Source organism: Pelophylax lessonae (assembly GCF_965119305.1).
Source record: "Pelophylax lessonae genome assembly, chromosome: 4".
Taxonomy (NCBI): domain Eukaryota; kingdom Metazoa; phylum Chordata; class Amphibia; order Anura; family Ranidae; genus Pelophylax; species Pelophylax lessonae.
The window spans coordinates 643,460,220-643,604,398 of record NC_138771.1 but is presented as its reverse complement, the minus strand read 5'-3'; the positions used below and the strand labels follow the sequence as shown (position 1 = coordinate 643,604,398).

Below are 144,179 nucleotides of genomic sequence, written 5' to 3'. Positions count from 1 at the left end.
TGCGACTTGTACTCTGAGGATCTTTTGGGAACCCCACACCAAAATCTTTTTAAAAAATGGCATTTTAAAAAATCCATACCAGACCGAAGGGTCTGATGTGGTCTTGTGGGGGGACCCAATTTTTTTATTAACGAGCAAGTGACATTACAAGGGGCAGGGTCTTCAGATGACGTCACTGGGTGGCCACACCCCATAGCTATATAACAACTGGCAAACACTGAAGCTGACATAATGGTGGGAGCCAGCATTGCAGGAGAACCATTTTTTTTAGCAGGAAGGTGGTGGCTGAAGACATCACTGGAGGAAGAAGACATCGCCGGAAGGAAAAGATCGAAGGAAGAAGACAGCGGTAGTGGAACCAGAGGAATAAGACACGTTGTAGCTATAACGGGGGACATTCTTCATTTTTTAATAAAGGACCTGTCATAAAAAAACATTTGTTTTTTTGTAACACTATACTTCTTTTTTATTTTTTGTGAATGGGTAGGGGTGAAATGTACCCCATCCTCATTCACATGGTGGGGCGGGACATGGGGGCCTTTTTGTTAAAGACGGCTTTCAGATTCTGATAAGAGCCCTGCCCACAGACCCCAAAAGCTAACCACCAGGGTTGTCTGGAAGAGGCCCTTGTCCCTATCAACATGGGGACAAGGTGCTTTGGGATGGGGGGGCGCAGAGCACCCACCCCTCCATGTTGATGGCATGTGACCTAGTATGGTCCATTGGGGGGGGCGCTCGCCTGCCCCCTCCTTTTCCTGACCTGCCTGGCTGCATGCTCGGATAAGGGTCTAGTATGGATTTTGGGGGGCCCCATGCTGTTTTTTTTACATTCTGGCATGGAGTTTCCCTTTAAGATTCATACCAGACTCAAAGGGCCTGGTATGAAGCTGGGGGGGGGGACCCCATGCCAATTGTTTTTTTTTTTTTATTTGGCTTGAGGTATCCTCTATACCAGAAGCAAAGGAATTGTATTAATTGGTAAAAGGACAGGTCGCAATCATCTCAAAGTCGGATCAAAGCCAGTTCCCGTTCATTGAAGTCGGACATGAAGTCAAGTCGGATCGGAAGTCGTGAGACTTCCGTGTCACAGCCCTGTGAGCCTGGCCTTAGGTGTTTTGTCTGATTAGAGTTCTATGGCTTTTATAAATATACAGAATAAATTGCATGCTACCACTAATACAAATGCAATACAAATGGCTTAGCAATATTTTCAAGGGACCAATTATAATTGTTATAAGAAATTATTTTTCTTTCATTTTTTCTTTTTACCAGGTTATTTCTTAACAATTTGTCAGCATTAAGTTAAATTATCATTGATGATATTAGATGAAAATGAAGCTGAGATGTGGAAGTTGCCAAGATCCTTGATGAATTTGGACACCACCTGTCGAAACTTTATTCCTCCTCAAAAGACCCACCTTCTCTGGACCTTGCTTCCTTTCTCAATGAGACGGCCCTGCCATCTTTAAAACAAGCTCACCGGAAAGCATTAGGAGCTGACAGTATGGATAGGGAAGTATGGCAGGTTATCAGGGATCTAAAACTCAACACACCACCAGGTCCAGATGGATTTACAGCCCTTTTCTACAAAAGATTATTGGACGCAGATGTTCAGCACCATACCTCACTCTTTAACCTCCTTAAGCATGGTGAAGTATGTCTAGGACTATGTTATGGGTCTCTATTGTGATGCTCTCCAAGCCATATAAAGACTCCCAAACCTTAGCCAACTTTCGTCCTATCTAACTCCTTAGTGTCGCTATAAAAATCCTGGCCAAAGTGCTCTCTACTCGACTGTATCAGGTTTTACACTGCCTGATCCTTAAAGACCAGGTGCTTCCTGCCCCTTAGACATCCGTTGAACACTCCTCTTCACACTGCCAGGCTCACCAATTAGTTTTGCTTTCCTTAGACATTTGGAAAGCATTTGACACCTCATTCTGGACCTACGTCAGAGCGACTCTTACCCATAAGGACGTGGGTGACTTATTCCTTAAATGGATTGCTGCCCTGTATAGTGACCCCTCATCAACTGTGAAGTATATGGGACATGAATCACCTTCCTTCTCTATAGCTTGAGGAACTCACCACTTCTCTTTATAATTGCCCTAAAACCTCTAGCCACACACATTTGTCCTGACATCAGGGGTATTGAATTGGATGGTGTGCACCATAAGTTAGCCTTCTTTGCTGAAGATATCTTGATGTACATCACATCACTGCATATCATGCTTCCCAATTTGATATCCCTGCTGAACAGCTTCTCCTCCCTTTCAGATCTCTGTGCAAATCAGGCCAAATCCCATGCACTAAATGCTTCTTCAGATGGTGCAAACACAATTTTCCTTTTAATGGTTCAACTCCATTCCTTATCTTGGAATCACACTTTTCTTGACATACTTAGTCTTATATAGTGCCAACTACCCCCCTCTCATTATAACTTTTGTTCTAGGCTACCAGAGTTATGGAATAAAACACACATTTCCTGGTGATGGCCAATATATGCTGTAAAGATGACTGTCCTGCCAAAACTGCTTTATCCCTTTAGAGTTTTTACCTGTTCTGGTCACCCCCGCATATCCCCCGCTCATTGCAGCATCTTCTCTTCAAGTTCATCTGGGGCCTGGTTAAGCAAAGACTGAATAGACACCTACTCCATATACCTAAGACTCAGGGAGGGCTAGGGATGCCAATAATCACCTATTATTACAAAGTGGCTCAGATAACTCCTCTTGTTCAACTATTTGTGGGAAAAACACTGACCCTGTCCCACTTTCCTCTTTACCTTGGCTCCCATCCCAACTGCACCCTAAACTTTTAATCACCCTATCTTGTCCCTATTCCCTTGTAGTATTGGACTCTATAAAATATTTGGCTCATATGATATCGCCACCCCTCTTCCTTCTTAAAATATTCAAATGCCCTTTGTTCCCGCCGGGTTTAGAGAGTCTGCAGAGCTATCACTGGTTACACAGCAAGGGCTTGAAGATGGTTTGGTCCTTACTGTCCCCTTGGAGTGTCGTCACCTTCCAATACCTCAAAGACACATATGATATTCCAGATTCTAAGAAATTTCATCGCCTCCAAATTTGCCACCTGTTGAAATCCCTGACAAAAAAACATTGATTGGTCAACGACAGTGACAGCATTTGAAACCAGATGTGGGATGTCCCCCACAGCCTAAGGTCTCATTTCTCTATTATACTCCTCCATTCTAAATATATAAGGATTTTACAGTACAGATATAATGAGACGACAGGTGGGAACGAAGTTGCCAGAAATTAAACATTTTGTGACGGGGTGCTGATTACAGAGATCTGAGCAAAATACCTTAACTAGATTTTTTTCATTAGGGTACAAAGAAGAAGACAGAAGGTAAATAATTCAGAGAGGTAGCTGAGTGCTTCTAAATTGTTAATCAGCAAAGGAGATGAATGTGATCATTCTTTGAACCCTCACCTCTTCCAAAAACTGGGAAGAGAGGTGAGCACACTGAATAAAAATGAAAACAATAAAAATAACTATGAAATAATAGGTCCAATACCATAGACTATGTACAATATATAACTGGATGGATCTTGGGGGGGGGGGGGGGGGGGCATTGCAACCATTTTCTTCAGGTATGACAGCCGAGCCTGTGGTTATTAAAAAAGTGATAGCTTGTCCATTGATCGCTGAGGTAATATATGAAAGGGAGGACATTTGAAAAGTTCCAATCTCTGGGGTGTTTAAGTAAGAGAGAGTGGAGATCTCAAGAGATGTCCTTTTTGTCATGAAGCAGTTGGATGTCCTTGTGGTAAATGAAGGACTGATGAAGAGATTTGAGTATGTCTGGGGTAAAGCGGATTCCATGAAAGCCTGCCAGCATTTAGGGAAATGTTGTTTGGTGATCTGGTGGTTGAGGCCTGCTTTGATTTTTTCCCTGTGATGTAAAAGTATTAGCTCCTGTTTGATCTGTGAAATTGTTGGGCATGAAGAGGAAGTCCCATTTTTTAGAACTGCTCTTTAGGCTGTGAGTAGGCATATTAGGATCCAATCTTTGTGTTTGGGTATGTCAGGGGATGACCATGTTAAAAGTTGTTTGTCCCAATATCCAAAGATTAGAAGGAAAGGGTCCTTTGGTAGGTGGAGCAGAGTGATTCCTTGTATGAAGATAGCAGATATATATGTGCATGACCAAAAGCGATGTGTTAAGGAGGGTTTTGGCTGGTTGCAGAGAGGACATGAGGTGGATTTAGGGTTGTTTTTATCCATTAGAAAAAGTATGCCAGCATGATGGAGAATTTTCATATGGGTTTCCCTCCATTGTTCGAAAGGAATTCGCTGAAGGACATTGTTGAAGCCTTGCAGCAATTTGTTTGGAAGTTCCAAATCTGGGAAGTCCTTATCCCAGTTCACTACAGAAGAAGATGTGAAAGGAGGGGGGAGATTTCCTGATCATAGGTCTGTAGATGTCTGAAATAGTGTAAGAGCCTACTTGGAGAGGGCAATCGGATAATGACACCTTGAATTGTTTGCTGCCTTCCCTGCATGAAGAGTGAATTAAGTTGATACATTGCCAAAATAGAAGATATGGGATTTTGGTAGGGAGTATTTTTGTGCTATGACCAAAAAGGCGTAAGGTGAGCTACAGTCTAAATCACATAGAGAGGAAAATTTTGTGAGGCCTTTACTTTGCCAACTGGCTTAGATATGATTTTCAAAGCCTGGGGAGAAGTTTGGGTTTCCTTGAATTGGAAGGTCTCTGGAGATGGACGGTGAGAGGTGTAAGCTCTTTTGTATTTCTCTCCACGCTATGACTTTGTCACATGGGAGAGAGAGGGTTATGCTGCAGGTTGGGATTGATTGATTTCTATTTGCAGTGGAGGAGAGCTGTTAGGGAGTAGGGGTGAACCATGTCAGAATCAAGAGAGTAGTTAGAATAGGGTGAGGCCTTTGATATCCAGTCTAAACCTATTCTTAGAAGGGAAGATAAGTTATATGCTCTAATTGTGAAAAGAAAGGGGTGCGCTAACCTTCCAATTTTGTGGCAGCACTAGAGTTAAAAATGGTGAAAATAGAAAATAGTGTAGTGCGCTCAACAAGAATAAGAAATGAAAATAAATTCACATCTAAATAATCCAAATTGTTGGTGATTCCCACACAATATGAAAAACCTTTAAATGAAGGGGTAATGAAAAAATAGTGTACAAATAAACATATAAACAGGCATGTTATCCATAACACATATAGGATGAGTAAAGTCCTCAGATCATTCACACTGATCCCAAAACAGCCAAAGAATGAACTTCAATGAATCAGGAGATCTTCAATCCATTCATTAATTAATCAATATATTCTTATATGTGAAGTAGAGGGAGTAGTTCCTTACCAGATAACGATGCAATGTGAGCCTTAATTGTGAACAAGCACTTTCCACACGTGAATAAAGTGAAAGATCACCCAAGTGTTAGTGCAAACTTCTTACCAGAAGTGCGAAGAGGGTAGACATGAACCAATGTTAATATATGGATGCGCCCGGTGAAAGGTGTCCTATGGTGGTTCCAATACGTGGACTTAGGGATTCCTCCACTACACCTTATCCAACTTGCAAATGTGGCTGGTAATAATTTTCTTTAGTGTAGCTCCCTCATGGTGGAAAAAAATATAAGGTGCCAATAGTGCATTATCCTCTAAAAAACTTTACTAAAAATAAAAACACACTTACATGGCAGGAGGAGGAACTAAGCACAAACAATGGTTCCAAGATGCAAAAACGTAGCCGCCTGCAGTGCGGACCCCGTGGCTGCTCCCCCGGCACGTTTCTCCTTATCAGGCACGTGCTCCGGTCCCAGCTGATGCCTGATAAGGAGAAACTCATCGGGGGAGCAGCCACGCCGTCACGCCACAGGGTCCGCACTGGAGGCGGCCGTGTTTTTGAAGTGATCACAGAGGCTATGTGATCCTGCTATATAGGATCACATGTCTCTGTGATTACTTCACAAGCTACACCCCCTGTCAGTTAGAATCACGCCCCTAGGGACTCATTTAACCCCTTGATCACCCATGCTGTTAACCCCTTCCCTGCCAGTGTCATTTTTACAGTAACAGTGCATATTTTTAGCGCTGATTACTGTAGTAATGTCACTGGTACCCCCAAAAGTGTCAAAAATGTCAGTTAGGGGTCCAATATGTCCGCCTCAATGTCACAGTCCCACAAAAAAAAATCGCAGATAGCCGCCATTACTAGTAAAAAAAAAAAAAAAATTACATAAATCTTTCCCGTAGTTAGTAAACACAATAACTTTCGCGCAAACCAATCAAAATACGCTTATTGCAATTTTTTTACCAAAAATATGTAGCAGAAAATAAAATGGCCTAAAATGTTAAAATATTTAGTTTTTACTTTTTTTTTTGAGAATTTCATATAAAAGAATGTGAAAAATAAAGTTATTTTTTCAAAATTGTCGCTATTTTTTTGTTTATAGCACAAATAATAAAAATCGCACAGGTGATCAAATACCACCAAAAGAAAGCTCTATTTATGGGAAAAAAATTATGTAAATTTCCTTTGGGTACAGCGTTGCACGACTGCGCAATTGTCCGCTAAAGTAACGCAGTGCCGAATCGCAAAATAGGGCCTGGTCATTGAGCAGCCAAATCCTCCGGGGCTAAAGTGGTTAAATAATATTATTATCATTAGCGCTGCACCCCATTGTTTTAGTATTACCTTTTGGATTAAAATCATATCCTTTGGAGCTGGCAGCCTCCATATTCTTATTGCATTCAGATCTGACTGTTTTGGACTGAGCGCGGTTAATTTATTCTTTTTATTTGGTTTTTACCAAATGCAAGAAATGTCTTACCTCTGTGCTTGCCAACAAGGGTTTTTCCACCAAGTACTAAGTCGTGTTTCGATGGGGGTTCAAATACTAATTTTACTCACTGAACTGCAACTCAATTTATAACCTTTGTAAAATGTGATTTTTCTGGATTCTTGGTTGATATTCTGTCGCTATCATTTAAAATACCCCTATGATAAAAATTATAGACCCTTCATTTCTTTGGAACTGGGCAAACTTACAAAATCTGCAGGGGATAAAATAATTATTTTCCCCACTGTATATACTGTATATATTTGTTTTTTTTTTTTTTGTTCCAAACTAATTTTATTGAGAAAAGTACAAGGGAACATATGGAAGTATTACATTAACAAGATCAATGTAAAACTGAAACAATATACACTGCTCAAAAAAATTAAAGGAACACTTTAAAAACAGATCGCAAAGGGGAAAAATATGCTGGATATCTAAACTGATATGGACTGGGTAATGTGTTAGGAATGAAAGGATGCCACATCGTTTTATGGAAATGAAAATTATTACCTTACAGAGGGCTGAATTCTAAGACACCCCGGAAATCAAAATGAAAAAATGATGCAGCAGGCTAGTCTATTTTGCTGAAATTTCATTGCAGCAACTCAAAATAGTCCTCAGTATTTTGTATATTTTGTATGGCCCCCATGTGCTTTTATGCATGCCTGACAACGTTGGGGCATGTTCCTAATGAGACAACAGATGGTGTCCTGGGGTATTTCCTCCAAGATCTGGACCAGGGCATCACTGAGCTCCTGAACAGACAGAGGCGCAACCTGGCGCCGTCCGATGGACTGAAACATAATGTCCCAGAGGTGTTCTATTGCATTTAGATCAGGCGAGTGTGGGGGCCATTCAATGGTATCAATTCCTTCATCCTCCAGGAACTGGCTGCATGCTCTTGCCACATGAGGACGAGCATTGTTGTGCACCAGGAGGAACCCAGGACCCAATGCACCAGCGTAGGGTCTGGCAATGGGTCCAAAGATACCACCACAATATCTAATGGCAGTCAGGGTGCCATTGTCTAGCCTGTAGAGGTCTCTGCGTCCCTCCATGCATATGCCTTCCAGACCATCACTGACCCACCACCAAACTGATCATGCTGAATGATGTTACAGACAGCATAACATTCTCCTTGGCTTCTCCAGACCCTTTCGCGTCTGTCACATGTGCTCAGGGTGAGCCTGCTCTTATCTGTTAAAAGCAAAGGGTGCCAGTGGGGGACCTGTCAATTATGGTGTTCAATGGCTAATGCCAATCAAGCTCCATGGTGCCGGGCAATGAGTACAGGGCCCATTTGAGGACGTCAGGACCTCAGGCCACCCTCATGAAGTCTGTTTCTTATTGTTTGGTCAGAGACATTCACACCAGTGGCCTGCTGGAGGTCATGTTTTAGGGCTCTGGCAGTGCTCATCCTGTTCCTCCTTGCACAAAGAAGCAGAAACCGATCCTGCTGATGGGTTAAGGACCTTCTATGACCCTGTCCAGCTCTCCTAAAGTAACTGCCTGTCTCCTGGAATCTCCTCCATGCTCTTGAGACTGTGCTGGGAGACACAGCAAACCTTCTGGAAATGGCACATATTGATGTGCCATCCTGGATAAGTTGGAATGCCTGTGCAAACTCTGGAGGGTTCAGATATTGCCTCTTGCTACCAGTAGTGACACTGACCCTAGCCAAATGCAAAACTAGTGAAAAACAGTCAGAAAAGATGAGTAGGGAAAAAATGTCAGTGGCCTCCACCTGTAAAACCATTCCTGTTTTGGAGGTTGTCTCATTGTTGCCCATCTACTGCCCTTTTGTTAATTTTATTAACACCAAAGCACCTGAAACTTAAAAACCCTCTCTGCTACCTATTTGACCAGATCAATATCCCAGGAGTTTAACATAGAAACATAGAAACATAGAATGTGTCGGCAGATAAGAACCGTTTGGCCCATCTAGTCTGCCCAATATATCTAAATCCTATGAATAGTCCCTGGCCCTATCTTATATGAAGGATAGCCTTATGCCTATCCCATGCATGCTTAAACTCCTTCACTGTATTTGCAGCTACCACTTCTGCAGGAAGGTTATTCCATGCATCCACTACTCTCTCAGTAAAGTAATACTTCCTCATATTACTTTTAAACCTTTGCCCCTCTAATTTAAAACTGTGTCCTCTTGTGGTAGTTTTTCTTCTTTTAAATATGCTCTCCTCCTTTACCGAGTTGATTCCCTTTATGTATTTAAAAGTTTCTATCATATCCCCTCTGTCTCTTCTTTCTTCCAAGCTATACATGTTAAGGTCCTTTAACCTTTCCTGGTAAGTTTTTTCCTGCAATCCATGTACTAGTTTAGTAGCTCTTCTCTGAACTCTCTCTAGAGTATCTATATCCTTCTGGAGATATGGCCTCCAGTACTGCGCACAATACTCCAAGTGAGGTCTCACCAGTGTTCTGTACAGCGGCATAAGCACTTCTCTCTTTCTACTGCTTATACCTCTCCCTATACATCCAAGCATTCTGCTGGCATTTCGTGCTGCTCTATTACATTGTCTTCCCACCTTTAAGTCTTCTGAAATAATTACTCCTAAATCCCTTTCCTCAGATACTGAGGTCAGGACTGTGTTAAATATTCTATATTCTGCCCTTGGGTTTTTACACCCCAGGTGCATTATCTTGCACTTATCCACATTAAATTTCATTTGCCAGAGTTCTGACCATTCTTCTAGTTTTCCTAAATCCTTTTCCATTTGGCATTTCCCTCCAGGAACATCAACCCTGTTACATATCTTTGTGTCATCAGCAAAAAGACAAACCTTACCATCGAGGCCTTTATTTGATGCTATACTCTGAATAAAAAGCGTTCTTTTAATTTTTTTGAGCAGTGTATACATACATGTTTTTTTTTTTTTTACATACTGTACTAGCAATCAACTTCTAAATTCAGCTTGTTCAATTCATTTTTGAGAAAAAAAACTGGATTTGTTTTTTTAGTTGTACCAGATTTTGCACTCTCCAGTTTTAGTGAATCAACCCCCATGTACCATTGTAGAGGTTTTCCCTCACTTTCTGCCCTGTAGACACCACAGGAAAAGATAAAATTTGTCAAAACTGAAGGAAATACCCTCTGCAATGCATGTCTCCATTGGAAGGGTCTTGTTCCTGGGGACAATTCAAAATTGAGCACTTCCCATCTCTTTCAGTCCCAGTGAAAATAGTCACCAGGATACACAGGGAGTATGCATTTTCCTTTTGGAGACACAGACAGCATTATCTATTGAAACACAAGATAATGATTAGAATTTTCTAAGAGTCACTGAAATTGTCACTGGGAACATTGGCTCTTGTTCAGCAGCACTCCACAGAAATGACACTCCCCTCAGGAACAGGGAAAGGACCTGAAGTTGAGAATCGACATACATGCAATCCAATGAGAGCACCAAACAAACATCCAAAAGTCCACATTTTTTAAAGTAGTATTAAACTCCATCCTAAGAAATTTTAAAAAATGAGCCCCTGTAGTCTTATGTCATAATATGCAAGTATACACCACATACTATCACATTATGGCTGACTTAATGGAGCCCTCCAGCACTATGCTGCCACTGCTTCTGCTGGTCCTGGGTGCTTCCAGCTTTGCTTGGTCTTCCTTCTGTGTTCTAGCTTTGGCCACTTGAATAGCTGGTCACAATGATGTCACTCCCAGGCATGCAAACGTGCAGCTCAGATCACATTGACGTTGACAGGCGGGGGAGGGGACATCTATAGCAGCAAAGACCTCTTCTGTTATAAAAACCCTGCCTGTAATTTTTTTTAAAAAGTTGGGTTTAATACTGCTTTAATGATAAAATTGATTGATTGATGATAAATTTTACCATGTAAAACCTTGAGCTCTTGGGCATTTGTTTTGCACTCTCATTAGATTGTAAGCATTAAATTGGAAAGGGGTTTGAACCCCTCTTCCTTCTATTTAAAACTACAAAAAAAGTTTGATATATTTCAAGTCATTTGTAAGCTTTGATGATTATTCAAACACAAGTACAAAAACTTTCCAATCATTTTTCCTGCAACTTTTTTCAAGTCTTTATTCCTCAGGCTGTATATTATTGGATTCAGTAGTGGGGTGACCACAGTGTACAGTAATGACAGGAATTTAGAAACGTTCAATGATTGCCCACTACTGGGCACCAAATAAACACAAATAATAGTGCCATAAAATATGGACACAACAGTCAGGTGGGAACTGCATGTTGAGAAAACTTTCTGTCTGTCATTAATAGATGGGATTTTTAAAATAGTGACTATAATATAAATATATGATACAATGATGGCAAAGAATGGGATGATAGCAAAAATGACGCTCAGCATTGTAGCTTCTAGTTGAGCAGTGGTGGTATCAGAGCAGGAGAGTTGTAAGATCGGGTCAAGATCACAGAAAAAGTGGTCGATGATATTGGTGCCACAAAATTGTAATCTGGATATGGTTAAAGTGTGAATAAATTCAGATACAAAGCTTAAAGTCCAGCATATGAGGGTTATTATCCAGCAAACCTTGTGATTCATTAACATAGCATAATGCAATGGCTTGCAGATGGCCAAATACCTGTCGTAAGACATTACCGTCAGAAGAAGACATTCCAATGTTTCCGTGGCAGCAAAAAAATAAAACTGGGCAATAAAATCGGAAATTGATACTATCATAGTATTTTCAACAAAAGCAGCGTGGAGTGTATTAGGAATAACATCAGTTGCTAATAAGATATCTGAGACAGCAAGCTGAGCAAGGAAAAAGTACATGGGAGAATGGAGGGTTTTGCCGTAGGATACCAGTGTGATGATCAGGAGGTTTCCACCAACTGTCACACAATAAATCATAAGAAAGAGGAAGAAGACCAAAAGTCTTATATTTTCTGGAATTTGAAACCCTAAGAAGTGGATTACAGTGGCCACAGTCATATTGTTTTTACCCATAATTTTCGGGTGGGGCAACAGTGTTTTTTTTCAAAGAGGATTCAACCTATCAGTGAAAATGATTCAAATGGAATTTTCATGGTGGGGGATAAGAAAGATAGGCTATATGATATGTATTGCCAATGATATTTTAAATATTGCTTTCTTCTGCAGCTGGCATATTTAATGAGATAGTACATGGGCAAATTGTGGAAGAAAAACAAACACAGTTGTTCATTGCAATCAGATTTTCCTTAATTGGAAATAAATAAGTGATTTCCAAATTACTATACTTTACACATGGTTGACTGATGCAAAATAAAAGAAAGTTATTTTATGTTAGATAAGAGTAGATGCATAATGTTATTGACTGTTGAGTGTGCATAACAAGCAATTGTTCAAAGTCTGCAGGAAAAAAAAAAGAAAAAGACCTGAAAGCTTGAACTGTGCTTTACTGTTCTAAAGTGTTGCATTGTATTTATGTTTTATAGCTTTTAAAAAGAGCTAAAAATTCAAATGTTTAGGACAAGTTTTTGGTGTATACTATCATTCTCTAAGGCACATGTGTCAAACACAAGGCCCGTGGGCCGAATCCTGCCCTCCAGGCCATTTCATGTGGCCCTCACACCTCTCCTGCAGCTGCAGAAAAGCTCCAGCCCTCCTCTGGCCCTACTCCAGGCCCCTATACTTTCCGCTTTCCAGCATTGCCTCCAGCTTCTTCCCAGCAGCAGCACAAGGCAGTGGGGGTGCACTGTGATGTAAGGGAGGCTGGGGGACCCAACTTCTGATGGTGGAGAGGCTGTTGACATCTTATGTAAGGGTAGGAATGCTGTGGACATCTGGTCTTACAAATACAACTGGCCCTTTTCAGGGCAATCAAAATGCTGATGCGGCCCGCGATTAAATTGAGTTTGACACCCCTGCTCTAAGGTATGCTTAAACCTTAAAAGAAGGAGATACACCTTGAAAATTGAAAATTAATGTATATCACATTGTGATTCATTACAATTTATTGCTGGTTCACATTTTTTATATATTTTTTTATATATTTTCTACATTATTTATATTGACCACTTTGCACTTTAACTAATTTTTATTATATTCACTAGTGATTTTTTAATGTGATGCTAGCGCTGTTTTAACTTTATTTTACACATATCACAGACAGTACTTGTTTTAGTTGCAGGTGTACTAATATGACAAGCAAAAAAATAGCTAAAATCACAATAATTTACTATCAAAAGATTGTCATTAGATTTATTTTACAAGCCTAACATAACCAGGATAAGGATAGTTATTTTAAAAAGGTGTCAAATAATTTTAACTAAATCCATTGAGATTTAAACATTATAGTTATGTGGCTAAAATAAAGCTCATGATCCTTGTGATCTGAGCCTATGGTCACTTGTAAATCTTTTAAAATGTACTTACATAAAGCAGCAAATATTAATAAAACACAATTCAGCAGATGCACAAACATTGTATTTTCCCACTAGATGTTGAACTATATAGTGATCATGTATTTTTCTGAGTACTGTATCTTATATAGGTAAGCAGAATTAATAGCATAGAGCTCCTGGGTATATAAAGCCATTATTGATGTTTTCATGGGATCGACCTATAGGGAAATTATTTTTTTTTCCCAATGTACCATTTCTTAGTTAATTATTATTAGTAGGTCAAACCATCAGAGTTCTTTTTTTATGCTTGCCAGCCTGTTCTTTGCTGGTCACTAGAGCACACAAAAACAGAGCTGAGTCCATCAATCATAGGCTGTGTGATGGAGCTGCCTACTTGTCCACTATTTACCTCATGATGTCAATAAAACTTGTCAAAAGTGACTCATACAGATAGCATAGGAACTCTGGTGCAGACAAAAATAATACTTGGGGGGGGGGGGGGGTTTGGTTGGCTGCCAGAGCAGATGGTCACACTGTAGACTTGATCTGGCTCAGCAGGTTCCATCTAACGACTACCAGTGACTGGGGACGAGCAAATCTCTGTCCAAGCACCTTGTACTACACCAGGGAAGTGGCGATGATATGAGAGGGAAGAGAAAAGACCGTGCAGGGCCTCGTAGGCTCACAGATTTTTTTCAACCCAGCAGGCGCCCAAGCCTTCCATGATGGCGCTGATGCCACAGCCTCTTCACACAGACAGCGTTGGCTGCCTTCTCCAAAGGGAGCTCCCAGCACAGCCATTCAGTCACACCAGGATCAGAAGAGGATTTGCCATCCTCTGCTTTCAGCAGCCCAGTAAAAAACAAAGGAAGATAAGTGAAAACTGGGAAACAGTAACTCCCTAGCTGACACTGATATTCCCAGGGAAGCCAATGGTTTCAGTGAGAAACTTAATGCATTTCCTACTGTGGGTTAACCCATAATGGACTCCACACTCAAAGATTTGCTCATAACCCTTGGGGGAGCCTTACAACATGATATGGCCAGCTTCATGAAACAGACCACCAAAGAAATTGAAGCTATAAGCGAAAGGGTGGATCATATTGAAAATAAATTGGGAGATTATGCATAGGACCACAATGTGGCAGATGCACATGAGGATCTAGCAAAATAAATCCACAACATGAAACTTAAAATGGTGGATTTGGAAGACCGATCCCGTCAGAATAATGAGAAATTCAGGGGGATCCCTGAGACGGTCTCCTCAACGGATCTTCACCCATTTCTTCAAAAATGATTGCTGAACTGCTTCCATCAATTAAGTCCCATGAGCTAGTAATTAATAGAGCTCATAGGCTCCCAACGCCGACATACCTCCCAGAACGTGTACCCAGGGATGTAATCGCTAAGATCCATTTTTTTTCATGTTAAGGATCAGCTCATGATCTTCTCACGTCAGGGCAACGCATTGCCGGAACCCTATTTAGGGATCTCCCTATATACAGATCTTTCCCAAGCTACCATCCAGGCCCCCAAAAATCTGGTTTACTATAACAAAAATTTTGAGAAACAACAGCATATCCAACTAAGCTGTCCATTGATAAAAATAATAAGAAGTTTCTTGTATCCACCCTAGATGAAGGGCTAGATCTCATGAAGTCCTGGGGGGGGGGACTCCTACCCCAAGAAGAAGAAGTAGACATTTTGGATCGGAAATCCAGAAGAAGGCAAGTGAACTCTAATCAGTGACTGAAAAGGTGTCCTATGACCTAACTCTTGCATGGTAAAGGAAACCAAGCTTCTAAATTGTCCTACCTCATCCTACCCACCCAATTGATATGAGATCATATAGGCACTACTAACCCCAATATACAGCATCCCAAGATCCTGCCCGGTTGGACTCTCAGCCCTCACCTGGCATGTGTGTGGGACTCGTCCGTACCCGGATTCTGCTTCCTCACAAGTTTATGTGTGTTGGCAACAATATGCTTGTTCTTTACTTGTTTACCCAAATATTATCCAGTACATTACTCACCTCGGAACCATGTCTAGATTCTACAAGCTGACAGACCCCATTATTACCTATGGTACTTAAGCTTCTATCTCTAAATTCCAAAGGGCTAATTAGCCCCTATAAATGAAGGGCACTATGGAAAAAGACTATCAGTCACCACTGTGACATTTTATGTGTACAGGAGACACACTTTTTAGAGATAACCCCCCCAAAGTGCACGCATTAGAAATTTGCCCAAATTTACCAAGCTAACTGCAAGAAAAAAAAAAAGAGGGGTCTTGGTAGGAATTAAAGATACAGTATCCCTCAAAGTTCAAGCCTCCCTACAGGATGAAGGAGGTAAATTTATCATCCTAGTGGCAGAAATTAATGGAATCACTTATATACTACTGGTTATCTATGGTCCCAATAGACACTAAATTAGATTTATACGGAGAACACTGGCCAGGGCACACACAATCCAGAAAGAGCAACTTTTAATATGTGGGGACTTCAACATCCCTATGGATCCAGAAATAAGCACTACAGCAAGAAAATCTGAAAGAAAGAAAGACCTTAAAAAACTTTTTGTTCCAGGAGGACCTTCATGACCTGTGGCATTGCTTACACACCTTAAAGAGATTTTACTTTTTCTTACTTCCCCATAACACTTCTACGAGAATTGTTTTTTTTATTACTGATAGAAGTCTTTTACAAAAGGTGGTAACAGCACAAATATACAACATTTCTTGGTCTGACCACACACCAATCTCTATTGAGGTTTCAGAAGGTCAAACAGGTAGAAATGTGTAACTATGATTTTGGAAAAAAAACAGAAATGTGTAACTATGGAGAAATAATTCCTATGTGTTGTCTACCCCTAGGTATATCATGGAATTGAAGACACAATTAGAGGAATTCTTTTAATTTAATATGAGCTCCTCTAGCAGTGTCTTTAATCTATGGTGCACTCATAAAGCGTTCACCAGGGGAATTTTGATTCAATTGGCTTCCAGGGAATGGAAAAAATAAATTTGCACATATCATCACTTCTTGCTGATTTTGCCCACCTTGAGGCCCTGCATAAAAGTACCCCTCTATAGTCAACTCTGTCCAAGCTCACACAACGTAGAGCTGAGCTCAAGACAGCGCTAATTGCAGATCATGGCAAATTTGTCAAAGGTTTAAACCTGAACTACTATTCCAAAAAAAAAAAAAAAAAAAAAAAGCAGGAAAGAGTAGCCTATCAACTCAAGAAAAAACTAGCTAAATTGAGAATAGGCCCGCTACAACACCATAGCACAGGTAAAACTGCTATCAATCCATCAGATATAGCAAAATCCTTCTGTAATTAGTATGCATCATTGTGCAACTTGAAGGATGATAATGCTACTCCCCAACCTGAAAAGGAAGACATTTCAGCCTTCCTTAACAAATTGAACCTACCAGCCCTAGACACTGCCTCACTAGCTCGTATCAATCGCCCTATAAAGGAACAAGAGGTACTTTTATATTTGCACTCCCAATTAATAAATCACCTGGGATAGATGGCCTCTCCTCTGAATATTATAAGCCTCTCTCCACAGCCCTAAGCCCTTATTTGATGGACCTTTACAATACTGTGGTATCCTTGGAGAAATTCCCAAAAGAAATGCTGGAAGCAGTAATAGTAACTATTCCCAAACCTGGAAAAGAACCTACCCACCCTTAGAATTTCAGACTAATCTCTTTCCTGAATTCAGACTTAAAAGTGTTCGCCAAAATTCTAGCAAATTTTTTGTTTAACATGTTTTTATTGAGGTTTAAAGAAACAAAACAGAACACATACATCATAATCAGACATGGTATAAAACGAAAAACAGAGGAACCAAAACAATGAGAGGGCAAGCTCTCGTATTAGGCCATGCAGTGTTTCAAGTATAAAGGAGACTTCTGATGCTGTAATCATCATGGCATACAAAAACGAAAAAGAGTATATCCAGAAACAATATTCCTCAAAATAGGATTAGTGTCGGGGAGGACAAGGAAGAACAGGGGGTGAAGAAGAAATAAAGGAGGGAAGGAACATTGAGGAGAGGATTGGAAAGGAAGGTGAACAGGCCACGGGCGATATGTTGTCGAAAAAGAAAAAGGAGGGGGGGTGAGGGAAATCCATACATCCCAAATATAAGACAAGGGGGGTTAGAGCAATATACATCAAATAGTCAAATACAGCAAACAGACTGTTAGATCTAACCCCTCTTCTCCTTGGTTCAGAACAAGTGGGATTTGTGAAAGGGAAAAAGGCTCCTGATGGAACAAGGAGGATGATTGACCTGATCCACTATGCGGAAACCTTTCAGGTGCCTTCTCCTCTCCTTGCACTGGATGCAGAGAAGGCATTCGACAGGGTACACTGGGAGAAATTATCACAAGTTCTTCATAAGGTTGGTCTCTCTGGGGCAATTCACTTTGCGATCATGTCCTTATACAATAACCCCTCTGCAACAGTGTTTGTATCTGGCACCCTATCTGGGCCTTTTGATCTTTCCAATGGGACCAGACAGGGCTGCCCTTTATCTCCTATTATATTCACCCTAGTTATTGAACCATTCGCAGAAGCCATAAGAGCCGATCCACTAATTCAAGGGCTACGAGCTACGAGTCGGCAAATATGAGCATAAAATGGGGCTTTTCGCGGACGATATTATCTTGTCCATTTCCAATCCTTCTAACGCCCTTGCCAGAATACAACAATTAATTGTGGAATTTGGAAGAGTATCTTACTATAAGATTAACTCAAATAAATGCAAGACCCTTGCTTTGGGATTGACCCCTGACCAAGTATGTCATCTACAGAACAATTTCCCTTACGCCTGGGGGACCAAATCAATAACATGCTTAGGAATTCAAATAACCTACCCGACCAGCTCTCTCTATAAAAACGAATTACCCTTCGCTTCTCACTATCATTTCTGAAGACCTTAACCACTTGGGAAAAGTTCCTTTTAAAATGCAAGTATTACCAAAGATTTTATATATGTTTAGGACTCTTCCAATCCCCATCCCGAACTCTTTCTCTACCAAATGTAATTATCTACTATGGAAATTCATTTGGCAAAGCAATAACCCCAGATATGCCATTACTTAATTAGGTAAGACTGAGGAAATGCGGAGGCATTGGCATACCAGATCTCTCAGGTTACTACAAAGCATTTCTACTAGACCAACTAAAATGTTGGTTGAGCCCATCAGAGAATAAATTATGGGTTGCCATAGAACAAACCTTCATAAAGCAACAGGACTTCATGACCATATTAGCAGAATATCTCATGTCCCATATTTTAATTTAAAAAGTTTCTCACCCGACAATAACAGCCACTATAGACTCCTGATGTACTCTCCTCTCCTCTCCTGCCAACATCTTAAAGAAAACTTGCACAAATTAGATATCTCTATCAAATCTTAAGAATGGCTGATTACTAATTTCACAGTGCATGATTGTCAATCTCATGGTATTAACTTTTTAAAAAGTATGGTACAAAGCAGTCTACCCCAGGATATTTATAGAGCTATGCAATGTCCACATTTTCATTCTGTTAATAAATGCAGTAACAATATAACCATTCCTAATTCCATATGGAACTTCCTTTATGGCAAATCAAATAAACTGGTACGTGAAATTTCATTCTTCTACACTATATTAGTAGGTCCATCCTTAATGGCCAAACCATCCGATATGCTCAAATGGGAAAAAGAATTGGAAAGTGAATTTTCTCTACCCCAATGGCAAAAAGCTATCCAGTCAAGTTATTAAATGTCTACCTGTATTAACCACTGGGATATCTACCAAATAAATCTACCATTGGTGGTATATGACCTCATATAAACTTTCTAAAATTTACAGAGGCTTCCCTAGTTAATGTTGGAGAATGAGTACCCAAATAGGCACCCTGCATCACATTTTGTGGGGATGCCCTCATATAACCTACTTCCGGAAACTAATAGCTATCCTAATTAGCAAAATCACTGGGGAACTCAAACCTCTAAACCCAGAACTTGCCCTTCTCAATATTGGGATAGAGGCATTCCAAATAAAATACAGAATAGTAATTGCCCACATATTATTTGCAGCCAGGATTTCCCTCACCAGCCATTGGAAGTCTCCAAACACACCCAAAATAGAGGATATAATTTCCTGAGTAAATGTACAATATGAAAAAACCCTTACACTTAAAAGCCTTAAGGCCCTACAATCTCAGAAAGTCTGGAATTCATGGTTTCATCATCCTAAGGCTGCTTTAGACCTCCAATTGTAACCTTGAGCTATATTTACTAGGGTTTCAATATCTAATAATGTTTATTGATATACTCAGGACAAGTACTGGTTCTTTTTCTTTCCCCCTCTCCCTTTCCCTGTTTGTACCTATTTATGCTTTTTGTATTTGATATATGTTCTATGAAGATGAGTTTACTCTATACCATTTCCGGGTTCACTGGTGGTGTATCTGGTCTGCAATTTGAACCTTCTTACCTCACCACAGTATGTTCCCAATAGGGGTGACGAGGAGTTTTTCAGTCAAGTATCTCTTCCTATGAGGTTGCGGAACTATATTCACCTGGATACCTATGTCAATCTATGTTGTGTATTCACCTATGGGGTATTATTTTCTATTGCCCTTTATAACACCTTTGTTCTTTGTTGACATTTCCTGAAAAGGTAATTCTTTGACAACCTTAATGTTTTAAACCAAACCAAAGGTGCTGCAGAATTAGTTAATTACACCAGCACTAACAGCGCTTAAAGCCTGTGCATTTAAATAGATGTCCAAATGACAAATAAACGGTTCACAAAAAAGTCCACCGCATGATCAGTAATATTTATGGATTGGTGACACCGCTAAGTTGTCTGGAGGTAATCAGGCTACTCCAAGATTGTGACCCTTTCACCACACCATTTCCCCTTCAGAAAACAAACTCGCCAGATTGGCATAGAAATTAAGCCTTGTACAGAGCTTTGAATGATGACCCGATATCTCACACCTCCATCAGTTAGTGAATGCTGATAAATAAAAAAAGGAAGCACATAGCGTAATTCTGTTACAATGTTTAATCCCCAAATTCCCCATGAAAATACACTCACATGATAAAAGAACATAGATAGCATAAAATAATATCAAGGATGTTAAGTGCGTTCGGTCTCTCTCACCACACTCCAGTAACACTCGAGCGCAGTGATTCCTGGGTGATTCCGAAGTTGCTGTCATCCACTCACAGATGCCGTGTGGTCACGCCACTGACGCGTTTCGTCATTATGTCTTCTTCAGCCAGGCTTTACCATGTGAGTGTATTTTAAAGGGGGATTTTGGGATTAAAAATCGGAACAGGATTACGCTATGTGCTCCCTTTTTAAATTAATTTATGAGCATTTGCTAACTGATGGAGATGTGAGATATCGGGTCATCATCCAAAGCTCTGTACAAGGCCTAATTTCTATGCCAATCTGGTGAGTTTTATTTTCTGAAGGGGAGAGGAACTCACATGGTGTGGTGAAAGGGTCACAAGCTTGGAGTAGCCTGATTACCTCCAGACAACTTAGCGGTGTCACCAATCCATGAATATTACTGATCACACAGTGGATTTTATGTGAACTGTTTTTCATTCGGACATCTGTTTAAATGCACAGACTTTAAGTGATTCTAGTGCTGGTGTACTTAATTAATTCTGCAGCACCTTTGACTTTGTTTAATATTTGATATTGATAGTGGCAGCTGACGTTTAGATCATTATTAACTAAGGATCAGCAATAATTCTATTTTTTTTTTTTTTTTTAAAGAATAGGTGATTTTAGACACTGAATTGGTAAACCAGGACATTCCTCGATGTCTGTTTCTATTTGCTGACCTTTGTATTTCAGGGGTAGGCACACAGTCAACTAATATCAGGGCAGGCAATATTATTATTACTATTATACAGAATTTATATAATGCCAACAGTTTACACAGTGCTTTACAATATAAAGGGAGACAGTACATTTATAATAAAATTAAAGAGGGTTAAGAGGTTCAAACTATGCTGCTCAAATGTATTATTATTATTATTATTTTTTTTTGTCAAATATATTTGAAAGACTGGTCAGTAAAATAGTTGAGTTGTCAGACTAAAGGACAAATCATCATTGCCCATTTATATGAACCATGTGTTACCATAACAGTTGAATTATTTTTGTGTTTTAGGAGCAGCAGTCCCAACAGTTTTAACAGAATACACAAAGCATTGTAAGAATTTATTAGCGAAGAAGACTAGTAAAGGAAAAACAAATTTGACTTACAGGCCCCTTTAAGGACTAATAAGGATTTTGACCAAAAAACTTAGATCTACCACAGAAAAAAAAGACACATAACTTAATATCTACCTTGAAGATTTATTTATTTTTTTAATCTACAGAGAATGTCACAAAAAACCTACATTCGTGGAAAAGCTGAACTTCCTAAACCTTTAATCCTGAATACTAGTGTGAAAAAGATGATGTTGAGATCATAAAACATGGACAGCTCATGATGATGATGAACTTAACCACTTAAGGACCAATCCTATTTCCGACACTTGTTTACAAGTTAAAATCAGTACTTTTTGCTAGAAAATTACCTAGAACCCCAAAATGTTTTATATACACATATATATTTTAGCAGAGACCCTAGAGAATAAAATGGAGATTGTTGCAATACACCGTTTTTGCACATCGGTCTTACAAACACAATTTTTGGAAAAAATGCCCTTTTTTTAATAAAAAAAATAAGAAAACAGTAAAGTTAGACACTTTACTATAATGTGAAAGATAATGTTAAGCTGAGTAAATGGATACCCAACATGTCATTCTTTAAAATTGCGCACGCTCAGGGAATGACGACAAACATTGGTACTTAAAAATCTCCATAGGTGACACTTTGAAAATTTCTACAGGTTACCAGTTTAAAGTTACAGAGGCTAGAATTATTGCTCTAACTCTAATGACTGTGGCGATACCTCACATGTGTGGTTTGAGCACCGTTTACATATGTGGGCGCGACTTGCATATGTGTTTGCTTCTATGCGCGAGCTCGGAGAAACGGGGTGCTTTAATTTTTTTTTCTTATTTATTTTACCTTTTATTTTATTTTATTTTTATGCTGTCCCTTTAAAAAAAATGTTTTTAGCACTTTTTTCCTATTACAAAGAATGTAAACGTTCCTTTTAATAGAAATAAGTAGGACAGGCCGTTGGAAGGAAGCAACATATGGCGTCAGTCCGGTCCTCCAAGGCCATAGAGTGGAGTGGGGGCCAGCTTGCCCTCGCTTGACTTCCTGTCTGGGACATGGACGGACCGGATCGTTTTCCTCGCTACCGACGGCTCGGGGGGGCACCTCTCCCGCTGCCCATAAAAGTGATTCCGCAGGGAATCTGCCACTGGAACCACTTTTATATAGCATAGCATAATAAAGTTGTATAGCAGAAAGTAAAAAATATTGTTTTTTTTCAGAATTGTTGCTCTTTTTTTGTTTATAACGCAAACAATAAAAATCGCACAGGTGATCAAATACCACCAAAAGAAAGCTCTATTTTGGGTACAGCGTCGCACGAGCATGCAATTGTCCATTAAATAATGCAGTGCTAAATCGCAAAAAATGGCTTGGTCATTAAGGGGGAAAATCTTCTGGTCCTGAAGTGGTTAAATACCGGGGTTATGGCAGCAGATAGCTGCCATAACCCCAGGATTTTTTTAAATGGTGATCGGTCTGCTTTAACATAAGGGTGGTTCCAGTAGTGCATTCGCAGCGGGATCACCTTTATAGGCGACGGGAGTGGTGCTCCCTCCCCCCTCCCGCCGCTTCTTGGTCCTTTTCCCCGCTTACGGGACCCGTCGGTAGCAGGGAAAATGACCTGGTCCGCTGTCTCCTCAGGCAGGAAGTCGAGTGAGGGCAAGATGGCCCCCACTCCTCTCTATGGCCTTGGAGGACCGGAGCAACGTCATACGTCTCTTTCTAGCAACGGATTTAAAGAGCCCATTTTTTTTCATCATCAAAAAAATTACTTTTTTTTTCTTTTGTAAAGTGTAGATGTGAGATCTGAGGTCTTTTTGATCCCAGATCTCACATTAAAGAGGACCTGTCATGCTTATTTCTTATTATAAGGGATGTTTACATTCCTTGTAATAGGAATACACGTGATAAAAAAAAAAAATAAACTGTGTAAAAATAAAAATGAAAAGATAAAAAAATAGGAAAAAAATAAAAAATGAAAGCTCCCCGTTCCCGTTAGCTTGTGCGCAGAAGTGAACGCATACGCAAGTTGCGCCCACATATGTAAACAAGTTGAAAAAACACATGTGGGCTATCACCACGACCATTAGAGAAAGAGCAATAATTTGAGCCCTAGACCTCCTCTGTAACTCTAAACTGGTAACCTGTAGACATTTTTAAATTGTTGCCTATGGGGATTTTTAAGTACCAATGTTTCTCACCAATGCCATTCCACGAGCGTGTGCAAGTTTGAAGCATGACATGTTGGGTATATATTTACTCGGTGTAACATTATCTTTCACATTATGGAAAAAATTGGGCTAATTTACAGTTTTTGTTTTTTTTTTTTTCAATTAAAAAATTGCATTTGTAAGACCGCTGCGCAAATGCGGTGAGATAAAAAAAAAATATTGCAACGATCTCCACTTTATTCTCTAGGGTCTCTGCTAAAAAAAAATCTATCTATCCATCTATCTATCTATATACACACAGTGTATATATATATATATATATATATAAATGTTTGGGGGTTCTAAGTAATTTTCTAGCAAAAAGAAACTGATTTTAACTTGTAAACAACAAGTGTCAGAAAAAGGCTCGGTCCACTAGTGGGTAAATGAGTTGCAGGTTCGTCTGTTGTTCCGAAGGTTTAGCAAACAGCCAAACAAACTGAAGTTCCACTGAGAAAACCTTCAGTTGCAGGGGGAAGTAAAACATGTAATACTTTGTGTAAAGTGGTGCACCTGTATGATGTTCTAAAACGAAAGTGAAATTTTTAAAGAAAAAATTCTATTCAACCACTTCTGGACCGCCCACAGTGTATTTACGTCGCTACTTTGATGTTAAATACTGGAACTACGGCAGCAGATAACTGCCATAACCCCGGTATTTTTCTACACGGCTAGCAGTCCTCTTATACATTCGCCGCAGGATCACTTTTATGGTGCCCACCCCCTCCCACTGCTTACCGGTCATTTTCCCTGCTTACCAGAGCTGTCGGTAGCAGGGAAAATGATCCGGTCCGTTCTGGTCCTGGGCAGGAAGTCAAGTGAGGGCAATATGGCCTCCTACTCGACTCTGTGCCCTTGGAAGACCCGAGCAACGTCAGATGTCGCCTCTGCCCAATTGTTTTTTATTGCATTTAAGTGTAGATGTGAGCTCTGAGGTATTTTTGACCCCAGATCGTACATTATATTACAAGGAATGTTTACATTCCTTGTAATAGGAATAAAAGTGATCAAACAAAATAAAAAATAAAAAAAGGGACAGTGTAAAAATAAAAAAATAAAATAAATAATAATAAAAAGAAAAATAAAAGCACCCCATCCCTCCAAGCTCACATGCAAAAGCAAACGCATACACAAGTCATGCCCACATTCAGTATGTAAATGTATCCATGTATTCATCTAGCAAAAAAATACTGATTTAAACGTTTAAAGTGTCAGAAATAAGCTTGGTCCAGAAGTGGTTAATTTTGTTCTGTATGTAAGCAGGTGCCTGGGGCATTATTGTCAACATCTATACCAGACTTTAATGGTCTGATATTGTTTGTATCTAATAATTGAAAGGGTTAACCCCCCCCCCCCAAAAAAAAAAAACATAGGTTCCCATTAAAATGCATGCCAGACCCTTGTTCCATAATGTCCAAAAAATAATATTTCACAATGCCCAAAAATAATGCTCCATGATGTTCAAAAAATAAAGTCCCAAGATGATCCTCTTATCCAATTCTCTTGAAAATGCCTAAAATATTAATTGCTGTAATTTACTGCAGTATAGGGTAGGATTTTCTATGATTCTGGGAGCTGCTGACATTCCACCAACCAATATTGCATTGCGAGCACGGGGAAAATCTGAATGTAAACAAAAGGAAGATGGAATGTTCAATCAAGGAATCAAGTCATTGACAAAATAGGGCCACGGCAGCAATGTCAACCAGCATCCCCAGCTGCTTACATTCAGATGAATTACTTCCCACACAGCTGGTGGTTTGCAGTGGGTGGGTGTACAAGCCATTTAGCTCACCCATTTTCTGAAGTAAGACTAGCTAAGGTTTGGGGTAAACCCAGCATTACCCCAAATTATACCTTATCTCTTCTTCTAATGTCCTATAGCCTCTTTATAGCCTCTCCTTGTCCACATACAATAATAATAACAGGCTGCATGGGTTTTACACAGGGCATATTTTCATATTGATAGTGGCTGCAATTGTTTTATTTATTTTTTTAAATCAGACAACAGTTTATTGAAAGATTCATAACAAAAAATGGGGAAGGTTAATTAGCCATTCTCATAATTAATAACGGACTTTTGAGGGTGTGGGATTTTATGTATAGTGAGCAAACAATCACCTACTGTGTAAAATCATTAAATATTTTAATCTTGAAAAATCAAATAAAACATGTAGATAAACTACAATATACAGTGCAAATTTACAGATAAACAGCTCAACAAGTTATACAGAGATGTGACAGAAATAAAGCTTTATTTACAGGGAAATCAAGCACAAAATGATAACAAAGGGCTCTATTAAGCCAGAACCCAGGGGATCATGCACAGGTAAAACATGGTAAACCGAGTGAGGACATAGAAGATTTCCTAAGAGCGAGGAGAAGATCAAGACAATGGTGTACCTAACTCAGAAAGGTCCCAACTCTCCCAGATTTTATTGAACTGAGGGATATCATCGTGAACAGTAGCAGTCAGGAACTCCATTCTCCGGATTTCAGCCATAAGCTGAAGGAATCGAGGCCAACCAGGGGCCACCATTGACAACCAACAGAGCGGAATAGCTCTCTTAGCAGCCAAGAGGAAGTATAAAATCAATTGTTTAACAGGCTTAGCAACACCAGGGAATGGGAGACCCAACAGATAATGGATAGGGTTGATTGGCAGGGACAAGCCCGTCACCGTCTGAATTGACAACATCGCCTCAGTCCAAAAAAGAGGAATCTGTGGACAAAGCCAAAAAATATAAAATAGTGAGTCAAATTCAAGGCCACACTGCCAACAACTGTCTGAGCATGAGGGGTCTTGTATACCAAAACATCAGAACCTTTAAAGTGGTCTCTCTCTGCACCACACATCTAAAATATTTAAAAGTTGAAGTCCATATCTTATCCCAGATCTGTAAAGATATAGACCGCTGTAGCAAGTGGGTTCACTTACGCATATAGGAATGGGAATCCTCAGTAAAAGGGGCAGCTTCATGGAGAATACAATAAGTGGAAGACACTAGATGCCGTTGGCCAGGGCCCTGGACACATAAATATTCAAAAGAGGTAGGTTTGTCTAGAGTCAGGGATGCTGACAAAGAATGAAAAAAAGTCTAACTTCAAACATATGTAACTTGCGAGTGACTGGGTGGACTAGGTTACAGAGTTAAAATAAGGGGGCCTATGACCATGACAACATGACTATCTGGCAACATTGGGTTAAACAAAATATTTGTAAAGGGGGGGCATAGTGAGGAGAGAGAGAACTTCTGGAAACATTTACGCCATATTTCCAAGGTGAAGAGCATAGGAGCAATACACATATATTTCAGAATTGGGTCTGTATGCAAGGACTTTGACCACATCAGGGAACATGGATGCACTGGATACAAGGAGCACCCCTCTATCTCCGACCAATGATTAGGGGCTGCCAGGGAGGACCAGGAGACCACCGCACGGAGGTGGGAAGCATAGTAATACTTGATGATGTCAGGGGCCCCCAGACCCCCTCACGTCCTCGGAGAGAAAACCACCGAGCTCGCAATGCAGTGAGCTCTACCACTCCATACTGTATACATTTTAGAAAAACCCTCTGATGTGCCCTGAGTTGGGACATAGGTATGGCAACTGGCAGTGCCTCAAAGAAATAAAGTATATGAGGAAGGCAGCGCATGAACCACACCGGGATGCAATGAATAAAGAAGTCAGGTGAACATCCAGTATAGAAAGGGTTAACAGTTTATTGGTATTGATAAACGAAAAACAAAGTACATAAAATGCTTACATCCCCCTGGGCTGGAGTGGACAAGGGCACCTGGCAGCAAGCAACATGAGTGCAAGGAGGTCAGTCTCCCAGGACCGCTGAGCGGTGTGTGCACAAAGCCGGAAACAAGCCAGCGCGAGGCTGAAAGGACTCCGCTGTAGTTCCGGAGCGGTGACATCAGCTGGACAGGCGCCACTTGCGGGGAAACACCAGGAACCAGGATGGAACACAAGCTATATGGTTGCCATGACTACATGTTTTGCACTATGCGCTTTATCAAGTAATGGAAAGGAATGGCAACAGGGAAATTTAAAGATAGGGGAAGGGGCGGGACTGTGATTACAAACCAGGAAAAGGTTTGATTGCACTTTTAACCTCTCGGTGCCCTTATCTCCCTCCTATGGCTGCCCTGGGTTTGAATCTCTTTCCCTAAAGGCACTCCAGGAGAGCCTGATTTGTGATTATTGCTTTGACTTCTGGACTGGATTTTTTCCTATGGCTGACCTGGGTGTGAATCTCTTTCCCTAAAGGCACCCTAGGAGCGCCTGATTTGTGATTATTGCTTTAACTTAAAGAAATTAATTAACCTAGGTAAAATTGACATTTTCAATATATTGACTCTACCCAAAAGAGAGAGGGGGTAATTAGACTATTGGTTCAGAGAACGAAAAATATACCGAAACAATAGGGGATGATTAGTTGGGTATAGAGTGGAATAGAAGGGAGTCAAACTGATTTCCAGGTATGTAATCAATTTAGGGCACCATCTATATGGAAACGTTTGCTCAAGTTGGGTCAAAAGGGTGTGTGGTATGTGCATTGGCAAAGCCTCCATCTTGGCTGTATTTACCTTTTATCCTGAGATAGTACTGAAGGAAGATAGGAGGGAATATAAAGACGGAAGGGACAAAAGTTGGTTAGTCAGGGTCAACAGAATGTCGTCCGCAAAGAGAGACAATTTGTATTCTATCTCTTGCATGAATACCCCACAAATCTCCGAATGAGATCGAATGGCCTCAGCCAGGGGTTCTAGACAAAGTATGAAGAGCAGAGGAGATTAAGGACAGCCCTGCCGAGTACCATTGTTCATGGGGAATGGAGGGGACAAAAAAGAAGACATCTGGAAATGGGCCATGGTGGGGGAATACAGTGCTTCCAAAGCTTTAAAAAAAATGGCCCTGAAAACCTTATTGAGTCAAGGTGGAGAACATATAAGGCCAACTCAACCTATCAAAGGCCTTCTGGGAATCCAAACTCAATATAAGGGCAGGGAGGGGAAATTTGTTTAGAAGTTCTATCAGGTCTGTTGTACACCTTGTATTATCACCAGCATGTCTGATTGCAACAAAACCCACTTGGCCCTCGTTAATTAGTTTGGGGATAAATTCGGACAATCTAGGGGCCAATATTTTAGTAAATATTTTGTAATCTGAGTTTAACAGGGCTATAGATCTATAGTTGTCAGGCAAGGGTTTAGGGATGACAGCAGTATAAAAATGTGTGAACTGAGGATGTGGGGTTTTTCCTTGCAGTAAAGTGGCATAAAAGTCTAATAAGTGTGGGACCAGGATGGGTAGAAAGGTCTTGTTATAGAAGTAAGGAAGTCCGTCAGGTCCTGGGGATTTGTGGGATGGGAAGTCTTTGATTGCAGCCGTGAGTTCCTCAAAAGAAATGTCAGCGTTAAGTTTGGCCAGGTCAGAGGCGGACAGTTTAGGTAAGAGAAGATCTCTAAAGAGTTTATCAAAATTCTCCTGTGTAAAGTTAAAGTGATGTTCAGGGGTCAAACAATTATAAAGCTTATGATAAAAAGTCCCAAAGGTCTTAGCCATAGTAAGAGGGCAGTGGGTCGGAGAGAGCCATCTGCCTGGATATGGAGATCAAGGATTGAGTGGAAGGGGCGAGGACAAAGTTTGTTAACCAACATCCAGTGGGGTTTATTAGAGAACTCATAAAACTTTTGTTTAGCCCATAATAGAGGTTTAGCAACCTTATTCAAAGCCAAAGTTCTAAGCCGTTCATGAAGAGATGTGACTCTATGGAGACCCGACACTGAAGGAGTACACATGAGCCGACGCTCCACCATCTGTACATCGGCCAGCAGAGCATTTTTGAGGCTACCAGCATCCCTCTTTAGGCGTGAGCCCTCAGAGATACAGGCACCATGGAAAAAGGCCTTGGGAGCCTCCTGCATCGTAGAGGTGTCCTGAACAGAACCCTTATTTAGTGAAAAATATTCAGTTAAATTCTCAGACAGATTTTTTCAGATAATCTGGGATTGTAGGAGGTGGTCATTAAGGCGCCAGTGGCAAGTCTTGGGAGATGATGATGACAGGGTAACATCTAGGGTAATGGGAGCGTGGTCAGACCAGGTGATGGAGGAAATATCTAAATTCAGAGTGTGTGAAAAAATGGGGGCTGAGAAAAAGAAATGATCCAACCTAGAATGCATTTTGTGGGCTGCGGAGTAGAAGGAATATTGCTTATGCGAGGGGTGTTTAATCCTCCAAGAGTCAAACAGTCGGTTGGTTCTAATGCATTTGCTGAAGAAGGCAGCTTGGGAAAGAACTCTACGGGAAGGGGTAACCTGATTTAAAGTTTGTCTATCTCTGGTGGGGGACATAACCATATTGAAGTCGCCATCAACTATCATGAAAGGCTGAGAATAATGCTGGATGGCCTCAAAAATCCAGTTAAGGAATTCTATTTGTCCAGAGTTTGGGGCACATATATTCACTAATATAAAGGAGGAAGACACGTAGTCACATATCAAGATAATAAACCTCCCATGGGGATCAAGGTATGTTTTCTTAACTCGCAAGGGGAAAGATTTTCTAACAAGAATTGCCACTTCAGCTTTCCCAGTAGGGTCAGAGGAGAGGAATGAAGTAGGGAAGTATTTGGAGGCACCACGTCCGCCCTGAAGAACCTTAATTCTTTGAGGGCCAACCACCATTTTTGTATTGAGTTCATACCCTTCGCATTGTAAGAAAGCAATCTTAACGCCATAACAACATGACAATTTGAGAGAAATCAGAAGCATAGAAAAAGAAAAAAGAAACATAATGAAACAACAGTGTGAGCGGCCATACCCCAGTATTGCGGATACAGAACATCTTAACAACTTGCGCATGAAATAAAAAAAAGGTTCAGAAAAAATAAAATACAACATATGAGGGCCTGAGAGGCAAAAGTGTCTCAGGAGTCCAAAGCAAAGCCTTGGACTAGGTAGGGAAACATGGGAACCTCCAACAATGTGGACTCAGGAGGAGGAACCTGTCTGCTCTCCACCAGAGAAGGAGGTGAGTAAAAAAATGAACAAGATCAAATACAAAACATGGGTATTTCGGAGAAAAAAAACAACAAAACTCCATGGGTAGGGGAATAGCTGCCCAAATAAGGATAAAATGAAACCTGGTGTCCAGGCCAAAGAGGCAAAGAGCCTAGAAGGGAAAAGTAGATGAAAGCCTCAGAACTTCTCATGTCTCATCAGGTAGGAGACTTGGAAAGTGCGTACGTTGCGGAGTAGATGAAGACTTCTTCGGCTGCCCCTTAACAGGGGTCCAGACCTGGCTAGGAGTAGTAGGAGTGAGTCTCCCAAATGGATGCGGTAGAACCAGATCATCCTCAGTAAGTGGGGGAAGACCCAGGCTTTTTATAAAAGCATCCCCTTCGTGAAGATCACATAGACTATGTTGGGTACCATCACGGGTGACAATCAGGCGAAAGGGAAATTTCCCAGTAGTAAGAAATATGATGCTGTTGTAGGTGGGAAGTGACATGATGCAGATTCCTTCACTTGGTGAGAGTGATAGGAGATAGGTCACTAAATATTTGAATCTTAGCGCCTTTGTATTCAATCTGCGATTTACTAAGAGTGGCCAAGGTTAAAGCCTCCGTCTCCTTACTGTTGTAGTAATGTAATCGCACAATAACATCTCTAGGCCTTGTTCCTGCAGGTGGTTTGGGGCCCAAGGATCTGTGGGCATGATCCAGGTGCCAGTCAATGTCTGCAATAGTGGAGGCTAGTGTGTTAAAAAGCCCTAGTGGATATGACGGAAGATTGCTGTCACCCACATTTTCGGGAACACCCCAAAAACGGATGTAGCTGGTTTAGCTGGCCTATTGCTGCAGGTGCCCTCGACCCAAGCAGGGGATCCATGGAGGCAAAAGGATCTGCAGGTGTAAGCGAGGCCGGGGATTGTGGCCTAGTAGGGAAACGATCCATTGTCGGCTGCGACCGCGGCTCTAGTAATGGGTAATAGATGTGCTTCTTCTGGCCTATTTTGCCCATGGGGTGCCCGTGGGTCACAGGAAGGGATCAGGCTTACCCCCGATGCTGTGGAAGTATATAGTAGCTGCGCGAGGGTCATGGTGAGCAGACGGAGTCCGGAGCTCAGTCCTCACATGTCCATGGCCAGAAGCCGAGCATGTGCCCCCTCTGCGGTTTTTACTTTTTGCGCTATAAACAAAAAAAAAGAGCGACAATTCAGAAAAACAAAACAAAACAATGTTTTTTACTTTCTACTATAAAATGTTCTCAATAAAAAAATTTAAAAAAATCTAATTTTTCAATCAATTTAGGCCAATATGTATTCTGCTACATATTTTTGGTAACAAATATCCCAATAAGTGTTTATTGATTGGTTTGCACAAAAGTTATTGCGTCTACAAACTAGGAGAAAGATGTATGTCGTTTTTATTTATTCATTCCTTTTTTACCAGTAATGGCGGGGATCAGCAATTTTTAGCGGGACTGCGACATTGTGGCGGACAGATCAGACACTTGACTGACAATTTTGACACTTTTGAGGGGACCAGTGACATTACTACAGTAATCAGTGCTAAAATATGTTACTGTACTAATGACACTGACAGGGAAGGGGTTAACACCAGGGTTAAATGTGTGCCTAGGGAGTGCTATCTAACTGTGTGGGGGATGGACAGAGACCTGTGTTCCTAAATAAGATCAACACAGGATCCCTGTGTTCATCACTGACAGAACAGCGGTGTGCCATGTTTACTTTGGCAGAACGCCATTCTGTCTCCATGGGGAGAGATTGCGGATGCCTGGAGGACATTGCATCCGCCGGACCCGCTGATTGGTTCCCCCTGTGGCCACTCGGCACTTGCGCACGCAAGTTATCATCTATTATCTAAGTTATCATTTTACTAAGTTTACGTCTCACACGCAGCATTGGCATTCTTAGAACTACACCCCAAAGTGCATTCTGCTATTCCTCCAGTTTGAGGATGCCACATGTATGAGACTGTTTTGCTGACTAGCCACATTGGGGAACCCAAAACCCAAGGAGAACCTTCAGGCTTCCATGAGGCATAAACTATGCCTTTCTGGAATATGATCACTAGTCGCATTACGCAAATAACTTCTTACGTGTTAGATCCTCACCCTGCACAGTTCTTGCTCCATCACCGATCACACTCACCGTTATACCTCAAATCACTTCCAATGACTATGATAAATGCTGCCAAGCTCTGCATACCCAGATTATGGAGTTCCCCCAATACCCCATCCATCTCTGACTGGTTTAAACAGATAAACAAGATTGCCGAGATGGAGGAACTAATTTCTACAGCTCATGATAATCCCAATAAATTCATTAATACTTGGTGTGACTGGATTAACTTTCGATCTTTGGGAGAATATAAAAAATACATGACCCGTAATCCAGGATAAATAGACACATGAATCTTTTCGTTATCTCCACAATTTCATCTGCTACTTCCTGTGCAAACTGAACATTCAGGAGAAGTTAATATTCCCCCCCCCCTTTTTTTTTCCCTCTTCCTTCTCTCCTCTGCCCCACTCTTCCCCTCTTTTCCCGGGTTCTGTGCTAGTCACATATCCCTCCCTCATTACCTTTCATAACTAAGCTGTCCTAGCCCCTCTAACATCTGACAGCTCCCTCTGCTGCATCGATAACCCTTCCTTATTAGATAAGACATCACCCTGCTAATTAAGACACACTTAATTTGAGACTTAATACACCTTTAAGTCTGGAGGGTCGCATTCTCTTAGTTATTGTAACAAACAGCACAGTTCTATGTTTTCTCATAGTTCACATCAACTACACCAGTAACAATACGTAGTCAAGATATGTTTTGACGCAATATGCATGTTACGCAATTTATCTCCATATTCTGATAAACACAATTTTCTTTATGTTGAAACACTGCTGTTATACTAAATCTTGCTTGCCATGTTGTTACCATTGGCTTTTTTTTGTACTCTACCTTAACTTGTTTCTTCAATAAAAACTTTTGGAAAAAATAAATAAATAAATAAATAAACTATGCATCTCATTTATTAACTGATTATTACATTTTTGGAGCCTGAAGTGTAAGGACAATACAAACACTTCAAAAATGACCACCTTTAGGAAAGCAGACACCATCGTATATTTTATAAGAGGCATAATGAGTATTTTTAAAATTCATTTTTTGCCAGAGATGTTTTGAAAATTATAAAATGAAAACAAAAGTTGCCAGTTTAACAATTTATTTTCACACAGAGCATGGCTATATGTAGATTACCATCCCAGAATTTGTTCTTATCCTCGGTGTGGGGATACTTCAAGTGTGGGACTTTTGCTCAAATACTGCTTTATATGTCTGAAAAAAAGGTTAGAAAGCAATATTTTTGCCACACCTAGTTGTCATAAAAAAAAATGTAATAAATTATACTTTCCAAATTAATTTACCAAGTGTACAGTACCTTAACAGCAGCTCTTCCCTGAATAAATATTTTCTTCATAATTGTTTTAAAGTCTTTGTTTCGCAGGCTGTATATAATTGGGTTTATCAATGGAGTGACTACAGTGTACAGTAATGAAAGAAATTTAGTGATATTCCATGAACCTCCTTTACTAGGAACCAAATAAACACAAGCTAAAGTACCATAGTAGATGGAAACAACAGTCAGGTGGGAGCTGCATGTTGAGAAAATCTTCTGTCTTCCGGTAATAGATGGGATTTCAAAAATTGTAATTATAATATAAATATAAGATGCAACAATGATAAAGAATGGGATGACAATAAGAATAGTACTTGATGTTGTTGCCTCCAGTTGAACAATGACCGTATCAGTGCAAGAAAGTTCTAGAATAGGACCAAGATCACAAAAAAAGTGGTCAATAACATTGGCACCACAAAATTGTAATTTGGATATGGTTAAAGTATGATTCAAGACAATTAAAATGCTTAAAGCCCAACTGATGGCAATCAATATCCAGCAAAGCTTGTAAGTCATTATTGAATTATAATGCAATGGTTTACAGATAGCCAGGTATCTGTCGTAGGACATCGCTGTTAGAAGAAGACTCTCTAGAGTTCCTGAAATGGCAAAGAAATAAAACTGGGCGATGCAATCTGAAAGTGATATATACACCTCTTTCACCAAAGCAGACTGAAGCATGTTAGGAAGAACATCAGTTATTAGTAGGATATCTGATATAGACAGCTGGGATAGGAAGAAGTACATGGGAGAATGAATGGATTTGCTGTAGGCCACCAGTGTGATGATTAGAAGGTTTCCACATATTGTCACGCAATAAATCAAAATGAAAAGAAAAAACATTACCAATGTTACGCCTTCAGGGGTCCTAAATCCTAATAGACAAACCATTGTTATTCTAGTCATATTTTTGCCTTCCATGGCCTTGACAGTTTCTGAAGTAGCTTTGTCTGGCTATTGAAGTTGATTTGAACCAAATAGATAGAGAGGGAGAGACAAAATGAGAGTTAGACACACACATAATTTTCAGTTTTAGAAAGTGTTTTCCAAAAATGTTTAGTATAATGTCTGGAAGAGAAATTTTAAGACTTAAAAAAAAAATATATATATATATATATATATATATATATATATATATATATATATATATAAAAAAATTTTAAAATCTACGAGGCAATAGTTCCTTGCTTTGTAAATGATCTTTGTTCTGATTACTCAGGATACTTCTGCTTTTATAAGTACGTCAAGCAAATTGCATGATACCTCTGGGTATCTTGACCAATTTGTGATATTTTCATGGGATTTTGCTATATAGGGAATATGTCTAGATGTGCCTAGAGATTTTTTAAGTCAAAAATATAAATAAAAAGTAATTAGAGTCAATTTTATTTTTATTTTGTGAAGTAGCTTTGTCTGGCAAGTGAAGTTGATTTGAACCAAATAGATAGAGAGAGAGAGAGAGAGAGACAAAATGAGAGTTAGACACAAACACAATTTTCAGTTTTAGAAAATGTTTGCCAAAAATGTTTAGTATAACGTCTGGAAGAGAAAGCCTTAAAAAATGGATTGCAGCATTTTTTTTACATTTAATAAATATTCATGTAAAATGTGGAAAAATCTTATTACAGTATTTAAAGGCTTAATTGTTCAGTTATGTGAAATTTATATATATATATATATATATATATATATATATATATATATTTTTTTTTTTTTTAAATCTATGAGGCAATAGATGCTTGCTTTATAAATTATCTTTGTTCTGATTACTCAGGATACTTCAGCAGTCTGACGACAGTACCCAGATAAAGTACGCCACCACCCATAACAATTCATGGTCCCTGTCTTTGGTAAATACAGCGGCATAAAAGGCCTTTTATGTCCGTTGAATGCCTAATTTTTGGGGCCTTTAATGGCCGACACTTATATATCCTGTGAATGCCTAATGCACCTCCAGCCACAGAATACAAAGTTATTTGCTGTCAGGTGAAAGCCTGTGGGCTAATTTTTGGGGTCTGTAATGGGCGACACTTACTTATGTATCCTGTGAATACCTAATGTACCTCCAGCCACAGAATACAAAGTTCTTTGCTGTCAGGTGAATGCCTGTTGGCTAATTTTTGGGGCCTGTACTGGCCGACACTTACTTCTTTATCCTGTGAATGCCTAATTTTTCAGACTGAAATTGAAAATCAATGGGCCTGTAAACGTTCCGCTAAATTTTGGAACGGATGCGGACCCATTTTGCAGATGTGTATGGGAGCTCCGTGTCTGAATGGACACATATAGCTGCAGCTCAGCTCAGGTGCCCCCATCGCAAGCTGCTTGCGATGGGGACACTCGGCAGGAGGGAGGGGCCAGGAGCAGCAATGAGTGAAACGAGAAGAGCAGGATCTGGGCTGCTCTGTGCAAAACCAACTGCACAGCGGAGGTAAGTATAGCATGCTTGTTATTAAAAAAAAAAAAAAAAAAACTTTATAATTACTTTAAATGCATGACAAATAATTTACACAGCACTACTGGTTAGCAAGGAATGCAGCACAACTTTCTTTTCAGATCCAATTCAGTTAAAAACTTCATTAGCTTACAGTAGCTGTCTGATAAGGGTAGAGTTACTGACGTGATGACTAATTTCAGTTCTGTAACAATATGCCTCTGTTGAAAAAACAAATTTAAACCCGCGCTGCACAATAGTGATAAATTATGGTGATAAACTGTGAAAGTGTGCAGCTGCTGCAAACACTAAGAAAAATCTTAGAATAAATGAATAAAACAAATTTATGCAGCGCTAGCAATGATTTAGTGAAGATATAAAATTATAAAATTATGATAGAACCAATCTATATCATACAAGAAATCATAATATAATGTATCAATCACACTAAGTGCATAAAATAACTGCAATAATTATATAAAGTGCATAATAAACTAAAAAATTAAAAAATTAAAAAATTAAGTATAGTTTTCAAGTGAGAAGATTAAAGTGCATAAATAAATAATTTGGTGAAAAAAAGTCCTTATTGATGATCCAATAGGTGCCAAAGTGCCAAGTGAATAAAGTTGCTTATAAGGTGAAGGTGCCCTCTTGGTTCCCCACTCACCGGATTGCGATTGTAAAAAAGCCCTTGGTATTATTGCACATTTGCCCAGGATCTGATGTGGGGTTCCTCCGATGTGACCTCCAAATTGAAATCGTCTCCGATATCACCATTAAAAGAAAAAAGGGCCATACATCGTGAAGTACGTAGGTATATTTTATTTCCCCAAAAAGCGATTCAATACTTACAGGATAAAAAGGTTAAAAAAGCATGTATCAAACAAAGCGAGTGGCGCCACTCGTAGCGTGCGTTCCACATACAGGAAGTTCCCAACCGGAAATGACGTTACGTCCGCAACCGGAAGTGCGTCAACGCGTTTCGCCGTCACACACAGCGTCTTCAAAGGACATCACTTCCTGTTGACAGAGGCTCTTTATATCGTAGCCTCACCTACATCCTATCCGGATTTGTTTAGGAACAGGACTTTAATTTCCTTAAGTTTATTTATCTTATATCTGTTGTTGGTATAGCGATATTAATCAACTATATCAGAATTACTAAATAAGCTTAATTTACGACTATTAAAATATATGGACGTTCTATATCCGGGTCGTAACTTCCTGTTTACAAATTGCTATACAATCCACATTATACACTAACAATAAGCAATTGATATATACAATATAAACTAATAAGGATAAAATATTTAAATGTCCTAGAGCTATTTAGATTTTCTTGGGACTAGTATTTATATTATGCTATATTACGTATATAAATAATATTAAATAATTAGCATTGTTATTAATAATTATAATTTATTAGAGGTTACCATGAATTTTAAAATTCTAAAACCAACTTTTATTATTGATTATGTTAAAACATAAATTGTATATTAAAATATTAAAACAAAAGATGGGAGGCAAAAATATGATTAACTATTATTATATTAATTGAGGAGGGTTCTATTGGAGCATAAAGGTTATTTGGTTTTAATTTATTATTATTAAATTTACCATGGAGGAGGGCATAATAAATATTATTATTTTCAAACTATTTAAAATCATATTAATTTTTTATAAATATAAAAATATATAATAAACCTTTTTCCTATAAGATATTTTAAAGGAGGATAAAAAGATAATTTTTTAAAACAATAATTTTTACAGGAGGATACAAGTTATTTTTAATCAGTAATTTTTCATAAATATTCTACCAATCTGATAAAAAGCAGTTCACATCTACATCCACGTTCAAACCTTTAGGCTGGAGTGTTTCCAACCGATGGATCCATTGTGTTTCGTTTTGTGACACTGCTTGCTTTAAGTTGCCACCCCTCCAATGGGGTTCAATTTTATCAATTGCGCAAAAGGATAATAGAGTGGGATTACTTTGGTGGACCAGTTTAAAATGGTGGGAAAGACTGTGGTTTTTAAAACCTTTTCTAATGTTTGAGACATGTTCCCTCAGTCTTATCCTCAACTCTCTGGTGGTCCTACCAACATACTGTAACCCACAAGGGCATGAGAGGAGGTATGTCACATGCGTGGATGCACAGGTAATAAATTTTTTTATTTGGTATGTTTTACCGTTAAAAGCGGATTTAAAAGTAGTGTGCTTTCTTTTTCTGAATTTTGAGGTCCTGCATATCATGCACCTGCCACAGCTAAAATATCCATCCTGATCCCAGAAGGTACCTATTTTAGTGGGCGGGTTGACTACATTGTGGGCTAGCTGCAGTCTTAATGTTTTGGGTTTCGTGTATATAAACTGTGGCTTGGATGGAAGGAGAGTTTTAAGAACATTATCTTTTAATAGAAGGTGCCAGTGCTTTTTTAAAATCTTTTCCATTTGTGCATGTTGTCTTGAGAAGCTGGTAAGAAAGGCCATACTATAATCTTTATTTCCTTTTTTTCTCTTTTTGAATAAATCCTTTCGTTTAATATTTTTGACTTTATTTTTAGTGTTTTCAAGATCTTTTCTTCTGTATCCTTTTTCTTCGAATTTTTTAATGATTAAGTCGGCTTGTTCTTCATAATCGCTTTCTTTATCACAATTTCTCCTAATCCTCATTAGCTGGCTGTTGGGTATTGTGTTTAGCCACCTAGGATGGTGGCAACTGCCTATGGGAATGTAGCCATTGGCATCTACTTCTTTAAAGTGAGTCTTAGTGCAGAGTCTATTAAAATCCTTAAAAATACTCAAATCTAAAAAGTTAATACTTTCGGAGCTGCTGGTGTGGGAAAAAGAGATATCATAGTGGTTATTACTCATAAAATTTAAAAATTGGTTTAATGAGTCCTGGGTACCTCTCCAAATAATAAAAATATCATCTATGTATCTCTTGTAGCTAATAAGTTCTTTTGGTCTGTTTTTAAAAATTTGCTCACTTTCCCACTTCCGCATAAAAATATTAGCTATTGAGGGAGCATATTTTGCTCCCATCGCTACTCCTTTCTTTTGTCTGAAATATTTTTTCTCATGCCAAAAATAATTATGGCTCATTGCGAGGTCCAATCCTTGTAGTAAAAATTCTTTTTGTTTGGTTTTTATTTCGGTTTGGTCTAAGGCCCATTTGGCAGCTTTCAATGCGTGTTCCTGTTTTATATTTGTATACAGGGAATTGACATCTACTCCCACAAGAATGTCATTCTCCTCTATTTTAATATCTCTAATGATCTCCATTAAGTGTTTACTATCACGCAAGTAGGCCTGGCCATCCTGTGCCAACGGCTGGAAAAAACAATCCAGGTATTCACCCAAACGTGACAAAAGGGAGTTCACCCCACTAACAATGGGCCTGCCGGGCGGATGTTCCTTGTTCTTATGAATCTTTGGTAGTTGATATATTACTGGTACTTTTGGCGCATCTGGTACCAAGTATCTGCTTTCTTTCTTATTTATAATATTTTCTTTCTTTGCCCATTTTATTAATCTCGTTAATTTCGCTTTATATTTCTTGGTAGGGTTCTCCTTTAGTTTTTCATAAATGTCATGATCATTAACCAATCGGTTAAGTTCATCTAAATAATCTTTTTTATTCAAAATTACAAGGCCGCCCCCCTTGTCTGCGGCTCTAATTACTATATCTTTTCTTTTTTCCAAGGATTTGAGGCCTCTTTCTATGTCTTCTTTTTTTCTTGAATTTTTTATTTTCAGACTTTCCAGATCATTCTCCACCATAGTTTTAAAAACATCTAAAAACTGGTTATTTAAAATTTTCGGGTTAAAAACAGACTTGTTTCTTAATTGTGTATATAAAAACTCTCCTGTAGGTGTAATTTCTTCTTTCTTTTTACCTGCGTAATACTTTTTTATATTTAATTTCCTCACAAATTTTTGAATATCGATATACGTGTCGAACTTGTTTAGATTTTTTTCAGGTGCATATTTTAATCCCAGACTTAAGACTTTTAATTCATCTTCGGTAAAAGTGGCACTGCTTAGATTAAAAATTCCATCCGTTAGTTTGTTCTTTTTCTTTTTCTGCCCTCCTCTGCATCCTCTATTTCTTCTTCTCTTTCCTCCCTGGTATATTGTGTTTGCTCCATCTGGGTCCATGGTCTCCATTCGTCCCTCCTGTCCAGATAGTAAGGATTTCCTCCTCCTCCTCTGTAGTTGGGGGCTCCTCTTCCTCTCCATGGGGGTCTGCCTGATCCCCTCCTCTGAAAATCCCCCCTGTAATTGTTATAACTAGGGTTGAGCGGACACCTAGATGTCCGTGTTCGACGGGTTCGGCCGAACTTTAAAAAAAAGTCCGGGTCCGTGTCCCGGACTTTTACCGAACTTTTCCCGGACACCGAACCCCATTGAAGTCAATGGGGACCCGAACTTTAAGGCACTAAAATGGCTCTAAAACACCAAAGGAAAGGGCTAGAGTGCTGCAAATGGCAGCAAAACGTAATTAAGAGCATGGCAAGTGCTCTGCAAACAAATGTGGATAGGGAAATAACTTAAAACAACAAAAAAAAACAGAAAAATAAAACAATGTTCTTCTTCATCTCTGAAGGACGAGGCCCATATGGAGTAGGAGGGAGGTTGAGGTGGTGGTGGATGTGGCGGTGACATAGGCGTGCGCACAGGGTGTGCTGGGTGTGCCTGGGCACACCCTAATCACCTAGGGCACATAGCATTGCCAGTGAGGAGATGGGAAAGATCTCCCTGGGACCTGCTCTGCTCTATTTCTCCTTGCCTACAGGTACATGGCCCCGATACATTACTCTCCCTGCTGGCAAACACATGCATGTGTATTTCAACTTTGGGGTGCACACCTTAATGCAATAGGCTGCGCACACCTATGGGCGGTGTAGGTGGAAGCGGCGGTGGAGGAGGACCAGGGCCGGATTAACAGCATCATGGGCTTGGTGCTGAGGATTTTGAAGGGCCTTAAGGGCCGTGCCTTGCCATGCACCCAGAGGAGGAAGGGTGCAGCCATGCATGCCTAATTCAACATGGGATTCTGTCTCTGAAGCCCATAAACACATCCATGCATCGCCAACTGTCCCTCCTTGTCCGGCCTTCACGCTGTGTGGGGAGGTTCTGAGGGTGCTGCCTGGGGAAGCGAGCATAGAAGCCAGACTTCTGTGTTTACAAGTGACAGAAGAGCGGTAACAGTGAATATGGCCAACCCGGGGCCTATATAAAAGGTAGGGGCCTGGAGCTGCAGCTCCAATAGCCCCTACATTAATCTGGCCCTGAGGAGGAGGACGAGGTAGCCAACACTGCTTCTTTTCAAAAATTTTAAATGAGGGTACACCCCAAAAGAGTGAGAAAGAGCAAAAATGGAACAATGGGTGGGTAAGGTCGGTATCCATTGCTATTCTGCATAAGGTACGGAAAAGTCCCGTGGGATCCATGCCTGGTTCATTTTAATGAACGTGAGCTTGTCCACATTGTCTCTGGACAGGCGGCTGCGCTTGTCTGTTATAACGCCCCCAGCCGTGCTAAATACCCGTTCAGATAATACACTGGCTGCAGGGCACGCCAGCACCTCCAAGGCGTAAAGGGCAAGCTCAGGCCATGTGCCCAATTTGGAGACCCAGAAGTTGAAGGGGGCAGACCCGTCATTCACTACATGTAGGCATGTGCACACATACTGCTCCACCATGTTGGTAAAATGCTGCCTCCTGCTAAGACGTTCCATCTGAGCTGCTGGTGCTGCTGTTTGTTGTGGCGTGCTGACAAAGCTTTTCCACATTTCGGCCATGCTAACCCTGCCTTCTGAGGTGCTGGCGGTGCCCTGGTTGCGTTGGCGACCTCCTCCTCCTCCTCCTCTGCCTTGTGCTTCCACTGTGGCCCCGCTGTCAGATGGGAATGCCAGCAGCATGGCGTCTACCAGCGTGCGCTTGTACTCGCGCATCTTGCGATCGCGCTCCAGTGAGTGAATTAAGGACGGTACGTTGTCCTTGTAACGGGGATCCAGCAGCGTGGCCACCCAGTAATCAGCACAAGTTAGAATGTGGGCAACTCGGCGGTCGTTGTGGAGACACTGCAGCATGTAATCGCTCATGTGTGCCAGGCTGCCCAGAGGCAACGAAAGGCTGTCCTCTGTGGGAGGTGTATCGTCCGTGTCCTCTGTATCCCCCCAGCCACGCACCAGTGATGGCCATGAGCTGGCCTGGGTGCCACCCTGCTGTGAACATGGTTCTATCTCCTCCTCCAGCTCCTCCTCCTCCTCATCCTCCTCATCCTCCAGAACTGTGCCCCTGCTGGACAATTGCGTCCCTGGCGTTTGCGTGTGCAGGAACCCACCCTCGGAGCCCCTTGCGAATGACTGCCCTGAAAGCCTTGGAAATGTTACTTCTTCATCCTCCTCCTCCTCCTCATCCTGTGCCACATCCTCTTCCATCATCGCCCGAATTGTTTTTTCAAGGAGGCATAGAAGTGGGATAGTTAAGCTGAGAACGGCGTCATTGCCACTGGCCATGTTGGTGGAGTACTCAAAACAGCGCAACAAGGCACACAGGTCTCGCATGGAGGCCCAGTTATTGGTGGTGAAGTGGTGCTGTTCCGCAGAGCGACTCACGCGTGCGTGCTGCAGCTGAAACTCCACTATGGCCTGCTGCTGCTCGCACAGTCTTTCCAGCATGTGCAAGGTGGAGTTCCACCTTGTGGGCACGTCACATATGAGGCGGTGAGCGGGAAGGCCGAAGTTACGCTGCAGCGCTGCCAGGCGAGCAGCAGCAGGGTGAGAACGCCGAAAGTGCGCACAAACGGCCCGCACTTTCTGCAGCAGCTCTGACATATCGGGGTAGTTTTTAAGGAACCTCTGCACCACCAAATTCAGCACATGCACCAGGCAAGGGATGTGCGTCAAACCGGCTAGGCCCAGAGCTGCTATGAGATTTCGCCCGTTATCGCACACCACCAGGCCGGGCTTGAGGCTCGCTGGCAGCAACCACTCATTTGTCTGCTGTTCCATGCTCCTCCACAACTCCTGCGCGGTGTGTGGTTTGTCCCCCAAACAGGCAAGTTGTAAAACTGCCTGCTGTCGTTTACCCCTGGCCGTGCTGAAGTTGGTGGTGAAGGTGTTACGCTGTCCGGATGAGGAGGCGGTAGAGGATGAGGAAGCGGAGTAGGAGGAGTTAGGAACAGGAGGCAAACTGAAGCGCCCTGCAATCCTCGGTGGTGGAAGGACATGCGCCAAATTGCTATCCGCCTCAGGCCCATCCGCCACTGCATTTACCCAGTGTGCCGTTAGGGAGATATAACGCCCCTGACCGTGCTTACTGGTCCACGTATCCGTAGTTAGGTGGACCTTGGCACAGATGGCGTTGCGCAGTGCACACCTGATATTTTCCCCCACTTGGTTGTGCAGGGAAGGGATGGCTTGCCTGGAAAAGTAGTGGCGGCTGGGCACGACGTACTGTGGGACAGCCACCGACATAAGGTTTTTAAAACTGTGCGTCTCCACCAGACGGAATGACAGCATTTCAAAGGCCAATAATTTTGAAATGCTGGCATTCAGGGCCAGGGATCGCGGGTGGGTAGGGGGGTACTTCCTCTTCCTCTCAAGTGTTTGGGAGATGGAAAGCTGAACGCTTCCATGGGACATTGTGGAGATGGTTGTTGGTGACCCAGGTGGTGGTGTTGCTGACAGATCGTCTGTTTGCGGGGTGGCAGGTGCCGGTGTCACTACAGATGTGGCTGGAGCGGCCGAGACTGCAGCAGAAGAGGAAGCAGGATGAGCCAGAGACGTTTCTTGGTTTTGAAGGTGTGTACTCCACTGCAGCTCGTGCTTTGCACTTAGATGCCTGATCATGCAGGTTGTGCTCAGGTTGAGAAGGTTTATGCCTCGCTTCAAGCTCTGATTGCACAGGGTGCAAACCACTCGTGTCCTGTCATCAGCACATTTTCTAAAGAACTTCCACGCTAGAGAACTCCTTTGAGCTGACTTTGGTGCGCTCGTTCCCTTGCTGCGTTGGGCAGTAGCGGGCGTAGTGTCTAGGGCACGGCCGCTCCGCTTCTGCACCCTGCTCCCTCTTCTGCTGTGCTGGTGGCTCTGTGCGACCACCGCCTCTTCCTCCAAACTACTCAGGTCACCTGCATGACGTTCATTCCATGTGGGGTCGAGGACCTCATCGTCCTCCACATCATCTTCCACCCAGTCTTCACCCCTGCCCTCCTTGTCGGTCTCCACAATGCTGAACGCCGCAGCAGTTGGCACCTGCGTTTCGTCATCATCGGAGACGTGCTGCGATGATCCTTGCATGTACTCATCTTGAGAAATAAGTGGTTGGGCATCGCTGCACTCAATCTCTTCCACTTCTGGGGCAGGGCTAGGTGGATGGCCCTGGGAAACCCTGCTGACAGAGTCCTCAAAAAGAATAAGAGACTGCTGTATGGCTTGGGGCTCAGACTGCTGGCCTGATTTGCAAGGGGGTGAGGTGAAAGACGGTTGGACATTGGCTGCAGGTGCCAACTATGACCTTTCTGCAGTAGACTGGGTGGGAGACAATGTGAAGGAACTGGAGGCACTGTCAGCAGCAAACCAATCTACTATCGCCTCAACTTGTTCTGGCCTCATCACTTCTAGGGGCGTTTGATGCCCTACCAAATACTGATGCAGGTTCTGTCGCCTACTCACACTTGAGGAAGGTGTTTCACTTGTGCGTGTAGCTGGCACAGATCGACCACGTCCTCTCCTTGCAACAGGAGCTCTACCAGCAGCACCACGACCCAGGCCACGGCCCTTATTTGACGGTCTCCTCATATTTCTGTAATTTAAGATCTTGCCCTAGAAAGGTTTTTATTGAATAGCGGAATAGGAAATATGATCCAAAAAAGTGTATGTATCTCGCACGTACAAAACCACACTAGGCCCCAATTACTATTGTTTCTACCCCTAAAAGGATGGATGAGGAGTAGGAGGAGTATGGAACAGGCAGCACCCTCAAATCTTCAGAAGTATGAGATGAACCCCAAAAACTTGGAAAGGTGGATCTCACACGTACCGACACAGACTATCCCGCAATTCAATTGATCCTCAAAGGTTTTTATTGAATAGCGGAATAGGAAATATGATCAAAAAAAGTGTATGTATCTCGCACGTACACAACCACACTAGGCCCCAATTACTATTGTTTGTACCCCTAAAAGGATGGATGAGGAGTAGGAGGAGGAGTATGGAACAGGCAGCACCCTCAAATCTTCAGAAGTATGAGATGAACCCCAAAAACTTGGAAAGGTGGATCTCACACGTACCGACACAGACTATCCCGCAATTCAATTGATCCTCAAAGGTTTTTATTGAATAGCGGAATAGGAAATATGATCAAAAAAAGTGTATGTATCTCGCACGTACACAACCACACTAGGCCCCAATTACTATTGTTTGTACCCCTAAAAGGATGGTTGAGCAGTAGGAGCAGGAGTATGGAACAGGCAGCACCCTCAAATCTTCAGAAGTATGAGATGAACCCCAACAACTTGGAAAGGTGGATCTCACACGTACCGACACAGACTATCTCGCAATTGAATTGATCCCCAAAGGTTTTAATTGAATAGCGGAATAGAAAATATGATCAAAAAGAAAGTGTATGTATCTCGCACGTACACCACCACACTAGGCCCCAACTACTATTGTTTGTACCCCTAAAAGGATGGTTGAGCAGTAGGAGGAGGAGTATGGAACAGGCAGCACCCTCAAATCTTCAGTAGTATGAGATGAACCCCAAAAACTTGGAAAGGTGGATCTCTCTCACACGTACCAACACAGACTATCCCCCAATTTAACTGATCCCCAAAGGTTTTTGATTAAATAGCGGAATAGAAAATATGATCCAAAAAAAGTGTATGTATATCACACGTACACAACCACACTGGGCCCCAATTACTATTGTTTGTACCCCTAAAAGGCTAGATGAGGAGTAGGGGGAGTATGGAACAGGCAGCACCCTCAAACCTTCAGAAGTATGAGATGAACCCCAACAACTTGGAAAGGTGGATCTCACACGTACCGACACAGACTATCCCGCAATTCAATTGATCCTCAAAGGTTTTTATTGAATAGCGGAATAGGAAATATGATCAAAAAAAGTGTATGTATCTCGCACGTACACAACCACACTAGGCCCCAATTACTATTGTTTGTACCCCTAAAAGGATGGTTGAGCAGTAGGAGCAGGAGTATGGAACAGGCAGCACCCTCAAATCTTCAGAAGTATGAGATGAACCCCAACAACTTGGAAAGGTAGATCTCACACGTACCGACACAGACTATCTCGCAATTGAATTGATCCCCAAAGGTTTTAATTGAATAGCGGAATAGAAAATATGATCAAAAAGAAAGTGTATGTATCTCGCACGTACACCACCACACTAGGCCCCAACTACTATTGTTTGTACCCCTAAAAGGATGGTTGAGCAGTAGGAGGAGGAGTATGGAACAGGCAGCACCCTCAAATCTTCAGTAGTATGAGATGAACCCCAAAAACTTGGAAAGGTGGATCTCTCTCACACGTACCAACACAGACTATCCCCCAATTTAACTGATCCCCAAAGGTTTTTGATTAAATAGCGGAATAGAAAATATGATCCAAAAAAAGTGTATGTATATCACACGTACACAACCACACTGGGCCCCAATTACTATTGTTTGTACCCCTAAAAGGCTAGATGAGGAGTAGGGGGAGTATGGAACAGTCAGCACCCTCAAACCTTCAGAAGTATGAGATGAACCCCAACAACTTGGAAAGGTGGATCTCTCTCACACGTACCAACACAGACTATCCCCCAATTTAACTGATCCCCAAAGGTTTTTGATTAAATAGCGGAATAGAAAATATGATCCAAAAAAAGTGTATGTATATCACACGTACACAACCACACTAGGCCCCAATTACTATTGTTTGTACCCCTAAAAGGCTAGGAGTAGGGGGAGTATGGAACAGGCAGCACCCTCAAACCTTCAGAAGTATGAGATGAACCCCAACAACTTGGAAAGGTGGATCTCTCTCACACGTACCAACACAGACTATCCCCCAATTTAACTGATCCCCAAAGGTTTTTGATTAAATAGCGGAATAGAAAATATGATCCAAAAAAAGTGTATGTATATCACACGTACACAACCACACTAGGCCCCAATTACTATTGTTTGTACCCCTAAAAGGCTAGGAGTAGGGGGAGTATGGAACAGGCAGCACCCTCAAACCTTCAGAAGTATGAGATGAACCCCAACAACTTGGAAAGGTGGATCTCTCTCACACGTACCAACACAGACTATCCCCCAATTTAACTGATCCCCAAAGGTTTTTGATTAAATAGCGGAATAGAAAATATGATCCAAAAAAAGTGTATGTATATCACACGTACACAACCACACTAGGCCCCAATTACTATTGTTTGTACCCCTAAAAGGCTAGGAGTAGGGGGAGTATGGAACAGGCAGCACCCTCAAACCTTCAGAAGTATGAGATGAACCCCAACAACTTGGAAAGGTGGATCTCTCTCACACGTACCAACACAGACTATCCCCCAATTTAACTGATCCCCAAAGGTTTTTGATTAAATAGCGGAATAGAAAATATGATCCAAAAAAAGTGTATGTATATCACACGTACACAACCACACTAGGCCCCAATTACTATTGTTTGTACCCCTAAAAGGCTAGATGAGGAGTAGGGGGGGTATGGAACAGGCAGCACCCTCAAACCTTCAGAAGTATGAGATGAACCCCAACAACTTGGAAAGGTGGATCTCTCTCACACGTACCAACACAGACTATCCCCCAATTTAACTGATCCCCAAAGGTTTTTGATTAAATAGCGGAATAGAAAATATGATCCAAAAAAAGTGTATGTATATCACACGTACACAACCACACTAGGCCCCAATTACTATTGTTTGTACCCCTAAAAGGCTAGATGAGGAGTAGGGGGGGTATGGAACAGGCAGCACCCTCAAACCTTCAGAAGTATGAGATGAACCCCAACAACTTGGAAAGGTGGATCTCTCTCACACGTACCAACACAGACTATCCCCCAATTTAACTGATCCCCAAAGGTTTTTGATTAAATAGCGGAATAGAAAATATGATCCAAAAAAAGTGTATGTATATCACACGTACACAACCACACTGGGCCCCAATTACTATTGTTTGTACCCCTAAAAGGCTAGATGAGGAGTAGGGGGAGTATGGAACAGGCAGCACCCTCAAACCTTCAGAAGTATGAGATGAACCCCAACAACTTGGAAAGGTGGATCTCTCTCACACGTACCAACACAGACTATCCCCCAATTTAACTGATCCCCAAAGGTTTTTGATTAAATAGCGGAATAGAAAATATGATCCAAAAAAAGTGTATGTATATCACACGTACACAACCACACTAGGCCCCAATTACTATTGTTTGTACCCCTAAAAGGCTAGGAGTAGGGGGAGTATGGAACAGGCAGCACCCTCAAACCTTCAGAAGTATGAGATGAACCCCAACAACTTGGAAAGGTGGATCTCTCTCACACGTACCAACACAGACTATCCCCCAATTTAACTGATCCCCAAAGGTTTTTGATTAAATAGCGGAATAGAAAATATGATCCAAAAAAAGTGTATGTATATCACACGTACACAACCACACTAGGCCCCAATTACTATTGTTTGTACCCCTAAAAGGCTAGATGAGGAGTAGGGGGGGTATGGAACAGGCAGCACCCTCAAACCTTCAGAAGTATGAGATGAACCCCAACAACTTGGAAAGGTGGATCTCTCTCACACGTACCAACACAGACTATCCCCCAATTTAACTGATCCCCAAAGGTTTTTGATTAAATAGCGGAATAGAAAATATGATCCAAAAAAAGTGTATGTATATCACACGTACACAACCACACTGGGCCCCAATTACTATTGTTTGTACCCCTAAAAGGCTAGATGAGGAGTAGGGGGAGTATGGAACAGGCAGCACCCTCAAACCTTCAGAAGTATGAGATGAACCCCAACAACTTGGAAAGGTGGATCTCTCTCACACGTACCAACACAGACTATCCCCCAATTTAACTGATCCCCAAAGGTTTTTGATTAAATAGCGGAATAGAAAATATGATCCAAAAAAAGTGTATGTATATCACACGTACACAACCACACTAGGCCCCAATTACTATTGTTTGTACCCCTAAAAGGCTAGGAGTAGGGGGAGTATGGAACAGGCAGCACCCTCAAACCTTCAGAAGTATGAGATGAACCCCAACAACTTGGAAAGGTGGATCTCTCTCACACGTACCAACACAGACTATCCCCCAATTTAACTGATCCCCAAAGGTTTTTGATTAAATAGCGGAATAGAAAATATGATCCAAAAAAAGTGTATGTATATCACACGTACACAACCACACTAGGCCCCAATTACTATTGTTTGTACCCCTAAAAGGCTAGATGAGGAGTAGGGGGAGTATGGAACAGGCAGCACCCTCAAACCTTCAGAAGTATGAGATGAACCCCAACAACTTGGAAAGGTGGATCTCTCTCACACGTACCAACACAGACTATCCCCCAATTTAACTGATCCCCAAAGGTTTTTTGATTAAATAGCGGAATAGAAAATATGATCCAAAAAAAGTGTATGTATATCACACGTACACAACCACACTAGGCCCCAATTACTATTGTTTGTACCCCTAAAAGGCTAGATGAGGAGTAGGGGGGGGTATGGAACAGGCAGCACCCTCAAACCTTCAGAAGTATGAGATGAACCCCAACAACTTGGAAAGGTGGATCTCTCTCACACGTACCAACACAGACTATCCCCCAATTTAACTGATCCCCAAAGGTTTTTGATTAAATAGCGGAATAGAAAATATGATCCAAAAAAAGTGTATGTATATCACACGTACACAACCACACTAGGCCCCAATTACTATTGTTTGTACCCCTAAAAGGCTAGATGAGGAGTAGGGGGGGTATGGAACAGGCAGCACCCTCAAACCTTCAGAAGTATGAGATGAACCCCAACAACTTGGAAAGGTGGATCTCTCTCACACGTACCAACACAGACTATCCCTCAATTTAACTGATCCCCAAAGGTTTTTGATTAAATAGCGGAATAGAAAATATGATCCAAAAAAAGTGTATGTATATCACACGTACACAACCACACTAGGCCCCAATTACTATTGTTTGTACCCCTAAAAGGCTAGGAGTAGGGGGAGTATGGAACAGGCAGCACCCTCAAACCTTCAGAAGTATGAGATGAACCCCAACAACTTGGAAAGGTGGATCTCTCTCACACGTACCAACACAGACTATCCCCCAATTTAACTGATCCCCAAAGGTTTTTGATTAAATAGCGGAATAGAAAATATGATCCAAAAAAAGTGTATGTATATCACACGTACACAACCACACTAGGCCCCAATTACTATTGTTTGTACCCCTAAAAGGCTAGGAGTAGGGGGAGTATGGAACAGGCAGCACCCTCAAACCTTCAGAAGTATGAGATGAACCCCAACAACTTGGAAAGGTGGATCTCTCTCACACGTACCAACACAGACTATCCCCCAATTTAACTGATCCCCAAAGGTTTTTGATTAAATAGCGGAATAGAAAATATGATCCAAAAAAAGTGTATGTATATCACACGTACACAACCACACTAGGCCCCAATTACTATTGTTTGTACCCCTAAAAGGCTAGATGAGGAGTAGGGGGAGTATGGAACAGGCAGCACCCTCAAATCTTCAGAAGTATGAGATTGTGTTCACTGTACCCCACAAAGATTGAGTTCACTGCACCCCACAATGATTGTGTTCACTGCACCCCACAAAGATTGTGTTCACTGCACCTCACAAAGATTGTGTTCACTGTACCCCCCAAAGATTGTGTTCACTGCACCCCACAAAGATTCTGTTCACTGTACCCCACAAAGATTGTGTTCACTGCACCCTAAAAGGATGTTGTTCACTGCACCCCACAAAGATTGTGTTCACTGCACCCTAAAAGGATGTTGTTCACTGCACCCCAAAAAGATTGTGTTCACTGTACCCCCCCAAAGATTGTGTTCACTGCACCCCACAAAGATTGTGTTCACTGCACCCCAAAAAGATTGTGTTCACTGTACCCCCCAAAGATTGTGTTCACTGCACCCCAAAAAGATTGTGTTCACTGTACCCCCCAAAGATTGTGTTCACTGCACTCCACAAAGATTCTGTTCACTGTACCCCACAAAGATTGTGTTCACTGCACCCCAAAAAGATTGTGTTCACTGTACCCCCCCAAAGATTGTGTTCACTGCACCCCACAAAGATTCTGTTCACTGCACCCCACAAAGGATTTTGTTCACTGCACCCCAAAAAGATTGTGTTCACTGCACCCCAAAAAGGATTTTGATCACTGCACCCCAAAAAGGATGTTGTTCACTGCACCCCAAAAATGATTTTGTTCACTCCACCCCAAAAAGATTGTGTTCACTGCACCCCACAAAGATTGTGTTCACTGCACCCCAAAAAGATTGTGTTCACTGTACCCCCCAAAGATTGTGTTCACTGCACCCCACAAAGATTCTGTTCACTGTACCCCACAAAGATTGTGTTCACTGCACCCCAAAAAGATTGTGTTCACTGCACCCCAAAAAGGATGTTGTTCACTGCACCCCAAAAAGGATGTTGTTCACTCCACCCCAAAAAGATTGTGTTCACTGCACCCCACAAAGATTGTGTTCACTGCACCCCAAAAAGATTGTGTTCACTGCACCCCAAAAATGATTTTGTTCACTGCACCCCAAAAAGGATTTTGTTCACTGCACCCCAAAAAGGATGTTGTTCACTCCACCCCAAAAAGATTGTGTTCACTGCACCCCAAAAAGATTGTGTTCACTGCACCCCACAAAGGATTTTGTTCACTGCACCCCAAAAAGATTGTGTTCACTGCACCCCAAAAAGGATGTTGTTCACTGCACCCCAAAAAGGATTTTGTTCACTGCACCTCAAAAAGATTGTGTTCACTGCACCCCACAAAGGATTTTGTTCACTGCACCCCACAAAGATTGTGTTCACTGCACACCAAAAAGGATTGTGTTCACTGCACCCCAAAAAGATTTTGTTCACTGCACCCCAAAAAGATTGTGTTCACTGCAGCCCAAAAAGATTGTGTTCACTGCAGCCCAAAAAGATTGTGTTCACTGCAGCTCACACACAGAAAAATGGATGTGGATCACTGACACCTGCCTATCTCCAATCCCACACCACACAGCAATATCGATTGTAGTTTGTAGAACACAGTTTCCCTAAAATTCAGCAGACTCTGTCCCTAACAGGATTGAGAAGAGATCGTAGATCAGGATTGAGTGCAGATTCACCCCACCCCCCACACAGCAATATCGATTGTAGTTTGTAGAAGACACTGACCCTATAATTCAGCAGACTCTATCCCTAAAATGCCTACAACTCGCCCTGCCTAAACACTCCGACCTGTCCCTCAATTCTATCCGGACACAAATGGTTTTTTCCTGCCTATCTTTCCCTAATCAGCAGCCAGCACATTGATGTGTGCTCTGTCCCTTAGCTAAGCAGCAGAATGACGCTGCTGCGGCGGCTGCCTCGAACTTATAAAGACTTGGTCACATGCTTCAGACGGCCAATCACAGCTACTAAGACATTTGCAGGCATGGCTGGGATGGCTTAAGGCACACCAGTTAAACGATTGTTGATTGGCTGTTGAAAGCCCGCCATGAAAAGAGCGCCAAAGCATGCAAAACCCGGAAATAAAACGACCGAACACGGATTTTTACCCGAACATACAGTAAAGTGTCCGTGTCCGTGTTCGGGTAAAAAAAATCCAATTATTCGGTACGAACACGAATAATACAGTCCGTGTTCGCTCAACACTAGTTATAACCATAGTTGCCTCTGCCTCCTCTAAATCCTCCATTATTCTGTGGGCGTCTTGCTCCGCGATGTCCTCTAAAATTATTAGCATTATTATACCCATATGGTTGGGGGTATTGTTGTTGTTGGGGATAGTGTTGTTGAGGGGTTTCATCCCTTAATGCTGTAAATCTGTTGTTGGTTGGAACATTATATTGTGGGGTATATGGTTCAGATCTATTAAAGGGGGTATGATTAGGGTTCTGAAACCTCTCTTCAGTATACCCCCCATTCTCATTGGGGTCCACTCTAGGAGTCATTGCTAGGGGATAGGGGAAGCCTCTTTCAGGAGATGATTCTCTTGAGGTTCCCTCTTGTGGAGTGACCTCATCTTGCCATTTGTAGATTTTATTAGACTTATAGTCGTTGGATTCTCTCATGTATTTTTTCATTTTTTTCTTTTGTGTGTCTCTATCTATTTTTTCCACAAATTCCTGTACATTTTTCATTTTTTCTTTTATTTCAGTTGTTTCTTCTAAATTGGCAAATTTTGCCTTAATGCCATTAATGTTGGCCTCCAACAATTTTAATTTTTTAGTTTCTCTGGAGATGAGTAGCTCTAGTAATTTTCTCTCCATGAGATTGAAAAAACTGAACCACTCCTCCTCCAGAGCTTTATCCGTAAGGCCCTCATTAGGGGCTAGATCCCATCTTAATCTCCTGGGGGTCATCCCATCTTTTACATATTTATTTAATGTGAAGATGTCCCACCAGGTTCTAACCTGTTTATCCATATAGTTTTTTAACAATTTGAAATCCTGGTTCATGGTCTGACCGATATTGCTAGATGAAAAAAATTCATCTGCATCAAGTTTTTTATTTGTTACAAAATTAAAAATTTCCATGTGAGCTGCTGGTGGTGGTTCCATGTGGACCAAATAAATGAAAAAACAAATTTAAACCCGCGCTGCACAATAGTGATAAATTATGGTGATAAACTGTGAAAGTGTGCAGCTGCTGCAAACACTAAGAAAAATCTTAGAATAAATGAATAAAACAAATTTATGCAGCGCTAGCAATGATTTAGTGAAGATATAAAATTATAAAATTATGATAGAACCAATCTATATCATACAAGAAATCATAATATAATGTATCAATCACACTAAGTGCATAAAATAACTGCAATAATTATATAAAGTGCATAATAAACTAAAAAATTAAAAAATTAAAAAATTAAGTATAGTTTTCAAGTGAGAAGATTAAAGTGCATAAATAAATAATTTGGTGAAAAAAAGTCCTTATTGATGATCCAATAGGTGCCAAAGTGCCAAGTGAATAAAGTTGCTTATAAGGTGAAGGTGCCCTCTTGGTTCCCCACTCACCGGATTGCGATTGTAAAAAAGCCCTTGGTATTATTGCACATTTGCCCAGGATCTGATGTGGGGTTCCTCCGATGTGACCTCCAAATTGAAATCGTCTCCGATATCACCATTAAAAGAAAAAAGGGCCATACATCGTGAAGTACGTAGGTATATTTTATTTCCCCAAAAAGCGATTCAATACTTACAGGATAAAAAGGTTAAAAAAGCATGTATCAAACAAAGCGAGTGGCGCCACTCGTAGCGTGCGTTCCACATACAGGAAGTTCCCAACCGGAAATGACGTTACGTCCGCAACCGGAAGTGCGTCAACGCGTTTCGCCGTCACACACAGCGTCTTCAAAGGACATCACTTCCTGTTGACAGAGGCTCTTTATATCGTAGCCTCACCTACATCATATCCGGATTTGTTTAGGAACAGGACTTTAATTTCCTTAAGTTTATTTATCTTATATCTGTTGTTGGTATAGCGATATTAATTAACTATATCAGAATTACTAAATAAGCTTAATTTACGACTATTAAAATATATGGACGTTCTATATCCGGGTCGTAACTTCCTGTTTACAAATTGCTATACAATCCACATTATACACTAACAATAAGCAATTGATATATACAATATAAACTAATAAGGATAAAATATTTAAATGTCCTAGAGCTATTTAGATTTTCTTGGGACTAGTATTTATATTATGCTATATTATACGTATATAAATAATATTAAATAATTAGCATTGTTATTAATAATTATAATTTATTAGAGGTTACCATGAATTTTAAAATTCTAAAACCAACTTTTATTATTGATTATGTTAAAACATAAATTGTATATTAAAATATTAAAACAAAAGATGAATTTTTTTCATCTAGCAATATCGGTCAGACCATGAACCAGGATTTCAAATTGTTAAAAAACTATATGGATAAACAGGTTAGAACCTGGTGGGACATCTTCACATTAAATAAATATGTAAAAGATGGGATGACCCCCAGGAGATTAAGATGGGATCTAGCCCCTAATGACGGCCTTACGGATAAAGCTCTGGAGGAGGAGTGGTTCAGTTTTTTCAATCTCATGGAGAGAAAATTACTAGAGCTACTCATCTCCAGAAAAACGAAAAAATTAAAATTGTTGGAGGCCAACATTAATGGCATTAAGGCAAAATTTGCCAATTTAGAAGAAACAACTGAAATAAAAGAAAAAATGAAAAATGTACAGGAATTTGTGGAAAAAATAGATAGAGACACACAAAAGAAAAAAATGAAAAAATACATGAGAGACTCCAACGACTATAAGTCTAATAAAATCTACAAATGGCAAGATGAGGTCACTCCACAAGAGGGAACCTCAAGAGAATCATCTCCTGAAAGAGGCTTCCCCTATCCCCTAGCAATGACTCCTAGAGTGGACCCCAATGAGAATGGGGGGTATACTGAAGAGAGGTTTCAGAACCCTAATCATACCCCCTTTAATAGATCTGAACCATATACCCCACAATATAATGTTCCAACCAACAACAGATTTACAGCATTAAGGGATGAAACCCCTCAACAACACTATCCCCAACAACAACAATACCCCCAACCATATGGGTATAATAATGCTAATAATTTTAGAGGACATCGCGGAGCAAGACGCCCACAGAATAATGGAGGATTTAGAGGAGACAGAGGCAACTATGGTTATAACAATTACAGGGGGGATTTTCAGAGGAGGGGATCAGGCAGACCCCCATGGAGAGGAAGAGGAGCCCCCAACTACAGAGGAGGAGGAGGAAATCCTTACTATCTGGACAGGAGGGACGAATGGAGACCATGGACCCAGATGGAGCAAACACAATATACCAGGGAGGAAAGAGAAGAAGAAATAGAGGATGCAGAGGAGGGCAGAAAAAGAAAAAGAACAAACTAACGGATGGAATTTTTAATCTAAGCAGTGCCACTTTTACCGAAGATGAATTAAAAGTCTTAAGTCTGGGATTAAAATATGCACCTGAAAAAAATCTAAACAAGTTCGACACGTATATCGATATTCAAAAATTTGTGAGGAAATTAAATATAAAAAAGTATTACGCAGGTAAAAAGAAAGAAGAAATTACACCTACAGGAGAGTTTTTATATACACAATTAAGAAACAAGTCTGTTTTTAACCCGAAAATTTTAAATAACCAGTTTTTAGATGTTTTTAAAACTATGGTGGAGAATGATCTGGAAAGTCTGAAAATAAAAAATTCAAGAAAAAAAGAAGACATAGAAAGAGGCCTCAAATCCTTGGAAAAAAGAAAAGATATAGTAATTAGAGCCGCAGACAAGGGGGGCGGCCTTGTAATTTTGAATAAAAAAGATTATTTAGATGAACTTAACCGATTGGTTAATGATCATGACATTTATGAAAAACTAAAGGAGAACCCTACCAAGAAATATAAAGCGAAATTAACGAGATTAATAAAATGGGCAAAGAAAGAAAATATTATAAATAAGAAAGAAAGTAGATACTTGGTACCAGATGCGCCAAAAGTACCAGTAATATATCAACTACCAAAGATTCATAAGAACAAGGAACATCCGCCCGGCAGGCCCATTGTTAGTGGGGTGAACTCCCTTTTGTCACGTTTGGGTGAATACCTGGATTGTTTTTTCCAGCCGTTGGCACAGGATGGCCAGGCCTACTTGCGTGATAGTAAACACTTAATGGAGATCATTAGAGATATTAAAATAGAGGAGAATGACATTCTTGTGGGAGTAGATGTCAATTCCCTGTATACAAATATAAAACAGGAACACGCATTGAAAGCTGCCAAATGGGCCTTAGACCAAACCGAAATAAAAACCAAACAAAAAGAATTTTTACTACAAGGATTGGACCTCGCAATGAGCCATAATTATTTTTGGCATGAGAAAAAATATTTCAGACAAAAGAAAGGAGTAGCGATGGGAGCAAAATATGCTCCCTCAATAGCTAATATTTTTATGCGGAAGTGGGAAAGTGAGCAAATTTTTAAAAACAGACCAAAAGAACTTATTAGCTACAAGAGATACATAGATGATATTTTTATTATTTGGAGAGGTACCCAGGACTCATTAAACCAATTTTTAAATTTTATGAGTAATAACCACTATGATATCTCTTTTTCCCACACCAGCAGCTCCGAAAGTATTAACTTTTTAGATTTGAGTATTTTTAAGGATTTTAATAGACTCTGCACTAAGACTCACTTTAAAGAAGTAGATGCCAATGGCTACATTCCCATAGGCAGTTGCCACCATCCTAGGTGGCTAAACACAATACCCAACAGCCAGCTAATGAGGATTAGGAGAAATTGTGATAAAGAAAGCGATTATGAAGAACAAGCCGACTTAATCATTAAAAAATTCGAAGAAAAAGGATACAGAAGAAAAGATCTTGAAAACACTAAAAATAAAGTCAAAAATATTAAACGAAAGGATTTATTCAAAAAGAGAAAAAAAGAAAATAAAGATTATAGTATGGCCTTTCTTACCAGCTTCTCAAGACAACATGCACAAATGGAAAAGATTTTAAAAAAGCACTGGCACCTTCTATTAAAAGATAATGTTCTTAAAACTCTCCTTCCATCCAAGCCACAGTTTATATACACGAAACCCAAAACATTAAGACTGCAGCTAGCCCACAATGTAGTCAACCCGTCCACTAAAATAGGTACCTTCTGGGATCAGGATGGATATTTTAGCTGTGGCAGGTGCATGATATGCAGGACCTCAAAATTCAGAAAAAGAAAGCACACTACTTTTAAATCCGCTTTTAACGGTAAAACATACCAAATAAAAAAATTTATTACCTGTGCATCCACGCATGTGACATACCTCCTCTCATGCCCTTGTGGGTTACAGTATGTTGGTAGGACCACCAGAGAGTTGAGGATAAGACTGAGGGAACATGTCTCAAACATTAGAAAAGGTTTTAAAAACCACAGTCTTTCCCACCATTTTAAACTGGTCCACCAAAGTAATCCCACTCTATTATCCTTTTGCGCAATTGATAAAATTGAACCCCATTGGAGGGGTGGCAACTTAAAGCAAGCAGTGTCACAAAACGAAACACAATGGATCCATCGGTTGGAAACACTCCAGCCTAAAGGTTTGAACGTGGATGTAGATGTGAACTGCTTTTTATCAGATTGGTAGAATATTTATGAAAAATTACTGATTAAAAATAACTTGTATCCTCCTGTAAAAATTATTGTTTTAAAAAATTATCTTTTTATCCTCCTTTAAAATATCTTATAGGAAAAAGGTTTATTATATATTTTTATATTTATAAAAAATTAATATGATTTTAAATAGTTTGAAAATAATAATATTTATTATGCCCTCCTCCATGGTAAATTTAATAATAATAAATTAAAACCAAATAACCTTTATGCTCCAATAGAACCCTCCTCAATTAATATAATAATAGTTAATCATATTTTTGCCTCCCATCTTTTGTTTTAATATTTTAATATACAATTTATGTTTTAACATAATCAATAATAAAAGTTGGTTTTAGAATTTTAAAATTCATGGTAACCTCTAATAAATTATAATTATTAATAACAATGCTAATTATTTAATATTATTTATATACGTAATATAGCATAATATAAATACTAGTCCCAAGAAAATCTAAATAGCTCTAGGACATTTAAATATTTTATCCTTATTAGTTTATATTGTATATATCAATTGCTTATTGTTAGTGTATAATGTGGATTGTATAGCAATTTGTAAACAGGAAGTTACGACCCGGATATAGAACGTCCATATATTTTAATAGTCGTAAATTAAGCTTATTTAGTAATTCTGATATAGTTGATTAATATCGCTATACCAACAACAGATATAAGATAAATAAACTTAAGGAAATTAAAGTCCTGTTCCTAAACAAATCCGGATAGGATGTAGGTGAGGCTACGATATAAAGAGCCTCTGTCAACAGGAAGTGATGTCCTTTGAAGACGCTGTGTGTGACGGCGAAACGCGTTGACGCACTTCCGGTTGCGGACGTAACGTCATTTCCGGTTGGGAACTTCCTGTATGTGGAACGCACGCTACGAGTGGCGCCACTCGCTTTGTTTGATACATGCTTTTTTAACCTTTTTATCCTGTAAGTATTGAATCGCTTTTTGGGGAAATAAAATATACCTACGTACTTCACGATGTATGGCCCTTTTTTCTTTTAATGGTGATATCGGAGACGATTTCAATTTGGAGGTCACATCGGAGGAACCCCACATCAGATCCTGGGCAAATGTGCAATAATACCAAGGGCTTTTTTACAATCGCAATCCGGTGAGTGGGGAACCAAGAGGGCACCTTCACCTTATAAGCACCTTTATTCACTTGGCACTTTGGCACCTATTGGATCATCAATAAGGACTTTTTTTCACCAAATTATTTATTTATGCACTTTAATCTTCTCACTTGAAAACTATACTTAATTTTTTAATTTTTTAGTTTATTATGCACTTTATATAATTATTGCAGTTATTTTATGCACTTAGTGTGATTGATACATTATATTATGATTTCTTGTATGATATAGATTGGTTCTATCATAATTTTATAATTTTATATCTTCACTAAATCATTGCTAGCGCTGCATAAATTTGTTTTATTCAATATGCCTCTGTTAGCACAGTTGAAATAGCAGAATATTGGAAAAGGAGATTATAGCTCCCTCTATTGGCTGGATAGAAGACTGTATATTATTAGTATGTGATAGTTTATGTTAATTTGACCTTTAAATAATTTTAAATTTACTAGCAGTATTGCAAAATTACACAATTTGGATCAGTTTCTTCTTTTATGTTCAGGATTCCACAATGATGAACTGCATATGGTATTTGTTTTTGATGACCTGCTCATTCAACACAGACAGAATAGTTTGAAATTCAGAGCATTTTACAATTATTTTTTCTTTAACTGCTTCCCCCTGGCCTATTGTCATATGATGGCCAAGCTGGAGCTCTCCCATACTGGCTGAATGTCATATGAAGTCCTACAAGGATAGTGCCTTCGAGCGTGCCCCATGGGCCACACTGTGGCTCGGTCCATCACCCTCTGTGTCCACCTGACCAATCACAGCAATCACATAATGGTTGTACACAATTAATGGCTTTCATTCATTGCTGTTCATTGTGCACTTTTGTGTCATCACTGTGATTGGTCACAGTGATTACATGATACAGACACTGCCAATCACAGTGCATCTGTATCATGTGATAGCTGTGGCCAATCACAGCATTACAATATGACACACAGAATCAGATGAATGCCATTCATAAAAAAGAATTGCTTATAACAGTGATTATCCCAAAGGTGCAATAACAGTGTGCAAAAAAAAAAAAAACCTGATCACTTCTCAGAGTAATATAGTGTCGATATGGTAACACTGTACTGCTCTGGTCACAGTATGTAAACAAAAAAATATAGTAAAAAAAGATACAAAAATGTTTACATTTTTTTTTTACATATTGTCACCAGTCAGTGTCCCTGAGACCCCGTTCACACTGGGGCGACCTGTCAGGCGACCTGGTCGTCTGACAGGTCGCCGTAGGTCGCCTGACAGGTCGCCGTAGGTCGCCTGCCATAGAGAAGCTGTGGACCCGTTCTAATAGGAGCGACACAAGTCGCTCCGACTTAGAAAAAGGGTCCAGAGCTTCTTTGGGGCGACCTGGAGCGACCTGCATTGACTTCAATGTTATGAAGTCCGTGCCAGCCGCTCCGAGGTCGCGCCGCAAGCTGCGCGCCGCGACCTGTGAGGTCACCCCGGAAAGTCGGATCGCCCCAGTGTGAACAGGGTCTGATTACCAACTCCCCAGTCATGTGGTGATGGTGTACTGCTCTAGTAACAGTATGTAAAAAAAATGTATTAATTTCTCCAGTGTCCAAAAAAATTGTGACAAAAAATGACAACTTCAAAATACTAAACGTGCCTGTTACTAAGAACTTTGAACTGTCCACTTTCCGAAAAGGAGTAATTTGGCAGGCAATACATCAGCACTAATGAATTTTCAGATATACACTGCTCAAAAAAATTAAAGGAACATGTTTCAATCAGAGTATAGCAACAAGTCAATTAAACTTCTGGGATATTGATCTGGCCAGTTAAGAAGCAGAGGGGGTTGTTAATCAGTTTCATCTGCTTTGGTGTTAATTAAATTAACAACAGGGGCACTAGATGGGCAACAATGAGACAATCTCAAAAACAGAATGGTTTTACAGGTGGAGGCCACTGAAGATTTTTTCCCTACTCATCTTTTTTGACTGTTTTTCACTAGGCTAGGGTCAGTGTCACTACTGGTAGCATGAGGCGATACCCGAACCCTATAGAGGTTGAAAAGGCATACCAACTCCTCCAGGATTGCGCATCAATACCTGCCATTGCCAGAAGGTTTGCTGTGTCTCCCACCACAGTCTCAAGAGCATGGAGGAGATTTCAAGGAGACAGGCAGTTACGCTTGGAGAGCTGGGCAGGGCCAAAGAAGGTCCCTAACCAATCAGCAGGACCGGTATCTGCTCCTTTGTGCAAGGAGGAACAGGATGAGCACCTACAAAATGACCTCCAGCAGGCCACTGGTGTGAATGTTTCTGGCCAAACAATCAGAAACAGACTTCATGAGGGTGGCTTGAGGGCCAAACATCCCCTAGTGGTCCCTGTGCTCACTGCTTGGCACTGTGGAGCTCAATTGGCATTTGCCATTAAACACTAGAATTGGCAGGTCTGCCACTGGAGCCCTGTGCTTTTCACAGATGAGAGCAGGTTCACCCTGAGCACATGTGACAGACATGAAAGGGTCTGGAGAACCAGTTGAGAATGTTATGCTGCCTGTAACATTGTTCAGCATGACCGGTTTGGTGGTGGGTAAGTGATGGTCTGGGGAGGCATATCCATGAAGGGTGGTACAGACCTCTAAAGGCTAGACAATAGCACCCTAACTGCCATTAGGTATTGGGATGAAATCTTTCGACCCATTGTCAGGCCCTATGCTGGTGCAGTGGGTCCTGGGTTCCTCCTGGTGCATAACAATGACTGGCCTCATGTGGCGAGAGTATGCAGACAGTTCCTGGAGGATGAAGGAATTGATACCATTGAATGGCCCCCACACTCGCCTGACCTTAATCCAATAGAACACCTCTGGGACATTATGTTTTGGTCCATCTGACACCACTAGGTTGCACCTCAGTCTGTACAGGATTTTAGAGATGCCCTGGTCCAGATCTGGGAGGAAATACCCCAGGAAAAACCCCAGAGGCATGCTCAAAATGAGCATTCCCCGACATTGTCAGGCATGCACACAAGCACATGGGGTGAATGCAAATTGCTGAGCACCATTTTGAGTTGCTGCAATAAAATTCCAGCAAAATGGACTCGCCTGCTGCATTATTTTATCACTTTGATTTTTGGGGATTCTTTGAATTCATCCCTCTGTAGGTTGATAATTTTCATTTCCATTAAACAATGTGGCTTCCTTTCTTTCCTAACACATTGCACAGTCCATATTAGTATAGATATCCAGCATGATATTTTTCCCCCTTGAGATCTGATGTGTTTTTAAGTGTTCCTTTAATTTTTTTGAGCAGTATATGTACCATAGATTGTAGAATCTAAAACTTTCCTACAGACTAAATAATATACACTGAGTTGAGACTCACTTACCAAAGAAATGTAGCAGATAATACATTTTGGCCTAAATGTCTGAAGAAAGGTTATTTATTTGCAAAATATGAAAAAGCTATTTTTTTTTGCTCATTTAGAAGAAAAAAAACCAGTGGTGATTAAATACCACCGAAAGAAAGTCCTAGCGAAAAAAAAAAAAAAAAAAGATTACATAATTATTTGGGTACAGTGTTGCATGACTTCCCTTAGGATCTCAGCCTTCCCTTAGTAGAAGGACCTCCAACACAGTTAGCAAGCACTCCCTAGGAACACATTTAGCCCTTTGATCTTTGCTAATGTTAACCCCTTCCCTGCCAGTGTCATTAGTAAGGTGTCTTCAAAATTGTTTGTCTTTTTAAATTAAAATACCACCAAAAGAAAGCTCTTTTTGTGGGAAAAAAAGGATATACATTTTATTTGGGTACAGCTTTGTGGGACCGCGCAATTGTCAGTTAAAGTAATGCAGTGCCCTATCGCAAAAAAATGGCCTGGTCATGAAGGGAGGTAAACCTTCTGGAGTTGAAGTGGTTAAAAATTATGACAAACGTAAAAAAAAAAAAAAAAATTATGACAAAGGTAATCTCATCTCCAAGAGATGCTCAGACAGAAAGAAACAATAGAACAATGGGAAACACCTACAATAATCCAGCAGTATGAAAAGGGGGAGGCCCATGCGCGACGGCTCCCTGCATGGAAGTGTGAGTGAGGAGCTCCGTCCCGCACTGGCACACATCAGTCCCTGCTAGCCCGCGCACAACATCAAGCGCCCACCAGAGGCTCCCCCACACATCAGGCCACCCCTGGGCACTCACCTATGCCGGGAGGATCCGCCAGAAGAGACCTCTCCCGCGCCCTGGGCTCACCGCTGCTCCGGCCTGACACCTCCAAGATGGCTGGGCCCGCCACTCCAGCGGGAGGACACTGAAGGGGGACGGACACCGAGGACATCTCTGACCCAGTCAGCACCTCACAGCAGCTCCATGCTTCCCCACGAACTGTGAGTAACCCTCCATTGCCTGATTACTCCCCTACTTCCACCGAATCATTTATTGGGAGGACCCTGGAGGAACTTCTACTATCCCCTATGGAGGACCCTTCCTCCAGCCCAGGCCTGAACAGTGACCTGCAACTGGGGGTCCCAAATGCCCCCACTGATATGCACAGCCTCCTCTCTACCTTCTCTAAAATGCTGGCAAGAGGTTTATCACATACTGCTGCCCAGATCACTTCTACCATCCAGGGTGATCTTCATAATTTAGGCTCTCGCATAGAAGCAATAGAGCAAAAAACAGACCACACTGTTGCACGGATGAACCAAAACTCTGCTAGAATTCAGGATCTCCAGGACCAACTGGAAACAGCACTCTCTAAGATAAATGACCTGGAGAACAGATCCAGACGTTACAATTTTAGGATCCAAGGCCTCCCAGAATCCATCACAGATGTGAAGGCTGCTGTGCAATCTTTCATCTCAGGTATTATCCCGGATATCCCTGCTCATCGCCCGGAACTGGACAGGGCCCACAGATCCCTCCAACCTCCAAGGAAAGATGGCTTACCCAGGGACATAGTGGTTAAGCCACATTACTATTCGGTCAAGGAGGAAGTTATGAAACACTCCCGGTCCTCAGACCAACTCACGCTGCTGGGCCACAGTATCCAAATTGTTGCGGATATTTCACCCACCACAATTCAACGGAGACACTCTCTCAAACCTCTCCTCGCTGTCCTATCCCAGAAAAATATTAAGTACTGGTGGTCTTTCCCCTTCTGCCTGAGTTTTCCCTACCAACAAAAGACTCTCGGCTTCTCCTCCATCGTGGAGGGAGAGAGACTGCTTTTACAACTCTGCCTCATCTCCCCGGATTCATCAGCTGTGTCCTCTCAACGACCCTCTTCATCTAAGCGGCCCACCCCCGGGAGCCCCTTGGTCCCGTTGTGGCAGAAACAACAATCCAAGAAGTCCAAGTAATCCTGTCCTTCATGAGACTGCCCCCGACTTCCTGAATAGGGGTCTTGCTCTTCTTTTTCTTCCACCTTGACCTACGCAGTCCTGATTTTTTGGACCCTTTTGCAGTGTTTTGACAATCACCTTCAAGAACTGCTGCCGTTTTTATACCCTTGTGGGTATTTTCTCTTGTTCTCCGTTTTTCTCCCCCCCTTAACGTTTTTCATTTTTTTGGGGGCTTTCCGTTCCTTTTTGTCCCTCTGCAGCTTTCCTCAATTTTGAGGCACCAAAAGCTACATTTATACTAGATATTTAATTATGTTGTTTCTTCTGTATTCCTTGACAAATGTGCAGGAGACTCCCCGGAACTGCTTTGGCCTTCTGGGGACCTCACGGTATTTACTGTCACTCTCCTGGGTCGGTAGGTTGGACCCTCCTCCTCTCTTGGAGCGGTGGGAGGTCCACATCATTTGTTGCTACACTTGATGTTGTTCAATTGGGCAGCACGGATGGGGTGGTTCCCTTCCCCCTGTCCGGTGCTGTTCCTCCAGTTATTTTGGGCGTTTGTCAGTGCGGTTGCCATGCACCTCCATTTGCTCCTGTCGATTTCACAAGATGGTTTTCTCGTGCCCCTCTGGAGCATCTTCAGGTCTCTTTTTTGGGGACCTGCTTTTCACCTCCTGGCCTTCTATGGGGACCCATTTGTTCTGTGGTAAGCCCACCACTGTTTTTCCTTTTTTGTACACTTCTTATGCAATGGTATATTTTGTGCATCATGTTAACACTTGTGCTCTCTTTTGTCTTCTTGACTCCCTTTCTCCCCCCCCTCTTCATCTCTTCCCTTTTCTTCCCCTTTCCTAGCTTGTCCCTGTTTCAATAGCCTTCCTGTAAAGACGGTCTGGCTCCTCCTGCTCCCCCTCCATCTTCCAGGCTCCCTCTCCTATCAGCTCATCTTGGGTCTCCCAACAGCGCTCCTCTACCACTGGATGGATGGCATCTCTTGATCCTTGTCCCCCTTCTCTTCGTGTAGCTTCACGTAATGTCCAGGGCCTCAACTCACCGACCAAAAGACGCAAGTTATTCCAATATTACCATTTCATCCACCTTGACATACTACTTTTGCAAGAAACACATTTCCCCAACACTTATAATCCCTCTTTTGTCCACAAAAAATACCCCTTATTCTTTCTAGCGAACTTAGACACTAAAACTAAGGCAGTGGGCATCTTCATCTCCAGGAATGTCAAATTCACCCCTGATAAGACACTAAAAGACCCTGAAGGCAGATACCTCCTCCTTACGGGGGATATTAATAGGCAACCTCACACCCTCCTGTCATATTACGCACCCAATAAGGGACAAGCTCGCTTCTTCTCTGAATTAGCCAAAATAATCTCTGACAACACACTGGGTACCCTCCTTATGGGTGGGGACTCGAACCTGGCCTTCGATCTCCGCCTTGACAAATCCAGACCACGTTCTTCCCCATACAGACAACCCTCTAAACAAAGCCTCCGGGTCACTAAGACTGTCTCATCATTGGGTTTAGTGGATATTTGGCGAGAGCTCAACCCAAAATCGAAAGACTACACTCACTTCTCCGCCCCACACCAAACATATGCTCGCATAGACCATATTTTCATACCTACCCTTGCTGATCCTCAGGCCTTGAAAGCTGGCATCAGAGACACTCCCTTATCCGACCACGCTATAGTGTTTCTTTCCCTGTCTTCCCCCAAAGACCTAAATTTTGGAGACTTAACAAAGCTCTTCTGTCGAACCCGGTACATTGCACTATGCTTGACAAGGATATAAAGGAGTATTTCCTTTTGAATGACGTAAATTATGTTGTGGAATTTTTCCTCAGGTACAAAATACCTGTTACCTGTTAGTCAGTGATACCAAATCAGACAATATATAGCTATATATATAATGAGATCAGACAAGACTCAAGATGGCTGAATCATAGTGACCTGATTTATTACAACATTGCTGGAGTTTAAATATACTCAGAAATGGGTTGTTATTAACATCTTTTGTCCAATCAAAGTTAACAACTAATTATAGTAAGCATTATGTCAATCTAGATCGTGATTCTATGTCATAAAGGGAAATTTCTTGGTGACACACAATAAAAGTTCCAAAGGGGCTTTTAGTAGATATTATTGGCTTTGTGGTCAGCTGTCCAGACAGAGTTGATATTCTGAGAGATAGGGAATTTCCACTGTTTCGTTCATCTGATATATTCTTAGCCTTTGCAAGCTCAGTGACACATGTAAAGAAATCAAAGTAAGATGAGATTAACTCAAAAGACATTTTGTTTAAGATAACCATTCTAAATGCCAGTCAATGCATCCTGTAAAGGCCAATAAGGTAAACATTGAATGCGAGATAGGTATATCCCCCCTCTTGAGAATTTATTGATCAGGCTAACTGACTACCTATTCCGCTTATCAGATCCCTCCAAGGGAGCAGTCCCTTACGCTTGGAACACTGGCCCAGAGGGCAAACCTCAGTGGGGGGTGTCCGAGTCTTGGTAAGGTTCTGAGGCGGAGATTACTTCATACATCGGGGTTTGAGGTGACAGATTTCTCATTACAGCATACTCAGCATCATCAATCCCTTCTTATTTCCGTATAGAGTTGAAATAGGTTGTCTCCTTGGCCTTGGTAACCTTATCAACCAAACACATAATTATTTTAATTCAACAGATAACTAGAGATCATAATTATCATAAACATCAATATGAATACACCACTTTCATTATTTTAGGAGATAAAGCAAAACCTCCAAAAGACTGTGTTCATTAAGATGGGCGGACACTATTGGAAATAAAGAGGCTATAGTACCTGTTCCTGTGACACACTGAGAAAGTCAACTATGGGCCTTATTGCCACAGAAACAATAGATTCCCAACCCTGAATGTGACCACCCTGGGGTGAAAATGTGTATTAATAACTTTTCTGCATAATACCCCAGTTTCTGTCTGAACAACAGAAACCTGAGGGCTTCTCCTAGGTGAGAAATGTCCATATTGTCATTCAATATGGCTCATATTTTATGTTTAACAGTTTCATTTCTGTAGTGCATGCATGTTTCATTTCATGGGCTGTTCACTGTCAGCTGTGGGCAGGATATGTTTATCGGTGCTTGTGAACAGTCCACCCTCCCTACATCAGTTTTTTCCATAGAACTCTATACACACTGTAGGATTCTTGAAACCTGCGACTTTTGGGGGAATTAACATGTCCTTTCGTGCACTGGTAATGTTTCTATAGGATTTTGAAAACTCTGTCTGATTTAGATCCTCTAATGCAAGTGGGTTTACTAGCACAGGTATAGTCTGGGACTCTGGGTGTAATTATGGACATATCTAGCACCCTGAGTACCCTGACTTCCTGGCTACCTGGTATTTAAACTTAACAGTACATTGGGCCTTAGGTTGTCTGTCTCTTTTATACCCAACATTCCCATACATATTAAAAATTTAAAGAAAATCATTGTACCACCTTTTTTCAATGACTGGCGTGAATCCATGTATCCCTTCTACCTTGAGGGATGTTGGTGTAACCAATTGCACTCTTAGTAGCCTTACCTTATGACTTAGTATCCTCATTTGGATCTGGTAGGGATGAAAACACACTATTATGCATTTTTGTCAATTGCTTTTAAAGCGCTGCAACACATCTAGTGAGATCTGAGTGTGCAGCTTGCAATTTCTGTGGTAAATAGAGACCTGCTTCAGGTACCCACACCTCTCTTGGGAGTGTTCCTGACAAAGGAAAAAACGTAAAACAATCTACCTGTTTCTGCTATTATTTTACTCAACTTGTTTTTTTTTTTTTTCATACAACCTTTTACAACTACTCTGTGAGTGATATGGAGTGTAAAAGGCTTTCTCAATATTTAGTGCGGATAGGATCTCTTGTAGAACCCTTCCTTTAAAGTGAGTACCCCTGTCACTTTCCATAGTTTCTGGGATTCTATACCTGCACATTACCTGGGGCAAAGGCCTTTTTCCTGTGGTTTGTACTGTACCCCTAGAGACTGGCCAGGCCTTAGGCCATCCTGAAAAATGTCTATACAAACCAAAACATGTGCATCGGGACCAGACTGTGGGAAATCAATGTAATCTATTTGAACTCCTTGAAAAGGACAGTCTGACTTAGGCGGTGCTTTTATGGGGTGCTTACAGCTCTACCAACATTGTACCTAGCACAGGTAAGACAAGAAGCAGTATATTTTGCAGCTACTCCAGGAAAACCTGGTGCTAACCAGTGTTGCATTACCAAGGTGGTCATTAGAGTCTTTGAGATATGACACGATCCGTGAGCTGCGGCTGCCACCCTCGGGTATAGGGCCTGAGATCAGACAGAAATGCTCCTCCATCCTCCAGCAACCAGTTACATCCTGTGTTGCACCTTTCTTCCGCCACTTCTCACGCTCCTGTGAGGGGGCTTTTTCTGCAATGATATCAAGATTGCCATACTTACAGGAGTTGGTTGCTTTCCTACGAGTGTCAGTACCCGGATAGGGACCTGTTCCAGTGCAGCCTTCTTCGCTGCTCTGTCGGCCCTTGCGTTTCCTGCAGCTTCTTCTGTGTCCTCTCTTGCATGTGCCTTGGTTTTTTAATAAATGGCCACCTTGGTGAAACACTGGAAGACTAAGAACAGTCAGTCTCTATTATATCTGCATGCTTTTTCTTGGCTTATCAGCTGAGGTCAAAAAGCTACAAGCTTTCAAAAATATGACCAAAATCATGTCAATGTGAATGTTAACTCTTTAAAATTCACAGGCCTTTGCCAAAACCATCAGCTGCTTGTGCTTAGAACTTTAGATTTAATGCCTCTGCATTCCTTTTGTTTATTTATTGCTGTTACTACTGCATACCCAGTTACAGGCTTACCCTCCTCTGTTTATAAACATGATACATCTACATAAAGGGTCTCATCAGGGCTCCAGAGAGGAGCCTTTTTGGCAGGGCTCAACAATTCAGATTCTGCCATCATCAGCTCAAAAACAGTCATGGGGGATATTTAACAAACATTTTTTCCCCTCCCCCTCTAATGCCTGCTCCTGTACTGGAAGTAAACTGGCTTAAAAACATTGCACCTGTTTTATCCAGAAGCTCTTTTGCAGGCTGTGGCCCGCACACAGCTGAGGATCCTTTTATCACTGGGTCAAGTTGGCAAGAGACATATGCTACATACTGGATTAATGGGTACTTCATCTGAAACTGAACACTGAAATTTTAACTCAACACAAACATTACTTTTTTTTTTTTTAAATGACTTCCCCTTTTCCTTTGAAGCCAGGCAGGAAACCACTCTCACCCTTGCTACTGTTATTCCTTCTGTAAACCTTTCGGACGCTTCTGATGGGGACATGCGGACACAGGTTAGCTGAATACCTTATCCATCTTCTGGGGTAGAGGGGGTGGTTGCAATTCTTTGCTCTAATGTCCTGTCTTTACACTATTTGTAGTAGGTCACTTTTTATACACCCATAATGACAGGAAGTAATGTACTTTTATCTTTCAAACAAAAAAACCTCTAAGAACTTTGTCTCGAATTTCAAAAAATCTTATCAGAGGTTCCCCTTTGGTTACGGAGGGTTCCCCTGAAATACCACTTAATAAACCATAATTATATAAAAAAGTTATTCTATTTTAAAACTTTTGGCTCAGTGCCAATAGGGTTCAATGGTCATGTTAATTGCGGTAACCCTTAATGTCTAAACAAAGATTCCTGGTTTAAAGGGCAACCTATTATTTTTCATCTTAGTTTAATTTAATACAAAATAACCCCAAAAATATCATATGCCGTTCATTTATCAGATAAAGAAACAATCTTTTTTTTTTTTTTTCCTCTTTCTCCGAGCTCACGGAGAAGGAACCTCTTCGGCTACTTCCTCTTTTTATATTAAAGACACAGCTTCATACAATCTGTCTCAAAATAAACAACAAGCTTTTGAATTTAAGGGCAACGATCATCCTTACATTCTTCTTATGAATACAAGATTTGCTGAGTTTTCTCATGAAACAATTCAACACACACCAACTCATTTATAATATATCAATACTCATTCAACTTCATACTCTCCTGCTTCCATATTTCTGCAACTGATTTTAGGTTTGTTCTTGCCAAATCTGTTTCATACACTTTACAAAAATCTGCCATATCCTATCTTATCTTATCCTACAACTAGGATTATTAGCTGTCCAACTACAGAACACTTTAATTGGCTGTGTAGCCCAAAGACTATGCTCCCAGAGCATTTAATCTTCAAATGCAAACTCCCTGGTCTGCCCCATTTATCTGGTAATCCTTTTACCCATACACTCTAAGGCCATGGTCCTAATGACCTTTCCCATCGACCCCTGGTCGGTATCTACGGAAACCCAGTTTCCCATTTCACTGTTATCCAAAAAATAGAATAACTACCTATAACTCCCAAGTACCCTGACCTGGACTTCGGCCCTCATAGCCGATACACAATGTCAGATTAACTTCTAACTACCCTGACCTGGACTTCGGCCCTTGCACAGCCGATACACAATGTCAGGTTAACTCCCAAGTACCCTGACCTGGACTTCGGCCCTTATAGCCAATACACAATGTCAGGTTAACTCCTTAGTACCCTGACCTGGACTTCGGCCCTTGCATAGCCGATACACAATGTCAGGTTAACTCCCAAGTACCCTGACCTGGACTTCGGCCCTTATAGCCGATACACAATGTCAGGTTAACTCCTTAGTACCCTGACCTGGACTTCGGCCCTTACTCAGCCGATACACAATGTCAGGATAACTTCTAACTTAAAATCAGCCTATTACCATATGCATATGTTTACATATATACTATAACATAGAGATAGAAACCTTTACATGTATATGAAATGTCAGGCTAAAACAGTCATATACATTCAATGCTTGCTACGTCTCAAATGGACACTCCGAAATGAGACCGCTTTACCAGAACACAACTGGGGGTCACGTTCCTGCGTGTCCAAAACACCCACAGCGGTGAGGGTTGACCCAACCTCACCTTTCGCAACAATATATACACCGACTAAGGGTTTAGGTTCTTTAAGAGGGTATTACGTCAAAAATAAAACAGAGTTACCTGGACGTCATTGGATGGACTGAAAAACATTGTAAGCAGACAATGGGCTTACCTGGCCAGATATTTTCAGTGTATCCAATGCAGTCCAGATGTCTCACTCCGTCCGCAGATGACGTCACCTCTCCTGGGCTCAAGCTCGCCAAATTGTTGTGGAATTTTTCCTCAGGTACAAAATACCTGTTACCTGTTAGTCAGTGATACCAAATCAGACAATATATAGCTATATATATAATGAGATCAGACAAGACTCAAGATGGCTGAATCATAGTGACCTGATTTATTACAACATTGCTGGAGTTTAAATATACTCAGAAATGGGTTGTTATTAACATCTTTTGTCCAATCAAAGTTAACAACTAATTATAGTAAGCATTATGTCAATCTAGATCGTGATTCTCTGTCATAAAGGGAAATTTCTTGGTGACACACAATAAAAGTTCCAAAGGGGCTTTTAGTAGATATTATTGGATTTGTGGTCAGCTGTCCAGACAGAGTTGATATTCTGAGAGATAGGGAATTTCCACTGTTTCGTTCATCTGATATATTCTTAGCCTTTGCAAGCTCAGTGACACATGTAAAGAAATCAAAGTAAGATGAGATTAACTCAAAAGACATTTTGTTTAAGATAACCATTCTAAATGCCAGTCAATGCATCCTGTAAAGGCCAATAAGGTAAACATTGAATGCGAGATAGGTATGCCACAACAATTATATCTCCCCTGAATCGCTCTGGGCTGCTCACAAGACTGTAATCAGGGGAAAACTTGTACAACTGTCCTCCAAACTTAAATGTGAAAGGCAAGTTGATGTAGCTAAATTGGAGAAATCCTTCCTTTCTATCTGTAATCTTCACAAAAAAAACCCCACCAGAGACACACTGGCGCAACTAGATGCGGCCCACCTAGCTTCAAATTTAGCACTCACTACTGCTGCTGAAAAAGACATCAGGTGGACGAAAGCTAGGGTCTATTCGGAACAGGATAGCATTGGCACTCATTTGGCATCGAAGCTAACATCTAGACCACGGACCCTGGCGTTCCCTAAAATTAGATTAGCCTCCGAGACCCTCTCTCAGAACCCACTCTCCGTGATGGAGGTCTCCCGCACCTTTTACACCAAACTCAACGCTTCTGTAGATTCCCCCCCCCCCCCCTCTAGCGATCAGGACTTTCTGGACAATATTCCTCTTCCCATGTTATCTGCCCAGCATCCGACGGAGCTGGAGGCCCCCATCACGGAGGGAGAGGTACATGCTGTAATTAAGAATCTCAAACTTAGATCTGCTCTGGGAGCAGATGGTTTTTCGGCACTCTATTACAAAACATTCTCAGACTCCCTCACCCCGTACCTTGTTAGGTTCTTTAACAATCTGAGATCAGGTGCCCCATTGGACAGGGACCTCAATTCCGCATTGTTGACTGTTATCCCCAAGCCCAACAAGGATGCCAGTGACGTTTCCAACTATCGTCCTATATCCCTGATGAACAATGACATCAAAATCCTTACGAAACTTTTAACTAATAGATTATCTTCCTTTATAGCTTTATACGTACACAAGGACCAGTCAGGTTTCATCCCAGGGAGGCAAGGAACTGATCAAATCTGCAGGGCCATTGATATTATCTCCCTCTTGGGCTCAGCTTGGGATGGGGAATCCCCTCGCAAAGGCTTTCTCCTTTCTCTGGACCTCCAGAAGGCTTTCGATACAGTCTCATGGCCATATATATTTGAGGTGCTTGGGAGATGGGGGTTTGGCCCCCATTTCACAAACACCCTAAAAGCACTTTACTCTCTCCCGTCTGCCCAAGTCCATCTCCAGGGCTGTTATTCTGACCCCTTTCCAATTGCCAGGGGCACGATAGCGATTGAATCACTGGCTATAGCAATAAGACACAACCCGGATATACAGGGCATCATATGCGGAGGGCTGGAGCACAAATGTGCCCTATTTGCCGATGACTTCTTACTTTTCGTCACCAACCCCCTGGTATCTGTCCCCAATCTCCTTAAAATTCTACAGGCTTTCAGTAGAGTCTCGGGACTTTCAGTCAACATGACTAAATCTTGTGCCCTGAATGTATCCCTTGACCCCACCGTCCTTCCTGTGGTGCAATCCAATTTTCCCTTTAGCTGGAGCACCGGCTCTATCCCTTATCTTGGTACACACCTGACCCCACCATTAGCTCTCTCTATAACGCCAATTATTCCCCCCTCATTAAGAAACTCAAAGCTAATTTGTCTACGTGGTCTTCTTACACCTTGTCTTGGTTAGGCAGGGTCAATGCTATCAAAATGACATTCCTCCCCCGTATCCTCTATCTATTTCGGTCCCTCCCAATCCCAGTTAAAACAGCTCACTTGACGGATCTTCAAAATGCACTTGTTAGGTTTGTTTGGGGCTCGAAAGGACATTGATTCTCTAAATCGACCCTATTCCATTCTCGACGTAACGGAGGCCATACTCTCCCTAATCTTTGCTGGTATTACCAATCAGCCCAATTAGCCCAGTTTTCTACTATCTACAGACGAGGATGCAAACCTGACTGGGTTTACTTGGAGAGGCAAGCTGTTCCACGTCACACACTCGACTTCCTAGTCTGGTGCCCGCCCAAAGATAGACCTCCCATCCTCGCCCCTACTTTATCCCACTTCATCTGCCTCAGTGATCACCTTCTTAAACTGGACTTAGACTGGTTTCTAAACTTAGACCCCTGATGCATGTCTTTAATAATCCCCAGTTTCCCCCGAGACAGAACATTAGGGCATTCCACTGGTGGTTGAACAAGGGCCTATTTCATATTGGGCACTTCTTCAACTCCATGGGACCCCTCTCATTCTCACATTGTGTCAACTTTCTTAAGATGCCCCTTACTGAGTGGTATAGGCGCTCCCAGATCTCACACTTCCTACACTCAATATGGCACAATAAACCCGAACCCCTGCAGCTTACAAACTATGAACGCTGGTGTTCGGAGGCCAAGGACCCAAAATGTGGAATCTCCCTTATCTACTCCTCACTGTCCAACAGTGAAGATAAACCAGCTTATGCCCTGGCTTGGGAGAGGGACCTGGAGATGGAGTGGGACTTGCATGAATGGAGCTCCCGCTTCCAACGCTCTTTCACAGGTATTTTGAATGTTTCTCTTATCGAAGTGAATGTCAAATTGTTTACCAGATGGTATCTGGTCCCTACCCGTATTGCAGCTATGTTCCCAAATGCCTCACCGCTTTGTTTCAGGGGTTGCAAAACTTCAGGCGACTTCCTGCATATTTGGTGGTTTTGCCCCAGAATGTCGGCCATACTGGAACAAATTATTCCAAATTATTCTCAAAGTTCTTGACCACCCAATTACCCAATCTCCTAAAATTGCGTTTCTTAACGACAAAATTCCTAAAATCTCTAAACCTACTCAGAAATTACTCCAATTCATGTTGTTAGGAGCCAAGCTTACCATCACCAAAGCTTGGAAGAAACCCAGGATTTCCATCAGGGAGACTAAACTCAAAATCTCTTGGATTGTGTCCCAAGAAAAAATCTCTAGCATCATTACTGACAAAGTGGCTAACTTTGAGGCTGTTTGGGAACCCTGGGCTAAATACGTACAGGTTTCTATTTAATCTGGATTTCAGACCCTCTCTTCCTTCCCTATATGTGTTTTCCATCTTCTCTAGCTTCCCAGTCCACCTCTGTTTTGCTTCTCTTCTACTCCTCCTCTTCCTGTTTTCCTTCTCCTTTCTTTTTCCCCTCTTCTTAATTACTCTATACCCGGGAGGGACACCATCTGGACCCGTATGTTTTGCCACCCTCTGGGGGCATGGTGTCCATTTTCTGCTTTCCTCCTGGGGGAGAACCCCAGAATGTCCTACCGCTTTTATTTTGCTCTAACTTTAACCCCCCGTACTATGGGGTTTATGCGGATGTTTACTGATTCTACATCCCATGTCACTAAGATGTCGGCCATTTGTTGTATGCCATTGTTCTCCATAATAGCTGTATGTGGCCACAACTATTCGCAAGTGTTAACATTTTCTTTCTTAATTTGTTCCTTTTGTATTACCATGTTCAGTCTGATCGATTCACTTTATTGTTTTTATTTTGTATTTACGATTTTTTCAATAAAAATTAATGAAAGAAAGGGTGGAATTAATTTATCATCAGCGATTTCCTAAGGGATATTGTTGATAAATGTCCCATTTGAGGGAGCCTCTTCAACCCAGTCTGCAGGAGGGCTACCATATTCCCTCTGACCGATAACCTGTACAAGATTAATATTATCTCCTTCCATCCACTCCAGAAGGGAAGCTTTATTGTCCTTATTCAGAGAAGTAATCCAAACGTTGCTCTCCATTAAGTGGTTGTCCATCATTACAGAATGATTTGGTTTCTCCATGGGCCATAATCAGTGGGTAGGAGGCTTGCCCCTAGTCCTCCCCAAAAGCCCCTGTCTGGGTTGGGTCTGTTACAATAACCAAGCAAGTTTTTTTGCACACCAGGGGGGTGCAGCCTCATCCCCAGAAGGGCATTTTGGGGCTGTTATAGGAGGGCTATATGGCATTTTAGCACATTTAGATGTTTACTTTTTTTTTTTTTTTCATTTGTCTTCTCTCTGGTTTTTGGTGTTTAACTACTTCAATACTGGACACTTTTACCCCCTTCCTGCCCAGGCCAATTTTCACCCTCTTAGCACTGTCACACTTTGAATGAAGATTGTGCATTAATGCAACACTGTACCCATATGAAACTTTTATCATTTTTTTTCACACAAATATAGCTTTCTTTCAGTGGTATTTACAGTATCTCACAAAAGTGAGTACACCCCTCACATTTTGTAAATATTTTATTACATCTTTTCATGTGACAACACTGAAGAAATTATGCTTTGCTACAATGTAAAATAGTGAGTGTACAGCTTGTATAACAGTGTAAATTTTATTTCCCCTCAAAATAACTCAACACACAACCATTAATGTCTAAACCACTGGCAACAAAAGTGAGTACACCCCAAAGTCAAAATGTCCAAACTGGGCCCAAAGTGTCAATATTTTCTGGGGCCACCATTATTTTCCAGCACTGCCTTAACCCTCTTGGGCATGGAGTTCACCAGAGCTTCACAGGTTGCCACTGGAGTCCTCTTCCACTCCTCCATGACAAGCTGGTGGATGTTAGAGACCTTGCTTAACTAGTCCATCACCTTTACCCTTCGCCTCTTTAGCAAGGCAGTGGTTGACATCAAGGTGTGTTTGGGGTCGTTGTCATGTTGGAATACTGCCCTGAAGCCCAGTCTCTGAAGGGAGGGGATCATGCTCTGCTTCAGTATGTCACAGTACACGTTGGCATTCATGGTTCCCTCAGTGAACTGTAGCTCCACAGTGCCGGCAGCACTCATGCAGCACCAGACCATGACACTTCCACCACCATGCTTGACTGTAGGAAAGACACACTTGTCTTTGTACTCCTCACCTGGTTACTGCCACAGACGCTTGACACATCTGAACCAAATAAGTTTATCTTGACCTCATCAGACCACAGGACATGGTTCCAGTAATCCATGTCCTTAGTCTGCTTGTCTTCAGCAAACTGTTTGACGGCTTTCTTGTGCATCATGTTTAGAAGAGGCTTCCTTCTGGGAAGACAGCCATGCAAATCAATTTGATGCAGTATGTGGCGTGTGGTCTGAGCACTGACAGGCTGACCCCCCCACCCCTTCAACCTCTGCAGCAATGCTGGCAGCACTCATACATCTATTTCCCAAAGACAACCTTTGGATATGACGCAGAGCACGTGCACTCAACTGCTTTGGTCGACCATGGCGAGGCCTGTTCTGAGTGGAACCTGTCCTGTTAAACCGCTGTATGGTCTTGGCCACATGAGGTGCCAAGTGGAACTTTCAGTTACTAGAATGAGAGGGTGAGGGCGATAACACTAAATTTAACACACCTGCTCCCCATTCACATCTAAAACCTTGTAACACTAATGAGTCACATGACATTGGGGAGGGAAAATGGCTAATTGGGTCCAATTTGGACATTTTCACTTAGGGGTGCACTCACTTTTGTTGCCAGTGGTTTAGACATTAATGGCTGTGTGTTGAGTTATTTTAAAAGGACAGCAAATTTACACTGTTATACAAACTGTACATTCACTACTTTACATTGTAGCTAAGTAGCATTTCTTCGGTGTTTTTTTTTTTTTTTGCTAAATAAACGAAAAAAGACTTAAAAGTGTTAAAAAAAAGCATGGCGCATGCGCAGGGACTCCAGTATGGACTCATAGCCGTGAGCTCCTCCTTGACCCGGCCTCATCGTGCTCCATCCCGCCAGCATCCATTGCACAGACAGACGCCAAGCATCTGAGGGGTGAGAAGAGTGCCCACGGACCCTCCAGGTACCAATATTGGAACTCTGATCCGGCAACTTTATTTTTCGGGCTTAGCAATCCAAGATGGCGGCCGAGCCTCAGCCGTGCCGGCCGTCTGACCTGCTCCCCGGATCACCTCAGATCTCCCCTCTCTCCCCTCTCCACACGCAGCCCCAGGGGACTCCATCATTTACTATTATGGACTCTCAGGCTTCCCCAGCCTCCACAGAATCCCTCATCGGTCAGACCTTAGATGAGCTGCTAATGTCCCCCATGGAGTCAGGCACAGCCATATACCAGGCCAGGGATCCCCCACCTGTACTTTTCACAGACATCCCCTTTGATACTAACTCCATAATGGTGAAATTTTCTGAGATGTTAGACAGAGGCCTTTCTTTCACAGCCACCAGAATCACCACAGCTGTCAAAGCTGATTTACTGAACTTAGGCACCAGGATTAAGGCCATAGAATTCAAAGTAGATATGTCAGTAACCCGGATTAAGCAGAACACTGACAGGATTCAGGAGTTACACTCACAATTGGACACAGCGCTTTCCAAAAATAGATGATTAAGAGAACAGGGCAAGGAGATATAATTTCAGAATCAGAGGACTGCCAGAATTTTACACTGACACTGCAGATACTGTTGAAGCTCTCATAAAAATGCTGATTCCTGACATTCTCATGTACAAGCTGGAGCTGGAGGGAGCCCACAGAGCTCTGGGTCAACCCCCCCCCCCTCAGACGGACTACCCAGGGACATTGTGGTTAAGCCACACTACTACTCAGTCAAGGAGGAAGTGATGAAAAAGGCCCGTGCCACCACTCAGCTTTTAAAACCAATAACTTAATACCCGTGCTGTGATGAATAAATAAGTGAAGGGTAAAAATATAGTGCTTTCATTACAGGATCATCCTATACAAATTTTTGCTGACTTGTCACCGTTTAGCATACAAAAATGCAGATCTCTCAAGCCCCTGCTCTCTTCTCACTCAAAATGAGATAAAATACTGGTGGCTTTTTCCTTTCAATCTGAAATTCTCCTACAAAAACAAATATTACACGTTCTTAAACCTCGCTGATGGTGAAAAACTTATTCTGGGCCTACATCTAATCTCCCAAGCCCTGGCTTCACCACCCTCACTGGATCCGCCCTCAAGCTCCACTAAATGCTAGATGCCTACAAGCCCTATAGCACCCCTCTGGCAGAAGCCTAAGCACAAGCATTCCAAGGACTCTAAGCGCCCAGGATGAACTGCTTTTTCAAACGACAACTCCTGCCCAAAGAACTTTATTCCCATTCCTGAACCTGAGCAGCGGTTCTGGTATAGGGAGGACTCCCAACCTTGCCTTCCCTGCTTGCTCAGACTATTCCTCCATTCACATTTCCCCTGACAAGAGATCTACCTTTTATACTTTTGTGACTTGGCTGACCTTGTGCGACCAACCCTCTGCATAAACTGTGTCATACTGAATTCACCTGGGCTCTTCTGTTGCCCTACTTCTTCCCCCCACCCCTGCCCCCACTCCTCTCCCCCACTCCTCTCCCCTCCTCATCATATCCCTCCCCCCATCCCTTCCCCCTCACTTTGTCCTTCACCGTCTTCCCTACCTGTCCCCCCCTTCTCATCCCCCCTCCCTCCCCCCCCCCTTTTTTTTGGCCCTGGTTTAAGCTTTGATGATACATATGGCCTGATACTTTGTTTTCCATTTCCATTCAAACCTACATGTATTTACATTGCTTTTGACTATGCTGTTTCGTTATTAAGAATTTGTCTGTCTAGGATCTTAGTCAACTCTTTACATTTTTTGCCTGCTGGCATCTAGAGTAATTGCAATACTGAGAAATGTGGTTATCACAAAGGCGCTGCAGCCGATTCGGTGATCTAGTGCCTCTACCTATCTCAAAGACTAGGTTTAGTTCCGTCTTCTTGATAGGCCCCCCCTCGCGGTTTTCACTAGGTGTATGACATTTTCCCATTGGGAGATTCCGGGTCTTTGCCTCGAATCCTCCAATCGGGTGTTTCCCATGTCCATCTCTCTCTCTGTCCTTTCTTCTTTCCTTTCTCCTTACTTGTATCTATATTTTCAGATGCCATGGAAGTCTCCTGTGTTGCTTCATCTTGTCCACTGTCTCCCACATCCTGGAGATGCTCCTCCGTGACCTTGCTACCTTCGATGGAGGGGTAAGGGACATGTGTACACTCTGGTCCCCCCTTCACTCTCTCCATGGCTGACAATAACAGACCTTTCCCACTTCTCAAAATAGGCACCCATAACCACCCTTTCAAGAGGAGGAAAGCCTTTCAATTTTATCACTCACAAAAAATAAATGTAATTCTGCTCCAGGAGACCCATTTCCCCAAACAGTTTTGTACTAAATTTCTCCACCCTAAATTCCTTGTTTTCTTTCTAGCTAATTCTGAGGGAAAACGAAGGGGGGTGGCAATATTGTTCTCTCACCGTTGTAAATTTGCCCCTACCCTGATTCACCAAGACCCCGAGGGCCGCTATATCCTGGTCAAAGATTCAATTGATGGCCACATTCACTCCTTTATCTCTTACTATGCACCTAATACCACCCAAGACAGGTACTTTAGCTCCATGTTCTCTTCCTTATCTCCGCTCATTGAAGGCACCGTTATCAGTGGGGGGGGGACTCAAACGTTGCGTTCAATATGAGTGTCAACAAAAAATGACCGGTGGGCTCGCAACTCACAAGACCCACCAAACGCAGCTTACAAATTGCTAAAATGGTCTACTGTCAAGGCCTGGTGGACATTTGGAGGGAACTCAATCCCTCTCAAAGGGACTACACACACTTCTCACACCCGCATCAGTCCAGACCATATATTCTTGTCAACTGGCTTGTAAAGCACGTATTAGAGACACGGCATGGTCCGACCATTCCTTAGTGATGCTTCTAATACAGAGGCCCCTCTCCCACACCACACAAAAACTCGGGAGCCTAAATGAATCATTATTGAGTGACCCAAAACTCAAGAAATCAAAATTCACATTAAAGAATACTTCTTGCTTAACGACGTAGGAGACTTCTCCCCATAAATCCTCTGGGTGGCCCATAAAGCCACCGTTAGGGGGAAAATCATGCAAATCTCTGCGCAGCTTAAACAAGCCAGACAACTTGACATAGACAGGAATTTCTTAAACTCTCCAAGCAACATAAGCATCGGCCGCAATCAGTTTCGATAGCACAATTAGATGCAGCTAGGACTGAACTTAACTTAGTTCTGACCGAAAATGCAGATAAACATGTCAGAGGGCAAGGTGCCAAGTTTTATTCCCAATGTGATAGGATGGGCTCTCTGTTAGCAGCAGGTTTAACTCCAAAACCCGCCTTCGAGCCCCTCCTGCCATTCGTCTCTCCGATGGTATGAAATCGCGTAACCTTCAGAAAATTATGTCAGAGTTCCACAAGCACTACAAAACCCTTTACAGTACGCGCTCAGCAACCTATCCCCCTCAATTGGCTGACTTTCTGGACTCCACCCCCTTACCTAAGCTCAATAGCCACCACAGCTCCATTATGGAGGCTTCAATCTGCACTGAAGAGATTGAATCAGTTATTAAAAATCTGAAGGGGGGCTCCGCACTGGGCCCCCGATGGTTTCTCTGTCCCTTACTATAAGGCTTTCTCCTCCACCCTGTCGCCTTATTTAGCCCGCTTCTTTATTGAGCTTTGTAAAACACTTGGAATCAGCAATCAACTCAGCTTTCGTAACCGTGATCCCAAACCAGGGAAAGATGACAGTGAGGTTGACAACTATCGCCCAATCTCTCTCATTAATGACCTAAAAATCCTGACCAAGATATTGGCCAACAGGCTCTCCTCATTCATTTCAAAATATATACACAAAGATCAAGTGGGATTCATCCCAGGCAGGCAAGGCACTAACCAAATTAGACGAGCCATCGACGTTGTGTCGCTGTTGCATTCAGGATGGACTGGTGGGCCCCACCAAGAAGGCCTCCTCTTGTCGATCGACTTACAGAAGGCGTTTGATTCTATTTCTTGGCATTATCTCTTTTCCATTATTGAAAAATGGGGTTTTGGTCCCAACTTCACAAATATCCTTGGAGCGTTCTACTCCAAACCGGAAGCTAAGGTGCGGTTTCAGGGATGTTACTCTGACCAGCTCCCTATCTCAAGAGGCACGCGTCAGGGATGTCCCCTGCCCTGTCGCCCCTTCTGTTTGCGATAGCAACTTTGGCTCAAGCAATCAGGTCTCACCCCGATATTCACAGGGTCCACTGTGGTCCACATACGCATAAATGTGCTCTTTTTGCTGACGATTTGCTCCTCTTTGTTACCTCTCCGCTCATATCTCTCCTGAACATTTATAAATTACTGCAATCCCTTGGAGCAGTATCTGGACTTCATATTAACATGACTAAGTCCCACGCTTTAAATGTTAATATACCAGACCAGGTTCTGTCCGGTATCAAATCTCACTTTCCCTTTATTTGGAGTGAACGTACCATCCCCTATCTGGGCATTTCACTCACGAATAGAATAGACGGGTTATACAACACAAATTATCCACCTCTTTACAAGAAACTTAGCCAGGATTAGCACAGCTGGTCCCAACTCCCCCTATCCTGGCTAGGAAGCATCCATGCATTGAAAATGCATTCTCTACTTCTTCAGGTCTCTTTCCATTCCCCTAGTTAAGGACCATATTAAATGCCTCCAATCTAAGATCATTTCTTTTATTTGGGGATCAAAAGGTCATAGAATAGCAAAGGGGACCTTATTTAGATCCAGGAAAAAAGGGGGACGAGGCCTTCCAAATCTTGTTTGGTACTACCAAGCTGCCCAATTGGCGCAGATTTCGGTCATCTACTCCCGAGTGGCGAAACCGGACTGGGTAACTATGGAACGTCAGGCAGTCCCATTGCATACTGTTGACTTCCTTATGTGGTGTCTCCCCAAATACCTACCTGCCATTTAGCTCTGACACTGTCACACTCCCTAGCACTATGGGACAGGCTTAAGGGTCAACCTGAACGTATTTTGTCTTTAAGCCCGCTTTCACTCCTGTTCCAAAACCGCAACTTCCCACTGGGTTTAAATATCACTGACTTCAAACGGTGGCTAGACAAGGGTCTTTACAGGATAGGACACTTTTTCACCCCCTCCGGACCTCTCTCTATCGCCTATTGTACAAGTAAACTTAAAATGCCCAAATCTGAACAATTTAGGTTCCATCAGATTACACATTTTTTACACTCCATTTGGAAAAACAAACCATTACCTCCCACTGCTACTGCCTATGACGTGTGGAGTGGATCAGCCATGGAGCAGAGGGGTGGGATCTCGGTAATACACAAGTCACTGTCAGGGTGCGGCCCTAAGCCAAGCTATTTTTTGGCTTGGAAGAAGGACCTATCCCAGGAATGGGAGCCAGAGACATGGTATTCTGCTATGATGTGGTTGTGTAAAGGGATTTTGAATGTTACATTAACCTTCCTAGCGGTATTCCCGAGCGTGACTCGGGGTTAGATTTTAGTGCCAAAAGCGGTAACCCCGAGCCACACTTGGGGTAGCGCTAGGAAGATCGCTGGATGCTGGAAGAGGTTTTACTTACCTTTTCTCCATGATCCAGCGATGTCTGCGGGTGGTATGCTGCGACGGAGCTCTCTCCCGATCGTCTGCGAGCCCCGGCTTCCGTCTCCGGCGACGTGACGTCCGCCGGGGGGTGGAACCGGCGGAAAATTCAAATGTAAAACACACCAAACACACTGATACCATTCAAAATAAAATAAAATCACATTACATTCCCCCCCAGTGCCCTTTCCTGCCCTTTCCTGCAGTTTTACTGTACTTTTTATGTAAATATATGTATATATATATATACATATATATATATATATATATATATATGTGTATATATATATATATATATATATATATATATATATACACATATATATATATATATATATATATATATATATATATATATATATATATATACATATATACAGTATATACGTATATACGTATATATATATATATATATACACACACACACACACGTGTATATATATATATATATATATATATATATATATATATACGTAATTCTTGTGAATGAGCAGCCCAAACCAACTGTATACATTATATATATATATTCTCGCTTGGTGCTCCTTTTGTTTCTTTTCACATCTTTTCTACGTTCTTCTCTCCGCTCTCAATGGTTAGTAACCAGATTTTTTTTTGGGTAGCCTATCTGGAATTCCCGGTGGTCAAGTTCTCCTAACGTTAACAATTCTATGGAGATAATCTCCAAAAATTCTACGTTGAACTCCTACATGTGTATAGGCGAACCCGCTTTCATGTTATGTTCTCCTCATTTATGAATCTAGCGAACTGATTAAGCTTGTTTAGTTGCTCTCGATATACTGTACGTACAGCAAACTTTTCTAATGAGCTCCTCAGGCTCCTGCTGAACACTTTTCCTGGAGGAGCTTCTCCTGGCTTCCTGGGCAACAGTTTGTGATCCCATTGAGGTTTCCCCCGGTCTTCTGATTTTCTATTTTTATTTGTTTTTGCTCTTTCTTCTTTGTGGTATTTGGCTGACATTTTCACTTACCTGATCTAGCTCTTATCATGGAGAACGCTGTATGTTACTCTCCATTACAAAATGCAAACTGTTACATTTTATTACTTGTTACCTGTATTGTTGAAAATCAATAAAACCGTTTGAAAGAAAAAATAATAATTTTTCTTCATTTCTGTTTTAACATTTTGCAAATAAATAATCTTTCTTCATAAATTTAGGACAAAATGTATACTGCTACATTTCTTTGGTGAAAATAACCCACATATAAAGTATGTATACCATTTAGTTTGTAGGACATGTATATGGTTCACAAACTATAGTCTGCATTACAGTAAATCTCTAAAATTGGTCAGTCCTAATGTACTGACAGCCTATCTCATTTCTTGAGGCCCAGAAATGTCAGGATAGTACAAATTTTCCCCAAATGGTCCCTTTTTGGAAAGTAGACAGTACAAGGTATTTAGTAATGGCAAGTTTTTTGAAGTTGTAATTATTTGTCACAATTTTTTTGAAAATTAAGAAATTAAAAAAATCTATTTTTTTTACCATTTCTTACATACTGTCACCAGTGCAGTACAGAATCATCATATAAGTAGTGTGGTGGTGATTAATATACACTGACTGGGGACATGGAACATGACCAGTTGGATAGATGTGTAGACATATTATATGGTTGTACAATGTAAGGACTCTCAGTCCAAATATTTTATGTAACACTATTAATAAAATATATATGATTTTAAGCTATAAGGTCTTCAGGGGTTCAAATCAAGTACATAAAGACATGGATGAGCGAGTTTGGAGTGGAGGAACTTGACTGGTCTGCACAGAGTCCTGACCTCAACCCAATAGAACACCTTTGGGATGAATTAGAGCGAATCTGGGAGCCAGGCCTTCAACATCAGTGCCTGACCTCACAAATGCGCTTTGGAAGAGTGGTCAAACATTTCCATAGACACACTCCTAAACCTTTTAGATAGCCTTCCCAGAAGGGTTCTTCAAACCAACACTTTACTCTCCTGCATTAGAAGGTGGGCCTCACACACAGAGGCTCCCAGGGTTTAGGTGCTAGTCATCTTCTCAAGACTGGGGATGTCTGGATAGACTGAGAACAAGAAAAACAGAGGGCGCACTGCCTAGCGCATTACCACAGATAAAACGGCTTTATTAAATGTAATTAAGATATATATACTAACAAAGGGAGATAATGATAAGGCATATCAACAATGATGTTGTTGCAGCATCTAGGATGTCGCATCACAGTAATGGAGTCCTTTGCAGCGACTGGCTAATGTGTTTCAAGAACCTGCCTCTACCTTGGAGCCTGCAGGCAGGAAGAGGCCGGTCCTCGAAAAGTGTTATGGTAAAAATGTATTGCTCTGGTCACAGTATGAAAAAAAAAATCATAAAAAAAAGTAATACAAAAGAAAACAAATATAGAAAAATTAAAAAAATCCCTTAACACTGGCCAAAATTTCTTAATTTTACAAAAAATTTTGACAAAAAAGTACAACTTCAAAAAACTCGCCATGCCTCTTACTAAATATTTTGGACTTGTTACTTTCCAAAAAGGGGTCATTTGGGGGGGGAGGGGTATGTGTACTGTTCTGGTATTTTCAGGCCTCAAGTAAGGATCGATTTTCAAATACACTATATTGTCAAAAGTATTGGGATGCACTCCTTTACACACACATAAACTTTAATGGCATCTGAGTCTTAGTTTGTAGGGGTCACGTAGAGCGAGGTACCATACATCACAAATGCGCTTCTGGAAGAATGGTCAAACATTCCTAGGGACACACTCTTAAACTTTGTATACAGCCTGCTAGAAGAGTTGAAGCTGTTATAGTTGCAAAAGGTGGGCCAACTCAATATTGAATCCAATGGACTCGCTCTAAATTCACAGCTGTGCGCCGGCATGGATCCCAGTGCATGAGAACCCATTCATTTGAATGGGCTGCTGTGCCCCAGAGCACGCAGGAAAGAAGTCCCTGCACTATTTTTGAAATCGCAACCCACATAGAAACTGAGGTTCCCAGTGCAGGTGCAATTTCTAGTGTGGGCGAGGTGCCATTAGGCTTAATAGCACCCACCTGTGGGTCTCGCATTTCATTGTGTGGGTGGTTGCACCCTGCAGAGGCACCATCTGCACAGGTGTGAACCTAGCCTAAAACTGGGATGTCACTAAAGTTTATGTGCATGTAAAGGCAGGCATCCCAATATTTTTGACAATATAGTGTATATACAGCATATTATAGTTTGTGGACTCTATAACTTCCCTACAGACTAAATAATATATACTGATTTCAGTTATTTTCACAAAAGAAATGTAGCAGTATTCATTGTGGCCTAAATTTATGAAGAAATATATATATATATATATATATATATATATATATATATATTTTTTTTTTTTTTGCACAATTATATAACCAAAACAAAGAAAAACAATTTTTTTTTTAAATGTTCAATATTTTTTTTTGTTTGTTTATTTAGCGGGAAAAAAAATAGAGGTGATTTAATACCACCAAAAGAAAGCTCTATTGTGTGAAAAATATTATAAAAATGTAATTTGGGTACAGTGTTGCATTCAAAGTGGGACAGCACTGAAAGCTGAAAATTGACCTGGGCAGGAAGGGGATAAAGTGCCGGTATTAAAATGGATAGGCAGGTCTCCCATGGCAGTTAGATAGCTCTGAGGAAGAGGATATATCGCTCAAAATGTGTTAATTTCTGCTTTGTGATGATGTCATCTATGCCCGCCTTGAATACTGTTTGAGATAGTTGTTGAAGCTGGTTTCTGCCTCATGTTTAATTGCCCTTTACTCAGCTTGGTTTGTGAGTATATTTACAAATAGATGGTATCTTAGGCAATGCATAAGGCTGGTGCACCCTTTTTTTGTGTTTGTGGTGCCCTAATCCTGCCTATGAAGAACAAATCTCTGTAATGTACAGAAAGTACTGCAGAAGCACTGACACTTGCATAGAAATAAAGTTGCCAGAAAATTACATTTTATTACCAGCTTCTTAAAAAAAAAAAAAGACCCTCCGATGATCTGCTATGAGTTTTGGGGGACCTTTGGTGGAGTCTGTATGATTTTTTTTTTTTTGAAGAAGCTGGCAAATAAATGTCATTTTATGGCAATTTAAACTGTGTCTTTTTTCCTCTGTAATTGTACAGCAAGAATGAAAAAAAAAAAGAGTAGCGTACCCTCAAAAGACATACTATACCCGAGGGACTGGTTTTTGCCACCACCTACAACTCATTGGGGTTCCTTAGAACAATATACAGTACCAGGACATGACCTGGAGCTATGGCTTTACAGTACAGGACCAAAAGGTATCATACCCCAGCATTTCAACCCCACAATTAGGGCTTCAACCCCACAATTAGGGCTACTGCACTGGCCTGGTGGAGCTTTTTAGATCACCACTGGAAGCAAACCCCCACAATCCCTCTAAATGTGCCCCTCTTAGTACTAAAGGTAGCAATACCAGATTAACACCTCCTGCCTAAGCTCATAGCATCCCATAGATCCCTTAACGATCTCTTCAATAATAGAAAATAAAATCTATCTCTAGATTACAGTAGGACCAAATATTAGCCCCACAGAACTGTTTCAATACTTGCAAATTAGCCATTGCTTGGCTAAAAAGCCCCATCTTGTTAGAGTGATCCCTTACCAAGAATGGTCTTACCTTAAGTCTTTTATACCTAACTAAAAAGGAATCTCTCTTTATTACAATTTGCTTTAGGAAAAGCAGTCATTTGTGAAGTCCACCCTGTTTATTTAATGGGAACAAGACCTGGTCTCTAAGTTCACACCATCTTAATGACAAAGAGCACTAAAGTCATTTTATTATAACACTCATTGTGCCTCTCTCTGGAAACTGACCCAAAAAATTACACAACGGTGGTACCTAACCCCTCTAAAGATTTCCACATTCAACCCCCAGCTATCCCTTTGTTGGAGAGGATGCGGAGAAGGGTCCATTCTCCATATCCTATGGCGCTGTCTGCATCTAACCAAGTTTTGACGAGATTTCTTCAGCCTTCTCTCAGAGGCTGCCCACTTCCCAATCCCAATCTCCCAGCCTAGCCTTGCTCAACCTCTCTTTTGAAATCATTCCAACACACCTACACACAGTGGTAGCCCACATATTACTAGCAGCTAGACCAGCGACCGTTAGGCTTTGGAAATGCATGGATCCTCCATTCCTTGGGAACACGGTCAAATTGATCCAAGCCCATTGCGTTTATGAAACAATATTATACCCTATTAAAGATGCACACATTCACTCCCAAAAGATGTGGTCCCCATGGGTGCAATGGTATGCAATTCACTCTCCTTACCCTTCCCTAACCCACTCCATTCCTAAACAAACGTAATGGATGCCAATTCCTATTCTATTAACTTTAACTTCTATTTTCTTTCTTTCTCTTAATCTGGTTACTCTAAATATTTATCAGGGCAAACTCCGAGGAGCCTCTCCATAGAATGTACATTTAAAACATTACTAATGGAAAACTGGTTAAAAGTTAAATATTTTATGTATTCATCTTTTGATTACTCAATACTGATCTTGTTTTTGCCAAGCCATGTAACAATATGGTTTATGTTAATCTTGTCAATTTCTAAACTCAATAAAAATGTATTGAAACAGAACATACTGTACATACTATACCCTCTGAGTACCTTAAGCAAACAAACAAAAAAAATGTGTGAGCCCCTGAAATTCTAGTCCAGACCAGTAGCAAAGCACCTTATCTCCATATTGATGCGAACAAGGGCCTCTTTCTCACAACCCTGGCCAGTGGTTGTGGAGAAATGGGGAGCAGGGAGATTATCAAAATCTGAAAGCCTTCCATAATAATAAGAGGGCCCACAGATATCGCCATCCTCTATGTAAAAGAGTATGGGGTACACAGAACTCCTCTTCCTCAAAAACAAAAAAAAGATTTAGCCTAGAAATTAAAAAGTGGTCCTTTATTAAAGAATTAAAAATCACAAAAAGTCCCTCATTCTAAATACATCTTCAATCATGATGCTTGCTGCTCACCAACATGCCAAAATGAAAAAAAAAAAAAACACACTGACCTGCTGCACATGACCAATGCACATAGCTGAATGATAGCTCCCTGGACTATCATCAGCTATCTAAATGAAGGGGCAGGGATAGTGGTGACATCACTTCCTAAATATGGCCATGTGGCCATATTTAGGAAATTATGTAACACTCCATTCCCTGCCTGTATGGTTATGTGGCCAGAGCTTCCTGGCCCTGTAAGTGAATTGGCTGGGAGGTCAGTGTTAGTTTGGACATGACAGGTGCAAGCACCCATTGCTTCCTTATCAACCATTGGCAGCCAGGAAGTGGTGAAATAATTGACCAAATATGGGCATGTCCCAAAAAAGACAAATTGCTGAGGTTGGTAGCAGACAAATAAGGGAAGGGGTGGCCCCTTTACAGTAACAGGAGAAGGAGGCCCTCTTCAGTTTTTTACGGCAGTCATTTTGAGGGAGGAGTCAGGAAAACCAGAATACACCAAAAAAATGAAATTATGCCCAGGACCCAAAAAAAAAAAAAAAAATGGTAAAAGGGTTGGTAGAAGGAACAGTAGAGCCCCATTAAGAAGAAAGTGCTTGTGCAAGCACACGAGAGAAAAGACTCAGGAAAGTCAAACTAAAACCTGTCGATCAGGGTTCCCCTTTGAATGTAAGAGGCGAAAAGAGATTGAGTTAGGTGGTCACTTACACAGAGATGCCAAAGTGAGGGTATTGTGTGTTTCTCCCTACAGTTTGAAATGGGGGGGATCTGTGACAGTGAAAACAAAGGAGAAAGTGACACAGGGTTTCCACATTGCTCTGGGATGTCCATTCAGAGCGGAGAAAAGTGTTTTTTTTTTTATCTTTATCCTGGTTTTGTAATTCCCGAATCAGGGGCTGGAACTTAGAGAGCTCAAGTTCTTTGGGAGGGAAGGAGTTTCCAATCCTGTGTCTATGTCTTGACAGAAACCAGCAGGCTGAGTGTGCAAGTGTTCACAGCCTTTATAGTCTAGGATCAGACAATAGTTCAGGGCTCCACCCAAGAGACAGGACGTCTCTACATAGGGGTCAAGAGGACCATAATTATTTCCAGAAGTTAGAGAGGCTGCACAGGGTAGCAAGAGTGTGTATGTCTGCACAGTGCAGAAGCAGACGGTAGGGATGGGCGGAACGACCCCCTGTTTGGTTCACACCAGAAAAACGACATTTTTTTTGGCTTAATACATACAATTATTTCTGCAGCAGCTTCTATACACAGTACAGATGTGCCACTTTACTTTACTATGTGCTACTTTATCTTTCTCATTTTGATGCTTTCACTTTAAGCATCAGTAAATCACTGCTCATTTAAAAATGATGTTTTTAAAAAACTTTTATTCATTGATACATGTCCCCCAGGCCAGTACCCAGACCCCCAGAGCCATTGTGTGCCAAATTACTTGCATATAAGCCTTCAAAATTGGCACTTTTGATTTTTCCAGTTCGGGTCCCATAGACCTTAATGGGGTTTGTTATTCAGTTCTGAACTTTCACGATGTTCAAAGCAAGGTGGGGAAAGAAAATCCATCCCATCACATCCCTTATGGCGCTTTTCCACTGCATGGAACCGTACCGGTTCGGCACGCTTTTGTGCTTTTCCACTGCTGGTACCGCATGGTATAGGGTTGGAACGGTTCGGTACGGTACGGTATAGGTTTGCTTTTCCACTGCATGGAACCGAACGGTACGGCTCTGAAAAAACAGTACCTACTCGATTGTGGTTCCAACAGGTACCAAACTGCTACCATATCCCACAATCCTTTGCATGCAGTCACTACTAGCCACTGATTGGTCAGAGAATCCCACCCACCCCGTTGTTATCCCACCCACTTAACTTTAGTACTACTTTAGTGGAAAAGCAAACCTATACCGTACTGTACCGAATCGTTCCGACACTATACCATGCGGTACCAGCAGTGGAAAAGCAAACCGGGCCAAGCAGGGCCGAGTAGAGCCGAGCCGGTACGAGCCAGTACTTGCAGTGGAAAAGTGCCATTAGTGAAAGTACCACACACAGTACACAAAAACACTGGTTAGGCACACATTTAACCCTTTGATTGCCGTAGATGTTTAATCCCTTCCCTGCTAGTGTCATTTGTATAGCGACAATGCATATTTTTTTAGCACTGATCACTGTATTAGTGTCACTAGTTCCCAGAAAGTGGCAGTTATTGTCAGATCGTCCACTGCAATCACAGTCCCCCTATAAGTCATTGATCCCCTCCATTACTAGTAAAAAAAAAATACCAGTATAGTATATATGCCATAATTAAAGGGTAAGTCTCCACATCTCCTCAAAATTAAGATATAATGAAAAAAAGGGATTTTTTAGGCGTAAAAAAAAAAAAAAACCCACATAAATACAATATATCTAAAAACCAAAAATGTTATTTTTACAAAAGTCTTTTGCATTTACATTTAATTTAATTGCATTTAAATTAAATTTAAATTGTTTAATTAATGCAGTGTTTGTCTTGTTTATTAGCTATTTGATTTACAACTATTGAAACGTGGATCCCAAAGAACCCCCTCATTCAGGCAAAACGAGGTTGATTCACATACATCAGACCCATATGCACATATGCATCATACCACGTATTGATTGCACAGAAAGGTCATATTACATGTTGACAACATTGATTTAATATCTTTCAATGATACATATTTTTTAAATGCAAAATATTTTGTAGAAATAAATTTTGTGGTTTTAGATATGTGTTCCTTTTTTTTTTGTCACTTAGAAATCCCCTTTTCCCACAATCTTTTCATTTTGAGGAGATGTGGGGACTTACTCTTTAATTATTCTACTTGTATAGGGGATAGTGCCTGGTTTTTGGTTGCAGGGTCCCTCCCTCCACCCAATCATCAGTATACTGTATATGCCATAGTTTGTAGACGCTATAACTTTTGTGTAAACCAATCCATATACACTTATTGGAATTGTTTTTACCAAAAATATAATGGCAGAATACATATTTTTTTTTTTCAAAATTGTCGGTCTTTTTTTGTTTATAGTGCCAAAAAAAAAAAAACAGTGGTTATCAAAGACCACCAAAAAAAACTCTATTTGCGGGAAATAAATGACATAAACTTCATTTGTGTACAGTGTTGCTTAAATAATGTGTAATCTTTGGCGGTGATCAACCCAGCAGACAAGGATCTGGTGTGACTCCCCATTTATAAATGCAGTAAATATTCAGTAATAAATACTTGCAGTTAGAGATTCTGAACTCTTTGTAGTGTGTAATAAATCTTTGTGCTTTTTATCATGTTCCAAATAATTTATCCCTAAATGTATTGCAATTTATTGTACACAAGGTAAGCGAGCACAAATGTAAATAATAATATTTAAAGATATTTTTAATAGTACAGAATTTTTGTTTAAAAAAATAATTTGATAGAAGTTTCTACCTAGCTTTATTGTCAGGCTTTAATGGAGGTTGATCTCACTGCTAGGCCAATGTTGATATCGGAGCAGCACAGCTCTGTGGAAAGAAATCCCTTTTTCCCAATATCAAACTTGTATGAACGATTCATTGACATTTAGGGATAAGCAAAACTGAGGATTTTTTTTTTTTGGTTGATTTTTATGCATAATCAAGCTGACAGATACAAAATAAAGACAAAGGGACTGTCTAAATTGTAGTGCTTTTTTATTTTCTTTTTCAAATATTTTATTGGGATTTTAACATAGGAAAATGATACGTCATTAAATTGGAGTCATATGTTAAGTATACAATGACATCGAACAATAAGGAAGTAGGAAGGCAGAAGCGTATGTAAATACCTTAAATCGTAGTGTATATAAAACATAATAACATATAGGAACGTAAATGCAATTGAATACATTACTTTTAAAGAGAAGTACAATCAGTATAGCAAATTAAATTGCGTCTATAACAGTAATTAACTTCCGGTATTGTCGAATAAAAAAAAATTAAACTGATTTTCTGTTTGTTGGGCATAAGCTATAGAGTCTTTAGACTCTCTCACAGGATGGTATAAGCTCCAATGGTAGGTGGGTTTTGCATGTCTTTAGACTCTCTCGGGATGGTATCAGCTCCAATGGTAGGTGGGTTTTTGTATGTCTTTAGACTCTCTCGGGATGGTATCAGCTCTAATGGTAGGTGGGTTTTTGTATGTCTTTAGACTCGCTCGGGATGGTATAAGCTCCAATGGTAGGTGGGTTTTGTATGTCTTTAGACTCTCTCACGGGGATTGTATAAGCTCCAATGGTAGGTGGGTTTTTGTTATGTCTTTAGACTCCCTCGGGATGGTATAGGCACCAATGGTAGGTGGGTTTTGTATGTCTTTAGACTCTCTCGGGATGGTATAAGCTCCAATGGTAGGTAGGTTTTGTATGTTTTTAGACTCTCTCTGGAGGGTATAAGCTCCAATGGTAGATGGGTTTTTGTATGTCTTTAGACTCTCTCTCACGGGATGGTATAAGCTCCAATGGTAGGTGGGTTTTGTATTTCTTTAGACTCTCTCGGGATGGTATAAGCTCCAATAGTAGGTGGGTTTTTGTATGTCTTTAGACTCTCTCGAGATGGTATAAGCTCCAATGGTAGGTGGGTTTTTGTATGTCTTAAGACTTTCTCACGGGATGGTATAAGCTCCAATGGTAGGTGGGTTTTTGTATGTCTTTAGACTCTCTCACGGGATGGTATAAGCTCCAATGTTAGGTGGGTTTTTGTATGTCTTTAGACTCTCTCATGGGATGGTATAAGCTCCAATGGTAGGTGGGTTTTTGTATGGGATGGGGACACATATATTTAGATGGGTGGGACAAGAGGCGGACAATAGACCAGGATGGGAGGAGGATAGGAAGGTGTTTGAGTGGGGAGGGGGGGGGAGTGGAAACTGGAGGGGAGTTGGACTTTATGTAGGTTGAAGGAGTCCTAGGAAATTATAAGGGACAAGGATCATGAAGTAGTAGCTAGTGTGGGTTGTAATCATAAACGTGTATATCAGGCAGTTGTGAGGTAAAGGAGAAATATATAAAGACATGTAGAAGGCCTAGGGATGGAGTAATTGGTTAGTAGGGTGAATAGAATGACTCTCAAACTCCCAGGCAGCCCAAATAGGTGTGTAGTGCTGTTTTATTGTTTGTACACATTTTAGTATATGCCTTCAAGTCAATGAAAGAGATGTCCAGCTTTTTGTTTTGGGTTATATTTGAGTTATACCAAACATCTCACAGTTTGAAAACTCCAGAGAAATGAATAACCATAGAACTCATTCCCTTACCTAGTGAGGAAGAAAAATATAACACAAGGACTGCGCTAAAAAAGTACTTTATCATAGCAGTTGCATTGATGTAATTAAAAAACACATTAAAAAATATAAAATTTCTGGATAGTAATGCATTTTTGTTTTCTTTTTTTTAGGTACTAATAGAAGCATTCATAACCAGGGAAAGCAAATAGCCAACAGCCAACAGCTTCAACATGCAACCAAATTTACGGACGTTCATTGACACTTTCTGATAATTGTAAGGCTTGCTATGGTTTAAAATGGTTATGAAAATTTTATACAAATAAAAAGTATTTTAATCACATCCAGTCTGGGTCAATTCTGACATACTTCTCCTAAATGTAAAAAAATATATATTTTTTTTTGCTAGAAAACTGCTTATAACCCCAAAACATTATATTTTTTTAAAAGCAGAGGCCCTATGAAATAAAATGATAGGTGTTGTATATTTTTATATAATTTGCATAGCGATTTTTCAATTTTTGGGGGGAAAAGATATACTTTTTTTTAATTTTTTTTCCAAAAAAACACTTTTTTTGAATTTTAATTCACAAAAACACAATATAATACCCAATTGTTTGAAAAAAATATGAAAGATGATATTACGGCGAGTAAATAAATACCAAACATGTAACTCTTAAAAATTCAGTCTGCCCGTGGGACGGCGCCAAACTATGGTACTTAAAAATCTCCATAGGCGACGCTTTTAAAGCCTTTACAGGTTACCAGTTTAGAGTAACAGAGGAGGTCTGGAACTAAAATGATTTCCCTTGCTCTGACAATCACAGCGATACCTCATATGTGTGGTGTTATCACCTTACATATGTGTATAAGACATTTCTATGTGAGCATGGGGGAACCAGGGCACTTTAACATTTTTATTTTATTATTTATTTTATTTAAAAAAAAAACATTTTTACACTGTATGTTTATTTTTTTTACGTTTTCCATTTATTGCTATCAGAAGGGATGAGCAGCATCTCTTGTGAAAGCATGGACCATGTCAGATTCTCCTTATGGAGAGATGCAGGGTTTATTAGACCCTATTTCTCTCCTTTGCCCTCTAAAGCATATGATCAAACCAAAGATTGGTTTGGTCAGATGCTTTTTCAAGCCAGTAACATCTTGTTTACATGAGACCGAAACTGGAAGCAATGAAATCCTTGTCGCTTCCAGTTTCTGACATCACACAGTGGGAGGGACAACATGATTTCCTCTCACTGTGTCCCAGGAACCAAATGTCACCAGTCGCATCCTTACAGGGATCCCCATTCATATGGGAGAGCCCAGTAAAGGAGGTGGTGGTGGCGGGAGGGCGTTGAGACCCGCTTCCACCACCTGTAAAAGTAATCCAGTGGCTCTGTAGCTGCTAGGATTACTTTTACATTGCTGCACCTGCAGCGATGACCAAGTTATAACCCTTCCAATCCAGCGACGCACTGGTACATGGCTGGATGGGAAGGTGTTAAAAATTAAATACATAATTATTAATTAGTATTTACTATTACAAATTAAATAAATCACATTAGTATTTACCAACTGACTTACAATCATTTCCGTGTAACATATTTTTATTTCAGTGTATCCTGCATGTGTGATATAATTGAATATATTGAGTATTATTTTAAATCTTAAATGAAATACACATTCAAAAATGTGTTAAATTTTTTTTTCCAGCTCTTTGTTCTTTAAAGTGTATATAATTGGATTAAGCAGTGGGGTGACTATAGTATATAGAAATGAAGTTTATCTATATTCCATGACTGTCATCTACTGGGTATCATAATAAAACAAGCTGTGATACCATAATAGATTGCGACAACAGTTAACTGGGAACTACATAATAAAAATATTTCCATCTCCTAATAATTGAAGAAATTGGAAAACATATTCACTATAATATAAATATAAGATAAAATCTAAACAGCAATGGGAAAGACAATAAGAAAAACACTCACAAATAATATTTCTAGCTCAACAATGAATGTATCTGTGCAAGAAAGTTGTAGAAATGGATCAAGATCTATACATCAGGAGGGCTTCCTCTGCACGCAATCATCACTTCCATCTGGGTCTGCACTACACACTATCATGGAGTCTCAGGTCAGACAGGACTTCCATAAAGACTGTGAGGCTGGCCTCAACCGCACGGTGAACCTGAAATACCATAGCTCCTATGTCTACCTGTCTATGGCCTCCTATTTTACCCATGACGATGTAGCTCTAATTCTGCCAAGTTTTTCAGGGAACGTTCAGAAGAGAAGAGGGAGCATGCGGAGAAGCTAATCAAGTACCAGAACCAGAGAGAAGCGCAGGTGTTCCTCCAGGGTGTCGAGAAACCAGAGCGTGATGACTGGACAAATGGTTTAGAGGCACTGCAAACTGCTCTAAAGCAAATCCATAAACCAGGCTCTGCTGCAGTGTTAATTTTGGCAGCAAATTTCAATTTAGTTTTAGTCTTAGTCTTAGAACTAAAATGGCATTTTAGTTTTAGTCCCATTTTAGTCTTCTGCAAGTGTTTTAGATTAAGTCGTATTTAGTCGACTAAAACTCCAGTATATTTTAGTCGACTAAAACGCCCTACATTTTAGTCGACTAAAACTCATTTTAGTCATCTATAATCAAATGGGTGTAGTTCAATTGTAATTTGTAATGCATTATTTAAGCATTTCTCTACAATTTCCAAACTCATTAAGTACTACTGCTGGTCCTGGAGTGAAAAATCTAATATGTTATTATTTATGCTTTGAGCATGCACCAGTGTTAATTTTTGGCAGCAAATTTCTATTTAGTTTTAGTTATAGTCTATTGACTAAAATGCCATTTTAGTTTTAGTCATATTTTAGTCTTAAGACTAAAATGCCATTTTAGTTTTAGTCATATTTTAGTCATCTGAATTGTGTTAGTCGACGAAAACGTTTTAGTTGGTTTTAGTCGACAAAATTAACACTGCTCTGCTGGACCACCACGGTGTGGCTGCTGACAAGAATGACCCTCACATGACTGACTTCCTGGAGTCTCCTTATTTGTCAGAGAGCGTAGAGACGATGAAAAAACTTGGAGATCACATCACCAGCTTGAAGAAGCTTTGATCTAGCCACCCTGGCATGGTAGAGTACCTATTCAACAAACACACGCTAGCCTGAAGCTTCTAGTGCAGTTACAAGGCTTTTGTTCCCATAGCTTTGTGAAGGCTGAAGAATGATATAATTTATACAAGCAAAAAAATAAATAAAAAATACTTGACTTCTACCAGCATTCGTTTATACAATAAATGTGGGACCAATTTAGTTTTGAAAAAAAAAAAAAAATGGATCAAGATCAGAGGAATTGTAAAAAATGTACAGTATATGGTATTTCTGCATGCATTCCCACCTAAACAGGTGTAGCGTATAACATGTTCCAAAGATGAACTTGAAGCCTTTAAGCACAATTTTTAACCTCAAAACGAAATGCATACCAAAAGTTTATAAAATGCTTTTTTAACCACTTTTTTCAGGTCTTTATTCCGTAAACTGTAAATAATCGGGTTCATCAATGGGGTAACTATAGTATATGGTAATGACAGAAATTTACTTATATTCCATGACTGTCCTCCACTGGGTATCATGTAAACACAAGCTGTGGTGCCATAATAGATGGAGACAACTGACAGCTGGGAGCTGCATGTTGAGAAAACTTTCTTTCTGCTCATAATAGATGGCATTTCAAAAATAGTAATTACAATAGAAACATATGATACAATGATGATACAAAATGGGATGACAGCAAAAAGAACACTCAGCAATATAACTTCTATCCGAATAATTGCTGTATCGGAGCAGGAAAGTTTAAGAATTGGATCAAGATCACAGAAAAAGTGGTCAATCACGTTGGGACCACAAAATTGTAATTTAGATATGCTTATTGGATACACCAGTGAAATCCAAATGCTTACGGTCCAACAGGTAATGACCAATATACAGCAGCATTGGTAGTTCATGATCAAACTATAATGCAATGGATTACAGATGGCCAAATATCTGTCGTAGGACATCAGAGTCAGAAGAAGACTCTCTAAGATTTCTGCAACACAAAAGAAATAAAATTGGGAGAGGCAGTCAGAAAGAGATATTATGACTTCCCTTACTAAACATGCTTTTAGCATGTTTGGAAGAATGTCACTTGCTAATAAAATATCTGATAATGATAGCTGGGTGAGGAAGAAATACATGGGAGAATGAAGAACTTTGGAGTTGGACACCAAAATGATGATCAGAACATTTCCACACAGCGTAAAACAATATGTTATAAGTAGAAGAAAAAACATTAAAAATGTTGTATTTTCAGGTGTCTGAAATCCAAATAGGTGGAATGTATTAATTCTGGTCACATTTTCCTCCTCCATAACCTTTCAATGGAATATTACAATTGAAAAAAAAAAAAAAAGGGAGTAATAAAATAAAATAACACAACCATACACGTTTCTTCTTTAAATGCTGAATTTCTGTGCAACATTGTGGCTTTTTAAAGATAACTGAAAGAATTGCAAGGAACCATGGGGAATTTGAAGTGCTCAGTGATAAATTCCATGGGATTTATTACTGTTGTTCTTTAGGGAAATGATTTATTTGATTAGAGATATGAGTTGTAATTAGCAATTATTAAACATTAAAAAAAATTATAAGAAGACTACACAAAATTAGAGGCATGATTTTCCTTCCATTACTTTAACATATATGAACTGTGCCTGTCTGCATATGTATCATTTTAATTTTATTATCAAAGTGTATATAAAGGTAAAAAAAAAAAAATATATATATATATATATATATATATATGTGTGTATGTGTATGTGTATATGTATATATATATATATATATATATATATATATATATATATATATATATATATATACATATATATATATTTTTTTAATGGATTGTCAAAGATTTAGAACCTCTGTCAGTTTTTATTATTCTCTTAGTCCTCACTAGGGGCACGGAAAGTAGGGGAAATCACAAAATTTTAAGTTGTCAGAGCAAAAGGTAAGTGTGAATCCTCCAATGAGGACGCCTCCTCTTATTACAGCTCTCCAAATCAGGAAATCCAACACTTTGGAGAGATTTCATCTCACTTTCTAATAAGGAAACAAATCCTGCCTTGACACAGGACATTTAATATAGTTTATATGAGTGTTTACCCTATTTAAAACTAAAAAAAATAAAAATAAAATAAAATTTTCTTTAAATAAAAAAAAATAAATTACATTAAAAATGATATATTAAAAAATAATAATAACAAGAACAACAATGATAATAATAATAATAATAATAATAATAATAATAATAAAAAGAAGAAGAAGACAAACATGTTCTTTATCAGTACATACAAATATTACTAGGACTTAAAGGGGACCAAATGCAAGATTCCCACCAAATTCCTAATTGAACTTGCTCATATAGAACTGAACGTACATAGTGTACAGATAGTGTTGCCTATCATTACTTGATTGTAGGAATGAGTTAGAGTATACATAAAGTATATAGAACAAACTAAATATACCCAACACTCAGACCTATAAAAATTCTTATAACTTAAAGCTGAAACATTGGCAAATGGCACAACTTTAAGCATTTAACTCTAAAAACTGTTTATGCATCACATACCCATCCACCATTTCCCAACAGAACAACAAGTAAATCTGGCCATAGCTGGATCCAAATTCAGTTAAGTTAACCAGTTCTGGACCGGAAGATTTTCCCCCTTAATGACCAGGCCATTTTTTGCGATTCGGTACTGCGTTATTTTAATGGACAATTGTGCGGTCGTGCAACACTCTACCCAAATAACATTGATGCCCTTTTTTCCCACAAACAGAGCTTTCTTTTGGTGGTATTTGATCACCTGTGCAATTTTTATTTTTTGCACTATAAACAAAAAAAGAGCGACAATTCTGAAAAAAAAAATGATATTTCTCACATTCTGCCATATAACATTCCACAAAAAAATGTCATCCTTTTAGGCCAATTTGTATTCTGCTACATATTTTTGGTAAATAAGTGTATTTTGATTGGTTTGCAAAAAAGCTATCGCATTTGCAAACTAGGGGAAAAGTTTGTCATTTTTATTTATTTATTTTTTTTACTAGTAATGGAGGCGATCTACGATTTTTAGCAGGACTGCGAAATTGCGGAGGACAGATCAGACCCCAAACTGACATTTTTGACACTTTTGGGGGGATCAGTGACATTACTACAGTAATCAGTGCTAAAAATATGCACTGTTACTTTAATAATGACACTGTCAGGGAAGGGGTTAACACAGTGGTGATCAAAGGGTTAAGTGTGAGTCTAGGGGAGTGTTTTCTAACTGTGGGGGGATGGGCTTGTGAAATGATCATAGAGACCTGTGATCCTATATAGAAGGGTCACAGGAGCTCTGTGATCATTTCAGAGAGAAGAACAGTCAGCTGTGTTTACAACTGCAGACCGTCCTTCTCTCTCAGCGGGGTGCCCGGCAGCAATCGCGGCCGCCGGCCCCGTGCATGGGCATTCGCGCCGCCTAGTGGGAACACTTGCCCCCAGCTCCATGCATGTGACTGACATAGAGCTACGTTGGTTCATGTAGGAGAGCCAGCCTGACACAGTAAAATGGGCAGTCGGGAATAGAGATGTCGCAAACCTAAAATTTGCCGTTCGCGAACGGGCGAACTGGGTGAACCGCCATAGACTTCAATAGGCAGATGAATTTTAAAACCCACAGGAACTCTTTCTGGCCACAATAGTGATGGAAAAGTTGTTTCAAGGGGACTAAAACCTGGACTGTGGCATGCCGGAGGGGGATCCATGGCAAAACTCCCATGGAAAATGACGTAGTTGACGCAGAGTCGGGTTTTAATCCATAAAGGGCATAAATCACCTAGCATTCCTAAATTGTTTGGAATAACGTGCTTTAAAACATCCAGTGTGTGAATACGATCAAGTATGATGTTGTATCAATCAGATAGTGTAAGGGTTACGCCCGCTTCACAGTGACAGACCAAACTCCCCGTTTAATGCACCTCAAACAACCGCAAACAGTCCATTTGCAGTGGGTACAGTACAGTCTGTGGACCTGACACTCACTGGCAGGCAACTATAAAAAATATATATTTTTTTAATTTGCAAGGTGCTGTGCCACTGTATATATGAGTGGTGGGCACTGCAGTGGGCACAGTACACTCTGTGGACCTGACACTCACTGGCAGGCCAGGCAACTGCAATTATAAAAAATATATATTTTTTTAATTTGCAAGGTGCTGTGCCACCGTATAAATCAGTGGTGGGCACTGCAGTGGGCACAGTACACTCTGTGGACCTGACAGTCACTGGCAGGCCAGGCAACTGCAATTATAACATTTTTTTTTTTAATTTGCAAGGTGCTGTGCCACCGTATATATATGAGTGGTGGGCACTGCAGTGGGCACAGTACACTCTGTGGACCTGACACTCACTGGCAGGCCAGGCAACTGCAATTATAAAAAATATATATTTTTTTTAATTTGCAAGGTGCTGTGCCACCGTATAAATCAGTGGTGGGCACTGCAGTGGGCACAGTACACTCTGTGGACCTGACAGTCACTGGCAGGCCAGGCAACTGCAATTATAACATTTTTTTTTTTTTTATTTGCAAGGTGCTGTGCCACCGTATAAATCAGTGGTGGGCACTGCAGTGGGCACAGTACACTCTGTGGACCTGACACTCACTGGCAGCCGGCAGGCAACTGCAATTATGACAGAGGGAAAAAAAAAAAAATTTAAACTGCAAGGTACTGTGCCACCCGATATGAGTGTGGTGTGCACACAGTACAGTCTGTGGTGGGTCTGTGGCCTCTCACACACGGCGGGCAGGCAACTGCACAATAGATATATACATATATATATATATATATATATATATATATATATCAAAAAAATTGAGTGAAATACCAGCCCTAAAAGGGCTTTTTGGGGTGCTGTCAGGATGCTGTCCTTACAGCAGGAGTGGACCGAGAACACTATCTAACAACTGTCCCTATTAACAGCAGCAGCAGCACTCTCCCTTCTCTCACTAACACACTGCTTCAGAATGATCTAAGATGGATGCTGCCCTTGCTTATTTATAGGAGGTGGGAGGGTGTTGGAGGGAGGGTATGCTGATTGGCTGGAATGTGTCTGCTGACTGTGAGGTACAGGGTCAAAGTTTGCCTCAATGATGAAATATAGGGGGCGGACCAAACATTGCATATGTTCGCCCGCAGCGGTGGACGCGAACAAGCGATGTTCACCGGGAACTGTTCGCCGGCGAATAGTTCTGGACATCTCTAGTCGGGAACAGGTTAAGCAGGGACAGGCCAAACTGTGATCCATATATTGTCGTTTGATCAGCACTTCAACCAATTGGTTGCAGTGATGATTTGTGTTTTCTGACTGTGGAGGAGTCCCCATTGTCAGAACGCAACAGTGCAGTGGGGAGCATTCCCTCATCCACATTAAATGTGTGGATGGGAGAGTAATTTAACTTATTTATTTATTTATTTATTTATTTATTTATTTCAAATGATCCATCTATAGACTTTAGAGTTCATGTCTTTCATTTCTCTAAATGGATATTTGTTCTCTAAACCCCATTATATTCAGATGTTCTCTAGGTATTGTTTTCAGAATTCAGGCTATAATAAAATTCTCGTATAATCTCTATATCATGATAGAAAGCCAATACATTTAATCATCTAATTTGTAGATATAATTTCACAATTAAGCATTAAGGACACCAAGTATAGTGTCCAGATTTTCCTGCCACATCACATATCTACATAGGGAAACATTTTACAAAAGCATATATCCAGGGCTGGCCCAAGATATTGTGCTGCCTGGGTCCAAGAATGAAATGCTGCCCCCACAAAAAAAATCAAGCCGACCAAAAGCCCCCCCCCCCCATCCTTTATTTTATATAAATATAACATTTATAAAATGTTATATATACTGTTATATTCTTCCATAACTCACCACCGGATGGGTCCACCAAAATCGGTCACTCCTGTGTCTGACATTCCCACTGCCCTAGAAGATCCAGCCTGTGCTGCATGAGATGGAGTGCACTGATGGCTGACATCATTGCGCACACCACAATCACGCGTGGAACATTTCCTAGGAGGAGACACTCTGCCTCCTCATTCTCATCAGTTTGCACTACGGGCGGCAGTATGAGATGGGAAAAAGCCACCCCTAATGCGCCGAAAAAACTGATAACACACAAGACTGCTGAAAAAAAAAATATTGGAAGTTAGTTTGCTGCCCCTCTCCTAGTGCTGCCTGGGTCCAATGGACCCAGTGGGACCCATGGTAAGTTCGGCCCTGCATATATCAGTCAACGGGCTTACTTTAGGTATCAGCTACCAACACAGATATAGCTACAATCTCATTCTGTTCAATGAATATGTTGCATCCCATCTGTATAATGAGTACTGCCCTGTAATCCCCTTATACCACCTTGGTGGGGAATGGGGCTGCATCAGCTTTAAAACATTGATGCATTTATCTAGTCAATGTACTTAACCCCTTCCCGCTGACCGCTCACATATATGCGGCCTTGTGAAAGTGGGCTTTTTTCCATGGGGTCACATATATGCATTTCTCTCTTTGTGCTGGGAGCATGCCACACAGCACTGAGAGCCCCGGGTCTCGTACTAATGATATGGGTCCAGGACTGTCGGTTCAGGGTCACCATATCACTGAAATAGCCTCTGATTGGCTATCACAATGATCAGTCACTGTGAGCCCTCTCCTGTGTTTACTTCCTTTTCTGAATACAGAGAAAGATACTGTACATTGTATTCCTCTTCTTGCAGGAGAGGAATTTTAAACAAAGCAAAGTATGTACAAATAATAATAATAATAATAATAATAGTAATAATAATAATAATAATAATAAATAAATAAAAAGTAAATAAAAAAATTAAGAAAAAATAACAGGATCAAGGTTTGCCAGGGCTAGTATTAGGGTCAAGATCGGGGGTCAAAGATCATAGTCAGCATATTTTTGGTAGAATACAAAAAAAAATGTAATTGGTATCAGTGTCAGTTAGTATCGGTGTCAGTGAGTTTTAGGCAGGGTAAAAAAAAAAAACAATACAAAATGCGCTCCATTACTTTGACAATCCCCTTCGGCACATTATCAATAGGCATTTATCTGTTCATTATAACGATAGCATTTGTGCACAGGTTTTAGGGAAGGGGTCGTCAATGTGGTAGCCAAACATGCCAAAACATTGGGCAATTTTCTGTCACCTAGCTTCTTTGTATCAAATAAAAACAACAAATTAAAAAAATCTCCCACTTGGTTACATTTCAAAGGTAATTTTAGATGTGGTATGAGGGATTGTTTGACCTGTCTGAAGAGGGGTGACAGGCCTGTGCGCCCCTATTCTGTTACTTGCCACCATTTTCTAGCTTGACCTGTGTCACGCCATTTTAGTTTCACACTGACTTAGTTGAGTTATTCCATTATATATTGTTAAGATTGCTTTAAGGCTTTAATTGCAGAACACTGAGATCCATAAATCACCCCCCATGTCTTTGCACCTTAGCTAAAGATACATTCTGTTTCCTCTCGTTATCGCACATTCATTTCCTCTTTAGTTATACTAAGTCTTAGGGTCTAGACAAGGCATATTTTGCAATTTCTAATGAACATTCTGTATTAACCCATTGTTTAACTTCTGAGAGCACTCTCCCGCCTCCCAACTGTATTTCCTGTTTTCTATTTCACTTATAATCAATTTAAAATTTAAAATATAAAGATTTGTTTAACAAAAAATGAAAATTGTTGAATAATTAAATAATATGTACAATTTCACATGTTAGAAATAATAATGATTTATCTGTTCAAATGCGAGATTGTCATGTGCTGTATTGCATATATGTCTTTCACATGTAGCGCTGTATGACCATGCTGGCTCTGACTATGTGGACGCCCATCAGTACGGCAGTGTGTGATACCTCCTCTGGGTACACTTCAGCGCACCATCGGGATGGGGAGGAGGACCCAATTGATGGCGATAGGGCGGCGATGACCCACCCCTTCCGGGTTGTTGGTGAGCACCCAACGCCTCTTTGGGGCTCCCCCCACTTCCGATGGAAGACGCGTTCTGGTTTAACATCACTTCCGGCGGAGACCGATGACGCACTTCCGGTGCGCCATGGCCGACGTCAAACACCTGTGCTGATTAGCAGCCGGTGTGGGGGACCTATATAGACCACAAAACCACCAGGGAAAAAGGTATGGCGGCTGGGACACAAGTTGAGGACGGAATATATGTAAGTACAGTGCGGTGTTCGTACAGAGAAAGCTGCAGCATGCTATACACCTGAGCATAGTCTGTATTATATGCCAAAACAGGCAAAACTTATACATCTTATCCTTATCTCCTGTCTGCAGTGTGAGGGGATCGTGTCGCTGTTTGTCAGCCGGACGATGACCTTTCTGGGTCTCCCCTAGTAATAAGCCATCGAGATAGTCAACCACTAAGACACCTTTAAATATATGAATACAAATCAAAATGTAAGTACTCAGTAAATATCAAATATATTTCGCATTTGTTTTGCCCTGAAGCACATGGAGACAAATAACATAAAATGTGTTATACCATAATGCAGCTATACATATACACACCTCTTCCTATCTGCTCTCCCTATTATCCTATTCTTATAGGCTTCTTTACCTATCCCTGTTTCCTTTCTTCCCTCCCTCCCATATTTCCCATGTCTTCTCTTGTTCATCCTACCTTCCCGACTTCCCCTCCCCCCCCCCCCGCTTGATCCTTTTTTTCCCTCTGTATCCCTTTCTCACCCTTCCCACCCCCTCTTCTTCTTTTCCTTATTTTGGTTCACTATTCTCTGCCTTGGTGTGATATGTCTGGCTTGCAGAGTAGGATCAAATATATATACTTATGTACTTCATGTTGGCAAAATAAAAAGGAAATAAATGTCATACCATGAATATCATATCTGATTTATAAATATAAACATATATTGCTTACACTCAGATGGAACAAGCCTAAGTGACCTACATACTATCCTCCACCCAGCCGTCCTATCTCTCCCTATAATCACCTATATTTTTCAAAAGGTAACTATAAAGTATTATGGAACATCATACATAATATATGCTTAAAATTAATTTTTAAATAGAATTTTATACAATGTCACCTAACAAACCTACCAATTTAGGTGGTTACGGTCCGAGGTGGCCCCTCCCATCGAGCCTAGCCCCCGGTCGATCGATATGATACGCTGTTGTGCGATGAGGTGGGTTATTCACTCTTCCTGTGTCCGCATGACCATACAGTAATATGCATGCATATGTAATCAATCTATGTGAAACACTGTAAATAGATATATCAATACATATATATATGAAAAAGTAATGTATAACATATTCTCTGTTTTATTAAGAGGCTACGCAATTATCTGAGGTCCTGAGGAAGCGTAAATGCGAAACGCGTTGACCCTATCAGATTTGTATTAAACAACTGTAACCCTCACCATGTCAACAATGTTTATATACTACTTCTTGAATGTATAGGAAAGTGCAATTATGTCAATGTCCGTTTAAATTACTTTTGTTGTATGTTTTTTTAAAAAAACTTTCTTAATAAATACAAGTATTTTAAATAAATAAGTATGTGTACTCAGCGTGTGCCTTGAAAGTCCGCCACAATACAGGTTTGGACAACTTATGTTGTACCATCCAGTTTTTTCCTCTGTTATACAATATTGGGATTATGGCACGTAAGGGGCAGCTCTCAATTCGTATCCTGTATTTCCTGTGACATTTTCTGTATAAGACTTACCCCGCTCCAAATAAAGGTAAGAATGTTTTTGACTGAACACTGACTGCATGTGTCTATTTCACAGGACAAAGCATTCTCCAGAGCTCTGCCTTTCTTTTACATAGAACAGACCAGACTTTGCTATAAGTCAGGGACTTATTATATATACACTTAAGGTATTTAGTTGGGCATAAAGAAAATCACCAACACTGTCCACATGTGTTGCTGGGCGATACATTGTTATCCACAACATATAATAAAACTTACAATATTGATCATTTTTTCAATTGTAATACGAAATTTTTGTTTTATCTTATTACATGTAAGATGTGCTCCGCACGATATGTGGGCAGAACAACTCACAAATTGAAAGAGAGATTTAGGGAACATCTCAGCGACATCAAAGGAAGTAAATCAAACCAATGTTGCTTGTCATTTCAAAGGGGAGCATGGAGGAGATCTTTCTCTAGTCTCAGTTCAGGTTATAGAACAAGTTAGAACTCCATGCAGAGGAGGAGATGTCTTTCGCCTCCTGTGTAAAAGGGAGATTTTTTGGATATACAGATTACAAACTAGATTGCCTAAGGGGCTTAATTTTGAGTGGGATGACATCCCTCTATGACTAACACCTTTGGACCAACCTTGACTGATTCCTTATGGATATAACTAAGAAGTCATTTCGGACGTGATCTTTTATTTTGTCTTTAATGGTCCCTCCCTCCTTCTTCTTCTTCTTTGTGCTTTTTCTATACATCCTTCTCCATTTTTTTAAATTTTTATAGATCCACATTGTTTGGATCTGTTGTTTAATGAATATATTTTTTGTCCAACATACATTCTTTTGGAGCACATGGTCTTGTAATATGAATGTGAGAGGGATTCGTCTAGGATAATTTTGGGAATATAACTCAAGAAATTAATTCTTTGGATAAATTAAAATAGTCATCATGTCCGAATCTTTGTTGAGAAGCAACATATGTATTCGTTGTTATGAGGGCTTTTCTTGGGTTTCTTCTTTTTTAGATTTACTTTTTAAGACATATTTCATACTATAAGGACATTTATCCGACTGTGTTTTGTAGTTTTTAGGGGATAATGAACAGAAACAAGATATATATACAGTATACTATACAATGTAATGCATTTTTATGCATGCACCATGTTCATTATACAATTATTGTGCATGCATGGCATTTTTTCTATAAAAGTATTCATTGACAAATCATTTGATGTATATTATAGATGTGTAATTTTTGTATTTTTGTATTGTGTATATTGTTTATTTATATTCATCTCTATGTTTATATTTATACTCACATTTAATTGATATTCAAACAGTTAATCTAGTGTTAATCGGTATTCTCTCATGAACAATTTGCACGAGAATTTTCTGTTTGTTTATTTCTTTTTCCCCTACAACAATAATTCCTTTTTTGATATGAAATAATACTTTAGAGTACATTGTATTATGTTTTCTTTTGTTTCATATAGATGTCGTGTTTACATGATTGTGGTTATTAGGATTGTTTTATGCTCATCATCATTATTAATATATATCATCATTATCATTAATATCACTGTTAATTTATTTTTATGTGGTGGAAGTTCATGTCTTTATCTTACTCATTTTTTTACTTTTCTTGTTTTCTCCTTTTGTCATCGATTTCTTTCCTTTTTTATTATTTTTTTTATTATTTTTTTTTTTCTATTTTTCCACTATTATCATTATTATTATTCTTTCTTTGAGTTTTATGCTCCCCCCCCCTTATTCCTTTTTTCTTTTTTGTTGTGGTAAATTCAGCTGCAAGAGTCATTTACATCATCAGTTGATTACGCTGTCTGTAATTGCATTGATAGCTTCCAGGTGTTTAGATACTATTTGTGCAGTCATTCCACAAACATCTTTATGGTTATGAATAAGCGAATGCCATTTCCTGAAATGCATTAACCCATTTACATCTCCTGTCTCTGGATAATTTGTCTGTTCATTTTGATCAATAAATCACCTATTATTTCAAGTCAGAGTGCAGTCTTTCTTCGTTTAATGAACATTGTTGCCGAAGTTACGAATCTGACATGCACCCAACCGCTGATCATCTGATCACATACACCTGAGCGGCCTCCCTTTGTGTGATTTTGTAGTTGATATGAGGTGCTGTTTCCCGTGACAGCTTGTTAACGAGGCCGAAGCTTGTTGGTGCGCTGTGGTAATGGGTGAATTTGATGATTCTCTCCCACACTCTGCTACATTGGGGTAGATGTATCTGGAATAATATTCCATTTTTGCCGGAGGTTCAGGCCATCTTGGAGTGCAGACACCACTTGTGCCATTAGTGCCATTATGTGTAATCAACATTTTTCGCAGTTGAAACTCATTGATATTGGACGTGGTGATTACGCAGAGCTTTTGTTCGTGTTGAGCTGTCTGAGGGGTTGCTGTGTATGCTGGGATAGGTCCGCAAAAAATTGTAGTGTCGAGTATGGGTAAGGCAGTTTCCCCATAGATCTCGCTTTTTGCATAAGTTGTTCTTTCACGTGAAAGGAATGAATGCAAAGGATTACATCCCTTGGTGCTGAATCAGGCAGGAATGGCGGTTTGGGAAGTCTATGGATTCGATCAATGACCAATTCTATATTCTTCAGTTCTGGGAGTAAAGCCTTAATCATGGATCTGACATAAGCGGGTAGTTCCAGAGCCTGTATGGATTCTGGAACACCGCAAATCTTAACGTTGTTGCAGCGAGATCTATTGCTAATTTGTCTTGGATCCATTTGTGGTCTTCTACCTGGTCATCATGGGCGTTAATTAGGTCATTGCCTGTGGTGGCTATATCTCCTAAATTGCCTTCAACATGCTATACTCTATTTTCAAGTGCATTGATATTGTGCCCAAACTTTTGCATTAATGAGAGCATGTCTGCTTGAAGCAAACTTCTCAGAGACTTGAGCATCTCCTTTAAAGTTGTGTCCATTACAAGCTGCCCCACAGTGGGACAGGAGTTTATGGGGTCTGAATGATCCCCTGGGAGGCTCTGTAAGAGGAGCTGCTGGCTCACCTCATGGCTTTCTGAGGCTGGGGAATCCAGTCTCATCCTTGCTTTAGCTGGGCTGCATTTATAGGTGTCCCTGAAGACGATGATGAGAGTCCAGAGCTAGGCTGTGGTGGAGCCGTGGATCCATGAGGGGAGGGTGCCCATGGATCAGCCATTGGGGAAGAGAGAGCCTCTGGTGTCCCTGCAGTCATGGTGGCCTTGGCGCCATCTTGATTGCGCCGCTTGGTTTGCCAAAACATGAAGGCTGTCAGCTTTCGGGAATGATGTTCTTCCTTCCTCTTAAGCGACATGCTTCCGCAAAAGGAAACGGTATGCAGACACGTTTCAGATGTGTCAGGCAAGTTCTAGGAAAGCACAGAGATGTGGTGCTGTATTTCCAGTGATAGTGCTTTAAGACCTTGATTCGAATTGAGGTAAAAAAAAGGTGAGTGTATTGGATGCATATGGGATGGATGCATATATCACCTAGAGTTTGGAGGACCTGAAGAGATTACTATTAGTGTTGGTCGAACGGTTCGGCCCAAGCCTCAGTTCGGGCTGAACATTGGCTGTTCACCCTGTTCAGCATACACCCAAATTTGTAGGGCGTTCAGGGGGTGTTCCCCCTGTTGAATGCCTTGCAATGCACTGTGCGCTGCACAGCGCATTCTAAGCCCTAATTGGGCAAAGGTTTGCACAATCAGGGCACAGTAAAAGCTGGTTGTTAAGAAGGGGGGCCAGGAAGCCAGCCGTGGCCCACCATTAACAATCGATGAGTCATCAGCTGTCAATGGGCTTCCCCACTGACAGCTCCAAACCCAAAGCACCTTGTCCCCATGTTGATGAGGACAATGGTCTCTTCCTCACAACTCTTGGCTGTGTTTGTGGGGGTCTGTAAGCAGGAGGCTTATCGTAATCTGGAAGCCCCCCCAGATCCCGCCCTCCTAATGTGAATGAGTAGGGGTACATAGTACCCCTACTCATTCACCAAAAAAGTGTAAAAATAAATAAAAACAGTACACAAATCCTTTATTAAAAATTAAAAAACAATGTCCCCTGATATAGATCCATCATCAATGATGACACCGCAGCCACCGCTGGACCCAAAAAAGAATAACAAAAGCTGCTCTGCCCTTCACAAAGGCCAACCACCAAATGGCTGGCTTGTCGATTGACAGTTCTTATATAGGTAACGACGGGGCCATCTGGCGACATCACCTGGTGATACCGCCTCTCTTGTTATGTCACCAACCAGTGCATGCTTGGTCAGTGATGTCATAAGGGGGTGGTGCCACCAGGTGATGTCAACAGGTAACCTCACCCTTACCTATATAAGAACTGTCAAATGACAAGCCTGCAATTCGGTGGTTTCATGGCGGCCTGAGCAATTTATTTTAATTTTTTGGGTCTGGTGGTGCGACGGGCATCAAGATTAAAGATGGATCTACATCGGGGGACATTGTTTTTTTAATTCTTAATAAAGGATTGGTCAAAAACCTGTGTACTTTTATTTATTTTGACATTTTGGTGAATGGGTAGGGGTACAATGTACCCCATACTCATTTACATAAGGGGACTGGAATCTGGGGGCCCCCTTGTTAAAGGGGGCTTTAAGATTCCGATAAGCCCCCTGCATTCAGACACCACAAGCATGGTTGTGCGGAAGAGCCCCCTGCTCAAACGCACCCCCTCATGTTGAGGGCATGTGGCTTGGTATGGTTCAAGAGGGGAGCGCTCACTTGTCCCGCCCCCTTCCCTGACCTGCCAGGCTGCATGCTTGGATAAGAGTCTTGTATGGATTTTAAGGGGCTTAATTTTTAAATGTTGGCGGTGAGTTTCCCTTAAAATCTTTTTTAACATTTGGGTCTGGTATGGACCGTCTTTTTCTTTCTTTTTTTTTTTTAAATAGCATTAACCTTAGGGCAGTACCTGTGCCCCCATGCCCCTTTTATGGGCAATACCTTGCATATATGCCTTCAAAATGGGCACTTTTGATTTCTCATTTTCAGCTCCTAATGACTTTAATAGAGTTCACGGCTCAGGGCAGAATTTTTCACCTGTTTGGGAGTTCTGCTGCAAACCGAACAGGGGGGGGGGGGGGTTTGTTATTACAGCAGATTGGTGGTGGATTTTTATGGAACCTTAAAAGGAGATTGTAGATGGGACTTTGTGTTTTTTTTATTACAATGATTTTATATACATTTATGAGATTGTGCTGCATTTTATATATTGCATAATTGTTTTTTTAGTATAAACCCAAAAATAGTTTGTACTCTTTTATCATTTGATATGGTGTTCCTTCCAACGGTGCATGATTTTTCTGGTACCCTGTTGAGTACCAACTGGAGGAAAGCCCTGTTTGTTGTGAGAAGCCTAACCTTACCTGATATGATGAGATTTCTGAAACTTTTTGTCCTCTCACTACTTCATATCATCTCACATCGAAGACCTAGTACCTCTTAGGTTATTTTTATATTCATTGGTTGGTAAACACTTCACCACCTCAGAATAGGATGGGAGAGTTTTTAGAAGGCGTGTATCACAATCTGGAAGGTCCCTTCAAAATAACAAAGGGGACATTAAATCTCCACACAATTAGAGAAATGTATACGAGGATCCCTGATTTCTCATTTCAAAAAGGTGTTTAATATAAAGACGCACACAAACATTCAAAAATCCTTTAATTGAAAGAGAAAAACTAAAAATGGAAAAAAATGAAATAAATACTAAAATAACAATAATGCCCATTGTTGTCTGGTGATGGAAGCAACAATTTGTAACATTCTGTTGCATTCTAATTTTTAAAGAACACATCACTGCTTATGACTCCTATAGAAATCTAAACACAGCAAAGGTCATCAAGTGTAATGTTATTTCATTGAGCATTTTTCTGGTGTTAGGTATAGTCATAAACAAGAGAGTTAATACTCTGCCAGTTGGGTTAAATGAAGGCTAGTTTGAACACAGATGCCCTAGAGAGGGTTGGCAATCATTTTCAATACCAGTTGCATGATCTATGAAAGACATTTGACAAACTCTAAACCGATCCTAGGCTGTGTCTTACTCTACCAATGGGAGAATGGTAGAGTTTTGAAAGTGTATTAGCCATCATGCCATGCAGCAATGAAAATTGTCAGTCATAGCAAGAAATCTACAAACACTTGGTACATAATAGTGTGCCCCAGGCACAATAACACATCTTTGACATCCTATATTAATATTTACAAATTCTTTGTGGGCAGTAGTGATGTACACATGCACAGGTGAACATTTTCAGAGTTATCGTCGGGTGATGGGCCGAACACCCCTCGGTTCAGTTTGGTTCCACCAAAACTCCTGAATATGTAAAAAGTTTGAACCTAGCTGTCAACTCTATTATAATATATAGGACCCTACCTTCAAAATTCCCAATTTTAAAGGCTTATATGCAAGTTATTGGCCATAAAAAGGGTATGGGGACCTGGGTACGGCCCTGGGGGACATGCATCAATACAATTTCTTTAAATATAGTGCCAGGGGGTCTGCTTAGTCTGCCTGCATAGTGGAACATCTATATAGTGTATAGGACCTGCTGTAACAAATCTGAAATTTATAAAGAAAACACATTACATTTAAATAGCCAGGCAATACAAAACTATTGCCTGCAATACAAAAAAAAAATGGTGTTGGGGTCCCCCCAATCCATACCAGGCCCTTTGAGTCTGCTATGAATTGTCTGCCAACAACAACAACAACAAAAAAAGGGAGTGAGGTCCTCCCCAAAATCCATACCAGACCCTCCTTATTTGAGCAGGTCAGAAAAGGGGGAGGGGGCGGTGACAAGCAAGCCAGGCCACATGCCCTCAACATGTGGAGGGTGCCCCATGTTAATGGGGACAAGCACTTTTTCCCATCAACCCTGGACTGTTCTTTTGGGCTTTTCTTGTTGGGGTCTGTGGGAAGGGGGCTTTTCAGAATCCTGGCCCCCCCATGTAAATGAGTTTGGGGTACATAGCACCCCTACCTATTCACCAAAAAAGTTTAAAAAATAAATAAAAACACACATACAATTAAAAATAAAAAAACAATGCACCCCGATATAGATCCATCGTCATTCACGTTGCTTGCCGCCATCGCAAGACCCAAAAAAAGAAAAAAAAAATCTCCACTCACAATGTACCTATTAGGAAGCTTTTTTTTCTTCTTTCGGGCTCCGTGGTGGTGGGCGTCATGATTGACAATTGACCAACATCGGGGGGCATTGTTTTTTTATTTTTAATAAAAGAATTGTCAAAAACTGTGTGTATGTTTTTATTTCTTTTTAACATGTTTTTGGTGAATGGGTAGGGGTACTATTTACTCTCATTTACATTGGGGGGGGGGAGGCAGGATCTGAGGACCCCCCCTGTTAAGCCCAGGGTTGTCAGGAAAAGGCCCTTGTCCCCATCAACATGGGGACAAGGTGCTTCAAAGCACAATCTCCATGTTGAGCGTATGTGGCCTGGCATGGTTTAGGATGGGGGGCACTCGCTTGTCCCCACCCCTTTCCTGACCTGCCAGGCTGCATGCTTGGATAAGGGCCTGGTTTGGATAGGGGGGACCCCCATGCCATTTTTCTATTGCCAGCAATGTTTTTTATTTCTTTCAGCTGTCAGCGGGGAAGCCTGTTGATAGCTGATGACTTATCCATTGTTAAGGACCCTGTGGCCAGCTTCTCACCTCTCTCCATAGCAACCAGCTATTCACTGTGCCCTGATTGGAGTCACTTACCAAAAAATTACTTATAACAAGATTTTGCTTGGTGTCCAATGAGAGATGGAAAGAGTCACAACCTAAAGTGATATTAACGGCAAAAAAAAACAAATAACAAACATGTTATACTTACTGCCTCTGTGCAGTGATTTTGCACAGAGCAGCCCCAATCCTTCTCTTCTAGGGTCCCCCGCTGGTGCTCTTGGCCCCTTCCTCCTGCTGAGTGTTCCCAGAGCCACCAGCTTGCATTGGGGGCACCCAAGCAGGCATGCTCCCAAGCCACTGCTCTGCATGTTCATTCAGACATGGTGCCATGGCTTGGTCCTGTCCCCTCCTTCCTCTTTGGCCAATGGCCCCCACTGCTGTCTCAGCCAATGAGGAGGGAAACCCCTGGAGATCTGCTGCTCTTGAGCACATTGCTAGATTGAGAGGAAGCTCAGATAAGTATTGGGGCAGGGGTGGCTAGTGAACACAAAAGGTTTTTAACCTTCATGCATAGAATGTATGAAGGTATAAAACCTTCAGCCTTTAGAACCATTTTGAACGTATCCACAGAGCCTATATTCTATTCCTTTTGACCAAAGATGACCCTCAAGCAGTTCTCTGCTCATTATGTGGTTCACCAAGACCCTCCATTGTTTATGGTCATGTCATCTAAAATCTGTCTATGGGGATCAGTAGTTGTCTTTGTTCTCTGTTACTTTAGGTTATTAGGTCAGTGTGTTCCTACTTGTTCAGTTATCTACAGTATCCATATAATAATGGAGCTGATTGCCTTGGGCCCGCTCCTACCTCTTGGGTTGGTAGTGACACCTATGGGACCCTCCATACATGTCTCCTTATTCCTTTTAGATATCTACATTTTTTGTACAAGCCATGAACAGCGAAATGGGACCAACTAAATGTCAACCCTTTCCGTTAGATCCAATTTTCTTTTTCTTTTGGGCCTGTGACCCTATTACATAGCTGTATTGAAACTATGGATTGTATGTTTTGCAGAATGTAATAAAATGTATTTAAAAAAAAGTCTTATAATAATATTTAACCTTATTTTAAGAATTTATAAAGTGTCTATACTGATGCAGGTGAAAGACTCATGTACCTGTTGGAAACAGGTACATGATTTTTTAAAAATCCCTTACTGTAGTTTTTCACATAGATAAAGCAGCAGACATAGAGAATTTCACAACAAGCTTCATATAATCAAATCATTACAATGAAAAAGCATATCAAAGATAAAACTTATGAAGCATACATTTTGTATCCAAGATCAGAATACATAGGGTAACATAATGAAAAGTTATTTAACCAACATTTCCACACTGGAAATAATATTTGTAATATTGCACACTGCAATAATATTTTGATCAAGAATTATAGAGTACAAACCCACTATTTTGATCAACTGTACCAAATCCATGACAAACTGGGGAAAAAGAAGATACCAGGTGAGCTGGAAACTGTAAATCAGTTCCAGTAAAATTAAGTCAGACAATGCCTTGGTTGTTTGGAGTATATGAGTAATAGAAGAAGTAGAAGTAGAATAAGTATATAAGTAGAAGAAGAAGTAGAAGAAGTAGAAGTTATAAGTAGAAGAAACAGTCCAAAGATAATATAGGGAATCATTATCTGTATGATGGCAAAATAATCAAGAATGACCAAGAAGGGCAATAATAAAAAGTAAAGAGGGAAAAGGAGAGAAGATCTGGGAAGTGGGTAAAGTGGAGGAGCATAGAAATAAAGAAGGGGGATATTCAGGGATGCATACACATGACTCTAGGTCATACCTCCAGTATACCTCCAGTATTTCCTAGGCAAAGGCAGGAGTTTACAACCTAATATGTCAGGGCACAATGTCCTCCTAAATTTTTCACTTTTAAGATTACACATGACAATAAGGTTTTCCATGGGGTATAGATTGTGAATTTTTGAGAACTATGTAGCCATGGGGTATAGATTGTGAATTTTTGAGAACTATGTAGCCAGAGTAGAGGGCGAGCCCTGTTTCCACTTAATCAAAATACAAGGTCTTGCCACATGAATCAGGTGTATCAATAGGGAGTAACTACAAGAAACAAACACAGAAGGGCACATCAGCCTAGTGCATTATCCCACAGAAACCCTTTGATAAGGAATTGTCATAAAATACACTCACAAACGTGCAAAGAAAGAATGCACATTGAGCTACGTGTCCGTAGCTTAACAGTCCTGAACACAATGCACTCTAGAGGTCAGGGGGACCCTGCCTTGATCCAAACTGGCTGGCTCATCTCAAAGGTTTAGGTCTTGAAAAAGAAGGTGCTACCTTCCAAACATGTGAAGCACCTATGGAGGATCCTAGGTACCCGATAAAACCTAGACAGGATTTTATATCCCAACTCCTGAATCTTGTTAGTAATTAGTGATGAGCTGAACACCCCCCTGTTCGGTTCGCACTAGAACATCTCGGGGAAATGTTCTAGCGAACATGAAAAATCACAAGTCCTCATTTTAAAGGCTTAAATGTAAATGACTATTAATCACCCACTGGCCAAGGATTTGAACCCACAGCCTCTCACTTGCTAGCCTGCTATTCTAATTCTCTATCTGAGTTTGACAGCTCTTTTACAGGGCTCTGACATCACCAGTGCCCCATAATCCATTGCTCAGGTGCAGTGAATAAATTACTGACGTCACTTCAGAAGGGGCAGGACAATTAATTGGTTTTAATTAATTTTAATCACCTGTTGGCCTGGGGATTCAAACTCACAGCCTTTCATTTGCAAGCCTGTTAATCTACCAGCTAAGCCACTGAACAAGCTGATTAATCTTGGGCTCTCTCTGGCTCTCTAACTTCTATCTGAGTTTGACAGCTCTTTTATAGGGCTCTGACGTCACCATAATCCTTTGCTTTAGGTGCAGTGAATAAATTACTGACGTCAGTAATTTAATCACTGCATCTGAGCAATGCATTGTGGGACGGCTTGTGACGTCAGGTCACTTTATAAGAGCTGTCAAAATCAAAACAGCTCATTTCGCTGGAACTGTCCGGAGAAGCAGGAGCTTCTTCTTTTTTTTTTTTTCTATTTTTCAGACGGACATGCGACTGATCATCGGGGGACAGTATTTTGTTATTTTTTAATAAAAGACTTTTCCAAAACTGGCTTTTGTCATTATTTTTTTTGTACACTTTTTTGGTGAATGGGTAGGGGGACCATGTACCCGATATCCATTCACATGGGGGGGGCGGGATCTGGGGGTCCTCTTGTTAAAGGGGGCTTCCAGATTCCAATAAGCCTCCCCCCCGCAGACCCCCACAACCACAGCCCACGGTTGTGGGGAAGAGACCCCTGTCCCCATCAACATGGGGGCAATGTGCTTTGTGGCAGGGGGGCAGAGTGCCTGCCCCAAAGCACCCACCCCCCATGTTGAGGGCATGTGGCCTGGTATGGTTTAGGAGGGGGGGGAGTGCTCGCTCGCCCCTACCCCCATCCTGGCCAGCCAGGCTGTGTGCTCGGATAAGGGTCTGGTATGGATTTTAGGGGGAACCTAAATTTTGGCACGGGGTTCCCCTTAAAATCCATACCAGACCCAAGTAGCCTGGTATGGACTGGAGGGGGACCCCACACCATTTTTTTCAGCAATACTGACATAAACTGATATAAACTGTGTCTATATATATATATATATATATATATAAATAACTTTGATCTCAACAAACTAAAAAGCAAAAAATCTCTCTCCCTGCTAGCAATGTATTTTTAATTATAAAATAACACTTATAAATCACCTGCTGGCCAAGAGATTCAATCTCACAACCATCGCAATTGCAAGTCTAGTATTCTACCAGCTACATGACCATCAAGTACAGTTATCTTGAATACACTTTCCCTGCCTAACTAACTAACTCCTATCTCCCCCTACACACAGTGGATGAGATAAAAGTTAGGGAGAGTGTATTCACCTTAAGCAGGATTGGTGGTATAGGTTGTAGATTAGAATACCAGGCTTGCAATGATATGAGCTGTGAGTGCAATTCCCCCTGCCAGCCAGTAATTTATTTATTGGAATTCAGAAGTCAGAGAGTCCATGATAATGCGGGAACTTGAAGTTCCCCCGAAGAAGCCCATTTGTTCGTCATTCGACGAACGAGCGAACAGCCAATGTTCGAGTAGAACTTACGCTCGACTTGAACTCGAAGCTCATCCCTATAATAGCAATAGAGATTTGTGAAGGAATGGGGGACAAAATCAGTGGGCAGTTTATAAAACAATTGATATGAATAGGATAAGGCATGCTCCAGTAGAGACACAATTAAGCTTGGTTCACACTAGTGCAATTTCAGATGCAAATTGAGTCGCACAGAATTACAATAAAAGGGAAATAAAAGATGCACTCATGTTTCATTCAAGTAGCACTACATAATAATACTGAAAGTCAGACCAAAATTGTATTGCAGCAGTGTAAACCTAGCCTTAAGGATGTTCTTTCAAATGGAGCTCCAACAATGTCTGGAGGGTTGGGAAGAGTCAAAAGAAAATGCCTAATTTCAGTCAATCTCCACTGGGAGAGTGGGGTGTAGTCAAAGCATTATTTTCAGGTATAGTCTTACATCCAGTTGGATTAAAAAATGTTCGAAAAAAAATGGGTGGTCAAGAACCAGGGATTTCAGGGAGGGTTTGGTAATATTAAGGAGATATCTTTCTTCCAGAGAAAAGGCCTGGAGGCTTACATCAATAAAAGGATGGGGACTCAATAAGGAGCCAAATGAGTGTGGCAACCACAGAAGACCCTGAATCAGGAAATGTTGTTGGTCTTGTTCCAGCTGAACCCATAGTTTAGTTGCTGAATGTTTATACCACACATATAAAGTCAGCACTAACTATTAAACAATTCTTTACACCCCAGTCAATAAAAGTGTAATTCCGAGGATCCTGAATCCCCTTTAGTCCAATATAGAACATGGATTCCCCACAGTCCTCACAGCTTTTGGATCTTTAGTAGTGCTCTACTTGATACGATGATTAACCTCAAAAAAAATAAATAGAAACTTTACACTGTAGTGTAGTACTGTATGTCCAACTCCACATGTGCACCAACTGTATTCATATAGTGTACTTACATCAACAAATAAAAAGAGTCTCCAATAATCCACAAAGTGCATTCCCATATATATATATATATATATATATATATATATATATATATATACACACACCCTTACCCTCCAAGTTTTCAAAAACAGCCTTTCATAAGACTCCAATGTAACTCTTCTCTGTGCCTATATATCCTCTCTGAGAAGATCTTCCTTCCTTTCCTCCAAATGGAAAGGAATCAGAAGCTTCCAAAAAGGAGTTTAAACATAATGTGATATCCCAAAAAAAACTTTTTACACAAAGTATAATCTGTTTGTCTCACAACAATTGCATTTATAAACATGTATATTCCTTTAAACCCAGTCCCAACTCAACCACGTGTATTGTGGTACAAGCGTTTACTGCATGGTTACAAGCATTTACTTGGTGTCATATATTGTCCCGAAGAAAGTTGCCAAATTCTGACCAAACAAGCTCGAGGAAAAAACTCAGGTTTTTGATTGGAAGGGTCTGAAGCAAGTAAAAGAGATGCACAGAAGCACAATTATTTTTATAAATCCACCTTTTTAGATCCTTTTAGAATGTTGCTAGAAAAGGCTGAAAATTCAATGTAAATGTATGGTCTAACGAAGGGGAGATCTTAACTCCAAGGTAAACAATGTAGTTTGCTACCCATGGAAGTTTAAAGGTTTGTTGAAGAGCAGTCAAACATTGAGGAGGGATATTGATCTTGATGGCCTCTGATTTGGAAAGGTGTATTTTGTAATTAAATAACTTACCATATTCTTATAGGGCTCCCATAAGATTTGAAAGGAAATTTTTGAGGGGTTGTAATGAAGAAACATAAGTCATCTTCAATAACATGTACGTCATCCAGCCTGCCCCGGCCACTGCTAACCCCTGATGTCACTGGCTACAGCAGAATTTTGTCAGCAGGACCTGATGGTCGATTGTAGCCAAGCACTGTTTACAAACCCACAGGACTCTGTACACTGATCAGTGATCTGGCTGTTTCTTTATCCTGCAAAGCAGAGAGAAAAAACAACCAGTTCTGTTGGTAAAAGCAGCACACACTACATACATTCCACTTGTTAGGAACACAGTTAACCCCTTGGTTGCCCTTAGGTGTTAACCCCTTCCCAGACAGTGCCATTAGTACAGTGTTAGTGTACAGTATAATCACTGTAGTGTCACTTGCGTTGTCAGTAACTCTACCAGCCAACATCACTTAGGGCCAGATTGTCCGCCGCATAATCACAGTCACACTATAGATCACTGATCAGCATCATTACAGTATAGCATCATAGTTGCATAAATTCCAGTATGTATACCATAGTTTGTGGATGCTATAATTTTCACACAAACCAAATTTTCAAAATTTTTATTTTCCGTTTATATAATAAAAGACCCAGTGGAGGTCAAATACCACTAAAAGAAATCTCTATGTGTGTGAAAAAAAATTATATAAATTTCAGTTGCCTACGGTGTTGCATGACTTTGCAATTGCCAGTTAAAGTAACACAGTACTGAATAGCAAAAACTGCTTTGGCCATAAAGGGGGTAAAAGTTTCCGGAGGTCAAGTGGTTAAGAAGTGAGATTTGTAGTAAGATAAGCATTGGTATGGGTCCTATAGGGAGCGAGGCTCTCTTAGGGATAAAAATGTAGAAGGTTACAAAATAGCTGACTATATTGTTTATAATACGAGACTGAGGACCCAGGACCAGGAGTCTTATGGGGCTTCATATCTTTCAGTGCCAACCGGAACTCTTCCTCTGTAACAGGATATTCAAAAGAAGCATCTTCCCATTGTCCCATGATAGCCTAGGCATCCTTGAAGCCTGTAATTAATGTGTGATTCCATCAAGCTTTTCCTGAGATGATATGTAGGGTGTCAATGGGGCTAGGTTATATAAATCTCTATTTGTATTCTATAATTCAGGGCAATCTCATTGGATCTATGAACTTTCATACCCTGTTTGGTCACTATTGAAGGGATGTAGTCTTTCCTCACAAAGGGTCCGAACCCTGGATTTCCCAAGTTTCCTATCAAATTTATGCCAGAAACCCCTGCACTTTACCTGCTGGGCTAATTTTGTCTAAGAGAATATTATTCAAATGGGTTCTAAGCACATTAAGCTCAGAGGCAAATAACTGAGCAAGGGATTGATTGAGTACTTTGCTTCCAGCAATTTGATTTGGTACAGAATAGAGACCTCAGCAGATCTTTCTCTAATAATACTGGCTCCCTGTTGAATTAGGAAGCCTCAAAGAAAAAAGGAAAGCTCAAGTAAGCACAGACCAACCATATTGAGTAGAGATCATAGCTCTCTCTCATTGAGAGACCTGTAACACCACCCCTTTAAGGAGCATGTTATAGGAGAGGTATGGGCCCTGGACTGAGATCTGCCACTGTGGTGGGTCGAGTCCTGAAAGGTCACCTGCTAAATGCCCAGAAAACTACACCGGTCATGCACTTGCATGGCATCATGAAGCTGAAATAGGTAATTATAATTACATAGAAGTGGCATGGATAGCCCCAGAGGTAGATTGCTCCCGTGGAATGTATCTGTTCTAGTAGAGGTTTGAGATTAGCTCTAACCATAGAGTCCACCAAGAAAGGTCTGGCAGGAGACTTTCATTTGTTTCATAGTTACTTCCTGGATGTGAAAATAGTGAACAGAGCACATCTCATTGCCTGTTAGGGCCAGTAAAAGGGGTTTCTAACACATCACAAGAAACAGAAAGTGGTTCACTTACTTCTTCTATGTAGTGATTGGTGCCACCTGTGGTGTTTGGTGTCATTTTATGGCACTCTCATATAATGGTTGGATGGTTTCCCCTCCCCCCTGGATCAGTCATATACTTGGAACAGAGATAACTGCTTGTGATTGTGGGTTTTGTGGAGATTTTGGATTCAGTGGAGTGGCTGTAAAGTTCTGAGTGGAGATGAACTATACCACATCCAATAGGAAGAAGCTGAGGCTCTCATTTAGCCCTGTAGGGTTGAAACAGTTTTTCTTTTGGAATGAGTTTCTGTAATGCCCTTGGGTTTTCTCAAGTTTTATACTTCCCCAATTGTCCTCTTGGACTAGGGGCTGTTTCATGGGTGAAGATCCAATTCAAGCTTCCCTAGTGATTAATATACAGTATATAAGCTTTGATGGGTGTTCATTTTGAATTTCAGCAATTGGGAAGAGAATATTACATATACAGAAAATATATATATATATATATATATATATATATATATATATATATATAATTAAAGGATATTATTCTATATTAACTATTATAATTTTTAATTTTTACTTTCCATCGTTTCTATAGTTGGGGGATCCCTGGTGCCTTAAAACCCCAATAGACATGGTTTTGGTTTTGTTTGGAAACACATTTTGTTTTCTCTCGACCAGGTCCGAGCATATGGTCAATTCTAGCAGCAAGTGACTCAAAACGCTCCAGGGTGGGGAGCTTACTTAAGCCTTGAGGAGAGCAACCTTACACAGTCATAGCCAGCCCACACCCCCAAGGGGGTATATGAATTTGTGGCAAGAGTCTCATTTGGAGGAGCATTGAAACCAGGGTTTGCACATGGACACTCTGCCTTCAATGCAGCTAAGCCCCCTCTCCACCACTTCACCAAGCTGAGACATTAATTTCCCATCAGGTCCACTCCCCTTGTGGTTGACAGCAGACATTGGGTGGATTTATATAGATAGCCTTCTGTCAATCACAAGTAAAGAGCAGACCTGATGGGGATTAGGGACGATCGAACTTTTGAAAAGTTTGGTTCGACCAGAACACCCGAACTTCCCGGATTCCAGAACCCCATTGAAATCAATGGGACCCGAACTTCGGTAATCAAAAAACACAATTTTGAAGCCCTAAAACCCAATAAATGCCCCTAAAAAGTGCCTAGGGTTCTTGGTCATGCCCCAGGGACTATTAATCACACAAAAAAAAGTTCTTAAAAATTGTCATTTTTGATAGAGAGCCAATTATTGAAAAAATTATTGAAAAAAAAAATTTGATTTCTTTGGATTTAGTGTCTGGTGGGTCTAAAAAGTGTACCTGTGAAGTTTCAGCTCTGTAGCATGTCCAGAACCAGAAAAAAAAGATTGTTTGTCTTAGAATTGCAGTAGAGCAGGTATGGGGCTCCGAGGCTCCTTTCACTCCTGGGCGTTTTTGTTTCAGGCGTTTATTGGGCTTTTTTGTGGACATCTTTGGAGGCAGGCATGACATCTGAACTTCTGTGTAGGGGTATATATACACACACACACATATATGTATATATACACATACACACATATAGGTGTTAAAGTAGCAGAACCCTATGCCTGCACTAATGAAATTATTTGCAGGGATGTGGCTCCGCTCCTATCACACCTATATGTGTGTATGTGTATATATACATATATGTGTGTGTGTATATATATACCCCTATACAGAAGTTCAGATGTTATGCCTGCCTCCAAAGACGCCCCAAAAATGCCCAACGCCTGCAACAACACACCTGGGCGTTTTTGTTGCAGGCGTTTATTGTGCATTTTTTGGGCGTCTTTGGAGGCAGGCATGCCATCTAAACTTCTTTATAGGGGTATATATACACACACACATATATGTATATATACACATACACACATACAGGTGTGATAGGAGCGGAGCCACATCCCTGCAAATAATTTCATAAGCGCAGGCATAGGGTTCTGCTACTTTCACACCTATATGTGTGAATGTGTATATATACACATATGTGTGTGTGTGTGTGTGTGTGTATATATACCCCTATACAGAAGTTCAGATGTTATGCCTGCCTCCAAAGACGCTCAAAAAATGCACAATAAACGCCTGCAACAAAAACGCCCAGGTGTGTTGTTGCAGGCGTTTATTGTGCATTTTTTGGGCGTCTTTGGAGGCAGGCATAACATCTGAACTTCTGTATAGGGGTAAATATATACACACACACTTATATGTATATATACACATACACACATATAGGTGTGATAGCAGCGGAGCCACATCCCTGCAAATAATTTCATTAGCGCAGGCATAGGGTTCCGCTACTTTCACACCTATATGTGTGTATGTGTATATATACATATATGTGTGTGTATATATACCCCTACACAGAAGTTCAGATGTCATGCCTGCCTCCAAAGATGTCCACAAAAAAGCCCAATAAACGCCTGCAACAAAAACGGCCAGGTGTGAAAGTAGCGGAGCCCCATCCCTGCTCTACTGTAATTCTAAGATCTTTTTTCTATGGCAGTCACCCTGACATGGAAGAGTTTGGTCACCCTGCCATAGCAGTCAGAGTCAGTTCACCCTACACTACACTACAGTCACCCTGACACTTAACACTTTCCCTACAGAAACTATTATTAAATCTAACTATAGTGGTATATAGTACCCTAACTTCACTAGATATCCCTTTCCTCACACTAATAATTGCTAAATGACACATTTGAAGCAGGAATAACGGAACTGCTTCCACTCTCTTCCACAGCCCCTGTATTACAGTGCTAGAGATTTGGCGGGGCTATGTTATAAACTGGGGGGCGTATTCACTACTGATTGGCCTCTGGACCCCCTAGTCACTTCAATCACATTCCTAGCATCCTCCTGCCCCCTCAATTGGCTTTTACTGATGTTTCTGGTCCAATCAAGGGCTTTTAAAGCCCAGTTCCTGTCCCATTGCATTTTGGTCGGTTCTGGTTGCCGAATTTTGAACTTTTTCCACAAAAAGTTTGGAATTCGGCCGAATTTCGAATAGTCAATGTTCAGCTCGAACCGATGGTCGACCCGAACCGTTCGATCATCCCTAATGGGGATATGGTGTCTTAGCTTTCCCATCAGGTCCCACCCACTGTCAGCGTCACTGGTTGTTAGGAGGCTGTCAGCTTGTTATTTGTAATAGGAAAGATGGCAGTTTTTGCACTTTTTTTTCTTCCAGAAAGCTGAAAGGACAATGCATGCCCTATTATAAAAAAAATAAAAAAATATTTTGCATGATTTTGCAGGAAATCATAACTAGTACATGGGGATTACAATACTATCAGTAAATACCTTATTAAAGTAAACACATTGCAAGCTCAGTTGTAACTTAAGTGGAATGTGCCCTTGTCATCTTTATTATAATATTCCCTTGAAACAGCCACCATAAATTGAGCTGGATGACTAGATCTTCAGTGTGGAAAAAGTATATTGTACATACAAGTAAATCAGTTGTTTAAAATAAAACACATAAAATATACAGGTATATTACCTTAGCTCCTTAAGCTTTGAGAGGAAAATGTAGAAAAAAAAAACCCAAGTCATCAACTGAAGCTTTAGAACAGCCTCTCTCGACTAGGAATCTGTGGAGCCCTAGCATTCATTCAGAGGTTGCTAGGGGTTCCTTGAGCAATGAGCAATTTCTGCTTCTCATATACTGTAAGTAAAAACAGGACACCAGTGATCTTGTAGGAGGGTTCTCCCCACTGACCATACATGTAAGAAGCACACTTCCCATTGACCACCATGCTAATTTACCATGAATTGTAGTTACAGTAGTTCCTAGCAGGGTTCTATTACTTAGTTTAAGGTTTCCTCTGTGTTTGAGAAAGGCTGTTCTAGAGTATAGGGAATTATGGATTTTTAGACCTAAAACTATGTTCCATTTTGGGATCAAAGTTAAGCTAGTACTCATTCCTCCAGTTAGATTTAGGGCTCCATTCATACCTATGCATGTTGCTTTTGAGTGTTTCTGCATTTTTTTTTACTGCAATTTTACCGCGATTTTGCCACGATTTGCAATTTGCTTCTTTTTTTTTTTTTTTTTGGGCAAATTTATTGTTGGGCACTTCATGCCTTTCTGTAGCTTCTTCACAGAAGTGTATTGAACCAAAGAAAAGTCCCTAACCCTTTCCAAAAATGCAGAGGCACAAATATGCATTGATGTTTATGTGTTCCCTAGGAACCCAGGTTAAATATAATGTCCTGCATTTCTGCAAAAAGCATGAAAAAGGCATTGGTGTGAATGGAGCCTTAAGGGTCCTTTATTGACTGCTATGCTAATATCCATTTAGGCATAGCAAAAAGCTTTAAAATCCCATAACTGTGCAGAATTTGGTGATGCAAATATATAAATTATACTTAAAGGATAAGTTCAACTTTAGGAACATGTTACATGTCCCACCCAATTTTAGGGTGGATCATGTAACATGTTCGCAGTGCTGCAGCCGCCACCTACCAACCGCTGCCAATTATATATGTCTAATTCAATTAAACGTAGATTTTAATTTTTAATGAAATGCACATACAGAAGTTTGTTAAAAAAAATGTTCAATACTTTTTTCAGGTCTTTATTCCTTAAAGTGTATATAACTGGATTTATCAGTGGGGTTACTACAGTGTAAGATAATGGAAATATTTTAGTAATGTTCCCTGACTGTCCTTTACTGGGTACCAAATAAGCACAAGCCAGGTTGCCATAATAGATACAGACAACAGTCAAGTGGGAACCGCATGTTGAGAAAACAGGCTGCCTTCCACTAATGGAGGGGATTTTAAGAATGGTGGCTATGATAATAATATAAGATAAAACAACAATAAAAAATGGGATGGCATCAAATAAAATACTCAACAATATTACTTCTATTTGAATAATTGCTGTATCGGAGCAGGAAAGTTTAAGAATTGGATCAAGGTCACAAAAAAAGTGATCAATAATGTTGGGACCACAAAATTGCAATTGATCAATAAGTAAAGTATGCATCAGCACAGCTAAAAAACTTAAAGACCAACAGATAAAAATGAATGCACGACAGCGGTGGTGGTTCATTATCAAATTATAATGTAATGGTTTACAGATGGCCAAATATCTGTCATAAGACATCACAGTTAAAAGAAGACTGTCCAATATTAATGTAACGCAACAGAAATAAAACTGGGAGAGGCACTCAGAGAATGAAATAATGGTATCATTCACCAAAACTGTTTTCAACGTGATAGGAATAATGTCAGTTGCCAGTAAGATGTCTGATATAGCGAGCTGGGAGAGGAAGAAGTACATGGGAGAATGGAGGGTTTTGCTGTAGGACACCAATGTGATGATCAGCAGGTTTCCACATATCGTAATACAATAAAGAATAAGGAAAATAAAAAACACCACAAATTTTACTTTATGTGGGGTCTGAAATCCTAAGAGATGGATTGTAGAAATTCTGGTCATATTGTTCTTCTCCATGACCTGAAGACAGAATATTAAAGTTAATGTGTAATCCTTGTGAAGCAACTTCAGCCAGTTAGAAAACTGCTTGAAGAGAAAAGAGATATAAATGAGAGAGCAAAAGAGTAAAAGAAAATGAGAGACACATGAGAAATAGGAGAGAGAGAATTAGAGGGAGAGAGACAGAGAGAGAGAGAGAGAGAACGAAAGACATAAAAGAGAGAAGGAGAAGAGGAAGATGGGCTTTACCAATCAAGTAGACCTTTCGTCTTTCACTTCTATAAGGAAGGACAAAAGTGAATTGTAAGTTAGGGTCCTTTCACATGGGCGGTGCGCCCGGCAGACTCAGTTTTGCTCAGCGGGGATCAATCCGCTGATCCCCGCTGAGCAGGTGGATGACAGCTCCGTCTCCACTTACTTTGCAGAGACGGAGCTGTCAGATCCCCGCTCTTCTCATGGGAGACTGGATGAGAACGAACCGCCTGTCCATTTTCATCCTATCCTATCCGATCCTCCAGATGGATGGAAAATAGAGTTTCTATCTGCCCGGATTTCACAGGCAGGATCAGATTGAATAGCAGTGGGTGTCAGCGCTGCTCCATAGGGCTGCACGGAGCGTCCGATCAGGTCCACCTGAAAAACTAACGGGCGGACTGGATTGGAAAGCCCATGTGAAAGAGGCCTTACAAAGAACAAAAACCAATGAAAACCAATATGATTACATTTCACTGTAGTGTATTCAGTAAGAAGTAGATACTTACATTTTGTGGTTGGTTACTGCAGTTTTTTTCATTTGGTTTAAATCTAATAGATACCTCCCCTGCTGGCTATTGTATTCTGACAGCCGACACCCGCAGCTGTTAAAACACTTGCTATCAAACTGGATGCAGTCACTGTTTGGCCAATGGCTTTCTTCCCAGCTTGTTTAGCAAAAGCAAATTCAACGTTTCTCCTCTTGGGTGGTACTAACAGGGCAACCCACAGCTTGAATTTTATTAATTTCAACACACACAAAAAAAAAAATCAAGACATCTAAGGAAAACTTGAATGCAAAGGAAATTCATACATTCAAATGTGAAATGCAGTAGGGGCTAAGTTTGACCTGCTTTATCTTCAGTATAAATAGATTTCAATGGGACCAGTTGCATGTAGTAAATACAAAGCATAAAAGGCCAAAGGCAACCTCAGGCTAGTCATCCACACTTCACAACTAAAGTCAATAGAAATTTGCTGAATTGCAGTTAAAATGTGCCTTTAATGCACATGCCTAATACAAAATAAGAAGACAAGCCTCAATGAAATAAAGAGATTTTGACAAACAATAACCGTTCATGCTGTTTTGATCCATATCCCCTGCAATATATTACCACAGCTGTAAATTATGTTCTTTTAAATGCTTTTCTGATGCTGCTTTTATAAAGAAACAAAATGAATTACATGGAGCAACTGGGAATATGCACTCAATGATATTCTCATGGGTTAAAATATTTATGTGGTTAGAGATGTGAGATTATCAGTTAATAATTTAGAATGAATTGTAAAAGGAATATGCAGATTAATAATAAAAACAAATGTTTCTTTCTTAAATTCCGTAGGTCTATATATGTATAGTTCACTTTCACAGTGGCATAATAATATGGAATTCTTCCTCCTCCGATAACCTTACCCCTAATGAAAGGAGGGCCCTTTATGAAGTCAAGCAAGCTGAGGGAATTGTCTTAAAAAAAAAGTAACAAAGGCGGAAACATGGTACTGTTGTCCGGAGATGGGCATCAAAAAGGAGGTGATTTGCCTACTCTCGGACAGCCATACCTTTAGGAAACTAGACTATAACCCTTTCCCCAGCTTGGTAGCTACTGTCAATGAGAAATTAATATTTGTGTTGGAAGCAGATTTAATTACTAAAAAGGAACATAGATATCTTATGGTGAAATAATACAACATCCCAACTCTATATATTATACCAAAAATTCATAAGGATCAAAAAAATCCCCCAGGGAGGCCAATTGTTTCGGCCATCAGTGGGCCATTAGAAAGGCTTGGCAAATACCTTGATTCCTTTATTAGGGAATTGACTATTGAATTGCCCTCCTACGTTAGGGACAATGGGGATGTTTTGAACAAAATCTCTGAGCTTTAATTTATGGGACAGGTGCTACTAGTTGGAATTGACGTAGAATCGTTATATACGTCGATCCCAAACGAATGGGCGATGGTGGGCATGTATAATTTTCTAGAATCTAAATTTCCACAATTTGGACCTCAAAATTAATTTTTATTTGAAATCCTTGATCTAGCCCTAAATAATAACTATTTCCAGTTTCTGGGGAAATATTACCAACAAATAAGGGGAACCACCATGGGTGCCCCATGGGCTCCCTCTTATGCTTGCCTCCACCTTGGTTGGTTGGAGGAAGAGGTCGTGTATGCTTCCTTGATGTACCTTAGCCATACTAAATCATGGCTGAAGTACATTGATGACATACTAATGGTGTGGGATAGCACTAGAGCTGAACTTGATTCATTCATTGATGAACTCAACCAGAATAGTAGAAATATTCATCTGACTTATGTGGTTAATGCAAAACAAATTCCCTTTTGGATATTAAAATAGGATTGAAGGATGGTCAGCTCTCTACCACCACATACAGGAAAGAGACCGCTGCCAATACTCTGCTTCATGCAAATAGCCACCATCCTGAGTCCTTAAAAAAGGGGTATCCCAGTGGGGCAGTTCATTAGAATCAAAAGGAACTGCTCCGAATTTGGTGGATATCTACATGAAGCAGAAAACTTGTATAAACATTTCAGGGAGAGGGGTTACTCCCATAGAACGTTATGGAGGGCCAAAAATTTGGCAGGAAAGAAAACAAGACAAGAACTCCTTGCCTCAAAAACAGATAGAGAGGGTATGACTAATGTCCCTCTTAGAATTATCACTAAGTTTGGAACCCAATGGCAGGAAGTCCGTATGGTGCTAGAGAACCATTGGCATATACTGTTGAGGTCTGAAAGGCTGAGTGAAATTGTGGGACCTAGACCACTTATGGTAGCCAGACGGTCAACAAATTTGAGTGACATGTTAGTTCACTCTGGGTTCCAAAAAAAGACAAGCAGAAACTGGCTCACCGACCTCCCGGCCCTCAGGGGTATGAATGACTGTGGTCACTGTGGCATTTGTGACTACGTGGATAGAACAGGTGAATTCAATGACTCTAGTAGATCTACCACATATCTGAGGTATCAAATCAAACAGTTTATTAACTGTGCCCCACGCAGTCCCTCTATGTTATTGAATGTTCCTGTAAGAAATTATACATAGGGAAAACCAAACGGCAGCTAAGGGTGAGGTTTGTTGAGCATTTAAAAAGCATCAGGTTGAAGAAGGAAACTCATCTAGGTCTAAATTTCTCTGAGAAACATGGAGGGAATTCTAAAAGCATGAAGATAAAGGGCGTTTTTTAGCTTTACAATTGTTCCCAAGATGGGGAGATTTTGATAAAGTATTATTGAGAAAGGAAAAGTTCTGGATATTTAGACTCAATACTTTGGTTCCAAATGGATTGAACACAGAGATGAGCCTAAAAGTCTTTCTAAAGCCTTAGAAATGGTCTGTAATTGACTTGTTTTGAGGTTTTCTGAAGCCCTATTAGCCGGTTCTTTGGTTTCTTGAAATCCCTTTACTTGGTCTGCATTGTTTCATTCAATCTGGTGGTTTGTTTAGATATGCCTTCATCCTCTGGGGCCGGCCTGTCATTTTTACCTTCCCCTATCTGGCCCATTTCTTGTTTATCATGGCTTCTATTATCGGGGTATGCTTTCTATTTAATTTCACATGCTAAATTTCATTATGGAGTGGAGTGATGGGATTCTGCCAATAGAGAGGCGTTCTCTGGTAGTTAATTTAACCTGGGCTGTCTCTAAATTACTGTATCCCCAGCACTGTGTCATGATCTCCCCCTCTGAAATATGTGCTTTATTATGTAACTTAATGGTGATGGGCAGTGTGAATGGATATTCTGTGTTGAATGCCTTTATTTGGAAGTGCTGTCAAAAATGCCTTTTGAGATTATTACATGGGTGTACTTTTTGTTTCTGCCCACAAGATGTCACTGTGCTGGGTGCCTAATTTCTCTAAAATTTAATACAGGTGATTGAAGCGGCTGAGGCCGCGGGTATAAAATATGGAGAAACAGTGGCATCAGAACGCCCTGATGAAGCGTGCGTCACGCATGCAAAACGCCATCAAGCAAAAGGCCCTGCATTCCACCTTGCACTCCAAACCGTGCTCTGGTGATTTACGGGTTCTCCTTCTGGCTATTTAGGCCCTGTTGGCTACATATAATAGACTGTGAACTGCACGTCTTCACATTTACCCTGACCCCAAGCAGGCGACTTATATAAGTACACCGACTACATGTATGGACTGTCTCACCATCATACTGTCAAGACGCTGCCCGTACAACCAAGCATAGTTCCAAGCCCCAAGCCATATCTGACGGTCTAAACATTTGGGTGGTTGTAATTCAGCAGTTTAATTTAGGTCCTTGTGGGAATCTGGACTAACTTTGCACAATCAAACAATGTCTCTGACTTAGCTATAAGTCCCAGTTCTACAAACCCATAAGGTGAATACCCCCCACTTACACTATGACCCCAGTTTGGTCATGAGATAAGGACATTGCCAGCTATACCCCTGTTCTTTGGTTGCATGATAGGGTGAGGAGTGCTTGGAACCTATTTGATTTTGTGCCCAAACAATACAATTGAATATTTGTTCATATAGAACATCATTCCAGCATCCACCCATTCCTTCACAAGGACTTATATCTGGAGGTTTTAAAAACGTAATGTCGGAGCACTGAGAAGGCTTTGAACTGTCTCTATTTCCCAAATCTTTGCTAATTTTGTGAAATTTTGTGAATTTTATCTTAGACCATCAATCAAAAACCAGCGCACTGGTCATCTATGAGGATTATTAGGGGCAGTTTTTAGAATGCAGGGTTGTATGCATGGGGACCATTTTATGTGTGTTGTAAATGACCGTGGTTTAAATTTTGTAGTGCTGAGTGTTTCAGGTTGATTTTTCTGCCTGCTTTTTTAGCAGCTGGAATTTTTATGCCAGCCATGTTTTTTCAATAAAGTGTGTTTTTTTGCATTTATTCCGATGTTGAGCTTTTATTTTCTTCCATCTGTGAGACAGTTCTCAATTGGATGCATAATTCTATTGGTGCCCCAGTAACTATGGCATCCTTAGGAGTGGTATAAATTACATTCCCGGGAGCGGGAGTGATGTCTTTGATAACGCCCCTTCTAGGCGGGCGAAATGCGTCATCGCACTTCTGTCAAAAGCCAACCACACAACGTCACTTCTGGAAGGAGACTGTGATCGTTTTTCTGATGTGGATTTTTTTTTTGTATACAAACTTTTTTTAAAAAAAAATTTGAAAAAATTATGGTACAAAAGCGTATATTAACAGTGAGGTAAAAAACAATAAACAATAGTCATTGTTACAGAAAGTATATATAAATTCTTATGTCAGATATATTTAAACAACAGGATCAAGAAAAAATAAGACTTTGTATGAGTGGTACCGAGTAGCGGACCTATGACAATTTCAATAATACTGCATAAAGCAGTACATGTTCAAGAGTATATAGAGAACATATCATTAACCACTTAAGCCCCGGAGGATTTGGCTGCTCAAAGACCAGAGGCTATTTTGCGATTCAGCACTGCGTGACTTTAATGGACAATTGCGCATTTGTGCGACACTGTACCCAGATGAAATTGACGTCCTTTTTTTCCCACAAACAGAGCTTTCTTTTGGTGGTATTTGATCACCTCTGCGATTTTTACTTTTTGTGCTATAAACAAAAAAAGAGCGATAATTTTGAAAAAATAATATTTTTCACATTGAAATTCCCAAAAGAAAAATGTAAAAATCTAATTTTTGTAACATTTTAGGCCCATTTGTTTTCTGCTACGTATGTTTGGTAAAAAAATTGCAATAAGCGCATTTTGATTGGTTTGCGCAAAAGTTATTGCGTTTACTAACTAAGGGAAAGATTTTTGTCATTTTTATTGTTTTTTTTTAACGAGTAATGGCGGCGATCTGCGATTTTTTTTGCGGGACTGCGACATTTCGGTGGACAGATCGGACCCTTGACTGACATTTTTGACACTTTTGGGGGTACCAGTGACATTACTACAGTAATCAGTGCTATACATATGCACTGTTACTGTAAAAATGACACTGGCAGGGAAGGGGTTAACTTTATTGGAGATGCAGGGGTTAAATGTATCCCTAGGGGCGTGCTTCTAACTGTAAAGGGGTGTGGCTTTTCATGTAACCACAGAGACATACGATCCTACATAGCAGGATCATATGAACTCTGCAGTTACACCAGGGAGAATGACAGGTGGCTTTGTTTACATAAGCCACCTGCCTTTCTCCCTCTGCCACGGACGATCGCGGGTGGCCGGCGGACATCCGAGCCGCCGGTCACTCGCGCGGGGATGAGAGTGAATGAGCGGGGCGGGAGCGCGCCGATATATATATACTGTATATATATATATACGTCACTTTGCCTAGGAGGGGCTGACCGCCGCAGTATATGTACTTGCGGCGGTCGGCAAGTGGTTAAGTACAAATTGACTACAAAATACCAACTACATCTTTCACATTCACGTCGTATAGATAGATTTGTGATTAGGAACCCATCGGTGGAAATAGAATGTTAGAGTGATCAAACCAAGCTTCCCATTTGTTATCATAAAATTTTGTTGAATTATAAATCACATGGAATTTTTTTTTCTATTTGGTTAATCGAGGAGAGTCTAGCCTTTAATTGGGTCTGGGGGAACGAAGATGATTTCCAATTTACTGCAATCAGCCAATGTATGGCAACACATATAGTGTGAATAAGTCTCATCTGAGGAACAGACAAACTAGGTATCGTAGTGAATAAAAGACAATTGGGGAGAGTGAGGTTTATTTGCCTGTTAGAGATTTTGGAGGCAAAACTATCCAGTTGTTGCCAAATAAAGGATATCCTGTCACAAAAAAAAATTTGGGTAAATGATCCCAGGGCATCACATCCTCTATAGCAGTTAGGGGAAGAATATGGGAAGATGGCATGCAGTTTAGATGGGGTAAAGTACCATCTGGTTATTAGTTTTTAGGGGGTTTCACGAATCGTGATACATCTGGTGCATTTCCTGAGGTTCAAAATACAATCCTGCCATTCATCTGATGTGAGATGTAAATTACATTCTATCTCCCATTTGTGCATATAAGGGAGTTTTTCCTCCAAGATGGAGTGTGTCATACTTTGATATATTTCAGATATAATACCCCTACCTCGAGGATTTTTAAGGCAAATCTTTTCATAGAATGTTGGACTGGGGGTGTCAGTTAATTAATAGTGCTTTTAGGAAAAATTGCCTGATCTGCAGGAAGTTGTATTGCTCGCTATGGGGCAATTTATATTTGGATTGCAAAATCTCAAATGATGTAAACCTGGAGTTAGTTATAAATATATGTAGGAATGTTAAATTTCTATCAATCCAATGTTTGAAAATGTTACAATTATGGAGACCGGGGAGAAACTTTGGATCCCCTAGAAACATAGCACCTGGAGGAGCACGTGAGATCAAGCCGAATTTATTACTGAATGATCTCCAAAGAGATAAGGATTGTGAGACTAGAGTAGACACAAAAATACAGTGTCAAGAAGCCCATACCCATGGTATATCGTACAGAGAAAATTGGGAGAGACAGGTGGGACTTTGCGGGACACTGGGAGGAGAAGGATCACAACCACAACCACAACATAGGTATGACTAAAAAAATATTTTATTCATACATATTAAAATTCAGCATAGTTGCCCATATCTAGCATAAAATAAACAATACACATGTCATATAGTAGAAATACTTCCCAGCAAGGGAGAGCTAATAGCCTGTATGAAGAGATGATGTAATGGTTTCAGATGTAGCACGGTCTAAGGGTCCTTTGGAAGCCGACGCGTTTCGCACGAGGCTTCCTCAGGGCCAAAGAGACCAAAACAGACCGGTATTTCCAAATCACTCAGGTGATGGCAGGCAGGGTGCGAAAAAAAAGGGGGGTTGTCCAGACATACAAAAATAGGTATAATAATTATATTACAGCTCCCAATGTCAGCAGTGATATTGAAGATCCATTAATATAGCATATGAGCATATACGTCCATCTCCAAGGTCTGGCCAGTTACTTTACAATCCGTCCAAATGATATATAGCCAAAACTTATAGGAGTATCCCAACAGAGAGATATCCTCAGAAGTCCCATATACTAAAGGCTCTATGTGGCCTATAGTTGATATGGGGCAGATACCACTTCAATCTATCACACATAAGAAGGGAGAAATGAAAGTAAGGAGAAGAAGTAGAGGTTTTTGAATAGAACCCCCCCCCCTCCTCGCAAAGACTTATATATAGCATGTAATAGACATTGGGTAGGTGGTTATCCAATAATCACAATCAAATATTAGATATCCAAGATAGAGGTTCCATATGGACGCCAGGCAATCATAAGCCTTTCACACGTCCCGCACCAGTGTACCTGCCAGAGACTAGAGTACTTTGTGATGCTATCACATTAATAGGGACATTTCTGGTCCACATTAGATCTGTTATCTGATAAGGTAGAATTGATTCCCTCTCAAAATTAACCCATGGGATTTTTGAATCAGGGATGTGCCACTGAGCAATCTGGGTGAAGCGAGAGGCCAAGTAATATAACCAGAAATCTGGGAGACCAACTCCACCCCTCTGTTGTGTAGTGTACAACGCAGATTTGGAGAATTGAGGATGTGAGTCAGCCATTTCTCTCTGGAACTTTGATATATAAGTTTTATTAATTCTATTTGGGATTGCTCAAAAAAAATACAATAATTTAGGGAGTACGACAATTTTAACTGCAGTAATTCTCCCCAGAAATGAAATGTGATAGGGCTTCCAAGCCTTGAGGGATTTCCTGATTTTCAGTAGTAGTGGTGTATAATTTTTGGGAAAGATGTACTTTAATTCCAATGGTAAGGTGTATACCCAGATAAGAGATAGCCTCCATAAACCAAGAAAAAGTGAATGAGCTTTTAAGAGTGTTAAATAAGGAACTAGGGATATTCAACGGCATACCTATTGATTTAGAAACATTAACAGAATGTCCAGAAAAAACAGAACATTTTTGAAGTGTGTTCAATAGGTTAGAGAGAGAGGTGATTTGTTGTGTGATAAATAATAGCATGTCATCAGCATACATATTAAACTTGTATGTGTTATTTGAGGAGGTATAGCCTTTTATATCTGGGTTATAACCATTAATATTTTAAGTTTTGTTTAATTTTTTTAATACCCTGCCAGTGTATTAAAGGATAAGTTCACCTTCTTTTTTTTTTCTAAATTTCATCCTCCCTATATACTAATATATCATTAATGTACTTCTTTTGGAGAAAAAAATGTTCTAATTATCTTTACACACCCCTTACCTCTGTGTTCAGCTGGCTGCATAAAAGATTTCTCCATTACTTCCTGGACAGACCTTGGGAAGTGACGCAGCTGACCTCATAAGCACACACCCTGCATCACCTGCCCTCCTACTCAAGCACATCACTACCACCTCTTATCAGGTGCATGTTTTCTGAATGTAATCAGTGAATATCTCACTAAATACACAGTAATAGATCATTCATTTGGCAGAGTGTGCAGGAGCTGAGCAATCAGCTAACAGCCTATGTAGACAGAGCTGTAATATTGAAAACAGGAGAAGTACTGGGTTTTGTAAAGCTCACCATAAACGAAATAATCTGATTGTACAATCTCCTTTAGATCTATCATCAACTATGTAGTGCAAGGGCCTGCCTGATTTGATATAGAGTGATTGGATAGATGGAATGTCCTCCTATTATGTAGTTTTGTTAAATCTAAAGAATTGTACAATTAGATTGTATACTTTTTTGACACCTTTATACATCTGAAATTAACTAGTTGCACTTTCAGTGCCATTATTATTATTGGCATACCAAACACAGAAAAAAACACACGTTTTGCCATGTGAAAAAATAGTAAAAAAAAAAACAGTAAACGCACAGTAAAAAAAGTGCAACCTGCAACATGCCAAAATGTCCCATGAGCTACTTTGCCATATTAAGAACAGCCTATGAAATCAAAGTCACAGGAAAAACAAATAAAAATGTACACTAGAGCAAAGAGGCTCCATTCACATCTGTGCATTTCTCAACGCATGGCAAACCACACAGAAAATGCATGTTTTACCTTGAGTTTAGAAACGTGCTGCAAAGCACAGTAAAATATGCTCCACACTTCAAAAAAAACTTGCGGGGCTTCTTTGGGAAGATTATTAAGCATAGGGCAACCTTTTCAAGTAATTGGGCAGCCCTATGCATGATGAGCGAAAACACTAAAAAACTCCCCCTCTTTTTTCACGCGACAAAATTAATGGCACATAAAGTGCAACTATTTCATTTTAGGTGGCCATACACTATATAATCTTATTACAATCTCAGTATAATTCCCTTTAGATTTACCAAAACTATGAAATAGGAGGACCCTCCTATCTATCCATTCACTCTATATCCAATCAGGCATGCCCCCGCACTACATCAGGGATGTCCAACCCACAGCCCGTTGGCTACATGCGGCCCCATAGAGTTTAGCATGCGGCCCAGGACCTTTTGGAGGGATGCTTGGCAGCTCACATTGACAAGCCAGGCAAATTTACATGTGAAGAGATGCCATGCAAACCTACTTGATGGATGCAGGGTGTGTGCTAAAGTGGTCAGCTGAGAAGCTACTTCCTGTGTCATACTGGCTCTAGCGTTCCAAACCTATATACCAGGAAGTCTCTGAAGCTTTCTAAGAAACACATCAAGGGCTAAGGTAAGGCCTTGTTCTGAAAATCAAAGAAAGCTTGTTCTGCAACCGAGTGTCATGTACCTGGTAGCAGTGCCTGATATGATGAGGAAAGCCTCTCTTACACCTCTGACTTGGGGCCCCTGGTAGTGTGGATAGAAGATGCAGGAGTGCAGAGTGGCATGAGTGCCTGTAGGTCTTGCCAGTAGCAGAGCGGGTAACCACGCCAGGCAGGAGAGGTCCTCAGCATCTTCAGTGAAGCAGACAGGCTGATAGACAGCTGAAGGATGGCAGACTGTAGCAAGTTGGTACTGGTGACAGTGGGCAGGTGAGGCATCCACTGGTAGCAGACTGTAGAGTAGCAGGCACAGCAGGATGTGTCAGGAAGCAGGGTCAGGCAAGATGGGTCATATACTGGCAGGACAGTTCAGGTACAGAGGAGCAGGCAATAGTGTGGTCTGGGTACAAGCTGGAGCCAATCAGTACAATAAAAGCCAATGGGGCAGACAGGAGTGAAAGTCAAAGACAAGCTGGGGTCAGTGCAGACGAAGTTCAGAGGGTGGTCAGACAAGCTGGGTCAGCAAATGGAATCAGGATACAGGAAAACAGGAACACAGGATACACAGGAGGCTGAAAGACAAAGAAGCACTGATCCTGAGCACAGGCTGGGTTTAAATAGCCTGTTTGGCGCCAACATCTGTAACAGGAGCACATGTGCAGCGTAGAATGCGTGATGGCTCGTGTGTGCACGCACATATGCATTAGCCGTATTGAATTGTACTGTAACTGTATTGTCTTCCCCCCACATTGTAAAGCGCTGCACAAACTGTTGGCGCTACATAAATCCTATATAATCCTGTATAATAATTAGCCAGTGCCCAATTCTTGTGTGCACAAAAAGGAACATGTTTTAAGCCTGTGTGCAGAAGGCCTTTCCTTACACTGAGGTACATCAATGTGTTATAAATAAGCTGTACTTAGCCCTTAAACTCAGTAGTGGTTACTGTAAAATGGTCAGTAAAATGAGTGACTTATCAGACTCTGACCTTTATAATTAAATAACAGGAAATAATACTAAAATAGCAACATATGGGCCCCGGTTTTCTACCAGAATGATTAAAAAGCAATATTTTCCAAAGTGTGTTTGCCAGATGTGTGAAGTTTTATGAATGGCAAGAGATCACCTGATGATGACTCTGAAAATATTTACATGTACATCTATGTAGCACTACTACTCACAAAGCGTTTGTAAATATTAATATAGGAAAGCCTTTCTCAACCTGGGTTCTGTGAAGCCCTAGGATTGAGACACCAAACACAAATATTAGAACTCGGTCCTAAAGTGGGCGGGGTCAAAAGTACACAGCAAGCTGCACTGATATAAGGAAATGTATGACTTTTTTCTTACAGTAAAAATATATTGTAAAGAAAAAAGAAACATAAATGGCAAAGCTAAGGAGGCACTAGGAAAAACTTATATCAAACAATTGTGGTGCCTGTAAATCTGTTTAAAGAGTTTGTAAGAAAAGATTTACTAATAATACAAGTATTAGATATTTATTTAATCATATTATACTTTATATGTCTAATTCACTTCACTGCAATTCTTAATTTTTAAATGAAATGCACATACAGAAGATAAAAAATGTCCAAGACTTTTTTCAGGTCTTTATTTCTTAATATATATATATATAATCGGATTTATCAATGTGGTGCCTACAGTATAGGACAGTGATAAGAATGTAGTAACATTCCTTGACTGCCCTCCACTGGGTACCAAATAAGCAGAAGCTAGATTACCATAAAATAAACAGACATTATCATTTTAATCATTTAAAAACATGAGTTAATTCTGCCATCAAAATATTATGTATTTTTTGAAATTATAATTTGTATTTAGAAAAGAAGGTTACAATGCATAAAGAAAGATAGAAACAAAAACCAACAGTGCAAAGTAAGTGCCGGGGAGAACTGTGAAGTCGCGTGCACCGCGACTTCATGGCGACATGCATGGACTTTACATAATGGAAGTCAATGCAAGTCGCCCCGAAGTAGAACAGGAACTATTTTCTAAGTCGGAGCGACTTGAGTCGCTCCTATTAGAACGGTTCCCATAGCACAGAATGGACCGCGACTTGTCGGGGCTGACCAGTCGCCTGACAAGTCGCGGTAGTGTGAACCGACACTAAGGGACGGTGCCGTGATCTCATGTAACTTTGTATCTTTTTTCTTGACAATTTGCTATTGTAAAATATTATGTCTAATTCATTAAAAGTAAAATTTAATTCATATCCAAATGCATGTGCAAAAACGGAAAATTGATATCAAATACTTACCGTAATTTTCCTTTCCTGATGGACTCCATGGCAGCATACGTTCGGGTAGGCTCCGCCTCCTCTCCTACCTCATAGGACTCCACTCCCATAAATCTTTGCTCCCTTTCAGCATCAGTGTTCTGTAACTAGCCTACTCATGAATTGGGAGGGGACTCCTGCTGCCATGGAGTCCATCAGGAAAGGAAAATTACGGTAAGTATTTGATATCAATTTTCCGTTTTCCTGACAGACTCCATGGCAGCATACGTTCGGGAAATAACTCGCTATACACTCCCGGGTGGGAAGATGCTGAACAAAGAAAAAACTTTAATTGGCACTGTCAACTGACAAAACTTGAACGCCAAAGTTAACTGAAGATAAAGCAGCAGGTTCAACACAGTAATGTGTAAGAAAGGTATTCACAGATGACCAAGCGGCTGCTTTGCAGATCACATCAGGCGCAACGTGTTTTGAAACTGCCCAGGATGTAGCAATGCTTCTGGTAGAATGAGCCGTAATCGCCTCTGGAGGAGCCAAGCCTTTTGCTCAATATGCCCATTGTATAGCCTTAACAATCCATGCAGCCACCGCTCTTGAAGATGCACGTGTTCCTTTCTTATTCCCATGGAGAAGAACAAACAGGAAGTCCGATTGACGGAAGGAGGATGTGGCCTCTAAGTATTGACTCAGAGTGTCTCCCACATCTAAAGGATGGACTAAGGATTCTTCATTTGTTCTGAAGGTGGGCAGAACTATCTCAGATGTTACTTTAGGGTTTGACCCCAGCATAGGGATTAGGACCACCCTATCCTGAAAGAAGGTCAGAAAAGGCTCCTTGCAGCCCAAATTGTGTATCTCCGAGACCCTCTTGGCAGAGGTGATAGCCACCAGAAATACCGTCTTCAGCGTAAGCTCCCTGATGGACATGGAAGCAACCTCTTTCGAAGCAAAGAAGTCCAGGACCAACGGGAGATCCCATTTTGGGAATCTAGGTTTTCTCTGAGGCCTGAGCCTGACTGCGCCCTGTTGGATCAGTTGATGTCTTGCCCACTGAATTCCGGTGAAAGCTGAGATGGCAGAAACTTGCACCCGGAGAGAAGAAACCGAGAGGGACAGATCTAAACCAGACTGCAGGAAACT

The 144,179-nt window shown here is 40.7% G+C and overlaps 2 protein-coding genes and 1 pseudogene across 3 annotated transcripts; 1 reads left to right on the top strand and 2 right to left on the bottom strand.

The window, feature by feature from the left end:
* Positions 1–10,838: 10,838 nt before the first annotated feature.
* On the bottom strand, positions 10,839–11,810 carry LOC309552948 (olfactory receptor 1496-like; the record flags this gene model as incomplete). Its single annotated transcript, XM_082253854.1, has 1 exon — positions 10,839–11,810. One exon carries the CDS (start codon positions 11,808–11,810, stop codon positions 10,839–10,841), a length of 972 nt encoding a protein of 323 aa, XP_082109980.1.
* Positions 11,811–34,133: 22,323 nt separating this feature from the next.
* On the bottom strand, positions 34,134–129,826 carry LOC309552947 (olfactory receptor 1496-like; the record flags this gene model as incomplete). Its single annotated transcript, XM_082253853.1, has 2 exons — positions 34,134–34,841; positions 129,569–129,826. The coding sequence occupies 2 exons, from the start codon at positions 129,824–129,826 to the stop codon at positions 34,134–34,136; spliced, it is 966 nt and encodes a 321-aa protein (XP_082109979.1).
* Positions 98,008–99,076, top strand: LOC309554742 (ferritin, lower subunit-like; annotated as a pseudogene). Its single transcript has 2 exons — positions 98,008–98,350; positions 98,855–99,076. The product of its transcript is annotated as a ferritin, lower subunit-like (transcript).
* Positions 129,827–144,179: the final 14,353 nt, after the last annotated feature.